The sequence below is a fragment of the Microcaecilia unicolor genome, chromosome 4 (genome assembly GCF_901765095.1).
Source record: "Microcaecilia unicolor chromosome 4, aMicUni1.1, whole genome shotgun sequence".
Taxonomy (NCBI): Eukaryota; Metazoa; Chordata; class Amphibia; order Gymnophiona; family Siphonopidae; genus Microcaecilia; species Microcaecilia unicolor.
The window spans coordinates 255,827,286-255,971,464 of record NC_044034.1 but is presented as its reverse complement, the minus strand read 5'-3'; the positions used below and the strand labels follow the sequence as shown (position 1 = coordinate 255,971,464).

General features: G+C 42.0%; 1 protein-coding gene across 1 annotated transcript; it reads right to left on the bottom strand.

The window, feature by feature from the left end:
• Positions 1-29,492: 29,492 nt before the first annotated feature.
• LOC115468038 (sodium/hydrogen exchanger 2-like) lies at positions 29,493-115,128 on the bottom strand. The gene is made up of 12 exons (XM_030199550.1): positions 114,634-115,128; positions 107,692-108,155; positions 78,004-78,254; positions 68,934-69,151; positions 66,804-67,006; positions 59,351-59,440; positions 56,873-56,943; positions 50,570-50,728; positions 47,256-47,352; positions 41,313-41,444; positions 39,117-39,198; positions 29,493-30,290 (listed from the first exon to the last, which is right to left on the bottom strand). The coding sequence occupies exons 1-12, from the start codon at positions 114,878-114,880 to the stop codon at positions 29,905-29,907; spliced, it is 2,400 nt and encodes a 799-aa protein (XP_030055410.1). The 5' UTR covers positions 114,881-115,128; the 3' UTR covers positions 29,493-29,904.
• Positions 115,129-144,179: the final 29,051 nt, after the last annotated feature.

Genomic DNA, 144,179 nt, shown 5'->3' with positions numbered 1-144,179 from the left:
TCTCAGGAACCCACACACAGATGCAGGCAAGTGGCTCAAGAATGAGGCACTACCAGTGGCGAACAAAGAAACGAAAGCAGAGCCAGCAGCGTCTACAGGCATCAAACAATGACAGGAGTGAGAAGACGCGGAAGCCCTGAGGTTGGATCTGGGAGGGGCTAAGTAGCTCTCGGGGTACAACATCATCCTCCTGCACCCTCTCCTCTTCAACTCCTATTGAGTGACCTGTGCCCCAGATTGTGGTACGCGTACACACCCAAAGGAGAGTGCGGCACGCAGGAGAAAGGATAGAGCTTCAACCCCTGTCGGGACCGCAATCCAGGAGTCACGGTAGGACCTTGACATGTACGCTTTACTCACAAGGTAGTTAAATGTTGTTTCTGTTCCAATTATATCTGTTCCTCCAATCCTCCTCTTCTTAATGTGTTTTTTGTTTGTGGGTTTGATCTCCCATGGTTTATGATAGAATTGAGTTTTATATTGTTTACTAATGCAGCCTAAAAGCTCTTGACAGGGCTGGAGCTAATTAGCTGCCAGCTCTCTCATATTTCAATTGATTTCATTTCCTACCATTCTTGATACTATGGGCATTTTCATGCACTTTTCTGTCCAATTTCCCCCGGGTCTTAAAGGTATTTTGCACTTTTTATTTGGTTGCCAGCTAGATAGATAATATATAAAGAAGTCTTACCTGCCTCCTGTGTTTTATTAAATCCTGATTTTCCACTGGGGCAGAGAGATGAATAAACAATGGTGCAAAAGCTCCAGCAAGGCCTGTGGTAAGGAACAGTAATGTCCAGTCAGGAAAACCAAAATCTACCCTTTAAAAATTACTGACCACAAACTAGGCATATGCAGCCAGAATACTTTCATTTTGTATCGCCTCCCGTGTCATTTCTATGACTTTTTTCATCACAGAAACAATATTGTTTGAAAGAGCGCTCTTTTGGAAACAGCTTGCGCTTTTTTTGAAAGAGTGTGCATTATTCACCAAGGGCTGGATTCAGTAAACGGCGCTCAAAATTCAGTGCTGAAAAAAACTGGCGCCGAACGGTGTTCTATAATGGGCATTCCGGGATTGATGTCCTTTTTAAAATAGTGTGTAGCATCAGGATCTGTTCTCAACTTTGGGAGAGAGGAGTTACACCAACTGAAACCAGATGTAAATCTTTGTGCACAAGTTGGGGCATGGATCTGCACTATTCTACAACACTGGGCGCTTTTTAAGGAAACATCCATGGCCCGCCCATGCTCTTTCAAGCAAGAGTAGAGACTGACCAAAAGAAATTGGAGATAGTGCTTGAAATACTCTTTATTACTGCTGATGCAGGAGGACCCGACACGGTCCAAGTTTCGACGTTGTTAGTATTCTAAAAATACATAAACATGTCATGCACAAATAGTATACATACATAAGAATGCAAACTATGTGTAACAATCAAAAATAAAAATGCCTAATTACAGATAGAAACAGAGAAATGTAAATAAAAATATGTATTGAGATGTATAACTTCTCATTTAGACCATAAATAACAAATAATCAGTAACAATAAATAAAACATAAAACATCAGTGGACCAACAAGCTTAACACCAACAGAAAGTATTGCATGCTATCTGTGGGCCATACAAATAGATTTGACATATGAATATAGCAGTGGACTGTCGATACCCAACCAGCGGACTGAAAAGGCTGCAGTCCGGGGTCTCATAAAAAGGGGAGGTCTGATGAAGCAGTGGGTTTCTAAGCCTGAAAATTGCATTATTTCATGAAATGTATTTCTCCTAACTGGCCAGCAGATGGAGCTTGTTTTGAGTTTTAAAGCAGAAAAGGACTCTCTCTTCCTGTTTCAGCTTATGGAAAGGCAATCTGCAGTACCTTTGGGCAGCTATGCTCAACATTGATGCCCTGGGCTCTGATTGGCCCTGGATTTCAAATCTAGCTTGGAGGTACTGGATTTTCCCCAGTCTCAGCCAGGGACCAGAGAGAGAAAGATCTCTTTACTGAGACCCTGTAAGCAGTTATATGATATAACCTGTGAGCAGCTATATTTCCTGACCTCCCCAGGTACTACCCAGATAGTAAACAAATGTTTAGATTGTTTTACAACTGATATTCAGTTGCCTATTATTGCTTGCTGATTTCACCAGTTTTTGTTCACTGTTCAAGTTCTGTGACAATAAACCTTATTTAGTTTATTGACTCTGCTGTCCTGGACTGACTGAGAATCCTGGTTTGTGTTATTGGGTCTGTGGGTGCTTTCTGGGAACTGTGGGACTCCTGGAGTGTGGCACCAGTGTCCTAGAAATCACCTGGGAATAACCTGAGAGTGGGAGACTAGCCCAGAGGCAAGCGGGACCCAGTCGGTGGGTGGAGGGTACTAGTATAGAGCATGAGCCCAAGTGCAGGCGAGGCTGGCCAGTGTTGGGCAGACTCTTCAGGTGGCCGCAGGCAACCCCAGGCAGGTGCTAGGTGTTTCGTGACATCCCTTCTTTAACAAGGCAGGTTACAAGTGCACATTCATAAACAATATACACAAACAAAATAAATCTAAAATCATAATACTCAAAAAAAACCTCATCTGTCCAGCGAAGTAAATGCAACACAGTAAAAATACATAAAAGTTACTCTAGAAAAGCCTTAACAAAACAGTGATTTTTCAATAATGTCTGGTTTGCCAAAAAAGTATTTCAGAAGAAGTTGGTTGCTATGAAATATGTCAGCACAGTTATTAGGAGGCTTTTATGCTCAGTACTACGTAACTCCCTTATTATGGTTATTACATTAGTTACTGGTTTCATGGATAATATTTTTTAAAATGTTAATTTTTATGTTTAAGTCATTGCATGGTTTATCTTCATTCTTGAGAAATCATTTGTCTCTGTTGTCCAAGGGAGAATCTATATTCTGTGGGTAGGAATTTCTTAGAGGTCACTTTGATTAGGTCCAACTGCAGAGGATCAGAAGAATGTTTGTTCATTTTCTGTACTAGGACTGGTTTGGTGAAATAGATTGTGGGACCAGATTCACGTAGATAATGACTTGCATTTTCACAAATTACTTAAAGCTTGGTTGTGGCATGTGGCATAGAAGGCATAGGGGGAGGAATATTTTATTTTGGAGTGGGCGTCAATTTTTGTTGGGAGGAAGATTTGAACGGGGACTATAGAATGGTTTGTACTATAGAATTTTAAAAGGAATCTGTTTTAGCTGGGAGATCGACTAAAGAGTGACTATGGAGGAGGGGGTTTTTGTAACCAGTTTTTGCATTGTGATTTATATTATGTTGTGAATCACTGCAGGACTTGTATGTGGTGATCAATATGCACCATAAATTTTACTAAAAATAAATATTATGGATTTTTCTGTCTCTCCCCCCACCCCCCTTTTCATGGACTCATGCTCTTCTCTTTCTCCGTTCCTCATACAGAGATAATTCTGTCATTCTTCCTCTTCTCTTCGCTCCCCACTTTTGGAAGTGCTGCCCCAGGTCTTATATGCCAATCTCTGGGTACTTGAGGACCCAATGTTGGCATCTGCCACCAGCCTACATCCTCTGTCCTAGGCTGGAGGCACTATAGTTTGATGCCATAACCGGTAGTGGCACTATCTTGGTACAGAGAAACTTGAGGGCCTGACCTGACACCTATTAATAATGATGTGAAATGTATTCCTTTCAAAATGATATAAAATGCAGGATGCTTTGTTTCAATTCATTTGGAAATGAAATGTAATAAAGATAGCGATAAAATGTTTGCTTTCATTTATTTCTTTTCCTATTATAAGTGCAAACAGAATCATTGCATATTTACTTTTCAACTCAGACAGCCAGGAACTAGTGGGAGATGGTGGAAGGAGTCAGACTAATTTCTTGTGGGTTTTTACCAGTTAACCCCAGCTTGTCTCAAAGAGAAACAGAAGTTTGATGGATATGGTTTTCATCCTGTAGCTAGGAAGAAGCAGCCTGTGAATCTCTGATTCAGAGTCCATTGCCAGTGAAAACGTTTAACTGCTGCTGTTTGTTATTGTATCAATACACTCAGGCCTTGATGTCCACAACTAAAAGGGCCATTTACTAACTTATATTAGGTACTATTGTGTGCCTTATGCAGCTAAAAATGGAGTACCACAGGACGCACTCAGGCATCCAAATCTGTACATGTTAACTGATTGTTTAAAAAAAATTCATTTTTTGAGGGTGTGTGTCAAGGGCAGAGACTGGGCATTCCTGCACCAATCAGCTAGTGCATGGTAACGTAGATAATGCAGAAGCCCTTACCTCCCACAACATGAGTGGCGGTGAGTGTTCATGTGATCATTTTTAAAAATGATTGTGCGCTAATGATAGAATTAGAACATGGCCTTTAGTATAAAAATAGAAAATTTGCCATTTTATGGGTGCGGTAAAAATGGTCATAGTACACGAGAGATACCTGTCTAAGTATGCACTAAGGCCACATTTTGCTGCAGCTTAGTAAAAAAAAAACCCTATAACATTTATTCTCAATGCAGTAAACTGATTTCATGCAAATTACAGTGGTAAAAGAAAAGTATATGCTGTCAGAAAAAAAACCCCAGCATAGATTATCAAGACACTGCAGCAGTTTGCTGCATCATGAGTAAAATGCCTCCCTTCCTGTCAGTGTGTGAGTTGGGATTGGCTGAAGCACATACAGGAATGGAGACTTTAAAAAAAGACTGGCAGACCAAGCTGTCTGCCTAGTCACCTGCCTGGGGTTACCCCGTGGCCCCCTTTAGAGGGTCTATCCCCAGCACAGCTCAGGTCCACATGCATCTGCTGCTTGTGCTCTACACTAGCACCCTCCTCCCTCTGACTGGGTCACAACAGCCTCTGGGCGAGTCTCCTGCTCTCAAATTATCCCCAGTGATTTCTAAGTTACTGGAGACACACTCCCAGTGGTCCCACAGTTCCCAGAAAGCACTCACAGACCCAACATACAAACCACCAGGATTCTTTATCAGTCCAGATAGGCAGAACAAACAAATGTGTTTATTCTCAGAACTTGGAACAGTGGACAAAAAACCGTGCCATTAGCAAACAGTAACAAGTAATTGAAAAATGGATCAATTAGAAAACTAACTAAACATCTATATACTGTCTAAACAGTACCTGGAAAGGTGAGGACATATAATTCACCGAGCCTCGGCAAAGAAATCTGTCTTTCTTTTCTCCTGGGCTAAGACTGAAGCAACAGCCAGCATCTGCTGGGTAATTTCAAACTCCAAGCCAATCAGAGCCCAAAACACTCAAGATTCAAATAAAAACTGGTTACATCACTACAGGCACTTCCTATTATCGGTGTGCCAACTAAAATAAAGAGAAGTCAGTCCTCTGTAGCACCTTTAAGTATAAACATACACCATCTGCTGGCCAAATAGGAGAAATACACTTCAGAACATAATCAATGCAGGAAAATATCCAATGCATTTTACAGGCTTAAAACACCCTGTTTCTTCGCACTATCTAACTCTCAACTCCTGCCCCTCTCCCCCCCCCCCCCCCAATTTTCCATCTCGCACAGAGAGACCCTGGACTGGTAAACCTCTGATGCAACTAGACCTTGCTCCCCCTGACCAGTTCTGTTTGTCTGGTTCAGACTGTTACAGAAAAATAGTTTTGCCTTAGTTGTGGACCAGATACCCTCTGGTGGCAACTGGGCCCATCTGGGCCACGAGTCCTCTGGAGTTGGATGTTGCACTTCAACTCAGCTAAGCCTTTTGCTCGGCACTGCAAAGATGCTGTGTTATAAGACAAGTGTTAAATCATGCTAAAATGTGGCTTTTTTTTTTTTATTTTGCATGCCCACTGTGTAACATTTAGTGCAGTGGTTTTACACTGATTTTCCCTGCTAAAAAAAATTCTTACTGCATGAGCTGGCTCAAAGATAGCATAACTGTGTGTGTATTCTCTCTCTCTCTCTGTAAAGAAAGCTGTACAGACAAGACTTTTGAGTTGGAGTCGGTGAATAGAGAATCAGCATGGGCTGTGAACAAATTATTTATACTAGTCAAAGATACTACCATGTAAAACTTATACAATATTTATAATTAATAGAAGAATAGGTTTTTTTTTTTAAAGGTATGCATATTGTGTGAACCAAAAAACAACAAGGCAAGCAATCCGAAAACTCCAACGTGGAAAACAAAACAGCAGATCAGTGAAAGATATTAAAAACTTTATTAGTAGTACCATATACCAGAATGTTGGGCAACATTCTGGTATATGGTACTACTAATAAAGTTTTTAATATCTTTCACTGATCTGCTGTTTTGCTTTCCACATTCTGCATACTGTGTGAATAAACTACTCAAAATAGATTTAATTATTACAACTGAAAAGCAAAATTTGGAGAGTTGCAGACTCTGTTGTGCTCTCTGCACTTATGCTGACAGGGTGAGCTTGTTGGTTCAATTATACTGGGAAGAAGAATATTGTAGAGCAGTTGTATTTATAGCCCCAAATAATAATTAAAAAAAGTCTAAATTAGTATCAGGGTCAGCCCTGCCACTAGGCTGACTAGGTATTTGCCTAGGGCACTAGAATTGGGGGGGGGGGGGGGGGGGGGGGACCGCAGCAGTGGCTCCAGAGTGTGTGACAGTTTTCTGCTAGGTCTGCTGCTGCCACTCTCCACTCCTCCCGCACTGTCTCTGATCTTTAAGAGTGAACACTGTGTGGTCCTTATAAACATAGTCTCACACCTTAGTGCTGCCTTGTCCCTCCCTTCTCTGAGGCAGGCTTCGTTTTGGAGGAGGGCAGGATATGACAGCACTTCATTGCGGGCCTGTATTTACAGTGCCCGTGCAGCACAAAATCTTCTTTAAGCTTATGGCCAGTGTAGGAGGAGTTAGGGGGTATCGGCAACTACTCAGAAGTGAGGAGGAGATGCTGGATGCTTGGGAGGGGGAGGAAAGGGGAGATGGATGCTGGCCAACTGGGCGGATGGAGGGGAATGGAAAATGCTGGCAACCTAGGGAGTGTAGAAAGGGGAAGGGATGATGCTGACTACAGTAGGAAATGTGTGTGTGTGGGAGGGGCTGATTAGAGAGGTCAAGGGGAGATGCTGGTCACCAGGGAGAGGGAAGCAGAGAAAGGAATGGGAAATGCTGAATTATTAGGGGAGAGTGGCACCATGACCAGCTCCTGAGGGAGCACAGGGTGGAAGGTTTGCCAGGGGCATTTGATACCCTGATTAGTGTCAGTCCCAAAGCAGAGATAATATCAACTAAGTTCTTACAGTATACAGTAATATGTATTTATCTGTCAACCCAGCCAGATTTACTACCATATGCTACCGTTTTAGTGTGTGCTAGAACTGTTAAAGAGCGTCATTAATAACTATGTCCCATTGAACCTGAGACAACAGAGGGTAAGTTACCTGCCCAAGTCACAAGCAACGGAAGCGGGATTTGAGCCCTGATTTCCCTGCTGCAGTAACCACTAGGTTAAAATGCCAGAAATATTACTGAGATGCAAATAAGGTATAGGTTGACAAGGGAAAGGGAAAGGAAATGGGACTTGACATAATGCCTTTCTGTGGTTTTTGCAACTACATTCAAAGCGGTTTACATAGTATATACAGGTACTTATTTGTACCTGGGGCAAGGAGAGGGTTAAGTGACTTGTCCAGAGTCACAAGAAGCTGCAGTGGAAATCGAACTCAGAATATATCAAATTCCTTTTTCTTTCTCCTCAGAGAGTTTCATTTTTTCTTTCTTTGAACACCTTATCTGAGTTTTCTTTAAGGTTTTTTTTTTTTAATACATCTACTACCTTCCCTCCTCTCCATTAATTATCTCCATTTTAAAACCAGTGACCCATTCTCACCAGTGACTCATTCACACACCTGAACTAACAAATATTTAAATAAGGTGAGAGTGGATGCTTGTTTTTCAAGGCAATTGTTACCTAAAATAACTACAGTGTGACAAACAGCACATGAAGAAAATGTATCTTATTGTGCAGTTTTTGTGGAATAAAGAAGCATGTTTGCTAAAGTGTGGCATGATTTTGCACTTCCAATGCTTTAGTTGTTAAAACTATCATGCTGGAAGTGCAAAGGTTGTGCAGTAGCTGCTAGAATCATGTTCAAGATTCCCCTTGCACTTACCACACAGATAAATTTGCTACCATGTGTTAAATGGCATCGGTGATTAATGCAGATGCTCCTAATGCCACCTCTTGGGATGGGATTAAGTGTGCCCATGCTAATTGCACATTGGATAGTTAGTGTGCACATATTACAATGCCCTAACTGCAATGTTAATTCCACTTTCAATCTTTGCCCATGCTTTGCTAGTCACAGCCTCAACCTGATCACCTTACCTCGCTTCTCCTTGAAGAATTTTGGCTCCCTGTATCCCACAGAATCACCTTTGCATTGCTATCATTGGTTCATAAAGTGCACCACATGAGAGTTCTGCCTTAACTATCACGTTTGCTTACTCCCTACTTCCATCCCAGAACACTTTGCTCCTTCCAGAGGAACTACCTGGTAGTGCATCTTTCTGTTCCCTTTAGCTTGACTTCATCTGTACCCGGCCAAATCTTTAGTGTATCTGGCACTACACTCTTGAACACCCCCCTACCTATAATGCATCTGGAACAATCCTAAATAAAGTTTAAATCCAGCCTAAAAACCTTTTTATTTAATGATGCCTACAACCTTTTGATTCTGTCGACTTTGTGTCCACCAGTTAGTTGGCACACGGTATTATCGCTCTGGACTCCTCTCTAACTCTCTCTTTCCTATAATCTGTTGTATACTGTATTTATATTTTTAATAAACCACTCTGAGGAGTGCTCTAAGAGTGGTGTATCAAATATTATTAAATTTCAAACTATACTATTGTATCTCAAAAAAGATATAGCAAAATTAGAAAAAGTTCAAACAAGAACAGCCAAAATGATAAAGGGGGTGGAACTCCTCCCATATGAGGAAAGGCTAAAGAAATTAGGGCTCTTCAACTTGGAAAAGTGACGACTGAGGGGGGCTATGATTGAGGTCTGTAGAACGGGTAAAAGTGAATTGATTTTTCACTCTTTCAAAAAGTACAAAGACCAGGGGACAGTCAATAAAATTACATGGAAATACTTTTAAAACAAATAGGAACAGATATTTTTTTCACTCAAATAATAGTTAAGCTCTGGAACTCTCTGTCCGAGGATATGGTAATGGCAGTCAGTGTACCTAGGTTTCAAAAAGGTTTGGACAAGTTTCAGGAGGATAAGTCCATAGTCTGTTATTGAAATGGACATGGGGGAAGCCACTGCTTGCCCCGGGATTAGTAGCATGGAATGTTGCTACTAATTGGTTTCTGCCAGGTACTTGTGACCTAGATTGGCCACTGTTGGAAGCAGGATACTGGGCTATATGGACCATTGGTCTGATCCAGTATTGTTATACTTATGTTCTTACTTTTAATGTTCAAATTTTCCAGCAGGTCTGGTACTGTTGTTGCGTGAGGGTGACTTCTCAGTGAAGCAGTCTACTTGTATTTTTTAATAGTATCTGCATTTGTGTGTATTATATGTGTGTGTGTGTTCTACCTGTAGCAGTAGTGTTCAAAAGTTGTCATGGAACATTTTTTAATAGGCTCTGCGCGTTTGTGTGAAATGTGCCATGTGCATGTGTCCCGCATATAACAATAATGCTAAAAAGTTGCTGTGGGAAAAAAAATGGAAACTCCATACGATGTCACTGAATGCACACCTTCGACATGGTTGTCGCCTTCTTTTTCCTGGTCATTCTTTCCGTGAAACTGTTCTGTGCACGGGGTAGGCACTTTTCCTACCTAGCCAGTTGCAGATTTTTTGTGCATCTCATTTGCATATGATTGTCTTTGAACATAGATTGCTGTTTCGAAATCGGCAATTTCAACCACGGATATAGAGGCACTCAGTATTTAACAGGGACTTTTGAGCATCGAGGCCTGAGAGACTTGCTAAGGGTGCTGCTAACATCTATAGTGAGAAAAGGGTTCACTCCTGTTGTTTGGGGAAAGTTAGTTGCTGTCTGCAATGAATGTGGTAGATGCTCAGGCATATGGTCTATGAACCTAATATATATTTGCTGCTTTTGTAATCTCTTCTCAGGAATAATCATTCATGGTACTGTAACAGAATATATGCAGATATCTATTTTGTGTAATATTGAGCCAGATCTTTGGTATTACCCTTAGTAGTATTTTTTATTTTTGTATTCTTGTTTGCCAAATTTGCTAATTGTCATTATTATCCCAGTGGAGGAGTGGCCTAGTGGTTAGAGCACCGGTGGCCAGTTCAAATCCCACTGTTGCTCCTTGTGAGCTTGGGCAAGTCACTTAACCCTCCATTGCCTCAGGTACAAACTTAGCTTGTGAGCCCTCCTGGGACAGAGAAATATCCTGTGTAACTGAATGTAACTCAACTTGAGCTACTACTGAAAAAGGTGTGAGCAAAATCTAAATAAGTAGATTACACACATTTCTCTCTCTCCGTTTTTTGGGGTTTTTTTTTCACACGGTCATATTCTTTCTTTGTGGACAGCCAGCGCTGAACTTATGAAGGTCCAAAATAGTGCATTCATACCCTTACCTAAATGTGTTTAGAGATATTCCTGATCTGAGCGATTTTCTGTTTAGTTCCTTCGCTATTACTGCAGCACTGAGCGTATGGTGAGTGAGTGAGTTTCCCTGGGAGCACAAACTGTTTAAATTACAACCCAGTAGGCTAGAAAGGGGAGAGAGTTTTCCTTTCTCCAACTGGCTTGGCTCAAAGGATCATGAGGAAGCTCTGCTAGTGGATCTTGAGGAGGCTGGAATAGAATCTGCTGGAGGACTGCTCCAAGGAGACAGAGATGAAAAGATGAGGTTTTTGGAACAAGGTACAGAACACTGTAATATTCCTATGTAGGAAGCCTATAAGGAGTTTTTTGAAACAGTGTGTAGTGAATGCTGTAGCAGGTGGTGAGGCCACCTGACCTTGTTCTCTCCTAATATTTACTGGCGAGAGGAGAGAAAAGATTGTCGTCGTTCCCTCCCCCCCCCCCCCCCCGAAACACACACACATACACACAAGCCTAATTAAGAAACTGCTATGAACTTTGTACATTAGACACTTGCACTTAGGCCAATGGCCTGGAAATGAAGGCTATTGTGGACAAAAAGGGGACAGCTCTTTTTTCTCTCTTTTTGGGACTTTTTTACTAAGCTGTGCTAAAATGTGGCCTTTGGTATCGGCAGCGCATGGCTTTCTCGCACGCTGAGGCCACTTTTAACATGACTGTAAAATGAACGCATTTACTGTTTCCCCCATTAATAGCCATGCGCTAATTTCCCAATTAGTGTGTGGCTATTAGCATGGGATCCCTTACTGACACTTATCTACTAGGCAGTAAGGGCACACACGCTAACCACGCGCTAATCAGTATGCATGCAGTGATGCAGGTACGCTAACCAATTAACTCTGCGCACTCCTACATACTCGCTGCCCCCAAACACACCCCAAGCGCTATTTTTTAGTGTGTGGGAAGCACTGTACTGAACACAGAACCTGCAGTAGTGGATTTTAACTTGCGTTACGCACACGTTAATGTTTACCTCAGCTTATTAAAAGGGTCTCTATGTTTGTCTTTCTAATGTAAACTGTGCAGCATTTAAAGGCCATCTAAAAGTCCACGGACTAGAAGGGATAAAGGATTATATCTGTTCTCAATAAGCAGTGGCGTTCCTGGGGGGGCTGGCACCCGGGGCGGATCGCCGATGCGCCCCGCCCCCCGGGTGTACCGGCCCCCCCCCGATGCAGCGCGGACCCCCCCCGGCGAAATGACACCCCCGCGAGGGAACCCCCCCGCCGGGTGCACGCCACGGGGGGGGGGTGCCACGCGCGCCTGCCCTCCGTTGTTCCATGCTTCTACTCTGCCCCGGAACAGAAGAAGCATGGACCAACGGAGGACAGGCGCGCGCGGCACCCCCCCAGCGGCGTGCACCCGGGGTGGACCGCCCCCCCCCTCCTAGGAACGCCACTGTCAATAAGAAATACATTTAAACACTTCATTACCAGCTGCAAGTACACACACACAGCATGGCACTGCAATACTGTCTCCAACATTCTAGAAGGCTGTGGGCATATTTATGTGGTTTACCGATAAAGAAACATCTATGAATTTTTAATTATAGCAGAAAAGCTACTATCTTATCAGATTTCTCTCTTCAAAACACATTCTTCATCACATACATCATTCCTTTCACACATATTGCAGTGGCCTTGAATAAAAAACACCCTTTAGAGAAAATTGGCTATACTCTAAAATTATTTTTTCTAATACGTCTGACTCACATATTAGCCCTTACTTTATTTATGGACACTGGGGCCTAAATTCACATTTACACTGTAGAAATCCCATTTTGGAAAGACATTTGTATATTGGAACTGCACTACCATGGTGAGAAACTATCTTCCTGATTTGGAAAAGTATGGCAATGTGAGGAACTGACTATTCATGTACTGGTCCTATATGGGTTATTGAAAGAAAACATTTCTAACAATATTAAGAGGCCTATAGGTCTATATGTTTTTGTTTTGTTCTTGCACTTGAGAGAGAAAAGCAAGAACCCTCTGAGACTGAGGAGTCTTCAATCACTTGAATCCCCATCTTTTGAAGTGAAGCACAGATGAGTGCCCCCTACAGGCAACAAGGTTTAAAATGTTAGCATATCACATCTACGTTAACACATATGCTTGCACATGCCAGGTATGTGCCTAAGTGCTATCAACTATGCACATATCTTTGTTCGATGGGCGGGATAGAAAACTCTTATTAAACTTGGAACTTGGATCTCCAATAGCACATAGTTTGCAGGTGGGCATATACATTTATACATTTATTTATTTCTGTTTGGTATTTTATTTATTTATTAGGATTTATTTACCACCTTTTTGAAGGAATTCACTCAAGGCGGTGTACAGTAAGAATAGATCAAACATGAGCAGGAGGCAATTAGAGCAGTAAAAATATTTGAACAACAATCTGCCATATGGCCTGTTCTAGGCTCAAAGCAGTTTACAATACGATAAAATGAGAGAGGAGAAGACAGAAGAAAGAAAAGAAAAGCAACAACCTAGTGTAAATCTGAAGCAAAGAGTAAACAGGTGGAATTTAAGTGATTTCTTAAATGCAGAAAGAGTAGGTTCCTAAGGTAAAGTGGAAGCTCATTCCACAGTTTTGTGCCAACATAGCAAAGTGTGAAGAAGTTTCGAAGGTGTTGGCAGCCAGAGAAGGTTGTGGTAGGCAGAATGGAGGAAGCAGAAGGGAGTATAGGGGATAAGGAGTTTTTTTGGTAGGAGTGTGGACAGAGCACAAGTTTACATGCTTAATTTACATAATACTGTGTTGCATACTTGGGCCAGCTCTGTAGTTGACATATGGGGGGGGGGGGGGGGGGGGGGGGAAGGGAAATGAGACTTGATATACCGTCTTTCTATGGTTTGTGAACACTCAAAGCACTTTACATAGAATATACAGGTACTTATTTGTACCTGGGGCAACAGAGGGTTAAGTGACTTGCCCAGAGTCACAAGGAGCTGCAGAGGGAATCAAACCCAGGTCCCCAGGATCAAAGTCCACTGCACTAACCACTAGGCTACTCCTCCACTCATATCTAAACTGATATGTGATTATATACTCCCTTTATAGAATCTGCACCAATTAGTAATCCTCTGGGTATCTATATATAAGTGAACAATTATAGACTTACCCTCCACATGCAGGATTTTTACAATACTGGATGTTGTCAGTGCATGATAGCTGTAGGCACAGTTGTGCATTAGCGGTTAGTGCTTAGTAATGATATGCATTAGATAAAGGAAATGCACACCTTTTGTAACTTTAACTGTTCTTGTCATTTTAGGTTTTAATTTCCATTCTTTTCCCAAATCATATCTGCTACAGTTATATTTATTGTCTGTGAGAGCAAATTTGAAGTGTATGATTAATTATTGATGGCTAATTGTAAGAATTCATGCAAGTTGATAAATATATTGTGAGTGAAATTCTTTAGGGAGATGGCTAAGAGCTTTTCTCTTCTAAAAATCTTGAGAAAGGCTCTTACCTTAGTTCTGCACTAGCTGTTCCAAATAAGAACATAAGCATCGCCATACTGGAACAGACCGAATGTCCATCAAGCCTAGTACTCTGTTTCTGACGGTGTCCAATTCAGGTCAGAAGTACCTGGCAAGGGCCTAGAACAGTAAAACAGATTTTATGCTGCTTATCCTAGAAATATAAGCAGTGGATTTTCCCCTAGTCCTAATATTTTTAGAAAGAGTAAACAAGAGATTCATGTCTCCCTATTGCATTCCTCTCAGTATTATATAGACCTCTATCATACCTTCACTCAGCTGTCTCTCCTCCAAGCTAAAGAGCCCTAGCTGCTTTAGCCTTTCCTCATAGGCAAGTCATCCCATCCCCTTTATCATTTTCATCACCCTTCTTTGTACCTTTTCTAATTCAATTGTATCTTTTTTGAGATGCATTGACCAGAACTGCACATAGTATTCAAGGTGCAATTGCACCATGGAGAGATACAAAGACACTATAACATTCTCATTGCTATTTTCCATTCCTTTCCTAATAATTCTTAACATTCTATTTGCTTTCTTAGCTGCTGCTACACACTGAGCAAAGGGTTTCAATTAGAGAATGACAGGGGGACAGGGACCCGTAGTAACCATGGGGTTGGGGACGGGGACAGAGCCCACAGGAATGGTGCGGGGATGAGGGCAGAGCTCATGAGGACGGGAACAAACTTTGTCCCTGTGTCGTTTTCTACTTTGAAGCCTGTTAGTGAACTGGACTGTTATTTATGTTTGAGTGACACAGACAATATTTTGATTTTTTGGAAAAACAAGCAAACATGCTGGCCACAACTAGCAGTTAGTGCTAATTAGCATGTAATTTATCAGTTAAGTTACATGAGTAACTGGCAGTATTCTGTAACCTGTGCCCACAAGTTTATGCACTAAGCAATGTGTATGTAAGATTATAAAATGAGGGGGTATATTTCCAAAGGAGCATAATGTTGCCTCATTTATATATGTCTCAATCAAAGAAAATCGCAATGTAACTGGTAAAAAGAAGAATCCACCAAAAAAAAACAGGAAACAAGTACTCAAATAAGTTTCACACAGAAAATTTAAAAATAAATAGGAGGAGCTTCCTCAGACAATTGGACACCCATGTGTTAGACTGTTTAGACCACACTGTAGTGGGGCAGAGCACTAAATGAAGCAGAGAAAAAACATTATAGAAAAATGAAAATACTCTGAAGGATATAATAAGATGTAGACTGGGCATCTAAATGGCAGATGACGTTTTATGTGCGTAAGTGCAAAGTGATGCATGTGGGAAAGTGGAACCCGAATCATAGCTACGTCATGCAAGGTTCCACATTAGGAGTCGCCGACCAAGTAAGAGATCTAGGTATCGTCATTGATGATACGTTGAAACCTTCTGCTTGGTGTGCTGCGACAGCTAAGAAAGCAAATAGAATGTTAGGAATTATTAGGAATGGAATGGAAAACAAAAATGAGGATGTTACTGTATAATGCTTTTGTATCGCTCCATGGTGTGACTGCACCTCAAATATTGTGTTCAATTCTGGTCACCGCATCTCAAAAAAGATATAGTGGAATTAGAAAAGGTGCAGAGAAGGGCGATGAAAATGATAAAGGGGATGGGATGACATCCCTATGAGGAAAGGCTAAAGTGGCTGGGGCTCTTCAGCTTGGAGGAAAGACGACTGAGGGGAGATATGATAGAGGTCTATAAAATAATGAGTGGAACGGGTAGATGTGAAGCGTCTGTTTACACTTTCCAAAAATACTAGGATTAGGGGGCATGGATGAACCAGAGAAACTTTTTCTTCACTCAACGTGTAATTCAACTCTGGAGTTTGTTGCCAGAAAATGTGGTAAAGGTGGTTAGCTTAGCAGAGTTTTAAAAAGGTTTGGACGGCTTCCTAAAGCAAAAGTCCATAGACCATTATTAAACTGGACTTGGGGGAAAATATTTCTGGCATAAGCAACATAAAATGTTTTGTACTTTTTGGGGATCTTGCCAGGAATTTGTGACCTGGATTGGCCACTGTTGGAAACAGGATGCTGGGCTTGATAGACCTTTGGTCTGTCCCAGTATGGCAATACTTATGTACTTATGTAGATTATCTTTAAATTGTCACATAAGCCAGCTAGAATACTCTACTAAATGAAGCAGAAAAAAAACATTATAAAAAAATGAAAATACTCTTGAAGTATATAATAAGATGTAGAACTTATCTTATGAGCCCGGCGTCCAACAAACGCCGAAGGCTCCGTGTAGAAAAACGCTGATCTGTTTAGTTCTGAACTGAGCTTCTGCTTCCATGTTGAATTCAACTGCTGCAAAAAGACTGCTCTACCCTGAATGACGCCCGACTCCGCAGGTTTCACATCTTTCCTCAAGGACTGGGGTTAAGGCTGTCTCTGTCTCCTTGTCGCCAGCTGATTCAGAAATATTATCATTCTTTTTTAATAATGTTTTTTTCTGCTTCAGTTAGTTGAGTATTCTAGCTGGCTTAGTGACAATTTAAATTGTAGCCAGATTGTATATGAGTTTGGTATGCTTGCACATACGTTGAACACTTATAGCACAATATAATTCAGAGGAGAGGGCGAGCTCCCAACGAAAGAAGTGCTATGCTCCATTAGAGCATGGTTTAAACAGACTAACACATGGGGGTCCAATTCTCTGAGGGAACTCCTTCTATTTATTTTCACATTTTCTGTGTGAAACCTATATGAACACTTGTTTCCTGTTTTTTTGGTGGATCATTTATATAAATGACAGAGTTTGGCAGGCCAAAAGTACTGTGTGCTCTGTGTTATGTTTATTTCTGTTTTATTGTAATTATGATGTTTGCATTGAACGTTCTGCACAGGGAACTGTTAAAAGAATATATTGATACTAGTAAAAAAGGCCTGTTTCCAAAACCAATGAAACGGGCGCTAGCATGTGGTTTTTTTTATGTGTGTGTGTCACAGAGTTATTTTGTGTGTGTGTGTGTGTGTGTGTGTGTGTGTGTGTGAGTGTGTGAGGATGCGGTGTGTGTGCAGGTTGTTGATGTGTTTCTTTTTTTGTTTTGTTTTGTTTTTTGCTTGGGGGTTGGGGGATGTGCTGTGCTGTGCTGTGCTGGCAAAGTGGGTTGGATTGGTGTGTGGCTTTGAGGGTGTGTTTCTGTTGTATTGTGTGTGTGTGGTTTTGTCTGTCAAGGAGGTTTGTGGAGGGGGGTCTTTCTGTTGGTGAAATGTAAATGTAAATTTTTGCACATACCCACAGCAGGAATATTCTTCTCTCGTTCCAGCGGTGGTTCTGTGCTCTCCGTGCTGCACAGATAATGAACCATTCTGCTGGGGAATGCTCCTCCCTTATTGTCACGTAGTTTCCTCTGATTGGTCCGTCTTACGTTGCCTAGTGTTGCCTGGGAATGGTGTTGTGATGGTCCTTTGTGTTTCAGAATGTTGAGGGTGTTTTTTCTGATTGGTCCGTCATGTGAGGGCGGGGCAGTGAGACATGGTCAGTGTTGAGGCTTCACCACCATGAATCCATGAACGCTTCAGTGACTGAGTGACTTCAGAATGTTGTCTTCAGAACGTTGAGGGTGAGTTTTATTATAGTAGATTTGGTTTATTACATGGTTAATTGGGTCTGGAGTTCTTTTTTACACATTGTTTTTCTTGTGGATATGTAAACATCAATAAATAGAATAAAGAAAAGTCTTCAAAGATAGATGTCAGTTATATTTATTATGATTAATAAGGCATTTATTGATTTCCTTTCTAATCCTGGATTGTTTTAAGGTGTTGCATGACCAAGGCCCAATATTTTTATGGGATTGCTTAAGGAGGATCAGTACAATAGTTCTTTCAAAGTGGCCAGCTTTTAACAACTAGAAATAGATGGGTCAGTGTTTAAACTATGGTAAGCATTTCTTTTAAATGGTAATTTTGGCATATAAACATACAGCTAAATATTCAGTGCTGGCTAATATTCAAGCATAACACCACAGAAGGTGATCTCTCCACAGGAGAACCAAAGACAAACGAACAACAGTGGATCCAATAAGAGTCCTCTCACAGTGGGCGTCTTTCAAAACAATGTCTTTATTCAAAACAATCAATCAAACAACCCGACACGTGACGTGTTTCGGCCAAAAGGCCTGCGTCAGGGGTCTATAGATCCTTTATGTGAAATACCTTGAAAATCAGATGGCTCTCAGTAAATAAATTATTAACAGAGATATCCTGTCGGATGAATCGCTGCACTCGTCTCTGTTGGATGCTGGATATCAATCTCTATTCAAGCATGGCAGTGACCACCATTAGATAACTAGCTGGATAACTTAGAACACTTTTTTTTGATGTCCTAAGTTATCTAGCTAGTTAGCAATAATATTCAGTACTGTTATGCACTTCAGGATTATCCAGATAGTGTTAAATTTGTCTGCAGTGATTTTCAGACACATTATCTAGATAATGCCACTGACAATCACTGCCTAGCCGTAGTGAGCAGCTGTTTTCTGGGTAGCAGGTGCCGCTACTCAGATAAGTGCCTTTAAGTATCAGGTCTAGAGCTTTTTCTAATCCAAACCAGTGTAGCGGCAGCGGCCAAAAAAGAAAACAGGATGCTAGGAATTATTAGGAAAGAGATTCAAAATATGACCAAGAATATTATAATGCCTCTGTATCATTCCATGATGCGACCACAGCATGAGTAATATGTTCAACATCTCAAAAAAAGATACAGCTGAATTAGAAAAGGTTCAAAGAAGAGCAACCAAAATGATAAAGGAGGTGGAACTCTCCAATGTGAGGAAAGACTAAAGAGGTTAGGGCTCTTCAGCTTGGAAAAGAGATGTCTGAGGGGAGATATGACTGAGGTCTATAAAATCCCGAGTGTTGTAGAATGAGTAGAAGTGAATTAATTTTTCACTCTTTCAAAAAGTACAAAGGCCAGAGAACACTCAGTGAAATTACATGGAAATACTTTTAAAACATATAGGAGGAAATATTTTTTCACTCACAAAATAGTTAAGCTCTGGAACTCTCTGCCAGCGGTTAGCATATCTGGTTTTAAGTTTGGACAAGTTCCTGGTGGAAAAGTCCATAGTCGGTTATTGACATGGAGATGAGTGAAGTCATTACTTGCCTTGGGATTGGTAGCATGGAATGTTGCTACTAATTTGGTTTCTGCCAGGTACCTGTGACCTGGATTGGCCACTGTTGGAAGCAGGATACAGGGCTAGATGGACCATTGGTCTGACCCAGTATGGCTATTCTTATGTTCTTATGCACCAGGCTATTTGTGGCTCCAGGCTTGGGGGTAGTTTTACCAACTAAATACATATGAGAATAGTATATACATATTTTCTCTGTGTGGGTACCAGTGAGTTTTGAAATAAAAAAGCATACAAGAATGTCTGTATTTTCCTAATTCAATGTATCTATTTTAACCTTGTTGTATCTGCTGTAAATTTTCAAAGCTGTAAGCAACTTGATGTTGATTTACTATAAGAGGTCTGCAAAAAAATGTATTTGATATTTTGTTCTCTTTTTCTATCAAGTAAAGTTGACCTGTGTTTTTGAAAGTCTGCACATAACTTCACAATCACGGGAAAGCCTTCACTCAGTATGCATGTAAGGCTGCATGAACATAATTTTATTCACTATTTTTAAAAGCCTATTTCTTACATAAAGCACTGTTTTGCCTGCAAAAATACATTGGAAAATTGCACTCTGTTGAGGTAATTTTATAACTGGGTGTCTGGTAAGCATTTCAAAAAAGGCGCCTTATTTTATGCCTGCTTTATTAAAAGATATAATCTCAATCAGTCCAAAAAATTTGGAGGAAGGTTGACCTCTAGCAGTGGTCTTGCAGTACTACTGCTAGAGCTGCAGAAGCCATTTTAGTACATGGCATCACTGGGCAGCAGTGAGTGGGTATCACACCTGTTTGATATCCCCACTGAACCACCAGGAATGTAGGTAGGCTCTGAGGACTCTGAATTGGCAGGGGGGTGTTTATGGAGGTCTGATCATGGGAGAGGAATGCATCCAAGAAGGTCAGCCAAAAGCTATTCAGGTGCTGACCGATATTCAGCACCTTCACCTACATAGCTAATCGGGCAAAGTTAGGACTGCTAGTTATGCCTTCCTATTTGGTCGCTTACTTATATAGGCACCAGCACTAAATATTGCCAGTACTCACATAACTTCCACTCCACCCCAACTCCACCTTCAGAATGTCCCTCTCCAACTCACTTTAAAAATGGCCAATCAGAGCTGATATTTAGTGGCACTTCCTGGTTATATGCTGCTGAACATTGGTGGCTGGCCTACAGAGCATAATTTAAGTGGGCAGAAGACCATTAGTAGTGGGAAAATACAGGGCCATATTTCAAAGAGTGCCATTTAATATCATCCACGAATAACACCCAAGAATGTTAGCTTCAAGGGAGGCTGAAACTACTCTGAAGACCCTGTCCCTCACTCAGTGCAGCAGCAGCAGGAAAGCCAGAGGAAAGTGGTAATATGTCTCACTAGCTGTCCACTTTAGCCCTTCTCCAAAGAAGTCATAGGCCAACAGTGCCATATGTGTGTGTGTGTGTGTGTGTGTGTGTGTGTGTGTGTGTGTGTGTGTGTGTGTGTGTGTGTGTGTGTGTGTGTGTGTGTGTGTGTGTGTGTGTGTGTGTGTGTGTGTGTGTGTGTGTGTGTGTGTGTGAGGACATATCATTTACCTGGGGAAAAGGCAAGCAATAGTGAAGGTAGAGACACTGTATACAAGGAAAACAATTGCTCTGGATGACTAGACTATTCAGGAGTGGAAGAGTGGCCTATTGGTTAGTGTAGTGGTTGCGGACCTGCAGAACTGAGTTCAATTACTGCTGCTGCCTGATGGGTTGAGTCACTTAACCCTCTGTTGCCCCAGTTACAACAGTAATACAATGCACTACTTAGATTGTGAGCCCACTATGGACAGACCCAGTACATGTAAAATGTCTAAGCAGTATGTAAATACATGAATGAATGTGGGATTTAAGCAACTGTTTTAAGTTACAATGTAGCCTCCAGAATGACTTCAGTAGGTAAGCGATCTATACCAGTAAATCTGGCCAAAAAATAGGCGTTGGGAAGAATCAGCCTTCAGTGCTGTTCTATAAAGGGCGTTCCAAGATGAGTGTTCTTTATCAAATAGTGCCAAGTGGGGATTCTCATGTCCAACCTTGGGCGCAAGGACTTATGTCAGCTGAAACCTGGAGTAAATCCTGACACAGAACTTGGGCTAAAGAAAGGAGTAGTGTGACTTGTATGTGAAAAACAGCAGGATGAGGAGTATGATAAATAAAACCTTTATTGTTCAGGACCCAACACAGAACTGTGTTTCGGCATGAAGCCTAGATCAGAGGTCTATACATGAGATCACTGAAGTGTATGGTAAAATGTATTCAATGGAAAACAGTTTCGATAAAGACATAATCCAAGAGAGTAAAGTCAGCATCTAACGCGCAATCTCAGAATTCTACAAGAAAGGGTATCAGCTTCAAATCCAGGAATAAGCAGTGGTCCCCTCCTCCCCCCCCCCCCCCCCAAAAAAAAAAAAAAAATCTACCTCAGTAATAGTTTAAGGACATTTCCTCAGGAAACTTGTCCAAACCTTTTTTTTATGTGGTAACAAAAAGAAGCAGATCAGATGAACGGTCAAAACAGATCTTTTATTAGGGATGCACAAACCTAAAATGCCTGACACTGGCCTTGTTTCACCCATTCAACGGCAGCATCAGGGGCTAAAAAATAACAAATGTATAGCTGTACCAAGTATCAATATAAATAAGTACATGGTGTGTCCTGGCTTCACATTCAAGATTTTATAGACTTCTATCATATCTTCCTCTTAGCTACATCTTCTAGAAGCTGAGGAACCCTAACCTCTTTAGCTTTTCTTCATAGGGGAGTTATTCCATTGCTTTAACATTTTGATTGCTCTTCTCTGTATCATTCTTAACTTTGCTATATCTTTTTTGAGATGCAGTTATCAGAATTGCACAGAATACTCATGATGCAGATGCACTATGGAGCAATAAAGAAGCATTATCATATTCTTTGATGTATTCCTTATTCCATTCCTAATATTCTGGGGGGGGGGTGGGGGGGTTGGTTGCCACCATACCCTTAGTAGAAGATTTAAACCTATGATCCACGATGACACCTAGATTTTTTTCCAGGGTGGTGACTTCTAATATGAAATTTAGCATTGGGGTTATTCTCCCCCATGTGCATCACTTTACATTTGTCCATATTAAATTTAATCTGTCATTTGTATGCTAAAGGGCTCATTTTCAAACATAAAAAAGCATTAAAAAATGTCAAAATGTGGCAGAAGGACATTTTTCTCTCAAAAACATCCACGTTGTGATTTTCAACACCCCAGTTTTAGATGTTTTGCTCTACAGTTTTGCTCCACAGTTTTGCTCCAGATTTCAAGGGGGCATGATGGAGGTGTGTTTTGCATGGGAAGTGGGTGGGACATGGGAGCCCCAAAAGATAGACACTTCTCTGCAATAATGGAACAAAATGAAAACATCTAAGGCCAAAATTAAGACATTTTTGGTTAGACCTGTGTCAATCATAACTAAGTAACCAAAAGGTGCCCTGAATAACCCCCTCCCCCCCGCCCATTCCTCCAGTGGTCACTGACCCCCTCCCAGGCCCCTAAGATGTGACAGTGACAGTACATACCAGACCCTAGGACAACTTCACATATGATAACAATTCCTATTAGAGCAGGAAGCAGATCCTAGGAGTAGCCTAATAGTCAGTACAGTGGACTGTAGAGAAGGGGACCCAGGCCCATATCCCACTTTAACTGGTATACTTGTGGTGGAATGTGTGAGCCCTCAAAAAAATACTAAAAACCTACTGTACTTACAACTAGGTGAGATGTGTACCTGGGATCTTTTATGTGACGTCCATTGCATTGCCCCCTGGGCTCCCTATTACTCTGCTGGGATGTCTCTGTGGCCAGAAGAATGATGACTCCCTTACATCCCAATGGCTGGTTTTGGGGAATGTTTTTCTTGGACATTTTATTTTCCAAAATGGTCCAAAAGAAAAAACACACTGGGAAGGAAAAAGGTGATTTTTGAACCAAAAAATAGATGTTTTTCAGGTTCCAAATGGCTATGTTCATCACTCAAAGTTTGGACATTTCTAGTAAAATGTCCAAAATCAGACTTAGACATTTTATCAAAAATAGTCCTCTATTTAAAACTTTAAAAATATTTTATTTATAAGTTGTAATAATACAAGAATAAGCTTCTACAGAAAAGCTAAAAGAGAAGAAAATATTATAAGGGGGAAAAATGCAAAACTATCTTCCAAAATGGAAGAATGAATGAATCAGTTCAAGTCCACTGAATAAGGAGAACCAACAATATTAAGGAGGTTTAAATAACATGAAAAATAAAAAAAGATAATAAAGAAAAGAAAACAATTCATTCCCCCTAGTTGTCCCTCCATTGGAGATCACTGCAGAGACATTCCTAGTTGCCAAAGAAGTTGTCAAGTATGAAGGATAATGTACCACACAGATCAATTCTACTGCAAATAATGTTGATAATCTCAAAAAACCACACTCACAGTGAAACAGTGTCTATACTGGATAGGGGGAAAAAGTCTCAACAAACTGTGGCAAAAACTTAATGGATGATTGCACACAGTAAGAAGTCATCATAGACTAAAAAAAAAACCCCTTTCTTTTATTTTATTATTTTTTAAATATTTTTAGTCTCTTTTATATATGCATCTTGAAAAACAAGTCTTAGTGCATCAATGTTGCTCCAAATCTTCTATAGTCAAAAAAAGATAAATTTAACTAGACTTATCTTTACAATGTCGACTCCCGCTTGCGTGTTAATTCATGTGTGATCCCAACAGTTCCATTTTCTGTTGCTTCCGCAGGGAACCACACCGCAGAGCATCCAAATTTAAGATTGCTCACTGCTGTTTCATTTTACATCCCTTACAAAAGCCTTACACTAGTTCACCAAATTAAAAACACCAGTCTACTCTTTTTTTCTGTTTCACTGGAGGAGTGGCCTAGTGGTTAAGGTGGTGGACTTTGGTCCTGAGAAACTGAGTTCAATTCCCACTTCAGGTATAGGCAGCTCCTTGTGACTCTGGGCAAGTCACTTAACCCTCCATTGCCCCATGTAAGCTGCATTGAGCCTGCCATGAGTGGGAAAGCACAGGGTACAAATGTAACATAAATAAAAATATACTTTCTAATGTCTATTTTCTCAACATTAGCTTTAAACAGTCCCATCCTTCAGACAAATAAGGTTCAACATAAGTCATACCTCCATCTTCAGTATCATGGGACTAACTTTATAGAACAATTTACCAATCTTCCTAAGCTTGGAATCCTTGTTTCAGAATTTTAAGGGTGCCTTTAAAGTGCAACTTTCTGAGAAAGCATTTAACCCCTGACAGCTCTATGGAAGTAGTGAATGCCTGTATATGCTCGTAATCCACCAAGAATCACACTATTTTTTTTCTCTTTTCTCCTAAATCCTGTATTTGAATTGTAACTTTGTCTTCTTCTCACTTCAGACTTTTCTGTCATTAATTCTTAGCATGGTAAACGTGGAGGGACATAATCAAACGGGGCGGCCAAGTTTTCCTGAGGGCGTCCTTGCAGGACGTCCCCGCGAAGGGGCGGGGAAACCCATATTATTGAAACAAGATGGGCGTCCATCTTTCGTTTCAATAATATGGTCAGGGACGCCCAAATCTCCACATTTAGGTTGACCTTAGAGATGGTCGTCCCCAGTTTTCAGCAATAATGGAAACCGAGGACGCCCATCTCAAAAATGACCAAATCCAATTCATTTGGTCATGGGAGGAGCCAGCATTTGTAGTGCACTGGTCCCCCTGACATGCCAGGAGACCAACTGGGCACCCTAGGGGGCACTGCAGTGGACTAACTGATGCACTAACTGAACGGAAAAAGGCATGCAGTAGTCACTAACCACCTCCCACCCCGAAAAAAAAAACAATTTAAAAAACTTTTGTCTTTTTTTTTTTTAGAGTATGGGTGAAGGACATCCTTCGCTATGCCTCTGTCCCTGCAATTGCAGTTGAGGATGTCCAAAATGTGAATGTTTCTGTGACAAGGATGTCCATGTCTTTGCTATACCTCTGACAACCCCTTTATTTATTTGGGTTTTGGATCACAAGTAGCAGCACTGGGATTTGAACCAGCCACCTCTGGATTGCAAGACCAGTGCTCTGACCACTAGGCCACTCCTCTGTGCCCTTGAAATTTGGTCATCTCTTTGGGGGGGCAGTTGAGGACTTTCAAAATGTTTGAAAGAAGGACATCCACGCCTTCGTTATGCCTCTGCTGACACACACATACCTCCCCCACAGGGACCTGCATGCTGCCCCCCCCGCCCCCACAGAGATGGCCAAATTTCAAGGGAACAAAGAGGAGTGGCCTAGTGGTTAGAGCACTGGTCTTGCAATCCAGAGGTGGCTGGTTAAAATCCCACTGCTGCTACTTGTTATCCAAATAAATAAAGGGGGTGTCAGAGGCATAGCAAAGGCATGAACATCCTTCTCACAGAAACATCTACATTTTGTACATCCTCAACAGCCGATGCAGGGACAGAGGCATAACGAAGGACGTCCTTCACCCATACTCTATACTCTTAAAAAAAAAAGACAAAAGTTTTTAAAGTTGTTTTTTTGGGGTGGGAGTTGGTTAATGACCACTGGGGGAGTCAGGAGAGGTCATTCCCTATTCCCTCCAGTGGTCATCTGGTCATTTAGGGCACATATTTGAGGCCTGGTCGTAAAAAAAAAAAAGGACCACGTAAAGTCGGCCAAGTGTTCGTCAGGGACACCCTTCTTTTTCCCATTATTACTTGAGGATGCCCATCTGTTAGGCACGCCCCAGTCCCGCCTTTGCTACACCTCTGACACACCCCTGTGAACTTTGGTCATCCCCGTGACAGGAAGCAGTTGGGGACGCCCAAAATCGGCTTTCGATTATGCTGATTTGGGCGACCCTGAGAGAAGGACGCCCATCTCCCAATTTGTGTCGAAAGATGGGAGCCCTTCTCTTTCGAAAATAAGCCTGATAGAAACATAAAAAAATGAAGTCAGATAAAGATATACCACCTGATATTTAGCTGGCAGCAGGCAGCAAGGTTAGCTGCTGGTGCTGATCCTGGATATTCAATGCCAGAGCATTTCCAGTGACTGGCATTGAATATCCAGGATTTGTTTGCTGGCTGTAATTTAACCATCTATGTGAATATTCAGCTCTGACCAGTTAAATCAATAACAGGCAAAGTTAGGACTGCTATTTATGTGGTACAATTTGCCCAATAAACTTAGCTGGCCAGCGCTTGAATATTCGAGATATAGCTGTTTAGCCGCTATGTACTAAGTGCTAATATTCAGTGGAGTTAACCGGCTATCTCACAATGAATATTAGTGTTTAGGCTGCTAAGTGCTATTTAACCAGCCAGGAGCCATTCCTGGTCTGTTAAATAGCACTGAATATCAAGTACTTATGGCCTATCTAGCTTGCCCATTCATGCCTTCCACTATTCCTTCCTTTCTCTCAGAGATCAGGGGTACTTGTCCCAAGCTTTCTTGAATTCAGATACAGTAATCGTCTCCACCACCTGCACCGAGAGGCTGCTCTATGAATTCAATACACTTTACTTGAAGTATTTCCTCAGATTAATTCTAAGTCTATCCCCTTTCACCCTCATCCTATGTCTCCTCATTCCATAGCTTCCTTTCATTTGAAAAAGACTCACCTCCTGTACATGTATGCCATGTAGGTATTTAAACATCTCTATCATATCTCCCCTCTCTTGCCTTTCTTCCAAAGTGTATATATATTGAGATCTTTAAGCCTGTCTCCATAGGCTTTAGGACAAACACCACTGACCATTTTAGTAGCTGCCATGTGGACTAACTCCATCCTGTTTATATCTTTTTGAAAGTCTGGTCTCCAGAATTGTACACAATATTCTAAATGAGGTCTCACCAGAGTCTTATACAGGGGCATCATCACTTCTTTTTTCTACTGACAATTCCTCTCCCATTACACCCAAGCATCCTTCTAGCTTGCACTATAGACTTTTCTTTCTGTTTGGCCACCTTAAGTTCATCACGTATGATCATACTCAAGTCCCCCTAAACTGTTCCATTCCCATGGATTTCTGAAGCCCAAATGCATGACCCTGCATTTTTTAGCATTAAATCTTAGCTGCCAAATTTCAGACCATTCTTCAAGCTTCACTAGGTCCTTCCTCATTTTATCCACACCATAAGGGGTGTCTATCCTACTTCAGGTTTTGATACCATCTGCAAAGAGGCAAAACTTATCAGACTAGCCCTTCAGCAATATTGCTTACAAAATGTTTTTAAAAAACTGGCCCATGAACCTAACCTTGCAGCACACCACTGGTAGCATCCCTTTCCTCAGAATGAGCTCCATTACCACCACCCTCTGACACCTTTGACTCAACCAGTTTCTAACCCAGTCAGTCACTATGGGATCCATACAAAGGGCAGTCAGTTTGTTTATTAGTTGTCTATGCGGAACTGTGTCAAAGGCTTTGCTAAAATCTGAATACCCCATATATCGTGCTCTCCCTCAATCCAACTCTGGTCACCCAGTCAAAGAAATTAATCTAGTAAAACCATTTTGTCTCAGGTCCTGTAATCCATCTGACCCCATTACTCTGTCCACCTATAGTTTAGTTAGCTCCTCATGAACACAGTGCCTGAAAATCGTTCAGGGTTTACCACACCTCCATTCCTATTTATGTCTGTCTTCTGTAGTCCTGATCCTGGCCTTTCTGTTGTGAACACAGAAGTATTTCTTAAGCATTTCACCTTTTATCAGCTTCTACATATTCTACATCAATGAGTTTCACAATGCCAGTTAGATGATACTGCATAGATGGAGGGGCATAATCGAACGCGAACGCCCATCTCCATGGGCGCCTATCTCTGAGAACGGGTACTTGAAGGGGTGGGACAGACTGTATTTTCGAAAAAGATGGGCGTCCATATTTTGTTTCGATAATACGGTTGGTGCCGGGCAAATGCATCGGATTTGGGTGGATTTGAGCTGGGCGGTATCGGTTTTCAGTGATAATGGAAACCGAAGGCGCCCAGCTCAAAAACAAACAACTCCAAGGCATTTGGTCATGGGAGGGGCCGAGATTCGTAGTGCACTGGTCCCCCTCACATGCCAGGACACCAACTGGGCACCCTAGGGGGCACTTGTAAAAAGTAAAAAAAAAACATTAAAATACCTCCCAAGTCCATAGCTCCCTTACCGTGGGTGCTGAGCCCCCCAAATGCCCCCCAAAACCCACTCCCCACAACTGTACACCATTACCATAGCACTTGTGGCTGAAGGGGGGCACCTAGATGTGGGTAAAGTGGGTTTTGGGGGCGGTTTGGAGGGCTCCCATTTAACAGCACAAGTGTAACAGGTGGGGGAGGATGGGCCTTGGTCCACCTGCCTGAATTCCACTGCACCCACTAACAACTGCTCCAGGGACCTGCAATGGAGCTGGGTATGACATTTGAGGCTGGGAGGGGGTTAGTGACCACTGGGGGAGTCAGGGGAGATCATCCCCGATTCCCTCCGGTGGTCATCTGGGCAGTTGGGGCACTTTTTGGGGACTTGTTTGTGAAAAAAGGGTTAAAAAAACGGCCCAAAGTCTCGCTTCTGCCACCCTTCTTTTTTCCATTATCGGCCGAGCGCGCCCATCTCTCCTCGGCCGATAAACATGCCCCAGTCCCGCCTTCACCACGCCTCTGACATGCCCCCATCAACTTTGTTCGTTCCCGCGACAGACTGCAGTTGGAGGTGCCCAAAATCAGCTTTCGATTATACCAATTTGGGCGCCCACGGGAGAAAGGTGCCTATCTCCCAATTTGGGTCAAAATATGGGTGTCTTTCTCTTTCAAAAATAAGCTGTATACTATCCCCAATATGCAGTATATTAAGAAATAAACTTTGAAACTGAAATAAATGTACCTTAAGAGCCAATTTAAATTTCTTAAAAATAATTCAGCACATAAAGAGAGGAGGAGATCATTCCAGTAAGATGGAGCCTGAAATAGAAATGCACTTTACCTAGTGAACTTGATGCGTGCTTAGAAAGGGAGAGAAAGAATGTCAGTGTTCATTAAATGATCACAGTGAATGTACAGGAATATATGGTCAATAAGGCTGGAACAATGGTACAATCTTTAATGAAATAGGACCCAACACAGGCTGTGTTTCTGCGCAAATGTGCGCCTGCCTCAGGGGTCAAACCAATGTCCTTTAAAGTGAAAAAATATATATCTCAAATCGTTCTTTGGAAGACTTTCCACAGCAGATTGTACCAAATGCTTCTGAGGTAGCAGATGATTCCAATGAACCACTAGCTGTGTGAAGACATCTTCTGCATCAGGTTAGAGAGAAAACATAAATTAGACACTAGCTGATAATTAGAAAGTACATTTGGGTCCAGGGAAGCCTTCATCAGAGCCAGAAAAACTACAGGGTTTTTTCCCCAAGCAGAAGAAACTATTCCAGAGGAAAGGCTTTGATTGATCTTAATGAGTGCCACAGGAAGCAATTCATGAACGGGCAGCTTAAGCCATGAGGACAGTATAGGACCTAATTATAAAGAGCAAATAGAAAATATGTATTTTAATACTCATATATATATGCTCTTTGAATACATTTTACAACTTTTTAAAGTTAAATAGTAAATTAGAAAAGTTTTATTTTGGAGGCTTTGGGTAGGTTTGGGTTGTGCCATGTTCTTTTTCCTGTTTTCCAAATTCTGGTACCTCTCTGGGTTGTGGTGGAGTTACAGGCCTTTCCATGTTGCTGCTTTGAGAAAAATTTTCATCTCTCCCCCTGCCAAACCATTCTGTTTCATTGGTTTTACTGGTTGCTTGATCTATATTTATTGCAGTTCCATAATCATGAGGGGCACGGTTGCTGCCTTCTTTAGTGAACAGTGAGCCTCTGCTTTGAATAGCTCTCCCATCTTGATTTTTCATACTCTCTTGATCCGGATGATTTGACTCCTTTCCTGTATGAGAGTTTTCTTCAGCTTCCTTTAGTCTGAATAACGTCTCTGTCTTCCTTGAGGAGTGCAAGTCTGTTGTAATTTGTTGAAAAATGGGTAGTGATTATTACAATAGAAAAATGTAGTAATAAATATATGATGCCAAATATTTCAAAAAAGTTATCTTTTGTTTTATGTTCCCAAATAGCAGTCATGAAACATGATTTAATCATTCTTAATGAGCACAGTAATACTATGTAACAATTTGTTCATAGCCTCATTTACTAACCTATATTAACATGTTAACATGCATTAATGTTATTTAAAGCAGGAGACGTGGAGCTTCTACATATTCTACATCAATGAGTTTCACAATGCCAGTTAGATGATACTGCATAGATGGAGGGGCATAATCGAACGCGAACGCCCATCTCCATGGGTGCCTATCTCCGAGGACGGGTACGCGAAGGGGTGGGACAGACTGTATTTTCGAAAAAGATGGGCGTCCATCTTTTGTTTCGATAATACGGTTGGTGCCGGGCAAATGCATCGGATTTGGGTGGATTTGAGCTGGGCGGTAGCATGATTATTCCCACGCTATCTGCAACTACATGTAACTCAGTGCCATGCAGTTCAGTATGTATCTGCTCTGTGTGGTAAATGCAGGGCAGATGCTGGACACGCCCCCTCCCCCCTCATCCATTAACCGCAAAAGCTTTGCAGTTACCGAGCTTTCATTTTTGTATTAAACATGCGGTAATTGCAAAGCTTACTTCACTTTAGTAAAAGACCCCCTTAGATTGTAAATGCTCTAGGGACAGGGAAGTACCAAGTGTACCTGAATGTATTTTGCCTTGAACTACTGAGAAAAGCATGAGCTAAAGCAAAACCAAAATAATTCCCAGCGAGGCCTATTCTCTAACTAAAGAATCCTACTTAATTAACCATGTTAATGTTTTGTATTTATTACACATTGACAGCACAATTTAATCCACGGTATGTGCAAAACCTCTGTGGTTAATGTTGAGGGCACTTATAGGAAGGAAGCCATGCTGCTAACAATAAGCAACTCATTAACATGCTTCAGTAACATGGCTGCTAACACAGAATGCAGTTAACTATTTCACATTATCTACCATGCTAGCAGTTAGGGAATAATTCTTATATGTGGCAAGAAGGAATGCTGACTAGCAACACAATAATAATGGGGGATTTCAATTACCCGCATATAGACTGGGTTAATGTAACATCTGTACACGCAAGGGACATAGGATTTCTTGATGAAATCAAGGACAGCTTCATGGAACAGCTAGTTCAGGAGCCGACAAGAGAAGGAAAAATACTAGACTTAGTCCTTAGTGGTGCTCATGATCTAGTGCAGGGGGTAACGATACGAGGGCCGCTTGATAACAGTGATCATAATATGATCGGTTTTGATATTGGCATTGAAGGAAGTGAAACTAGGAAATCAAGTACGCTAGCGTTTAACTATAGAAAAGGTGATTACGACAAAATGAGAAAAATGGTGAAAAAAAGACTGAAAGGAGCAGCTCGCAGAGTAAAAAACTTGCATCAGGCGTGGATGCTGTTTAAAAACACCATCCTGGAGGTTCAGGACAAATATATTCCACGTATTAGAAAAAAGGGAAAAAAGACTAAACGTCAGCCGGCGTGGCTAAACAGTAAGATAAAGGAAATCATTAGAGCCAAAAAACAATCCTTCAGAAAGTGGAGAAGAGAACCAACTGAAAGTAACAGGATAGATCATAAGGAATGCCAAGCCAAATGCAAAGCGGAGATAAGGAGGGCAAAAAAGGACTTTGAGAAGAAATTAACGTTGGAAGCAAAAATACATAGTAAAAATTTTTTTAGATACATTAAAAGCAGGAAACCGGCCAAAGAGTCGGTTGGGCCGCTGGACGAAAATGGTGTTAAAGGGGCGATCAAGGAGGACAAAGCCGTAGCGGAGAAATTAAATGAATTCTTTGCTTCGGTCTTCACCAAGGAGGATTTGGGGGGGACACCGGTGCCGGAAAGAATATTTGAAGCGGGGGAGTCGGAGAAACTAAACAAATTCTCTGTAACCTTGGAGGATGTAATGGGTCAGTTCAGCAAGCTGAAGAGTAGTAAATCACCGGGACCTGATGGTATTCATCCCAGACTATTAATAGAACTAAAAAATGAACTTGCGGAGCTACTGTTAGAAATATGCAATCTGTCCCTAAAATCGAGTGTAGTACCGGAAGACTGGAGGGTAGCCGATGTTACTCCGATTTTTAAGAAGGGTTCCAGAGGAGATCCGGGAAATTATAGACCGGTGAGTCTGACGTCGGTGCCGGGCAAGATGGTGGAGGCTATTATTAAGAATAAAATTGCAGAGCATATACAAAAACATGGACTGATGAGACAAAGTCAGCACGGATTTAGTGAAGGGAAGTCTTGCCTCACCAATCTAATGCATTTTTTTGAGGGGGTAAGCAAACATGTGGACAATGGGGAGCCGGTTGATATTGTATATCTGGATTTTCAGAAGGCGTTTGACAAAGTGCCGCACGAAAGACTCCTGAAGAAATTGCAGAGTCATGGAATCGGAGGTAGGGTATTATTATGGATTAAGAACTGGTTGAAAGATAGGAAGCAGAGAGTAGAATTGCGTGGCCAGTATTCTCAGTGGAGGAGGGTAGTTAGTGGGGTCCCGCAGGGGTCTGTGCTGGGTCCGTTGCTTTTTAATGTATTTATAAATGACCTAGAGATGGGAATAACTAGTGAGGTAATTAAATTCGCCGATGACACAAAATTATTCAGGGTCGTCAAGTCGCAGGAGGAATGTGAACGATTACAGGAGGACCTTGCGAGACTGGGAGAATGGGCGTGCAAGTGGTAGATGAAGTTCAATGTTGACAAGTGCAAAGTGATGCATATGGGTAAGAGGAACCCGAATTATAGCTACGTCTTGCAAGGTTCCGCGTTAGGAGTTACGGATCAAGAAAGGGATCTGGGTGTCGTCGTCGATGATACGCTGAAACCTTCTGCTCAGTGTGCTGCTGCGGCTAGGAAAGCGAATAGAATGTTGGGTGTTATTAGGAAGGGTATGGAGTCCAGGTGTGCGGATGTTATAATGCTGTTGTATCGCTCCATGGTGCGACCGCACCTGGAGTATTGTGTTCAGTACTGGTCTCCGTATCTCAAAAAAGATATAGTAGAATTGGAAAAGGTACAGCGAAGGGCGACGAAAATGATAGTGGGGATGGGACGACTTTCCTATGAAGAGAGGCTGAGAAGGCTAGGGCTTTTCAGCTTGGAGAAGAGACGGCTGAGGGGAGATATGATAGAAGTGTATAAAATAATGAGTGGAATGGATCGGGTGGATGTGAAGCGACTGTTCACGCTATCCAAAAATACTAGGACTAGAGGGCATGAGTTGAAGCTACAGTGTGGTAAATTTAAAACGAATCGGAGAAAATTTTTCTTCACCCAACGTGTAATTAGACTCTGGAATTCGTTGCCGGAGAACGTGGTACGGGCGGTTAGCTTGACGGAGTTTAAAAAGGGGTTAGATAGATTCCTAAAGGACAAATCCATAGACCGCTATTAAATGGACTTGGAAAAATTCCGCATTTTTAGGTATAACTTGTCTGGAATGTTTTTACGTTTGGGGAGCGTGCCAGGTGCCCTTGACCTGGATTGGCCACTGTCGGTGACAGGATGCTGGGCTAGATGGACCTTTGGTCTTTCCCAGTATGGCACTACTTATGTACTTATGTACTTATGTAGCACATAAGTACATGTACATGCCATGAATTGATGGTGCGTGCTTGGGGCTGCATGGGCGAAGCACACAAGTATATGTGTAAATTGTGGAATATAATAATTTATGTGCCTTTCAGCTCACGATTACATTCAAATTTATATTGCACTGAGGCAATTTCAACAGCGGAGGTAGTCACATAACTACAATAATATCCTAATGCCAAATAAATCTTCAATTTACTCATACAGTATTCAAACCATGCCAGAGAACCATCAGTAACGACTCATTTCACATAGGCCGATCATTCATGATTTGTTTGATTCATCACCGGTTCTCTTAATTTTGGCAGGTTAAGTCTGCATACAATGTTTTATTAGAAAACTTAATATTACATTTTTGGAGTTTGATTTCAGGGCCAGTCTTTTGAGCAAACACAAGGAGTAGCCATGGGAGCCTTGTTGGTCCCCTTCTGTGACCACATTATATGTAACACAATTTGAGGAAGATTGTTTATTTCCATCTCAGTAGTTTCAACAGATTTCATACTGGAAAATATTTCTGGATGATATCTTTTTCATTTGGGAAGGTACAGGGGGAGATTTACATCTCAAATCCACCATCTCAAGTCATAAGGAACAACTGGATTTTTTAGATGTTAGAATTATGAGATATCAAGATGGGTTAGTTATCCCACTTTATAGAAGGCCAGTGGCCCTTAATACTTTTTAACATTTCCAAACCTTTCATCTGTTTAAACTACATAGCAGTTTCCCTATAAGTCATTTTTTGAGACTGAGACTGTTACATTTGTACCCTGCACTTTTTCCCACTCATGGCAGGCTCAATGCAGCAGGCAATGGAGGGTTAAGTGACTTGTTCAGAGTCACAAGGATCTGCCTGTGCTGGGAATTGAACTCAGTTCCCCAAGACCAAAGTCCACCACCCTAAACACTAGGCCACTCCTCCACTCCTCCAAGCTGATTTTTTACATCAAGTTTATAAAGTAGGATTAAGATTTACAGCACAAGGTTATTCACATTGGATTGTTAAAAAAGCTTTTCTTTGGGCCAAGTTTGCATGCAGGCATAATTTACTTCATTATAAGACCATGGCAGAAGAAATCTGTTTGGTACCAGTGTTTCCATATATATTGCATATCTCCAAAACTGAAGCAGTGATTTTTAAACATTAGTCAGTGTTGACATTATATGAATCTTTGCGAGAACTCCTAAAAATATGAAGAATGCAGCAATTGCTAATGCATAAATAAGGTAATACAATACTAGAAACCAACAAGCATTAGCCTATAACATTTAAGATTGCTGAAAACCCCTTTTTCAGGAGAAAAGCCCTCAGAAACTAAAGGACTACAGCCTTTAGAATGGCGTGGTTATGCTAATTAAATAATCCTGCCTCAGTATTTAAACATTTGAAGTTAGCGTCTGATGTGTCAGCGCCATTTTGAAGCACAGAGCTGAAGACAGAGTGTAGGTGTTAGAGCGGAGCTGAAGTTTAGAATTTAAGTGTTTTTGAAACTTGTGTGTTCAAACGTTAAGGAGTCTTTTCTTTTTTTCAGATGTCATTCATTGTCATTTATATTGCGTTTTGACCATAAGCACTGGTTCTTGACGAAGCCTCAACAGAGGTGAAATGGTGGCCCCGTAGGACGTTTTGAAAGCTAAGTGCTGACTTTTCTTATTTTCCAGAAAAGTTTATGTTTAAAAGATTTCAGATCAACAATAGTTTAATACGGAGTTTTTGCCCAATTATAGAAACAAAATAGTGGTTTAAGACATTTAACCATACCATTCTAAAGGCTTTAGTCCTTTAGTTTCTGAGGGCTTTTCTCCTGAAAAAGGGGTTTTCAGCAATCTTAAATGTTATAGGCTAATGCTTTTTGGTTTCTAGTATTGGTCACTAACCCCCACCCACCCTAAAAAAAAAAACTTTAAAAATATTTTTCCAGCCTCTTTGCCAGCCTCAAATGTCATACTCAGGTCCATCACAACAGTATGCAGGTCTCTGGAGCAGTTTTAGTGTGTGCAGTGCACTTCAGGCAGGCGGACCCAGGCCCACCCCCCCCCTACCTGTTACACTTGTGGTGATAAATGGGAGCCCTCCAAAACCCACCACAAACTCACTGTACCCACATCTAGATGCCCCCCCTTCACCCCTTGGGGCTGTGGTAGTGGTGTACAGTTGTGGGTAGTGGGTTTTGGGGGGATTTGGGGGGATCGGCACACAAGGTAAGGGAGCTATGCACCTGGGAGCAATTTATGAAATCCGCTGCAGTGCACCCTAGGGTGCCCGGTTGGTGTCCTGGCATGTCAGGGGTACCAGTGCACTACGAATGCTGGCTCCACCCATGACCAAAGGGCTTGCATTTGGTCATTTCTGAGATGGGCGTCCTTGGTTTCTATTATCGCCGAAAATCAGAAACGAGCAAGTCTAGGGACGACCTAAATTTCAGGATTTGGGCATCCCCGACTTTATTATCGAAACAAAAGATGGACGTCCATCTTATTTCGATAATATGGGTTTCTTTCCCCTCCACCGGGACGTTTTGCGAGGAAGTCCTCAGCAAAACTTGGGCGTCCCTTTCATTATGCCCCTCCATGAGTAAATTTAGGCACAGGCATTTATACCACATTTTCTTTGGTGTAAATGGCAGCACCTACATTTACACATGACTCCTGCATGTAAGCTCTATTCTATAAACCATGTCTAACTTTAAGTGCGGCTTAAAGAATAGCACTTTTTTGGCATTGAATTTTTAGGTTCCATATATGGAATCTAGCCCTTAGTGCCACTGAATATCAACACTAACCACAACCTACCATTTTGTGGGTGATCTGGAGGTGGAGTTAAGTGCCAATATTAGCACTTAAGTGCCTTCATTAGCAGAACAAATCGAACTGCATAAAACACAGTCCTAACTTTATCCGGTTTCACATAGGTGGTTAAGGGCTCCTTTTACCAAGCAGCAGTAAGCCCAAAGTGGGCTTACTGCTCGCTATACAGGAAGTACCGTCGGGCTACCGCTGTAGTCCGGCGGTACTTTTCAACCCTAGTGCACCATCATTTCCAGCGCTACAAAAAATTTTATTTTTGTAGCACTGGAGTGTACCCAGTGGTAACCGGGCTGTGCCGCACACTGCCCGGTTACCACCAGGTTAACTCAGGAGCCGTTCCGCCACCTCAATAGGTGGCGGTAAGGGATCTCCCCCCAAAAATGGCAGCACGGCAAGTGCTTTACTTGCTGCACGACCATTTCCTGCAGGAAGGCGAGACTTCCCTTTTACCAGCTGTGGTGAAAGGAGTCCTGAGTGCATGTGTGAAACACACGCTGATGCCAGCGCCGGCCCCCTTTTGCCGCATCTTGGTAAAAGGGGCCCTTGGTGCTGAATATCGTGCTTAACTTGATAAGGTCTAGCCGGATACCAAACCCAGCTATTTAGTGCCGGTGACCAGACATGGCCAGGCATTGAATATCTGCTTTGATAATACAAGATATTCCACATTTTCGGTTCAAGGTCCTGAAGTATGGAATAAATTGCCATCTTACTTATATTTATCATCATCTCTAGCTAACTTCAAGACTGACTTGGAAACATTTATTTACAGATGCATATATATCTAAATACATTTTTATTTTTATACACTTGCTTCTGGTAGCATACTAGACATTACAAATTTCCCCTTTTCCTTTTGTGTTTTCCTTTTCCCTACTTTCCTGTCATGATTATAGTTCTTCCCTTCTGTCCTCATGGTCTTGTTATTTTTGCACTCCTCCCTTATTTTTAATTGATTTATTGTAAGCCACTCAGATATTATTTGATGGGCGGGATACAAGCCTCTAATAAACTTGGAAACTTGCATAAAATATCTAGGCATAATGATGGCAGCCAAAAAAAAAAACACTGAGTACCACTGGCTGAATATTTAGCCCTTAAATTTTAGAATACTGAATATCAGCACTTAACCAGTCAAGTGCCAACCACCTCCAGAACGCCCCCCCCTAAAAAAATAGTCTGTTTTGTTTTAAGTGCAAACCGGTCATTTTCAATGGCAGTAACTGGTTAAGTGCCCCTAAAATGACCGGTTAGCCCTGAACAAGTGATTTTAACCAGCCAGGAGCCATTTTAGGCTGGTAAAATCACTTTAAATATCGACCCTTCAATTTTGTTTTTTTTATTTTTCTTTTTAATATTGGGCTCGATGTTACTATATATATATTACTATCACTGGTAACTTTTCTGTCATTTTGAATGGTGGAATATTCATGTCTCCTAAGTTTACTGCAGCTCAAGACTTCAGACACATGGAGAAATCTTTGGATTCCACAGCCACACACCTAAGACATCACACAAATGTTCGAAACTCATGAGACAGTACTTTTCAGCTGCTGATCTCATGCAGTGTGAGATCAGAAGCTGGGAATTGCTGGCACGTGACTTGTAAAATTATTTTCATTTTAGGGATGGTGTGACAGCTAAAGAAATAAGGGGTCCCTTTTACGAAAGTGCTTAGGCACCTACCCACATCCAACGCGCATCAAATTTGAACTACCACCTGGCTACCACATTCCCTGGGCGGTAATTCCATTTTTTTATGCGCGTCCTAAACATATGGTAGAAAATATTTTTTATTTTCTACTATGTGGTGATTACCCGGTGGTAATCGGCAGTTTACACATGATGATGCTTTGCCCGGTGAGCGCATGAGACCTTACTGCCAAGTCAACGGGTGGCAGTAAGGTCTCAAGCCAAAAATGTCTGTGCGTTGGTTTTGATTTTGCCGCATATCCATTTTCGGCCACAGAAAAAAGGACTTTTTTTCCAGGTGCGCTGAAAAACGGACCTATGCCTGTCCAAAACACATGCCTACGCCAGCATAGGCCATTTTTTCAGTGCGCCTTTGTAAAAGGGCCCCGCGGAGACTTGTGTTGACTGGCAAGGTCATACCACTGGTTTAGGAAGGATTCAGTAGGGCCTCAGAAGCTGACAGATGTCATTCAGCCAGCAGCTGAAGGAAATTCATACAAATGTAGCTAGAAAGATAGTTAAGGAAGGATAGACAAGAAAAACATATGTATATGTGTGGGGGAAGGGAGGGTGACAGAAAAGGGGGAAATGAGAAATAATGGAAATAAGTTTTAATGCTGTTACCTATAAAAGATATTCTTCTTGTTCTTTCTCCCTTGAATAAGACATTCAAAGGCAATGACAGACGAGGCTGGTTAGAGGTAACCTGTGTAAACAACAAAATATATAACCTTAATGATACTAAGAAAAGGAAATCATTTTTAAAAACTGATCTTGCTAGGCTCAAGTTTTCCAGATATGTTTTTAGAGCAAGCAGATATATCATAATATATCACAACAAGGGGAAGATTCTACTTGTAATCATTTCTATAGTTCCAGTGCTGTAGAGATATGCCTAAGATATATACAGGTCAACTGGGGGGGGGGGGGGGGGTGCAGGAGGGGCAAAATTTCCTGGGCCCAGCGCTGGGGTCTGTCTCTCTCCTGCTCCTGTCATTACCCAGCTGATTGTGTTAATGTGCTAACCCAGTCCCGGCACACAGGAGCAGAAGAGAGATAGATAATGGCACTGGGCCCCCCCCCCCCCCCCTTGGATGTTGGGGAGGAGCAGATGCAAGAAGGTAGGGGGCGAGGGCAGTGGCGGTCTGAATGAGTGAGTGAGGGGCAGTGGCGGCAGCAGCTGCATCCTGAGTTGGGAGGGCAGCAGCGGCAGCTGCGGTAACCCTGCCCCAGGTCCAGCTCTGTCTCTCAGTGGCCCTGGGTACACACACAGTTCTGTGGGTTTATCATACATTCAGTAATTAAGCAAGCCATTAGAACAGAGGAGCCAATGCAGTTACCTTTCATTAGAACCATGCGCTAAAGCTCTGTGCAAAAATTCCTAATGCAAACATAACTTATAAATATTGGTCCTCAGTGCTGAAGCTGAGTGAACACTGCTGTGGCTAGATACACCTGTTTGCTGCATTGTGAGGTAAAATCATTTCCTTCTTGCATGTGCATGAACTCATGCACTGATAGGAAGAGAGAGATTAAAAAACAGGCTGGAACCTTCAAAATCCACCCTATAAATGTTTCCTGGTGAATCAGTTGGCCCAGGACCCCCATAACACTTCCTTCCTCCCTGACCTCATAGAAAGTACCTGATGGCCCGGTGATCCTTGGTCTCTAACTCTCCACTCCCCACCCCAAAACGTTTCCTGGTAGCTTAGTGGTCCAGCCCCCGGTCCATGACCTCCCCTACTCCCATTATGAAGATTTCCCTAACCCACTAAAAATATCTCTGTGGCCCAATTGGACCTCCAAATACCCCCAGCCCCCTGGAACTCCCCAATGATACTTTTGAATATGAGATGCTGGAGTGAGGCCCACATGCTCTCCTGCCCCCATGCCACCATCTTGGGTTTGGGGGGAACCACTTGGGTACCAAGGGTATTTTTGGTGGAGTCTTGGAAAGGGTGAGTGCCCAAGGGCCACCAAGGAGGTCTTGAACTAGGGGTAGAGGGTCATTTACCAGGGGCTGGGCCACTGTACCACCAAGGAAATCTTCAGGGTTGAGGTTGGGGGGGTCAGGGGCCACCAGGGAGTTTTTGTGAGTTTGGGAGGAGGAGGTCCAGGAGTGTTAGGGTATCTGGTAAACACTGTGCCGCCAGGGAAATTTTGCAAGGTGGACTGGCAGAGGGGTCATGAGTTTCAACAGGTATGGACCACAAGAGAACATGATTCATCTCAGATGATGTGTCAGACTTCACCTCAGATGATCCCTTTGCATCCATGCTTCATCATTATGCCAGCCTGAATGTGGCATAAAATTCAGTGATAGAAAAGAGTTAAAAAAAAACTGTACTAGATTTTGGTGCAGTATTCTACTTTGAGAACAATATTTTAGGCAGCTGTTTGCATGCCTTGATCTTTATGCCAGTCTAGGCGGTATATCAAGTTTTAAAATAAACATGCATTTTGCATGACACTGCTATCTTTAGCATAGTCCTTTAATGCTGATTTTCCCACGCTAATCTTTCTTGCTGCATTGGGGAGAAAGATTAGTGTGAGAAAATCAAGCATACAGCACTGCGCTAAATAGTAGTATAGGTTACCACACCAGTCCCAGAGACTGCTGTGCAGTCATGTAGATATCCATCTGAATAGTCCAATCATCACTATGTATACAGTAGAAGGTTGCTATCTATCCATGTTCGCAATGAGAGAGAAGGGCTTAACCTATAGCATCTGTCATCACTTAATTGCTATCAAGAACCTATCACACAGGTTTAGCAAATGAAGATTAGCACTTATTGCAGTATAACTAAAGCTAATTACCGATCTATTTTCAGAAAAGCGGCGATCTTTTCTCAGACTAGCCCTCATGCTGTGTCGGTGACGGATAAGAATTTCCTTAGCCTGTTTTTCACATGGATCTACAGTTAGGTTATGTCTATCATATAGCAGGATCTGAAACAGAAAATTAATTTGGACATTTAGAAAACACAAAACAGTACATTTCATGCAATGGACAGCTTAACTTAATTAGTTTTGGGGTCCTTTTACTAAGGTGTGCTGAAAAATGGCCTGCGCTAGTGTGGGCACATGTTTTGGACATGCGCAGATCCATTTTTCAGTGCACCTATAAAAAATGCCTTTTTTGCTGAAAATGGATGTGCAGCAAAATGAACATTGGCACACGTCCATTTTGGGTCTGAGATCTTGCCGCCTCCCGTTCACTTAGTGGTAAGGTGTCACATGTTAACCGGGCAGTAATCAACACACATATAATGCTGATTACTGCCTGGCTAGTGCCGCACGCCGTAAAATAAAATATATTTTCTGGTGCGCGTAGTGGATGCACGTAAAAAGTGAAATTACCGCCCGCGCCACATGGTAGCCGGGTAGTAGTTCAAAACTGACGTATGTTGGACGCACATAGAGGGGCATAATCGAACAGAAACGCCTATCTCCATGGGCGTTTATCTCCGAGAACGGGTCCGTGAAGGGGCGGACCGAATCGTATTTTCGAAAAAACATGGACGTTTATCTTTTTTTGAGCTGGGTGTTTTTGTTTTTCAGCGATAATGGAAACCGAAAATGCCCAGCTCAAAAACGAATAACTCCAAGACATTTATTTGTGGGAGGGGCCAGGATTCGTACTGCACCGGTCCACCTCACATGCCAGGACACCAACCGGGCACCCTAGGGGGCACTTTTACAAAAAAAAAAAAAAAAAAGGTAAAACAGCTCCCAGGTGCATAGCACCCTTCCCTTGGGTGTTGAGCCCCCAAAATCCCCCTCAAAACCCACTGCCCACAAGTCTACACCATTACTATAGCCCTAAGGGGTGAAGGGGGGCACCTACACCTGGGTACAGTGGGTTTGGGGGCGGTTTGGAGGGCTCCCATTTACCAGCACAAGTGTAACAGGTGGGGGGGGGGGGGATGAGCCTGGGTCCACCTGCCTGAAGTCCACTGCTCCAGTGACCTGCATACTGCTGCCAGGGAGGTGGGTATGACATTTGAGGGTGAAAATAAAAAGTTGTGAAACGGCATATTTTGTGGTGGGAGGGGGTTCGTGACCACTGAGGGAGTCAGGGGAGGTCATCCCCGATTCCCTCCAGTGGTCACCTGGTCATTTAGGGCACTTTTTGGGGCCTTATTCGTGGAAAAACAGGGTCCAGGAAAAGTGCCCTAAATTCTCGCTAAAAACGCATATTTTTTTCCATTATCGGCGAAAGGCGCCCATCTCTGATCGGCAGATAACCACGCCCCAGTTCCGCCTTCACCACGCCTTCGACACGCCCCCATCAACGTTGTCTGCATCCGCGACGGAGTGCAGTTGAAAACGTCCAAATTCGGCTTTTGATTATACCGCTTTATTCGTTTTTGGGAGATAAACGTCTATCTCCCGATTTGGGTCACAATATAGGCGTTTTTCTCTTTCGATTATAAGCAGGAGAGGTACCTACATGGCTCAATAAAAGGGCCCCTTTATTTTTTATTTATCTCTTTAAAAGATTTCTCAGTTTCAATTAGCTACCAAAAATGCATCAATATTCTCAATGGAGAAGGGTCAATAATGGGATTCCCCAGGGGTCTGTGTTTTGACCATTGCTTTTTAATGTATTTATAAATGATTTAGAAATGGGGATGATTAGTGAGATGATTAAATTTGCTGATGACGATTATTCAAAGTTGTTTAATCACAAGAAAATTATGAAAAATTGCAAGAGGACCTCTCAAGACTGGAAGATTGGGCATCCAAATGGCAGATGACATTTAGGACTAGATTCTATATATCACGCCTTGATTTCCATGCGGAAATCAAAGCATATTAATTTTGGCATACATTATAGAATATGCCGAGTGCTGCTCTGCATGACTAAATTTAGTCATGGTAATTATTCCAAGTAAAACCAGGTGTAAATCCCAACACCTAAATTAGGCACAGAGCGGGTGTATTCTATAACAATGCACCTAGATTTTAGAAACGCCCATTCCACACCCATGAACACCCCACTTTTTAACTATGTGACTTAGAATTTACATGCACCACATTACAGAATGCCCTTAGCAAGTAGTGCGCATAAATTCTAATTAATGCCAATTAGTGCTAATAATTGCTTGTTAACTTCCAATTAGTGCTGATTAGTGCATTGGTATAGAATACGCTTTGATTTCCAAGTGGCAATCAAGGCATGACATATAGAATCCTGGGGTTAATGTGAGCAAGTGCAATGCAATGCCAGTAGGAAAAAGGAAACCAAACTATAACTACGTGATGCAAGGTTCCACATTTGGAGTCACCACCCAGGAAAAGGATATAGGCGCTATCGTTGATGATACGCTGAAACCCTCTGCTCAGTGTGCAGCAGTGGCTAAGAAAGCAAATAGGATGTTAGGAATTATTAGGAAAGGAATGGAGGACAAAACAGAATATTTTAATGCCTTTATATCACTCCATGGTGACTGTACCTCGAATACTATATGCAATTGTGGTCACTGCATTTCAAATAAGATATAGCGGAATTAGAAAAGTTACAGAGAGAAGTGATGAAAATGATAGAGGGGATGGGACAACTTCCCTATGAGGAAAGGTTGAAAAGGTTAGGGCTTTTCAGATTGGAGAAGAGATGGCTGAGGGGAAATATGATAGTGGTGTACAAAATAATGAATGGAATGGAATGGATAGACAAGAATCACTTGTTTACTCTTTCCAAAAATACTAGGACTAGGGGGCACACAATAAAGCTACTAAGTAGTAAATTTAAAGCAAATTGAAGAAAATATTTATTTGTTCAGGGCCTCTTTTACAAAGCCATGCTAATGATTCCTGGTGCGGCAATTAAAAGTAAGCCCATTCAATTTTTATGGGCTTCCTCTCATTTGCAACACGGGAATCACTAGCATGGCTTTGTAAAAGAAGCTCTTAACGTGTGACTAAACTGTGGAATTCATTGCCAGAGAATGTGGTAAAAACAGTTAGCTTAGCAAGGTTTAAAAATGGTTTGGACAATTTCCTAAAATAAAAATCCATAAGCTATTATTAAGATGGACTTGGGGAAAATTACTGCTTATTTCTAGGATAAGCAGCTTAAAATCTGTTTTACTTGTGATCTTGCCAAGTACTAGGACCAGGATTGGCCACTGCTGGGAAAAAGGATGCTGCATTTGAAAGACCATTGGTCTGCCCCAGTATGGCAATGCTTATGTTGCTATGTTCTTATTTCTTAAATTACATGCAGTGGGACATTAGTTCTATGGATTTACATTGCATGAAATACACATATTAAGCTTAGGGGCCTTTTTACTAAGCTTTGTTAGGTGTTAATGCATCCTGCGGTAACTGTCAAATCTACACGTGCTAACCATGCAATAAAAATTTTTTTTTGAGGGGGCATGTCAGGGAGGGCAGAGAATGGGCATTCCTCACTAACCAGTTAACTCATCTACATTACTAACTGGTTAGCACAGGAATACTGCATGAGCCTTTTCTCAGGGCAACATTAGCACATGGCCACTGATACAAAGAATACATGAAGGTCATTTTTATGGTTGAGATAAGAATGGACTTAGCATGAGGGAAAAGCTATGTAAGGGAGTGCCAAGGCCACTTTTTGCCACAGCTTAGTAAAAGGACCACTTAGCAATGTGTTATATCATTTAAAAAAAAACGTTCATTAGGACTAGAATTTATAAATGTACTTATTTTTTTTAGTTCTATTTATACATATTAATGGAATACTTGGGGTTTCCCAATAAATACCTTCATAAATCCTTGACATGTCCTGAAACTTTGTTAAAATGTACAAAGAAAAATATAAGATGATGAAATTGTTAGGAATTGAGAGAATAAAGCACAGGAAACAAGATCACATCTCCAACAAGAAACAGCATAAAAGTTAATAATATTTATTTATGTAACTACAGTAATTAATGTTTAAACAACAAAGATAGTCCAGTGTGGCTGTATTTTGCTCCCACAAGGGCTGCATCAGAGGTACACTGTCAAGATAACATAAGACCATAATAATAGCCATATTGGGTAAGACCAAAAGTTCATCTAGCCCAGTATCCTGCTTCCAGCAGTGGCCAATCCAGGTTACAAGAACCTGGCAGAAATCTAATTACTAGCACTATTCTTTCTGAGCACACTACCAGAACCCTCATCCACACTCTTATCACCTCTCGCTTAGATTATTGCAACTTGCTTCTCACAGGTCTCTCACTTAGCCATCTCTCTCCTCTTCAATCTGTTCAAAATTCTGCTGCATGACTACTATTCCGCCAGTGTCGTTATACTCATATTAACCCTCTCCTCAAGTCACTTCACTGGCTCCCTATCCATTTCTGCATACAGTTAAAACTCCTCTTATTGACTTATAAGTGCATTCACTCTGCAGCTCCTCAGTACCTCTCCACTCATCTCTCCCTACGCTCCTCCCCGGGAACTCCGTTCATTGGGTAAATCTCTCTTATCTGCACCCTTCTCCTCCACCGCTAACTCCAGACTCCGTTCCTTTTATCTTGCTGTACCATATGCCTGGAATAGACTTCCTGAGCTGGTATGTCAAGCTCCATCTCCGGCTGTCTTCAAATCTAAGCTAAAAACCCACCTTTTTTGATGCTGCTTTTAACTCCTAACCCTTATTCGCTTGTTCAGAACCCTTATTTTATCATCCTCACTTTAATATTCCCTTATCTCTTGTTTGTCCTGTTTGTCTGTCCTAATTAGATTGTAAGCTCTGTTGGGCCTCCTTCCCTCCCTGTGTTCCGCCCTCGTCTGACCTAACTTCCGCGAGGGCGGGACACAAGGAGGGAAGGAGGGCCAAAGGGAGGCGATCTGCTGCCCTGCTGCCTGCAGCGCTTTCACACGGAGGTGATAGGTGCTGTGACTTCAATGCAGGGGGCCTGGCCCAGTGGCGGGTGGAGGGGGGGAGCAGCGGTGACCTCGGGGGGGGGGGGGGGGGGGAGCGGTGGCGGCCTTGCCCTGGGCTCGGCCCAGTCTCTCGGCGGCCATGCTTGACGCATGTCAAAAACACACACTGTTGCTGGGGCAGGCCCCCTTTTACTGCTGCTTAGTAAAAGGGCCCCCAATTCTTTTAAATATGCCTAAAAGAACCTATTATATATGTGTTTAACCTGTACACGATTTAAACAATTTTAAAAGAAGCCATTTCTGTTTGTAGACCTCTGTTTAGCTCCTTAGATATTTATTTGGTTTTGAATCCAATTTACATCAAAGTTTTAGAAGATTCTGGCAGGTAGGAGGAGTCAGCCACTGGCATATTTTTCTATTTTAACGTAAATACAGTCCATCTTCACAGTAACAGACTACATAGAGGGAGGCAGTGTCTGTTACTCTGTAAGGCTGTTTCTGATGTCTCATATATTTTCATATTTTCAATAAGTTATTATGAATAAGACACTGCTGTATGTGGGTACTTATACATTTTTGTTGTTTTTAATACTTATTTTTCTATGTTTTACTGTTTTTATGTTAATCTTTTTCAATTTTTCATTCTTTTCTATTCAGTAATTTTTTTTATTTCATTTTTTGGCAGCAGTCTGCTGTTCCTGATGCCTGTTGCTCTGAAGATGCACTGTTCATACATGTGAACAAAGGCACATTCCTGAAAATAGGCTCCATTAGTTCTGTGTGAAATTCTACATTTTACTATTTAATCAAGTATAACACATAAGAATGAACATGAAGGTCAAACATGACACAAACATATTTATAAGCAACAAGGAATTAAATATTTATGACTCTTACTCGCTGTCGTATTTGATACAAATTCTTTGTTAACAGGTCTTGTAAGTTTTCCAAGTTATCCAGAGACATTAGATTTAGATCTTGCATTTCATCATTTCTGTTGAGAGTTTAAAAATCAATATAGGAAATTACATGGTTTCAGTAATCAACAATGTTTACACTGATAACTTTCCATAAATTATTAGTAAAATTATTAATGAGATTTCTTATAGATTATTTATATTATAAAATGATATAAAATAATAGAACAATATTTAAAAAACACAAACATGATATAATTTCTAATATGTTTAAAAACATATAATGAATTTCATTCATCATCTGCTTTATAAATCAAAGAGGTGACTAGAAAGTTACAGTGTTATTTTCCCGCCAATCTTTGCACTGCTTTCCTTGGATGTCTAGCAGCCATCAGCTCAGAGTGCTCCAGCAGGAGGACAAGACTTGAGGACTGGGTGGGGGAGGAACCAGGGAAGGACATAAGGAAGGACTCAGCCTAGAGTCTCAGGAAGGAATCAGGAGATGCTGCTTAGGCAGAAGGACTAATGGATTCAAAGAGTGTTGAACTAATTGGTTAAAAGAGCATTGGTTAAAAGAGAAGTAATTGGTTAAAGGTATTAGACTGTGTGATATATTGTTTATGGTCTTCTATGCATTTCAGAGGTTCTCTCTCTCTCTCTCTCTCTCTCTCTCTCTCTCTCTCTCTCTGTATAGTAAAAATCTGCATATAGTTCAATAAAACTGTTCAACTTTTGGTTGACACCTTGCTCACAGAGTTCATTTTTGGGTTTTCTGGGAGCGGGGAGAAGAGGGTAACCCCACACACTAACACATTCTTTCACCAGGTGGAGGCCAAATGCTCAAGGGACCAACGGAGCCTGCCCACAGTAGACTTTAGTCAAGTTGGGCCCTGGACCTGGGATGCCCACAGGGGGGCGTTACACAAGGAAGGCATTCACATGGGCAGAGCATTGGAGGGACATGGGTGATGCTGATACTTACGTGTACAATTTACAGAATACTGTAACTAATGCCACCCTTGCTGCATCTACATGACTGCAGTTATGCTAGGGCTGTGGCTAGTGTAGCTGTGCACATGTAAATGTTAGGTACGTTGATGCTGTGTTACGCTAGAATTTTGTAATGGAATTTGGCTGCCAAGATGCAGTTATAGACTAGGCTTTCACTGCATAGCATCAGAGGTCTTAAAAGGTGGTACCTGGTTATAGAATTGGCTCCTTGAAGACAGTGGCATAGCTACGGGGGCCCCAACCCCCCACCAGCTAAGGTATTTGTCCCGCACTGGTCTTACATTGCCTGCCGCTCTGTCCTGTTTTCAGCACTGTGCAATTTGGGGGTGCACGGTGGGGGGAGCAGCAGTGGGGGGATTGGCGGTTGGCAGCGATGGGGGGGGGCAGAAGTGGCAGTGGGAGGGCAATAGTGGGGAGGCAGGCCAAAATGTGCCCCCCACCTTAGGCTCTGGCCCCCCCTTCTGTCAAAGTCTATCTATGCCCAAGCTTGAAGGGTAATTATTTAAACCCTTTCCACATTTATATCCCACATTATCTCAAATAACCCCTTTCCAAAAGCAACAACAAAAAAAAATCTCACTGTGAAACCATAGCAAGTGTAAAACATGAAGACTTGGGGCCCTGTTTACTAAGCAGTGCTAGAGGCATGCTAGTATTTTTAGTGCACGCTAAGCCTTAGCACGCACTGACCATGTAAATGCCTATATTATTCCTATGGGTGTCTATATGGTTAGTGCACACTAATTTTTAGCACACGCTGAAAACGCTAGTGCACCTCGTCCCTAAAATTAACAGGGATACATACCAAATGTAGGTGTGGACATTTGTACCACTTTTCTGTTGGTGCAAATGGCCACACCTAAAGTTATTCACAAAAAAATCCCCCAGTCTCTGGTAAGAGAATCAAATATGTTAAACAAGAACCAAGATTACTACTGCTACACTAGAATAGCTAACGATAATTTAACCACACATCATTTCTTTTTTATTTTCTTTTTATCTTTCTTTTTCTTAAGAGTACCCTCGGCAAAAAACCACTGATTTCAGGCAATTACATTTCTATTGCCCAGTGGCATAGCACTTCTTTCATCGGGCTACTCTTTTTTTCATTTAGTGTACATGCTATTGCATATCAAATAGTGCTACAATTCAAAATATAAGCAAATTAAAAAAAACGTGAAGTTATCTTTTAATGTTTTATTTATTTATTTATTGCATTTGTACCCCACATTTTCCCACCTATTTGCAGGCTCAATGTGGCTTACATAGTACTGTCAAAGGTGTTTGCCCAGTCGGTGGATAACAAATACAAAGTTGTATAGTGATCGTATGAGGTATAAGTGGAGGGTCGAAATGGATGAAGATTGCGTGTTGTCCTGTGTGATCATAGTCATGCTGTGTTGGTAGGTGAAGAGGGTTACGTGGGGTCTTTGGGGTAGGTCTTTTTTATCAGCATTCTCACTGAGTCCTTGTTTCACTCTCTCAAGGTACCATGACGCCTTCCCCTGAAAATACGTTTTCAGGGGAAGGCGTTGTGGTACCTTGCGAGAGTGAAACAAGGACTCAGTGAGAATGCTGATAAAACGTTAAAAGATAAGTTCATGGTTTTTTTTAAATTTTTTTTTGATTTGCAGCATTATTTGATATGCAATAGCACGTACACTAAATGAAAAAAAGAGTAGCCCGATGAAAGAAGTGCTATGCCACTGGGCAATAGAAATGTAATTGCCTGAAAACAGTGGGTTTTTTTGCTGAGGGTACTCTTAAGAAAAAGAAAGATAAAGAGAAAATAAAAAAGAAATGATGTGTGGTTAAATTATCATTAGCTATTCTAATGTAGCAGTAGTAGTCTAGGTTCTTGTTTAACACACCTAAAGTTAGGCACAATTCCCGGGCATAATCACTATTCTATAAACCGCAAGCGTGGCTTATAGAATAGCACTGTTTTTGGTGCTGATTTTTTTGGCACCATATATAGAATCTAGCCCATAATATGATCTGTGTTAAGCTATTTGAATATGAATGAGTTGCATGTAGCATGGGTTGTTAATTTTTGGGCATGTATTGGATGTGACTTTTCTCATAAAATCAGTAATGTGGAAACATACATTACTAACAACAATTTATGCATTTATTATGCTTCAATATGTTGCTGCATCTAAGTAAATAGGCCCTGTAGATATATGATGATACTTATTAGGGACAGTAAAAATGTCATTTAATAAATATTTTGTTAGTCCTTCATATACTAATACAAATACTAATAATATAATCACTACTTACAAGAGAGATGATGTAGATGTATTTCTGCTTAATCCTAGCTCTGCCATCTCAATGGCCTGTTTTATTTCCAGTTTCTTGTAAAGTGAAATAATACTCGATTTGGGCTGATAGTTTCGGAGAAGCAGTTTTTGTAAGTACTTTTTATCAAACTTGCTAAACCTGTGTGTATAAAACAAATATCAAGCATGTTAATGTTGGTATGTAGCAGTGGCTGCTAGGAAGACAGAAGCAGGGGGCTGTAGGAGGGCTAGGAGGACCTCCAAGGCTGTAAATGGAAGAAAGGGCGGGAAAGGCTGGAGGGGAGGGAAAAAAGTTGGGAGAGGGAAGGATCAAGCTAGCAAAGTAATTGTTTATTGGTTATGTTTGACTTATTCTTGCTGTACGCTGCCTTGAGTGAATTCCTTCAAAAGAAGCGGAAAATAAACAAATTCATGTATTTACTTTGTTGGATTGTACTTCTCCATAGGGAATCCTTCCTTGTTTATTTTAATGTGTGCATCTTTATAGAATACCAACTAGAAAGATGTGTACGTAAATGCAAATTGTTGCCAATTATCACCAATAATTGATTTTTAGCATCCAATAATTGGCATTAATTGGCTTGTTATTCAATTAAATTACATGTGAAAATAGGGCACATGCCCACATTTGCATGCACAATTTTAAGCACCATTTATAGAATTTGGTGGTTAATGTGTGTAAGTGGTAGACATGCAGATAAGCAGTGTTCTGTAAAGGCACATGTAAGTGGCATAGTACTTAAATTTAAGGGGCCTTCACATGGGTGGCACATGGGCATTCCTTCTACTTATGTGCAAAACTTACAGAATACTGTAAGTTACACATGTCCTTGGAGAATGTAGACATCCAGTTATAGAAAACAGCAGGGCAAATGATCCATAAGATCCAAAACAGTAGTATGAAAGGAGCAGATCACACAAGTCCCTTGAGAAATGCTTTATTCATGCGAGGTCTATAAGTAAAAAAACAGCCCATCACTGGTTGTGTTTCGGCCATGCAGGGGCCGTATCAGGGGCTAAGCCAACCAGGTGGTGTGCACAAGCCAATTCACCTCCTTGGTCTAAAGCAGTATATAGCAAAAGATGGCAGCCTCACAAAGCAATTCAGTAATACAGTTAGCAGCAGTACCCCTGATGCAGCCCCCTGCATGGATGAAATATGGCCAGTGTCAGACTCTTTTTTACTTATAGACCTCACATGAATAAAGCATTTCTCAAGGGACTTTTTATTGTGTGATCTGCTCCTTTCATACAGTGGCATCCACAGTTACATCAGGCACCTAGATTTTAAAGTATGTCAATACAGGATTAAACTAGTATTCGGTAAAGGAATCTGGGCACCCAGATGCCATTAGAGAATAGGCTCTCACAATGTATCCCTGGAAGGCCTTAAAGGAAGTATCCACTTACAAAATTCTATCATAGTGTTCTGTTATGGAAATTCTATATATAGAGGAATCCTTAAAAAAAAAGAAACCTAGATCTAGTACCTGTCAGTCACATGAAGGGCAATCCTATGATTGAGGTGACTGTATTTATATGCCCCTTGTATATGAAAATGTATAGAAAATTAGCACTGAAGCACCTATGTGTACACATACTTGCAAAAGAACCAGCAAGGCAACTAAGCACTATTCTGCAAATACTCACTTAACACAGTGAGGGGCATTTTCGATAGAACGTCTAAATCAAAATTTGGACATTTAAAAAGAACATCCAAATTCTGAACAGGAAAGAAGGTCATTTTCGAAAAAGATAGATATCTATCTTTTGTGTTCGAAAACACTATGGATGGTTTGTGATTTGGACGTCCTTTTTTTGGTGTTTTTTTTAAACAAAAGACGTCCAAATCCAAGCCCTTCAAAACAGAGGAGAAGTGGCTTAATTGTTAGTGCAGCAGGCTTTGATCCTGGCCGCAAGGGTTCAGTTCCCAATGCTGCTCCTTGTGACTTTGGGCAAGTCAAATGCACAAGTGGCATTTTTGGATATGACATCTTATTTATTTATTTATTTATGTATTTATTGCATTTGTAACCCACATTTCCCCACCTATTCGCAGGCTCAATGTGGCTTACATAGTTTTGTTATGACATTATCATTACAGGATATCAGATACTATTAGTAATGTGCAGATACTGAGTAAGGGAAGAAAGAAGGAAGTGATTAGGCGGGTAAGTATAGAAGGTGGACTTTCATAGCTGGGTGAGTTGGTGAAGTGGATTAGTGAAGCTATGGGTTCTCTTTGTAGGCCTTGATGAAGAAATATGTCTTCAGAGATTTGCGAAATTTAGTTATTTTGTTGATTGATTTCAGGTCTGTAGGTAGTGCATTCCATATCTGCGTGCTCATATAAGAGAAGGTGGTGGCATGCATCAGCTTGTATTTTAGTCCTTTACAGCTGGGGAAGTGCAGATTGATAAATTTGCGGGATGTTCTTGTGGCGTTTCTGGGAGATAGGTCCACGAGGTTTAGCATGTAGATTGGGGCGTCTGCGTGAATGATTTTGTGTACAATCGTGCAGATCTTGAACGCAAAGCATTCCTTAAGTGGGAGCCAGTGAAGTTTCTCTCTTAGGGGTTTTGCACTTTCATATTTAGTTTTTCCAAACATAAGTCTGGCGGCTGTATTCTGGGCTGTTTGGAGTTTTTTGATAGTCTCTTCTTTGCAGCCAGCATTCAGTGTGTTGCAGTAGTCCAGATGGCTTATTACCATTGATTGTACCAGGGTACAGAAGATGTATCTCGGGAAGAAAGGTTTTACTCTTTTGAGTTTCCACATGGAGTAGAACATCTTTTTCGTCGTGTTCGTCACGTGGGTATCGAGAGTGAGGTTTCGATCAATAGTAACTCCAAGAATTTTCACGTTTTGTGAGATAGGAAGAGAACAGTATGGTGTGATTATGGTGGAGAGGTTTTTTGTGTTATGTTGAGAGGTGAGTACAAGACGTGTTTTTTCTGCATGATTTGGAGGCTTTGGTTGATCTCATTGGTGATTTCATTTAGATCATGTTTGAACGGGATGCAAATTGTGACATCGTCTGCGTATATGTAGGGGTTGAGGTTTTGATTGGCTAGAAGTTTGACTAACGGTATCATCATTAGTAACATAGTAGATGACTGCAGAAAAAGACCTGCACGGTCAATCCAGTCTGCCCAACAAGACACACTCATATGTGCTACTTTTTGTGTATATCTTACCTAGATTTGTAACTGGTTAAATAAGGTTGGTGAGAGGGGGGATCCTTGGGGGAGTCCACATTCAGGTGTCCATGGGGGTGATCTGTCTGCGTACGTTGTTACTTGGTATGATCTTGTGGTCATGAATCCTTTGAGCCATTTGAGAACTGTGCCTCCTACTCCGAAGTATTCTAGTATATGTAATAGTTGTTTCGTCACTACACCCTCCATGAGTTTGGTTATGAGCGGAATGGATGCTACTGGGCGATAATTGGTTAGGTCCATCTAAGTCTGAATTTGGACATTTTTTGTAAAACATCCAAAATCAGAACAGGAAAGGTCATTTTCTACAAAAAAAACGTCTCTCTTTTCCTTTTTAAAATGCTGTTTGGAAAAATGTTTTGTGATTTGAGGGAGTAAGGGTAGATGATCCTCAATTCCCTTCAATAGGCATCTGGTCATTTGGGGCACCTCTTGTATGGAGTAGAGGAGTATCCTAGTGGTCAGTGCAGCAGACCTTGATCCTAGGGAAGTGGGTTAATTCCCATTGCAGCTCTTTTTTTTTTTTTTTATAAAAACAGGTCTAGCTCAAAATGTCTAAGTTTTAGTCTTGGACCTTTTTATTTTGTTCTATTATGGCTGAAAGACGTCTAAGTCTTAGGAATGCCCAAGTCCTGCCTTGAACACACCCCTGGCATGCCACCTTGAGATTTAGATGTCCTTCTGATGGACTTCAGAGAAAGACATCTAAAAATAGGGTTTTGAAAATACTGATTTGGACGTCTTTATGAGATAAATGTCCAAATGCAGACTTGTCACTTTTTGGACGTTTTTCTCTTTTGAAAATCAGCCTGATAGTCTTGTTTTAAAAGCTGTGGTAGAAAGGGGCCTTGGGGGCCCTTTTACTAAGATGCATAGCGCCTATGCACATCCTATGTGCGTCAATTTTGAGCTACCACCCGGCTACCACATGGCCTGGGTGGTAATTTAATTTTTTATGCACGTTCACTAAGCGCACCAGAAATTTTCTGGCATGGGAGGTAACTGGATGATAATCGGCATTGTATGTGTGTAGACCATTACCGCCTGGTTAATGCGTGAGACCTTACCCCTAGGTCAATGGGTGGCGGTATGGTCTCAGGCCCAATATGGACGCGCACCAATTTCATTTTGCCACATGCCCATTTTTGGCCCAAAAAAGGCCTTTTTTGCAGGTGCGCTGAAAAACGGACCTGTGTGCGTTCAATGCATGCGTCTACACCAGCGTAGGCCATTTTTTTGGCACACCTTAGTAAAAGACCCCTTATTGTGCCCTTATATGGGTCTTTCCCATGTGCTAAGGCCATTTTTACCACTGCTGGAAAATGCTGCATTTATGCTATTATCAAGTAGAACTCACACCAGGAGAGGTAATATTATATTAATAGTGTAAAGAACCAATCCTGTGAAAAACATAAAAGAAAAATAATATAAAATTTACAAATTTAAAGGTGTCGGAAATGTCCAATAGAGCACTCCATTTCAGAGAATCCTTCTTAAGGGAGAAAGAATATTTCCAACGACCCCAGTGTTGACAGTCTGCTCAGCAAATAAACAACACTAATATCAAATCACTAATATATCCAATGTGGCTTGGCAATTGTGATCAGAATTGGATTTATTAGTGAGCAGATATTGGTGGTGTTTATTTGGCAAGCAGATTGTCAAGATTGGTGTCTTTGGAAATATTATTTTTCCCTGAAAAAGGATTCTCCAAAATGGAGTGCTCTGCGGACACTTTGAATCCCTTTAAATGTTGAAATAAATACTCTTGTGATTAGTTTTGGAAAAGTTAATTCTGCTCTTTGTTTTTCAGTGGCATAGTTAATAGAAGAACAGATACTCACATTAATGGTGGACATTTACGCTGGGGTTTACTAAGCCGGTAGTGCAGCTGGCTGTGTCGGCAATGCTGCGCAGAAGTCCCTTGAGTGATGTGGAGGGGCTTAATCAAAAGGGGTGCCAAGTTTTCCTGAGGACGTCCTTGCAGGACGTCCTGGCGAAGGGGCGGGGAAACCCGTATTATCGAAACAAGATGGGGGTCCATCTTTCGTTTCAATAATATGGTCAGGGACGCCCAAATCGCGAAATTTAGGTCAACCTTAGAGATGGTCGTCCTTAGAGAGATGGTCATCCCCGATTTTCAGCCATAATGGAAACCGGGGATGCCCATCTCAGAAATGACCAAATCCAAGCCATTTGGTCGTGGGAGGAGCCAACATTCATAGTGCACTGGTCCCCCTCACATGCCAGGACACCAACCGGGCACCCTAGGGGGCATTGCAGTGTACTTCACAAATTGCTCCCAGGTGCATAGCTCCCTTATCCCAACCCCCCCCCCCCAAACCCACTCCCCACAACTGTACACCACTACCATAGACCTAAGGGGTAAAGGGGGGCATCTACATGTGGGTACAGTGGGTTTCTGGTGGGATTTGAAGGGCTCACATTTACCACCACAAGTGTAACAGGTAGGGGGGGATGGGCTGGAGTCTGCCTGCCTGAAGTGCACTGCACCCACTAAAACTGCTCCAGGGACCTGCATACTGCTGTCATGGAGCTGGGCATGACATTTGAGGCTGGCATAGAGGCTGGCAAAAAATATTTAAAAAGTTTTTTCTTTTTAGGGTGAGAGGGGGTTGGTGACCACTGGGGGAGTAAGGGACGGTCATCCCCGATTTCCTCCAGTGGTCATCTGGTCAGTTCGGGCACCTTTTTGAGGCTTTGTTGTAACAAAAAATGGACCAAGTAAAATCGCCCAAGTGCTCGTCAGGGACGCCCTTCTTTTTTCCATTATCGGTCGAGGACGCCCATGTGTTAGGCACGCCCCAGTCCCGCCTTCGCTACGCTTCTGACACGCCCCTGTGAACTTTGGTCATCCCTGCGACGGAAAGCAGTTGAGGATGCCCAAATTTGGCTTTTGATTGTACCGATTTGGGCGATCCTGGGAGAAGGATGCCCATCTTCCTATTTGTGTCGAAAGATGAGGGCCCTTCTCTTTCAAAAAGAAGCCTGATAGTGATTCTGAATTAACTATTCATATATAAAAAATCTGAATGTAGCCTTACTTGTCTCTCCAGTAGTTATGAGCCAAGTGTCCACATATATCTTCAATTCCTGCTTTTACATGTTCTAGAAACTAGGAGGTGAAATATAGATTGATAACAGATTCTTAGAGTCATTTAAGCATCAATAAAATGTTATATCACAAACTGTTGCAGCTGTAGTTTTCTTCATGATTTCATTACTTCTGTCTTTCTAAAAGGTGGTCTTTGAAGAATCATTCAAGTCAAGAACCCTGTAAGTTAGCTATCCACTTTGAGACCAACACACTGAAACACAACAAAATTTGAAAATCTGGTACTATGGGTATGCACTGGAAAGTTGTTCATTTTGTTTCATTTCTCATGTTTCTTTCCATTTTTCTCATTTGATTTAGGGAGTCTTTTACAAAGACGCAGTAAAGTTTTTAGCATGCGCTAAACGATAGAGATGCCTATAGGAATATATAGGCATCTCTAGCATTTAGTGCATACTAAAAATTCTAGCACACCTTTGTAAAAGGTCCACTTATTTTGTTGTAAAAGTTAGATTTTTTTCAGTTGTCATGTTGTCATATTTTCCAGTGCCAAATGCTATTGAAGAATAGTCCACAGTATTGAAAAATAGTGTGCCACTGATGACACAAAACTGACAAACTGGGATTTTTCTATCATTTTCTAAAATGACTAAAATGACATCAAGATCATTTTACTAAGTTGTGTTAAGCAGATAACATGAACTTTACCATACTATAGACATTAGCATTACCTACACTAATGTCTCTTGTGCTATTATAGCAGCCAGCATGGCAAAAACCCACATAGGCTGCTTAGTGCAGGTACAGGGAAGAAACCGGGCATGACTTGGCTGGTTTGAGGCATTGCCAGCTGTGACAGCTAGCACATGGGCAAAGAACAGTCAGATGGACTAACCCTTTACAGTAGGTGGTATCACCTGATGAGAAATACTCCTAAAAATTGTAAGCACTTCAAGCAAGAACAACTCCTAATTTATTTTTCACAAGGAGTGAAATCCATAGAATTATACACTGATTAGAACTAAATGAAATAAATTAACGGGCCCTTTTACTAAGCTGCAGTAAAAAGTAGCCTTGGTGTGCCCTTTCTCAGGTCATTCCTGCTCACTAAAGTCATTTTTTACCACATGGGTAAAATGGCTGATTTTTCTATTTCCATCATTAATGGCCACATGCTAATTTTTTCATTAGCACATGAGCACTTACCTACATCTATTTTATAGGTGGTAAGAGCTCACTTGCTAACCATGCACTGAGGGGGGGGGGGGGGGGGGGGGGAGGGAGGGAGGGGTGGTTCAATATGTGGTGCCTAAAAAATCCACGTAGGAAACATTTCCGCATAATCGTATTCTATAAGCAGCGTCTATATTTAGGCATGGTATATAGAATATGCTTAGTTGATATCCCAGCACCTAAAACTACATGTGTCCATTTACACCAATGAAAACATGGCGTAAAGCGGTGCGTAGATTTCAGTACAGTGGGCCATATTCTGAGGTCCTTTTACTAAGGTGCACTGAGAAATGGCCTGCGCTGGTGTAGGCATGTGTATTGGACACGTTAGGTCCATTTCACAGTACACCTGCAAAAAAGGCCTTTTGGGGGCCGAAAATGGATGTGCGGCAAAATTAAAATTGGCACATGTCCATTTTGGGCCTGAGACCTCACCGCTCCCCCATTGGCCTAGCGGTAAGGTCTCACACGTTAACTGGGCAGTAAAGGTCGACACGCGTACAATGCCAATTACCGCCTGGTTAGTGCCACCCGCCGGAGAATTTACAGCGCACTTAGTGGACGCATGTAAAAAAGGAAATTACTACCCAGGTGACACGGTAGCTGGGTGGTAGTTCAAAACTGATGCAAGTAGGATGCATATACGTGCCTAGGTGGCTTAGGAAAAGGGCCCCTCTATAACTACGCACATAAATTTCAGAACACCCACAAAATGCCCATTTCCCTGCCCATTACCATGCCCCTCTTTTATGCGTGCTTTAGAAGTTAGGAGCAGTACGTTATAGAATACGTTTAGTGTGTGCGTAAATTCTAATTATTGCCAATTAGTGCTCATTATTGCTTGTTAAATGCTGTTATCAACACTAATTAGCTGTTAAGCCACTTAAGTTAGGTGTGTTGTTATATCTGTCTGGATTTTGGCATGGATCTCTAGACACACTATATAGAATCCAGGGTTAATTGTTTAGCTCATGGAAATGTAGCTGTGTTAACTAATTAACATTGAACACGCCTACTTTCTGCCTCCCAACTGGCTCCAGTTTATTTTTTAGTGTGTGGGAAGTGTGCGGCTGTTCACATATGCAGAAATTACCGTGGAACGCCTGAGCACGCCATACATTAAGCAGTTTTTTTTTGCTGTGGTAAGCACTAAGTACACATTAGTGCTTACGAGAGCTTAGTAAAAGAGCCCCTACATTACATCCTTCTTTTATTGCACAAATATGATACATACTCGACTGTGAATTTCTCCACCGATAGTTGGCTGTTTTTCAATTGACCTTTTCACATCAAGAAATTTCACCAATGGGCAAATTGTAATTCCCTGTAAAAAGAATTTGTTAATTAATTGGGCAATTAAAAATGGAGCATTTTAAAAGTTTAATGATGATAATATTTTTCAATAAAACAATCAGAATTGATAAGTTGGGCCAACTGAAGATTAGGGGAGTTATGGCAAATACTTTAACTTGGGGCTGGCTCTATCATTAAGGGGCCCTTTTACAAAGGCGTGCTGAAAAATGGCCTGCAGTAGTGTAGACGCATGTTTTGGGCGCACGCAGAATCATTTTTCAGCACACCTGTAAAAAATGCCTTTTTAAAATTTTTGCCGAAAATGGACGTGTGGCAAAATCAAAAATTGCCGCACGTCCAATTTGGGTCTGAGACCGTACCGCCAGCCATTGATCTAGCGGTAAAGTCTCACATGATAACCGGGTGGTAATGACCTACTTGCACCAAATGCTACTTGGCTCATGTCCGGTATGTGCGTCCAAAAATAAAAATTATTTTTTGGCCGCTCGTATCGACCGCTTGACGAATACGAAATTACCACAAGAGCCACGTGGTAGCCGGGCGGTAACTCCATTTTGGCATGCATTGGGCATATGTAGAGCCTTACACAGCTTAGTAAAAGGGCCCCTAAGTGAATTGGGTGTCCACCTAGGGCAGCACAGATCTGAGGGGGGAGGGGTGGCAGTGTTTAAGCAAAATTAGAGCAGTCAGTAGCAGTGTGGGGCCTTGAGCAGACATGCACCCTCAAGACCTATCATGCCTCACCTCTCCAAACATGAGATTTGGAGAGGGTGGAATACAGCAGGCCTAGAATACAGCAGGCCTAGAATGTGCATCTGCTCCAGGCCCCACACCAGCCACCACTCTTACTTTGCTTAAATGCTAGCCTGGTGAAAAATGTTGGTGATGGCAGAAGCAGCAGTAGCAGTAGTGCAGCTTAGTTTCAGGTAGGAAAGAGGGGACAATAATTGGGAGGGTAGGTAAGGGATGAAATGTTGGATACTTAGGCAGAGGTAGGGAAGGGGAGAGGGGAGATGCTGATTACTTGGTGGGGAATAGGGAAGAGAAGATGAAAGAGGGGAGGGGATGCTGGACATGGGAGGCATAAGGTTAGGAAGGGAAGACACTAGACATGAGGGGCATAGGAAAGGGAAGAGGAGATAATAGACATGGGTAAGGGAAGACCTTGAGCAGCCTCAGATGGAGGTGAAGACAACACAGCTGAAGTTTGTCCTAGGGCATCAGATACTCTTGGACTGGCTCTGCTTTAACTTTTTGAAATTACTCTAATCTACTCCATTAATTTTTTCAGTATTTCAGAACCTATGCATCGGTAAATATTTCCCCATGCATTGTGGTAACAACTATAATGATAGTGTGCAACCTGTTACTGAAAGGAAATTACTAAGCTATAGCTCTCAAAATTTAAGATTAAAATCACATGATTTTTTCTCTATGTGGAATGCAATAAACTTGTATTATTTATTATTATTTGCACCGTATCTGCCATGTGTCTTGAGGCAAATCAGTAAGCTTTAGTAATTGTTTAGAGAATGGTTCCTGAACATCAGCCAGGTTTTCAAGATATCTGTAATGAATATTCACAAGAGATAAGAACACAGGCATATAAGAATTGCAATACTGGGATAAATCAAAAGTTCCTCAAGCCCTGTATCCTGTTCCTAATAGTGGTCTATTCAGATCACAAGTACCTGGCAGGATTCATAAAAGTAGATAGATTCCATGATGCTTATTCTTGGGATAAGCAGTGGATTTCCCCAAATGCCCCTTATGGGTTATGGGCTTTCCTCCTAGGAACTTCTCTAATATATATTTTTTAACCAGCTATACTAACAGCTTTTACCACATCCTGCAGCAATGACTTCCAGAACTTACGTATATGATAAGTAAAAAAAATATTTTCTCTGATTTGTTTTAAATGTACTACTTAGTAACTTAATTGAGTGCACCCTGGTCTTTGTTCTTTTTGAAAGAGAAAATAACCAATTTGCATTTACCTGTTCCATTCCACTCATTATTTTATAAACCTCTAACATCTCCCTCAGTTTTCTCTTCTCCAAGCAGAAGAACCCTAACCTCTTTACCTTTCTTTATAGTAGAGTTGTTTCATTCCCTTTATTATTTTGGTTGCCCTTCTCTGCAGCTTTCTAATTCTGCTACATGTTTGCTGAGATACAGTGATCTTTTTGCACACACTGCTCAGTAGTCAAAACACTATTTCATCAATACCCTGTAGTGGTCAGCATTTTTTTTAAATGATGGCCACCATGGGATTTTTATACTTGAATGTTCATCGTGTGCACATATTTGTATATTGGCCTTGACTATCCGGACATAATGCAGCTTCTGTGACAAACCCAAGGATATTCAGGTCTGTAGTGGATAACTACCTAGATAAAATTGAGACAGCCTTTTTGCTGTCTTAACTTTATCCAGATACTTACCTGATAAACAGATGGAATATCACCATTAAACAGGTAAATCCTGGCTCCACCCAGAATCTGCCCCCAGACTACCCCAGCAATAGTGCTACAGTAGTCTGCCTGGATATTCAATGGCAGTATCTGACTGAGTGCCACTGAATTCAAGAAAAAGAATTAGACTATTTCAACAGGAATGTCAGCACAGAACAAAGGGTGGGAATGACCACAAACAGCAGATGGACCAGGGTGATAAAACCAGAGCCTTTATTCCAAATAGCAGGATTGGGAGATCCAAGTGAAGTTAATTAATTAATTTGTCTGAAGCTGCTCTGTATAAAATTATGTTAAAAGAAATTGGAATTAAATTAATGTGGAATTTAATCAAGGGTATTGGGAGGAGTACTGAGAAGGAAAAGGTTAATGGAACCTGGGATGTGATTGGATTTCTGGGAAGGCGGGAAGGAGGAAATGGAACGTTGAAACTGAGGAGATATTCTACAGTATGCTTTATCATTCCCACTTCAATAATTCCCTTATCCCTTATTTGTCCTGTTTATCTGTCCTGATTAGATTATAAGCTCTTTCGAGCAGGGACTGTCACTTCATGTTCAAGTGTACAGTGCTGCATATGTCTAGTAGCACTATAGAAATGATAAGTAATAGTAGTAGTAGTAGTAGTAGTAGTAAAGGAAAACCAGGCTGTGTGTCAGCTGCAGGTATTATGACCATTCTGAAGGCAGTGGTAAGTAGGTTAGAGGAGTAGCCTAGTGGTTAATGCAGTGGACTATAAACCAGGGGTCTCAGGTTCAACTTTTTATTTTTTTTTTTATAATTCTGAGCCTTCCAGAAACAGAAAAATACCTACTGTACTTAAATATATAAGACACCTGGAACCCTGAAGGCTATTGAAGTAGTATACATTCAGGTACAGTAGGTACTTTTCAGGTCCTAGAGGAATCACATTTACAAAAAAAATCAGTTACAGTGGAGCTTGAACTTATTCTATAAAGGTTATGCTCCTAAATTTACACTCCTAAAATGTATGTTCCTAAATTTATGAACATAACTTATGCTCCTATATTAGGAGCATAAACTATGCTCCAAAATAGATTATGCTTGTAATTTAAGAGCATAAATTATGCTCATAAAATTAGGAGCATAAGTTTTAGGAGTGTAAATTCAGGAGCATAACCTTTATAGAATAAGGCCCAATATGGATAAAGACTTTTCTTTTTATTCACCTCCACATAATTCGTATTCTCGAATAGAGTATTTCCTAGTTTCTAATTCTAATTACTCATTCCAGTATTGAAAGGATCACACTGTCAGATCATGTTCTTATAACACTTAAATTACATGTATCATCCTCACCTATTTGCAACTCGTTGGCGATTTAATACTAACTTATTGCAACATATCTCTTTTCATGAGCTTATGTATAAGTCCATACAGGAATATTTTAAATTTAATTCTTTGAAAGATTCCAATTGGTTAACAAGATGGGATGCCTTCAAGGCTTATATAAGAGGGATTATAATTGGCTTTACAGCTGTGCAGAAAAAAAAAAGCTCTTAATGCTGAAGTTACTGTCCTTTAACAGTCAATCAAGGAATTGGAACAATTGCACTACAATAATCTTTCCAACATGGAAGTTTATATGAAATTGAAAAAGACTTGTATATCTTTAAATAATATACTGTGACAAAGGGCAAGCAAAGAGATATTTTTTTTTTAATCTGCTCAATACTATACTGAGAGTAATAAGGCCAGCCATCTATTAGCAATCTATTGAAAGGTCAGAAGGGAAAAAAAATGACATCTCGGCAGTCATGGATGAAGATAACAATATCTTAACTGCTAAAACACACATAGCTGATAGAGTTAAAGAATTTTATTTCTCCTTGTATCAATCTTTAGAACACTCGGAATTAGATTTCTCTTTTTGGGATGAGTTAAGTCATCCTATCTTATCTCAAGAGGATAATGTGTGGATATTTCACCCCATCACTGGATCTCATATTAGAGTTGCTCTGAAGTCCAGGTCCTGGTGGCCTGACTCTAGAATTTTATTGTGCATTCCAATCCCTGTTAGTTATGGAATTGTGTTTGTTTTTTAATTATTTTATTCAATCTGGCAATGTTAGTGGATCCTTTACAGAAGCTTCTATTATTATTTTGTTGAAACCCAACAAGGATCCTATGTTAGTCCAAAATTATCAACCCCTGTCCCTCATTAATTTGGATGCAAACATTTTTTGCTAAGATTCTAGCAAAAAGATTACAATTAGTACTTCCAAAATGAATTAATACATGCATGGAAGAAATTCATCAGATAATACTCACCTCTTTAGCAATGTTCTCATACAGGCTAATTTAACTGATGTACCATACATTGCCTTGGGATTAGATGCAGAGGAGGCATTTGATCATGTTGGATTGATTTACCTTTTCCATATCTTGGAATGGTTTGTTTATTTCTCCTGCATTCATTCGTATGATCAAAGTCTTATATTCCACACCTACAACTAAATTGCAAATCGATGGGATTTTGTCAGCCCCTTTTAGGCCCACTGGAGGCACCCAGCAGGGCTATACTCTATCTCCACGCCTGTTCAGTCTGGCCCTGAAACCTCTTTTGATTGCAATTTGTGCTTCCCCTTTTATACAAGGAGTGGATTTGGGGTCAATAACTGCAGACATTTCTGCTTACACAGATGATGTACTGATATATACCACCCCATCATCGATTCCTGATATATTGAAAATTATTTCTAAATATTCTTCAGTTTCAGGTTACAAATTAAATCCCACCAAAACTGAAATAATACTCTTAAATTGTCACACGTATCTACATCAGATTGAGAAGTGCCAATTGACATGAACTCCTGATGTTATGAAATACTTGGGTATTTTATTTGGCTCATCTATTGATGTTACTTAGAGATTGAATGAGGAGTGTCTAAGTAAATTAACATCTGAACTTACTCATAAGTTGTCCCCCCTTAGACTATCCTGGTGGGGTAGAATGGATACATTAAAAGTGATCATTGTACCAAAAATGTATTACATTCTCAGCATGATTCCAATATTACTTAGCCCCACTACGTTTAAGGTATTGGAAAAATACTAATAACATTTCTGTGGGTTAGCAAACCACCATGAATAGCTACCAAATTATTGAAAGGTTCTAGAGAGTGGTCTTAATTTCCCTTGTTTTTACTATTATCAATTAGTTTACTTACTTAAACAGAATTCTAACTGGATAATAGTATCTGATATTTCACTTGCTCCATTATGGGTACAGTTTGAGGCTTGAAAATGGAACGTTTTTCCTCTCACTAGTCTTCCTTGGGTTTCTGTATTGCCTCGTCAGCAAAATCTGATTCTTTCCTCTGCTTGGACTGCTTTTAGGATGTTGGAATTTGTTGAACGACCTATCAGTTCCACACCCCATATTTTACTATGGGGTAATCCTATATTTAAAATAAATAACAAACCAGTAGTAAAGCATCAACGGATCACGTCTGGGATATGTTTTCTTCACCAACTTATGGACTGTAACCAATGGTTGCCTTTTCCTATGCTCCAAACTAAATACAGCTTGCTGGCAAGTGCATACTTTCAATGGCTGCAGCTTACTCATAGTGTATCTGCATCATTCTCTATGACCCTCTCACCACTGACTCCTAGTATTTGGGAGTTATGCTCTCATTTATCTCAGGCTTGTGGTGTGACTTCCAAGTGGTATAAATTGCTACAACAAGAGAAGTTGCTTTGGAATCCATTTGGGAAAAAAAGTTTTGGATGCTTCTTTATCTCTTTTGGTCCTCCTCTGCTAAATCTACAAAGTCAGCCACCTATGCTCAGACAATTTTCTTCATATTACATAGATCCCATTGGACACCGAATAAACTATCCAAGTTTTCTAAGGATCTTGACAATAAATGTTTGTCTTGCACATCTGCCATTGGAACTCTAGATCATCTTCTATTGCACTGCTCTTTCTTACATCCATATTGTTCTTCAGTATGGGCTACCATATGCCAATTGCTAAATGTCACTGAACCATTGTCGTATAAGATCCTTATTTTATGTGATATGGGTCTGGTTAATACTGTGATTGAACATAAGGCTAAACATTTACAGATATTACATATAGCTATTCCTCAAGCAACCATTGTTCTATATAACATCAATCTTTATTGTTTATTACCATCATATTTTGATAACATCTTTACTTCCCATGCTGCATGTCTCCTTTTAAAATTCTTTAACATATATCAACATATTGCATTCATTCACTCAACCATACTTGAACAACACTTATTAGAAAATTACTTTCCTCATAACGGCAAGATCAGTCCATGTTTCTTAAAAAGTTTCTTTCAATAATGCAAGATATTATTGCCTCATGTCCAGAAGTTTCACAACTGAACTAGACTATACTCTTTCCGATTAGTTCATTGACCTTAGCTCCATCTTATACAAAAAGTTACCAGCTGAGCTCACTTTCACCTTCGGATTAATCCTATAATCTTTGCTCCACCTTCTTGGAGCTACCATGCTTTTTTACATTGCAAGCAGTTGTTACATCTGTCAAATCCTTTGAAAACTTCTTTCAATGTCCCAAAGAAGAAACATGTCACTAGTCCTCCACTTATTTCTTTCCAATTGGTACGGTCAAATGTCTTGATGTTCTAGCGGTATCATACTAGAACCCGTCTTGATATTCTAATGGTAATAGGGTCACAGGATATTACCCATCAGAACAACAACATTAAAAAGAAAAAAAAAACACCAAACACAGCATGCCAGTAAGAAATAGTCAGGGGGGAACAGTCCTAGGAGGGAATTGTCCAGGAAGGAATTGGTAGGTAGGAACTGTCAGGGTGGCAACTAGCCTGCCACACGCAAAATGAGATTACAAGATTAGATAGGACAAAGTCTCACCTGAAGGAAAACAGTAAAAAAGATCACCACAATACTAGCAGTGATAAATAATTTTCTTCTTGGGAATACTGAAACAGGAAGCAGAAATACTAGTGCAAAACAGATGGCTCCTCGAAGTCCCCCGTAGGCAATAATGAACTGATCCTTCAATGACAGTGGTATGGTTCTAAAGCAGTTAATGATCATAGTCAGGAGAAATACACCTGTGGAGAAAATCAGTCTCATTCAGTTATGACAAAAATAAAAGTGCTTTGTATAAATCTCATAATCTCGTTAACCTTGGAAGTGCAATGTAAAGTTTAGCTATAACCATTGTAGATGATTTAGCATGGCTGAAAAGGAATATTGCAGTGAGGCTGTATTTAAGGCCAACTGCACAAAGGAACCACTGGTCTCAAAAATTCATAGGCTGCATCTTTCTGTGGACCCAATGAAATGTATCAAAATCTGTAAGGAGTCCAATTTTCACTTCTGTGCCTTCTAAAGTCTATCTGTTAATGCTGTGGTAGAAAATTCAAGTTTTAAAACTATGGGGAAAAGAGTATGGAGAATAGCTAATACGGTTTGCTTCTTTAAAAAAAAATTCTATCTGTTTTTATCAATATCCTACAATTCCTCTTTTAAACCCAATCTTTAAGTTACCAAACACAGAGCCAAATAATATCACTTACCAGAGATATGTCCTCTTCTCTCAGAACTTCTCAAATGGCTTATAAATACCCAGTGTACCTAAATATAGCTCACCTTGAGCTACTACTGGAAAAAGGTATGAGCAAAATCCAAATAAATAAATAAATGTGTGTGCCCTGTTATGGAACTGTTCTTTTGGCGTAAATGTGTGCTCACACTCTGAGCATGTATTTCTATATTTTAAAAAAATATGTATTTATATTCATGTATATTGTAGCTCTACTCCTACTCCATCTAGATTACAACCTGAGGACACCTACACATGATACTTGCATATGTATGCACCATCTTATCAATGCATGTACTTATGTACATTTGTATTGCTGCACAATTTTAACAAAAAGCCTAGTTCTTGTGGAAAAACAACAGGATAACTATACTGAATAACCTTCACAAAATTACTCCCTTTAAAAATTAACTTACATTTTAATATTGACATTTTGAAAAGATGATAGTATACAACTTTTGTCTTGTAGCCTTTCTTCTAAACTTATTAACTCCTAATATTCAGTGCTATTTAAAGGTCAGGAACAACTCTTGGCCATTTAAATAGCATTTATCTGGCCAACCAGTTATCTCCCTAATTCTATATAAGTCACCAAAAATTGTGCAAGCAAATTTTGGGCATATGCCCAATTTGCATGTGCAGTTAATTAAACAACGAACCAATTAGTGCCAATCATTGGCATTTAAACAAGCAATTTTGGCACCAATTGAAATCAATAACATGTTTGCACATAAATTTAGGTATGTGATCTATGCCTAAATTTTACACTTGTCCTGGAAAAGGGAGCACGGAAATGGGAAAGTCATGGGTGTTTCAGGGTTGGGCAAGGCATGGATTCCAGTTACACATGCAATTATAGAATAAGGGGGTTCCATATGTAAATTTAGATGGGATATTTGTACCATGTTTTTGTTAGTGCAAATAGACACGCTTAAATTTATGTGTGACCCCTGCACTTAAGCGCTATTCTATAAATCACTCTTAACTTTAGGCACAGCTTATAGAATAGCGCTTAAGCTTTTTTTTCTGCACTGTCATTTTAAGAGCAATTTATAGAGTTCACCCCATGGTGGCTAACCAATTACATCACACGTTAAAGCTGGATTGTGCCAATATTCAGCACTGGGTTGAGTGGTTAAATAGTACCACATAAATAACGGTCCTATCTTTAACCACTAGGAACTTAACCAGTTACGTTCTGGTGGCCAAAATTTAAACTGGACATTCAATGCCCGTCTCTAGAAATGACCCAGCATTGATTATCCAAGGTTAGCGCCGACCACGGCACTCATGTGAGCTACCTCCCACCAGCTACATATCGGGCCCAATATTTTTGGTCTGTGGAGAGTCCTGCTCAGCATCACTGACTGTCATTACAGGGGACAGAGTTACAACATCATGGTTCCTTAGGTCTTCAAGAAAATATTCCTTACCCAGTGTACGCCATATCAGGCAGAAGAGCAGGGTGAAGCACACAAAGGCCCAGTTCCACTCATGGTTCTTTCCAACTGTTGACATTCCCATGAATATAAAGATTAGCGTCTCACTGACACTGCTCAACATCTTCATAAAGTACTTTATTGTAATATAAGATTTCTGGGAAACATTTTCCGCCACATATTTATTCATTGTTACAGCACACGTTGTTATCCTGCAAAAGAAAAAAAATACACAAATAGTTAATGAAAAATGAAACATTAAGGGGTCAAAAAATCCACTTAAAGGCTGGAAAAGAGGCCATGGTGAATAGCTAGTCAGGAATTCTGTTGAATAAATAAATGTGGTATTTGAAGCTGAAGCAGAGGCTACAAGAGAGGGCAAATAAGAGAATATAGGGGTCCTTTTAGTAAGTTGCGGTAAAAAGTGGGCTGCTGTAGTGTGGGCGAGTGTTTTTGGTGCGTGCTGGGCCATTTTTTTTTACCGTGGCTGGGAAAAAGGCTTTTTAAATGGGGGCAGTAAATGACCATGTACTAAAATTAAAAGTAGCATGCGGCTATTTAGTGCCTGTGTCCTTGAGACAGGACCAAAAAAGATTTTGAGTAAAACGGTCTTTATTGATTATCAAAATGACTCAACACAACGCTGTGTTGTGGCCGCAAGGCCTGCATCAGGAGTCTGTGTATTTGTATTGGGAAAAAGAGAGTTCAGAGCTGGGCACACTTAAAATGCCTCATTAAGGGGCTGACGGTAGGGCTATTGTGCATGTGTAGCATGCACCAAACCAACACTATTGCCTGGTTAGCATGCCCACCCAGTGGTAGTTTCAAAGTTGGCATGTGCTGTTTCCCGCAGTAGAACATATTTTTCTATTTTCTACTGCAGGGGCGTTCCCAGCAGTAATTGGCAGAGCGGTCACATTGGCAAGTGCTGCATTAGTATTTTTCACAAGATTGCTTGTCATACTATCCAGTTGGAACTTCACGCCACGGTCTTTTTAAAGATCATCATGGCCAATCACTATGATTCCTGAACTCTCATTTTCCCAATGCAAATACACAGACTCCTGACGCAGGCCTTGCGGCTGAAACACAGCGTTGTGTTGAGTCATTTTGATTATTAATAAAGACTGTTTTACTCCAGATCTTTTTTTGGTCCTGTCTTTGGATACCCTGGTTTTCATTCCCACTCTCTTCCTTGACTTGAGTTTCTTTCTTTCTGCCTGTGTCCTTACCACCAACCATTGACCTAGCGGTAAGGGCTCACATGCTACATGCACGGTACTCATGCAGCACGTGCCAGTGCGGTGCATGCTATATGCACAATAGCCCTACTGCCACTTTGTAAAAGGGCCCCTTAATGAGGCATTTTAAGTGTGCCCAGCTCGGAACCATGGAATGCATTGAATTATACTTTTCCATATGCATGAGCTACATTATTCTTATTTTGACTATCCAAGTTATTCTGGTGAAGTCAGTTTCCTCCTGAAAAAGGCAAGAATATCGCAGAGTATGTTGGTCCATGTTACCATTGTGGCATAAGGGCATGAATCTACAAACACCTGTCCCTGAGTCTAACTCCACATTACTTCCTTTACATATGTGAGGAAGGTCTCACTACAGAAATTCCTTTATTGATGGAATGCTCACAAAGGACCTGGTCTATGGTACTCACCAGGATCTGGAAATCCTTTTTTGTTTTTGTAAGAAGCAGCACGCAGGCCTCTGTGTAGAAGCTAAATGTATGCTGCCTAGACTCTTCCCACTGCATGATTAGAGATGTTACTGTTGGCTACTTTGCAGCAACAGAAGAGAGGGTCAAAGTACACACAACAATACAAATGCATAAAAAGCACCAAGGACCATTCAAGAATTGAAAAGTCAAGAGTCTTTTATTGCTAGACCTGACACGGGTCATGTGTTGGTGTTAAACACCTGTATCAGGGGTCTGGAACAAAAATACACGTAAAAACCATTGATACATCACAATGCAACAAAATAGCTGATAGAAAAATGGATTGAATATTCATGCTAAATCAAAAACATACAACACATGCAAAGTGCACTAATATTGCCATTAATGTGTAGAACTTGCAAAAACATTAATACGGGAGCACTTATGCTAACTCTGCATTATTCAGTTAGCACAGGCTAATCATAACATACAGGCAAGATAAATAAGGAATGCCCATTCTCTGCCCATGACACACCTACTCCAAAAATATTTTTAAAAGATCAGTAACAAAACAGGCAGAATATCACAAAACGTTTTAATGTATTTCTTATGTAGTCTGTTTGCACACACTAACCACATGTTAAGGGCTTTTAACCCTTTAGTAAGAGGCCCCCTTAGACATTTATGCAAGCTAAATGCTAAAGAACCAGCTTATCCAGGTTGGGACCTGAACAATTTCCCCTGGATTTTTCAAGGCACTGCTCAATGCAAAGCCTTTGTAAAATACATGTCAATGATGTGGAGGGCTGCACACCCATGTCTCCATACATCTGGTAGAAGCAATGATTTTTGACTCATGTTACTCCCCTTCTCTGCACTGAACATTGTTTGCCAGTCTCTTCCAGGATTAAGTTTAAACAGATTTATTTGGTCTTTAAGTCTCGCCTTCCCTCTGCCCCCCCTCCAATATCTTTTGTCTCTGCTTACTGCTTACATATCCTCCCGTTCTCTTTGTTCTTCATCTGGAAACTTTCTATTAGTTTCCTCTCTTCCTTTTTAATCTTACTATCTCTAGAGAAGCTAGTTTTAGTTTTCAGGGACCTTCTCTATGGAGCTCTCTTCCATCTCATTTTCGCCTTGAAACATCTCACCTGAAATTTAAGCCTTGCTAAAAACCTTCATTTTCAAAGAGGCTTTTAACACTCCCTTCTGATTGTGTTGCCCCTTTCCCTATGTTTCTAGCTACCTCCATAGACAACTTGCGGTATAGCAAGCACTGAGAAGAAAGAAAGAAAGAAAGAAAGAAAGAAAGAAAGAAAGAAAGAAAGAAAGAAAGAAAGAAAGAAAGAAAGAAAGAAAGAAAGAAAGAAAGATTACATGTGAATAATGAAATGCATGTTCCTATACTCCACTGCATGTGAGGACACCTTTCTAAAAAATCACTGTTCCCATTCTCCACACATACCCCAATCACATCCTTCTAACATTGATCCCCTCAGACCCTCAACAGCTGATCCCCTCCAGCAAAGAACCCCCTGCATCTGATCCTCCCATAGCATCTAATCACCTCCATCAACAAGGACACCCCAGTATCCAAATCTCCTGGCATAAAGAACCGTATGGTTGCCCGTAAGCAGACTCCATCACCCGATCTTCCTACCCCAGCTTTTGACTGTTGAAAACAAGAATTATTTTAAATCACGTTACAGTGGTTTTCCCTTTCTGTTTAGTATGGAAGTATTTATTCATATCAATGTTTTAGGTTTTATTTACTATTATTATTCTTCATGTTATATGAATGCTCTTGCTGTTTTGTTCTTTATATTAGCTTTTCACTTTAAAATCACATCACATTTGCATAGCTTTTAAATTTTATATTTGTTATATATATGTTTTAAGCTTTATTTACTTTCAAGATGTTCATGTTTCATGACATATGAATGCTCTAGCTGTTTTGTTCTTTATTTTCTCATTTGATATTTGCATAGTTTTCAGATTATATATGTATTATCATTTGTTTTTAGTGTTATATTCTTTTATATTTTGTTTATATATTGTTTTTATTTGTAGACTCCTGATGTAGGCCCTTTGGCCGAAACACAACGTTGTGTCGAGTCAATATACTGATTAATAAAGTTTGGTTCATCTTCACTCTGGAACTCCTGGTTTTTTACCCACTGTTTTTTTGTTGTATTGTGACTATCCATGGGATTTCGTTGAGTTCTCCACATTTGTGGATTCTCTACTGGTTTGTTTCCCGGAACTCTACCATGGCTTTCCTCTCCAAAATACTTGAGCGTGTCGTTCACAGCCGCTGCCTTGATTTTCTCTCCTCTCATGCCATCCTCGATCCACTTCAATCCGGCTTTCGCCCTCTTCACTCGACAGAAACAGCACTCTCTAAAGTCTGTAATGACCTGTTCCTTGCCAAATCCAGAGGCCACTACTCCATCCTCATCCTCCTTGATCTATCCGCCGCTTTTGACACTGTCAATCATTGCCACACTGTCCTCATTTGGGTTCCAGGGCTCTGTCCTCTCCTGGTTCTCCTCCTATCTCTCCCACCGCACCTTCAGAGTTCACGCTGATGGCTCTTCCTCCACCCCTATCCCCCTATCTGTTGGTGTTCCCCAGGGATCTGTCCTTGGACCCCTTCTCTTCTCAATCTACACCTCTTCCCTGGGCTCCCTGATCTCATCTCATGGTTTCCAGTATAATCTCTATGCTGATGACACCCAGCTATATCTCTCCACACCAGACATCACCGCAGAGACCCAGGCAAAGGTATCAGCCTGCTTATCCGACATTGCTGCCTGGATGTCCAATCGCCACCTGAAACTGAACATGGCCAAGACCGAGCTCATTGTCTTTCCACCAAAACCCATGTCTCCTCTTCCTCCACTTTCTATCTCAGTTGATAACACCCTCATCCTCCCCGTCTCATCTGCCTGCAACCTCGGAGTCATCTTTGACTCCCCCCTCTCCTTCTCTGCGCATATCCAGCAGATAGCCAAGACCTGCCGCTTCTTCCTCTTTAACATCAGCAAAATTCGCCCTTTCCTCTCTGAACTCACCACCCGAACTCTCGTCCACGCTCTCATTACCTCTCGCCTTGACTACTGCAACTTACTCCTCACCGGCCTCCCACTTAGCCATCTATCCCCCCTTCAATCTGTTCAGAACTCTGCTGCATGTCTCATATTCCGCCAGAACCGATATACTCATATCACCCCTCTCCTCAGGTCACTTCACTGGCTTCCAATCAGATACTGCATTCAATTCAAGCTTCTCCTTACCTACAAATGCACTCAGTCTGCTGCCCCTTACTACCTTTCTACCCTCAACTCCCCTTACATTCCCGCCCATAACCTCCGTTCACAGGACAAATCCCTCCTCTCTGTACCCTTCTCCACCACCGCCAACTCCAGGCTCCACTCATTCTGCCTCGCCTCTATGCTTGGAACAACCTTCCTGAGCCCTTACGCCAAGCCCCCTCCCTGCCCATCTTCAAGTCTTTGCTTAAAACCCACCTCTTCAATGCTGCATTCGGCACCTAACTCTTACCGTTCAGTAAATCCAGACTGCCCCAATTTGACCGCCCCTATCGGACTGACCATTCACTTGTCTCTTAGATTGTAAGCTCTTTGAGCAGGGACCGTCCCTCTATGTTAATTTGTACAGCGCTGTGTAACCCTAGTAGCGCTTTAGAAATGTTAAGTAGTAGTAGTTGGACCAATGTTTTGAGCGTCAGCAATGAACATTTAAATCAACTTCTACAACATCTAGACCAAGAGGAAGAACAACAGCAACCACCTGAAATATCACTTATGCAACAATGGTTAGTAATTATTAACATTAAAAAGAATATAATAAGAAATGATCTACATTTCTTCACTATGTTAAACTATTGCAGATCCAAACGTATTCCCCGAGGCCTTAGGATATCCAAGGCACCTACTATGTTTTTAGACAATCAGACTTTTTTAGACAAATGGTGTGCCATTCTGAATAAATGCAGTTTGGACTTGATGATTTTGATTGCAGAAACATCACAATCTAAAAGTAAAGAGCTACAAGAATCCTGTTCAGAAGGAATGGATCCTAAGGAACTTAGCCGAGATTGGGTGGCAGAGCCAGCCGGTGGTGGGAGGCGAGGATAGTGCTGGGCAGACTTATACGGTCTGTGCCAGAGCCAGTGGTGAGAGGCGGGGCTGATTGTTGGGAGGCGGGGATAGTGCTGGGCAGACTTATACGGTCTGTGCCCTGAAGAGGACAGGTACAAATCAAAGTAGGGTATACACAAAAAGTAGCACATATGAGTTTGTCTTGTTGGGCAGACTGGAAGGACCATGCAGGTCTTTTTCTGCCGTCATTTACTATGTTACTATGTTACCAGGGTTTCATGGTCCCTGATACCTAAAGGGAGCAGGATTAAAGCTCAATTGCTCTAGCTCCTCTTTGTCCCAGGTTCAAAATAATATCTGTGACAGCTAGCAGTAATGTTATGATATTACTGCTAGGGGTCAGATTGCCAGCAGAAATAACTGGATTGGATTGGATTTATTATTTTTAAACTGCCCTTGTCCAGGGCATCTTACAAAAATGCATACATAAAATCACATAAAAAGAAAATACAAAACAAATTCTTCATACTACACAATCAGGAGAAAAGTAATGCCCAAGTTTCTTAAACAGACAAAGAAGTAACATTAATAGGTACACAATATGCCAGGCATAGCAAATGTACTTTCAGTTGGCATTTAAATGTTTGTTCAAGTCGTTCATTTTTAAGATGATTTGGCAGCTTATTCTACATTGATGGCCCTGTAAATAATAGCCCCGATATTCAGACCGCAGAAGATAGCCAGGCTGTCTCCCGTGGTCAGCGCTAAACCTGGATATTCAATGCCAATCCTTTTATGGTGACCGGCATTGAATATCCAGTTTAACTTTGACTGGCCAAATTTTAACCGGCCACACTGATATTCAGCACTGGTTGCTTAAAGTGAGATTGGCCAAAGTTATTCTAGCTATTGTGGTGGCCAAATATGGCCGTCACACTTGGTCGATCGGGTTTTGAAAATCAGGGGATAGCTGGTTATATCGCTCGATTTAACTGGCTATCTTAAAGCTGCTATCTGGTGATATTCAGCATTGGATAGCCAGCTATCCAGTGCTGAATATCACCAGATAGCTGCTTAAATGCCGTTTAGCAGCCTTTTTGTTTTAAATATCAGGTGGAATATGTTTAGCTTCACAGTAATCAAAAGAAAGAAAGAAAGAAAGAAAGAAAAAAGCTCTCACATTAACTGTGGCACAGAAAAAAGTACTTAAATCTATCCCACTAGAGATTCTGTGGAATGTATCTGTTCTAATTTTGAAATTACAACAAGGGATTTTTCCAGAATATCAAATAATTAGGTTCCCAATTGATGAATTTTGGGAGGGAATTCCACCATTTGGTACAGAGATAAAGGAGTCCTGACATGTAGATTGACTTGTGTATCACATTTTTGGACCTGGGATAGTGGAGGGCTAGATAATCTCTTGAACCAGGGAGAGCGTTGCAAAGGGGGGATCAATTAAAGGTTGTATATAATCAGGGGTTAAGCCATATAGAGTTTTGAAAACAAATGTACATTGTTTGAATGTTATTCTGGCTTTGATTGGGAGCCAGTGTAACTTTATAAGCAAAGGGCCTGCACTTTCAAATTTCATAGCCTTGTAGACTAATTTGGCTGCTGTATTTTAATATAAGATTCAAGGTGAGTTACTGACAACAAATGTCAGGAAAGTTCAAGAAAGTGACATAATAAAAAGCAAATATTAACCTCCCTCAGACCTAACAAACAAATATGTTTTTAAGGCTTTGCGAAATAGAAGATAACTACACAGTGAGCATAATTCAAAAAGAAGATTATTCCAATATCGAACCACTATGAAAAAAAAAGATTGAAAAAAAAGCAGCTTTAATCCGTCAATTTTTTGTTGAAGGAAAAGCTAACAGTAAGCATGCATATGTTTTCACTTTTTTCTGGAGTGTTCCTTTTTTTGGCAAACTGGCCCCCTAGTGATAGTACTGCAAGACTACTGCTAGGTTGAAGAGACTACTATTTTGAGTCTATGAGCCACTAGGGCAGGGGTGTCTGCGGATGGCTTCTATCTCTCTACTACCTACCAAGTAGACCTCTGGTAGGTACTGGGGTGGGGAGCGTGTTTGGTAAGTATCAGGTTGCTCCTTGGGAACATTGGCCACACATTAATGCCTGATGCTTCCAGGGAGGAAAGATAACCTCTTGAATAATACAGTTTGTTAAATTTATTGCAAGCTATGTTAATTATTTTGAATAACAATGACCTGCTTTGCATACAGATGCATTTTTTGCATCTTATTATTATTTAACATGCAACATGTTTAACATTTCTATGTTAAAGGCAAATAAAACACTTCAGTCATTAATGGTCGGTCCATCCCATATTCTAACACTACTCAAACATTAGGCATCATCTTTGACTCTAAACTCACCTTCAAACCACATATTAATAAAGTAATTCAAGCCTCTTTCATTGCTCTCTACCATATTTGCTCAGTTAAACCCTACCTGCCATTATCCTGTATCCATTTTCTCTTACCCTCTTTGGTTATCCCTCACTTGGACTACTGCAACTCTCTCTCTCTACGGCTCTTTCAAGCACCTACAGCTAATACAATCAACTGCAGTCAAATTTCTCCATAACGCTTATAAATTTGATCATGTTGCACCGCTACTTCAACAAGAAAATTGGTTCTCCATTTCAGCCAGAATTTGCTTTAAACTACTCTCCATGATCTATAAAGGTCTCCTACTCGACACACTCAACTATAGTTCTAATCTCCTGATTCCATACACTCTTACTCATTCCCTATGGTCCTCCCAGTATCACTTATTGCAATTTCCCTCTTCTTCCAGCATCTGACTCAATATCACTCATGCAACTATATTCTCATATGCTGCTCCTAAACTGCGGAACACTTTACCGATTAGTATTAAATCACAACCCACAGTCTCCTCCTTCAAAAAGTTACATGAAACCTGGCTCTTTACTCGTGCTTTCATATTTTTTTTTCTATGTTCTCTTACTTTCTTCCTTTCTGAATTTTTATTGTTAACTGCTTTGATGCTTCTTTGTGATTAGCAGTATAGCAAATGCCTATAAATAAATATATATTTAGCAAATACTACATATTATTTCACTTTAGTAACTCTGATTCTGACTGAAATATACATCTCTAATACCTATGTACCTTTATACATTTTTCTCCCTAAACATTGCTATGTGACGTTACACTCTACATTACTATTATTTCATATACATGTATTGAAAATTTAAATCTCTTTGCTGGATACTCACGCCATGATGCCAGAAAAATGAAACATCTCAGCTATTAAGTATGACAAGTAGCTGAACAAGAAGACAAAAAGAGGCTCAATGACTCGAACTTTATGGGTGAAGCGCGTAGTAAATGCTGCTGCCAATCCCAAAATAATTCCAATTAGCACACCTCCAAGTCCCACCAGAAAGAATTTAGTAATTCCAGCAAAGATATCAATAGTTTCAATTGTTTGCATTTGGGAGAAATCTTTGAACAAATTGTATAGTACCTACAAAAGAAAAGTAAAGCAGATATTAAAACTTTGCCAATTCTTCAAGCTATTACTGCAAATACTACTGCATTAATTTAAGGATATCTGAAATGCAAAGGGATAGGGAATTAAAATACTTGCACTATTTTGAATTCAGACTAGTAATATTTAGGGTTTTGGTACATGGGTTTCTTGATCGTTGATGGAACCAGTGACATATGAATGTATGAGTGTATATTTTTCTTTATCGACTTCAGAAGGCGTATCAAAGTGGTTAGCAATACAAGTGATTATTATGCACCAAACCGTAAATCCCAAAAGGCTTAGGAGAAAAAGTAGGCCTTTAATCCAGATTTAAATTCAGGGAATGAAGATTCTAGGGCTCTGTCCTTGAGGGCCACTATGAGGTCAGGAATTCAGGATATCTCTAATGAATATGCTTATCCATATAACAACTATCCTTTAATTGCACTTTATTGAATATCACATAGCAAAACCTTTAAAATCTCATATCAAAGATAAACCAGCTACACACACATACACCCACACACATCCACATATTACACCAAACCTATCTAATACATTAAGAATGCCTACCTACTACATACAAATATAGCAGATTTGTATGTAGTAGGATTTGAAATTTGTGGTACAATTTCAGTGTTATAATAACTGGGGGGGGGGGGGTTGATATTCCTCTGGTACTTTTGCGTAAAGAGCAGCGCATGATCTTTACATGGAATACTATTTCTCCCTTGGGTCTGAATAGAGAGGTTGAATGGTTGAATGTGTGAGTGGGCAGGGTTTAGAGTATTTAAAACCGCTGAGAATCAGAGCACTCCATACGCATGCATTGGCGTTTACGCTGGGACATTGACACAGGAAGTGCCGTGAGTTCCTGTCTGCCCGATATCCATGAATAAGTTGCAGTCAACAATTGTAAATTGGGAGATATTATAAAACATATTTTAATGATTGAGATAAGTAGATTCATATGCATGATGATGGTTAATTTGTTTTAGGAATCCGACCCCTGATGATGCTCATGTAGCGAAACACAGAATGTGTAGGGTACGGGAAACTGTGCGTGATAAAGGGTTTGATTTGTGAAGATTAAAGGATCCAGACGTTACAACTGAATGCCTGCCGAGTTGAGGAGAAACTTGTTGGTAACGTGAAGTTAAATTTGGAGCTGAGGAAAATATTGCAGGAGTAGCAAAAACAGCAATAACAGCATTGGCTGATAAATATGGACTATCAGTGAAGCTTCTGAAGGCAGTTTCATGAAAGAACTTTGCAATTGGAGTATGGGTTTGGGTTGAAGCACGTAGATTTCTGCTATATTTGTATTTAGTAGGTAGGCATTCTTAATGTATTAGATAGGTTTGGTGTAATATGTGGATAGTGTGGGTGTATGTGTGTGTAGCTGGTTTATCTTTGATATGAGATTTTAAAGGTTTTGATATATTTGTGATATTCAATAAAGTGCAATTAAAGGATAGTTGTTATATGGTTTAGTATTGTTACGTGGTCTACAACTATAAGTATATTTTACCCAGTCTAGTGATTTGTGTTTATTGAATATGCTTGAGAAAGATTTACATGACTACTACCTCCATTGTATGCAAATCTCACCCCTTGTACATCTGTTCAGTACCCATGTTAGTTTTAATCATTCCTATAATAATGTAACTTCCTAATCCCTTATTTGTCCTGTTTGCCTGTCTTGAATAGACTGTAAGCTCTGTCGAGCAAGGACAGTTTATTAAGTGTTTGGGTACAATGCTGTGCACATGTAGTACAGCAATAAATATACATAAGTACTGTACAGTCTCAATTATCTAGCTTAATGAGGACCAACAGGTTGTAAGATAACTGAAAAGTCAGATAATACAGAGACTCACTGAATCCATCCATTTGCTGCTGCATCCCTGGTATTGACCCCCTCCCCCAACCCCCAAAGCGCCTTTCCGGAATTGGCTCCTTCAAATTCCCTCCCCAGTATTGGCACCCCTAAAGTGCCTCCCAGTTGCCTGACCAATGTAGTCCCCCCCCCCCCCCCCCAGGGTCTACCTTTACAAGCCCTGGTGGTCCAGTGGTGAGTTGACATGAGTGATTCCCACTCACTTGTGCCCATGCAGCCTTCATCTTAAAAGTGGTCATCATGAACTCAGGTGATAGCCTTGTGAGACTTGTGCCTTGGACCCACTGCTGGACCACCAGGGCTTGTAAAGGTAGCCATTAATCAGGCGGCTGGGGAGGCACTTGGAGAGGAGGATACTGGTGACACATTTTGTGTGGTGGTCAATACAGGGGAGGCAGTTGCTGGTTACCCAACTCCCAACTGTCAGTTAATCCAAAGTGTCAGATAACTGAAGGTCAGCTAACCCGGACTCTACTGTAGTAGTAGTAGAAGTAAATGTCACGTTTTCACAAGTGGAAACTAGGTTGTGAGCCCTTGGGCCACTGCCGCGGAGCGGTAGTGGCAGGCAAAACCACCCCACACTGGAGGCTAGGCAAATCTCAGGCAAGCAGTTAGGCTTCACCTGTACCTGGCCACTTTCCACTAGGAGTTGAGCTCCCAGCTTCAGGTGGCCGACAGGACTTTGCAGGACAGGGCAGGAGCTGGATAACAGCTAGGCAGCACAGGGACTGAGTGTCAGAAGGGAAAGGAAGGAACCTGGGCAGCAAGGCAGAAAACTGGGCTAGACAATACAACACAAGGCAGGGACAGGACAAGCTAGGGGACAGAAACTGGAAGCTGCAAGCAGCCACTGAAACAGGGAACAAAACTGACTAACAAGACACAGAACTAAAAGCTGCAAGCAGCCACAAAGCCAGCACACAAACAGAAACTAAACACTGAGATACAAACAAGAAACAAGGCTAGGAAAACAAGTAAAACCTAAACTAAACCAAACACAGACTAACTAGAAACAGGCAAGAATCAAGGCAAGAATCTCAGACAAATCACTAGACTAGCAGAAGTGCAACAAGCACCAACATACCAGGGCCTTAGACGCAATGCATAGGCAAAGACAGAGAGGTTCCAAATGGCTAATAAGCCCAGCAGGCAGCTGAGACTCAGGTGCAACAATCACCAGGCAACTAAGGGTCGGGCAGTCTGGAAGATCCGGACTGGATTGAGCTGAAATCTGGAACGGGTGACAGCACACCGACAATCTAATACAGCCAGCACACAGAGACAGAGATAAAACTAACTCACAAAGAACAGACAGAAGCCAGCTCAGAAGCTGACCACAGGAAATAAGGTGAGTCTGAGAGGGGTCACAGCCACAGACGTGACAGTAAATCTCTGATGCATATTCATTAAGGATATGTAATGGACCCCCTGAATTTCAGCGAAGATGGGTGTGCTCGGAATATCTGTTGTTAGTAGTCATGACCGACATCTAAACTCACCCCGCTGAAACTTGAGGAGCTTACAGGTCACTAACCTCGCCTTTCATTCCCGTGAAATGAAAGGGGAAAAAAACTAAAATTGGATTTACCCTGGTTAGGGAAATAACCAAACTTACTGATGAAATTAATAAAGTTTGAATTTATTTGTCTATAAGAATATATATTAAAACAAAGGTTATCAAATAACATTGACAATTAAACTTTCATCCTTTGGAAAAATTCCCTTCACTTTTTAAACGTTTCCACAAATAAATATCCTTTTAACATTTTGTCATTCTTTCTGTTTCAGAACTCTCTTCCAATGTCAACACAATGAAAGAAATTCAGATAAGTACATATGTTCAATTATCCCTTACTTTTTAAAATAACCCTTTAAATAACCACAGGAGTCCAAATGCTTAGTTTTTCACCCAATGACTTCAAAATAACCAGTTTTTTCCCCTTCTATTCTCTTTCTCTCATTTCTATGTGTGTGTGGCTATTATTATTATAAAGAATTTGATTCTTTGTGTTTTTCTCTTACAGGTTCGTCTAGAGTTTTCAATCCCGGGAGACTTTTCAGTAAGTTTGTATTTTTTTCTTGCACTATTTAACCCAGTTCACTTAGCTGTCAGGTATTGCCGCAGTTCACAGAAGTCTTTCTTGCGTCGGGGCCCTTGTCGTCTTCTGATCACCAGCCGGTCCCGTCTGGTCGAAGGTTCCACCTATACCTCACAGTTAAGCAACTCAAAGTGGGCAAAACCCTGTCTTTCCTACTGTCTGGAACATCCTTTTCACTGGTGGGGCATATTAACAAATACTGTGGCCAGTTACAATCTAACAAAATAAAATTAACTATAACAATCCCTAATACTTCCAAGCCTAGCTAATTTGTTTTTTTATTTCCCTATACTGTGCAAGAGTGACTGACAGCCACTATGTATCACACTCAACATTCCATGCATATCCCCTTTACATCTCAAACAGATACCTAAATCATCCAAACCCTTCCTATTTTTCTTCCTTGTTTCCACCTATCCCATTCACCCTGCTATCAATTAGCTTTCATTCAATCACTACAGCTCTTGTCTCATTGCAATTCATCCAAAAAAATCCCAAAATTCTTCAAATAAGAGAAAATTAATTTCAAACTCTACCCCAATCACACCTTCACCACAACACTATTATTACCACCCAAACTCTCTCCAACACTTTTCTTTTCCACAAATTTCCCCTCTGACTTTCCCACTCACAGCAGCACTGCCTCACGCTTTCACTGTCAGACGCTCTCCTCTACAAACAAACACCCTTGTCTTACAGCTGCTTTAGTACCTTCAATCACCAAAATTCCTTTAAAATCTTTCTTTCCCCTCTCTTTCATCAAAATCACCCTTTACCTGCTCACACACAGCACACCAGCTACTCTCACCTTGGCAATCAAAAACACTCTGCCACATCCCAGCACTTCCTCTATCTCTCTGGCTGTCCAACTCACTCAGAGCTCACTCACACTTCATCCTTCTCCTACAAAGCAGCAGGCTCAACACAACTGCCACAAACCCCCGTTTCCTAGGAAACTCCTCCTTAGCTTCCCATTCCAAACCCTTCTCAAGATTCCAAGCTACATTGCTGACTGGCGGAATGTTCACCAGCACAAGTAAATCCCCATTTTACCACTTTGTTTTTTCCTTCTTTTCCTAACCCCATGTTACAGATATCCTGAACCTGACCTGTTGGCAGCCCTCAAGGACTGGGAGTGAAGACACAAAGATAAAGTGGTATAGGGTTCCACAGCAGTGGAGCTGGAGCATAGAAATCAGACTGACATGTATTTTCCAGCTGGACCCTAATCAGAAAGGAATAGCAAGGAGGTATATGCTTTGAGATCACAGGGTCCTAGCAAGAACATAGGGAATTATAGGCTGACCTTTCTAAGTAAACTGCCCTGTCAGAGCAAGAATCTTAAATGTGACTCTATAAGCAATCAGAAGCCTATCCAGCCAACATTCAGCCCACAGCAGTCAGAGTTTTGTTTTTTTAAACACTGACTGCCATGAGCAGATTTTGCCCCAGGAATTCAATGCCAGGCCATGTCCAAGCACTGGCATTGAATATCTGAGGCTAATTGTTTAGGAGCTGGCCTCCAGTGTCAGCCTCATGGTACTTCAAGTATTGTTTGGTTGATCATCTACTTTTTAAAAGTTGAACTATCCCACAGTTTGCAAAATTCACTCTAAATCTGTTTTGTAGCATTCTTTTGGTTATCAGAGTGCAATAATATGGAAGGATATACAGTATTCTATAGTAACGAAGTAAATGTAACTAGTTACTCTGTTTAAGTTTTGTGGAGGAAACTGTGAGTCCTCCAAATCTCATCAGAAGCCCACTGTACCCAAATATAGGTGCCCCCTTCACCTGTAAGGGCTATGGTAGTGATGTACAGTTGGGGGTAGTGGGTTTTGGGGGAGCTTAGCACACAAGGTAAGGGAACAATGGTGAGATGTGTACCTGGAAGCATTTTATGAAGTCCACTGCAGTGCCCCCTAGAGTGCCCTATTGCTTCCCTGGCATGTCAGGGGGACTAGTCTACTAAAAATGCTGGCTCCTCCTACATCCCAATGGCTTTAGTTTGGGCATTTTGCATTTGTTTTTTTTTTGTTGTTGAAAATGGACCAAAAAACAAAACGTCCAAATCACAAAATGTTGTTTGGAACAGTATTTTCGAAAGATATACATTTTTCTTTTTTGAAAATGACCTTCTTTCCTATTCAGATTTCGGATGTTTTTTGCAAAACGTCCAAAGTCAGACTTAGACGTCATATCAAAAATGCCCCTTCATGTCTGTTTGCAGGTACTTTATGCATAATCATTTGTGCCTACTTTGCATAAATATCTGGCTTCACTTCACAGTAAGTACAATTTCTGCAGGAATTTTATAAAGACACAGTCTACGTATAAGCCCCTTCTCAATATAACCTGATATTGAATTATCTTCTTAGCTACTAACCAATGTCAACCTGCTGCACTGATCTTGTCTACACAAGACATAAGCAGTCTTCCAGATATTGGATCAAATATATAAGCATCTGCATTTCAACTAAAGCTTCTAGTTCTGTCACATAGACCCAGCTGCTAATTAATTCTTCCACAATCTTTCTACATTTTTGCACTTATTGAAAGGCACAGCTTTTTTCTGCTTAAGAATGGGGACATGATATATTTACATTGAATGGGTAGTCATTACACTACAGAAACCCAGCTGCAAAATATATTGGTGGTTATTTTAGAAGCTTTATTCTTGTTTTGGATGTCTCAAAAACTGGCATTTAGAAATCTATATTGCATGGCCATCCAAATCCCAATTTTACAGAGGCAGGATATGGACTGCAGTACACCCACATGGCAAGGAGGCATGGTCTGAGCATGTTGTGGGTGAGATTAGGGTGCACCCAAATTATGGATGTCCAACTCCGATCACAGAAGGAGAAGGGACGTCCATGTCTAAAAAGATGGACATCTGCATTTAGACCTGGTATTTGTCACATCCAGGTTACAGAAATGTGCTCTAAGAAGCTGTCTATTGGAGTGATTAAGGCACATCACCTCCTTAACCCCCCAGTGGTTGCTGTCCCCCTCCTTGTCCCCTGAACGTGAAATCTGCATGGGAAACAGGAGTCTATGACATCTTCAGGTATTATGGACATTCTTAGCAGAGTGACATGGAGTCTTGAGGAGTAGCCTAATGGTTAGTGCAGTGGAGTGGGAACCTAGGGACCCAGATTCAAATCCCAATTCAGTTTTGTTTTTTAATTGTGAGCCATCCAGGAATAGAAAAAAAGACCTATTGTACTGAATATATAAGATACCTGCAAATCTGAAGCCTATTGAAGTGGTGTACGTTCAGGTACAGTAGGTCTTTTTCTGTTCCTGGAGGACCCACAATTCAAAAAAAAGAAAAAAAAGCACAAACAGATGAAATAGGATTTGAACTTGGGTCCTCTGATTCTCATTCCACTGCTCTATTAAGCTACCCCTCTGTTCTGCATGGCCATTTGTGTGGCCATTTTTATAAGATGGACTTTCCTCTGCTGTCATGTAGGCATGTCCAGTGGTGTGCTGGTAAATTTTTAACAACAGGCTCTCTCCCTGGTCCACCTCGGCGCCCCCCCTCCCCTCTCCCCGTCCACCACTGCGCCCCCCATCCACCTCTGCGCCCCCCATCCACCTCTGCGCCCCCCAAAATTGCAGAGCTGGCTATAGCCAGTTGGGGGGGGGGGGGCAATTCATTACTCTCTCCAGGAAAAAAAAATTAAATGACCCCAGGTTCCAATCTAATTCATGTTTAATGTGGGATAAAATGCCATAAATAAGTAAATAAATATAAACTTTTAATGTTGAGCACCTGATTCTCAAAGGGAACATATTCCAAACACTATAATGAAAATAAAATGATTTTTTCTACCTTTGTTGTCTGGTGACTGTTTTTCTGATCATGCTGGCCCAGTATCCAATTCTGCTGCTATCTGTCCTCTTAACTCCGTTTCCAGGGCTTCCTTTCCATTTATTTCTTTCCTTTCCTCCTTTCTTCTTCATTTCTGGTCCTCAGCTTCTGCCTATTTTCTTCATCCATGTGCAGTTTTTCTCCTCTCTTCCTTTTCCCTTATCTTATTTCCTTCCTCATTCTTCCCTCCCCTCCATCCATGTCCAGCATTTATTCTCTCTCCCCTCCTCTCCCCTGCCCTGCATCCACCCATGGCCAGCGACCCTTCTCTCCCCTGCCCTCCATCCACCCATGTCCAGCAGTGACCCTCCTCTCCCCTGCCCTGCATGCACCCATGGCCAGCGACCCTTCTCTCCCCTGCCCTCCATCCACCCATGGCCAGTGACCCTTCTCTCCCCTGCCCTCCATCCACCCATGTCCAGCAGTGACCCTCCTCTCCCCTGCCCTGCATGCACCCATGGCCAGCGACCCTTCTCTCCCCTGCCCTCCATCCAGCCATGGCCAGCGACCCTTCTCTCCCCTACCCTCCATCCACCCATGGCCAGCAGTGACCCTCCTCTCCCCTGCCCTGCATGCACCCATGGCCAGCGACCCTTCTCTCCCCTGCCCTCCATCCAGCCATGGCCAGCGACCCTTCTCTCCCTTGCCCTCCATCCACCCATGGGCAGCAGCTCCCTTCTCTCCCCTGCCACTCCCTCCTGACTTGTTCCACAAATTCACCTGATTCCTCCCTCCCGGTCCCTCACCGACCCTACCTTGGCCATCAAATTATTCGGGGCAGGCAGTGTTGCCTGCCCGCTGCCATCGCTGACTTTCCTCCGCCGCCTGATCGTGCTTCAAAATGGCCACCGAGACTTACAGAAGTCTCGCGAGGCCGCCTCTGGAAGTCTCGGCGGCCATTTTTAAAGCGCAAACAGGCGGCGGAGGAAAGTCAGCGATAGCAGCAGGCAGGCAACACTGCCTGCCCCGAAGAATTCGATAGTCAAGGTAGGATCGGTGAGGGACCAGATGCGGAGGGAGGGAGAGCCGGCTCGCCCTTTCCAACAACCGGCTCACAAGTCCAGCCAAAATTTAACAACCGGATCTTGCGAGCCGGAGCAAGCCGGCTCTAGCACACCACTGTCTATGTCCCTTGTTTTCCCTCAAACATAACTTGGACCTTTCAGTTTGTAAAATGAATGTTCCTGTACATGAGTGTCCATCTCACATGTCTTTTAGAGCAAGCTGTATCCTGTTGTAAAATACATGTAGGATGGACGTCCATTTCTGACATTCTGACTCGGATATCCATATTCAGAGTTAGATGTCCTTTCTAAAATGTTCCACATGTAACATTATATTTAGACTTATGTAAATGTGAATAAGCTAGCATACATGAAATCTGATTTTGCATTGGTCATCTAGGTAGGGGAAAGAGCACCCAAATCTGGATTTTCACAGTATTTTACAAAAGACTTGTTGAATGTGAAACATTTTGCAAAATAACTACAAATGAGTGGGAAACATATGTAAGTACCAATTTTACAGCGGGATCACTTATTTTAGAAGGAAACACGTTTCAAAGAAAGATTGGCATCACTCTTGGCTCGGCACAAATAAATACTGAGATATGGAAATGGTAGGTTTACACAAAACTTGATGTCTAAGGGGTACCAATTAAGAAGCCAAGTTCCAAAACTCTGCTTTGGATTTTTGAAGTGGTTTTAAATACCATAGAAATAAGCACAGTTGCTTTCTCTATTAGTACTCTAAATTCAAATACGCAGTTAACTGACACTTTAGTTGTAAAATTGGAAATGCATGCATATTTTTCTGCCCACTCCAAACCATGGCCAAAATACACCACCTTCAAAACTATGTAGGTTGTGATAGATAGGTAAGGAGCAGTTTTTAAAAAAAAAATCACTACTTACACACATGTAAGCATTTACATGGTCAAACACCATTTTTCACACAAGCAAATGCTGTGCAAACCTTCAAAGATGACATCCAACATGATTCATTTGAAATGTTTGGTCTAGAGTCTAAGGTGGTGTGAAAACAGCCTGTTAGAGTGGATTATGTTGTTTTGGTTTCCATTGTAATTTTGATGGAAATTGTGGGGGTGTGAGTTGGTTGTGCACAGGAACAGGGATGGGTGAGTCCTTCTTTTACAGTGTCTCAAAACAATATTGTGACTAATTCCCGATGCCAGTTCTTGGATGTGCCACAAAGTCCCTTTGTTATTCTTGATTTCTGGCATGTTGTACTGCGGTGACTGATGCTCCTAACTGCAACAGTTTTCATCCTGGCAAGCTGTTCTATGAACTATAGTGTCCCTTTCTTATGACTACACCTAGTATTTCTCACGCCAGCATACTTTTATATGCACAGGGTATCCATGCTTTTTTCTTGTTTCTAGCAGCTTTATCACGATTTCTGGCTCCTTACACTACACTACCTTAAAACCTCTTCATCACACAAGGCGACTTATAAAACATCATGTTGAAGGGCATTTTAGAAAGGACATCCAGCTCAGAAGGTAGACATTCCAGTCAATATGTTATAAATGGACATTGAAGAAAAGAAAAAGAATGGAAGGAGCCAAACCCCAAGTCTGGATGTTCCAAATGGCTCTATTTATTTACAAAAAGTCTTCCAGGAACAATATCCAAAACAGGTGTACATGAAAAGTAGTGTAACGTAGGTAACTTCAGGATGAAAAAGACCCAACACTGCAGCGTTTTGGCAAAAAATTGCCTTTATCAGGGGTCCTATTATGAAGTACTCTAAGCACATAAAGGGGCTTCTCTTGCGGGCGCCCAAATCGGTATAATCGAAAGCCAATTTTTGGCGCCCCCAACTGTAGTCTGTCGCAGGGACGAACAAAGTTCCCGGGGGCATGTCAGAAGGGTAGCGAAGGCGGGACAGGGGCGTGCCAGGGCATGCTTAAGAGACAGGTGCCCTCAGCTGATAATGGAAAAAAGAAGGGCGGTCCTAGCGAGAATTTGATCCGCTTTTTTTGGACCCTTATTTTTAGGTCCCTGTCCCAAAAAAGTGCCCATACTGCCCAGATGACCACTGGAGGGAATCGGGAATGACCTCCCCTGACTCCCCCAGTGGTCACTAACCCCCTCCCACCAAAAAAAACAAACTTTAAAAACATTTTTTGCTAGCCTCTATGCCAGCCTGCAATGTCATACCCAGCTCCATGACAGCAGTATGCAGGTCCCTGGAGCAGTTTTTAGTGGGTGCAGTGCACTTCAGGCAGGTGGACCCAGGCCCATCCCCCCTACCTGTTCCACTTGTGCTGGTAAATGGGAGCCCTATAACCCCCCCAAAACCTACTGCACCCACATCTAGGTGCCCCCCTTCACCCATAAGTGCTATGGTAATGGTGTAGAGTTGTGGGGCGTGGGATTTGGGGGGCTCAGCACCCAAGGTAAGGGAGCTATCCACCTGAGAGCTATTTTTTTTTAATTTTTAAACGTGCCCCCTAGGGTGCCCGGTTGGTGTCCTGGCATGTGAGGGGGGCCAGTGTACTACGAATCCTGGCCCCTCCCATGAACAAATGCCTTGGATTTATTTGTTTTTGAGCCGGGCGCTTTCATTTTCCATTATCGCTGAATAGCAAAAACGCCCAGCTCACAAATTGTCAAATAAAACATGGACGTCTATTTTTTTCAAAAATACGGTTCGGTCCGCCCCTTCACGAACCCGTTCTCGGAGATAAACGCCCATGGAGATAGACGTTTTCGTTCGATTATGCCCCTCCACGTGTCTTAAGGATGCCATTCCAAACACTAGCAGGCTCATTTTTGAAAGAGAAGGACGTCCATCTTTCGACATAAATCAGAACATGGACGTCCTTCTCCCAGTGACGTCCAAATCGGTATAATCGAAACCCGATTTTGGACGTCTCCAACTGCAGTCCGTCACAAGGACATCCAAATTTCAAGGGCACGTGTCGGAGGTGTAGCGAAGGCGGGATTTGGGCGTGCCTAACACTTGGATGTCTGTCTTTGACCCATAATCGAAAAAAATCAAGGATGTCCATGACTAACACTTGGATGTTTTCACCCTGACGTGCTTTTTTTATGAATAACCCACAAAAAGGTTCCCGAAATGACCGTATGACCACCGAAGGAAATCGGCGATGACCTCCGGTTACTACCCAGTGGTCACTAACCCCCTCCCACCCTCAAAAAACATCTTTAAAAATATTTCGTGCCAGCCTCTATACCAGTCTCAGATATTATACTCAGGTCCATGATAGCGCATGCAGGTCCCTGGAGCAGTTTTAGTGGGTACTGCAGTGCACTTCAGACAGGCGGACCCAGGCCCATACCCCCCGTACCTGTTATGTTTGTGGAGGAAACAGCAAGCTCTCCAAAACCCACCACAAACTCACTGTACCCACATGTAGGTGCCCCCTTCACCCGTAAGTGCTATGGTAGTGGTGTACAGTTGTGGGTAGTGGGTTTTGGGGGGCTCAGCACACAAGGTAAGGGAACTATCTTCCTGGGAGCATTTTATAAAGTCCACTGCAGTGCTCCCTAGGGTGCCCAGTTGGTATCCTGGCATGTCAGAAGGTCTAGTGCATAACAATTGCTGGCTCCTCCCACGTCCAAATGGATTGCATTTGGATATTTTTGACATGGATGTCTTTGGTTTTGAAAATTGCCGAAACTCAAAAATGTCCATGTCTAGGGACATCCAAATCCAGGGACGTCAAAATTTAAGGATGTCCTTGGATTTGGATGTCTCTGAAGGTATTTTCAAAATGAAAGATGGACGTCCATCTTTTTTCGAAAATACGGTTTTAACCGCCCCCGGATTTCGACTTTTTGCAAAGATGTCCAAATCGCAACTTAGATGTTTCTTTCGAAACTGCGCCTCCACTGCTCATAGGTGAAGAATCCTTGTTACTAGTGTGCCTTAACTAAAGGGATAAGCTATAGTGTTCTTAGGGCCCTGTTTACTAAGCCGCACTGTAGGCATACTAACTTTTTAGCGCATGCTAACACTAGAGACACCCATTTTTAGCACATACTAATGCTAGAGACACCCATATATTCCTATGGGTGTCTCTAGTGTTAGCGTGTGCTAAAAAGTTAGCGCGCCTTAGAGTTCTATTCTATTCACTCACGTTTTGCAGAAATATCAGGACCCCCCCCTAAAAAATAGTTGTTTTTCTTGAATCATAAATAGTGTACATTCTTCATGAATAATCCCCCAGATTCTATATAGAGCGCCTAGTGTTCCGTGCCAAAATCCAAGCATATTCTGTAACAATGCATGTAACTTAATTGGCTTAACAAGCCAATCAGTGTTGTTAACAGCACTTAACAAGCAATAATGAGCACTAATTGGCAATAATTAGCATTTACGTGTATAATTTGCTAAGCATATTCTGTAATACACTGCACCTATATTCTAATGCGCGCAGGTAAAAGGGGTATGGTTATGGCAGGGAAAGGGCATTTTGTGGGTGTTCCAAAATTTACAAAGTTATAGAATATGGCCCAATGTGCCTAAATCTACACGCTGGGATTTACGCCACATTTTCATTGGTGTAAATGGAGGCACGTAGGTTTAGGCAACTAGAATATCAATTAAGCATATTCTATATACTGCACCTAAATATAGGTGCCCCTTATAGAATATGCTTAGGCAGAAATATTTCTGCATGGAATTTCTAGGCGCCATATATAGAATCTGGCCCAATGTATAGTATTCCACAATAATGCACACATTTTCAGAAGTGTGCATGCTATTTACAACAGGAAGGAAAATGATTTTTTTAGGGGAGGTTCCATGTCATTTCTGCAAAAAATGGTATAAAATGACTTGGGATATATCATTGCCAGCAAAAAAAGAGAGGGAAATCAAAGTGTGTTTGGTGAAAAGTTTGCTTTAGCAATGCTCTTGAACCATGCTTGTCTGGTGCTGTTTTGAAGAAATACTAACCTTGTATGTGATTTGTTTATGTTTGTTTGGATTTCAAATTTGGATAGCCATATCAATTAGACCCTTGACACAGCCATAGATGCCAAAACATGGCCCATGTTGGATCCTATGATAAAGATTTATTTGCTATCCCAGCTCTGGAGGCCATTAGTGCTTTTTTTCTTTGTGTTCTGGGATACATCATTGCATTTTCCATGTTGTTTCAATTGAATGTCAGTCACAAAACAGAGGAAAGCACCTCCACAGATAGAGTATATCACATATAAAACAGTCGAGAAAAAAAGGAACCTCTCACAAATGGTGTCCAAGAAACTTTATTCCAAAAAATCTTCAGAGGCACTAAAAGAAACCCAACACAACTTGTGTTTTGGCCCTACTGGCCTGCATCAGGGGTCTAGGAAATTGTATTGTAATATGTATCCCAGAAGAATTATCAAATATAGGTCTCTGTAGGAAGCTTGTGCACAAAAAGCTGCCTTGTCGCTGTATCCATAAAGGCCATCCCTTATCTATTCTATTCCTGGGCATTTAACCACCTCTTGGCCTGAGCCCTGCCCCTCTGACTCCGCGTTTTACATGGCAAGTTAGGAAAGGTGGCTTAACTGCAACATCACTGAGGAAGGGTTCTTAGGGCCCCCCTCCACTTTACCACTCACAATCCTGAATAAAGTAATGTAATTGCCATGTTAGTCCACTTCAAAGGTAATAAGCATAAAGGAAAATAAGGTTATACCTTTTTTATTGGACTAACAATAACATTTTTGACAAACTTTCAAAGGCACAGCTGTTTTCTTCAGGTTGGTTATGAGCAAAAACCTCTTGCTCATTACTGACCTAAAGAAGAAAGTTGCGCCTTTGAAAGCTTGTCTTCTGACTCACAGCTGCTCAGCTGAGTGATATAATCTGTTTTTCTGCATCCTATTTAATGCACAGTGAAAATAGATCTCATGTGACAATGATTATTTTGTTGTCAAAAATGGAAACAGAAAATTACATTTTGAGTATCAGATTCCATTTTCTCTGCATTGTATCTGAGTCTATGATTACCATTAGGAAATAGAAAACATAATAGGATCACAAAGAAATCACAAAAAGGAAGACAAAAGGTCTCATGTTTACAAAATTTATTTATCAGTTTTTAATTGTATTTATTCATAGAATTTAAAGCCTGCCTTTCCAACAAAAGATGAAGATGGTTGACAAGGAAACTACAAGACTCTTTAATAATACTCAATTAGAATGTAATAAAGATCAGCTAGACCAAGATCACATCTTGGCATCCCTGCTTTTATCTGACTGTCAGTACCAGGCAAAAGATTGATATGAACAATGAAAGGTGATATCAGATCACTGGAGAAGGGAATATATCAGAAAGAAAAAACAAAGAACTGAACATTAAAAAAATAACTTTTTCATCTTCCGCCTCCGAGTACTATACACTGCAGCCTTGTTCATACTACCAGGGTCAGCCCTTCTATGAGGCAGACAATACCCACCTAGGGTGACAGACCTCAGGGGGTGACTGCAGCTTCAGCACAGACTAAAAAACTGTTGCAGGCCTTTGAGTACTCACATGCACATGTATGCACCCAAGACCTGCTACCTGCCGTCCCATCTGACAGGAAGTTTAGGTTGGAAGTGGTAAGAGGCAACAAGTTTTGAGTGTATGCAGGTGCTCAAAGGTCCTGTGCTATGCTCAAGGCAAAGGAGGGTGTTAGGTGGTGGCAGTACCATGGGGAAGAGATGGGTAGACACCTTGCTGAATAGGGAAGGAGAAGGATGCTGGTCTATGACTGGAGGTGTTAGGGAAGTGTAGATTCTGGACTACATGGAAGAAATAAAAAGGGGAGATGTTAGACACCAGTGGGGAAGAAATGGGGAGATACTAGATTATGGCGTTCACAAGGCAGAAATGCACATGGGGGTAGAGAGAGAAAAGGAGAGGAGATGCTGGACTATGGGAAGTGTGGAAGGGAAAATGCTAGACTATGAGGTCACAACATGATGCTACCAGGGTGTGACATGAGGAGGTATATAGGGAAACTTGAAGAATGGTCTAGAATTTAGAAGGTAAGATTTAATGCTATTAAAAAATTCAGAATCATGCATTTGAACTTCAAAAACACAAGGGTGCAGTACAGTTTAGGGCGTGAAGTACTTCTGTGCATGAAAAAGGGACCTGGGGGTAATCATATCTTATGATCTTATGATGGCCAAACAGGTAGAAAAGGTGACAATGAAAAACCAGAAGGATTATTAGGTGCACAGTAAGAGGAATGGCCAGCATAAAAAAGAAGGTAATAGTACCTCTGGATAAGTCTCTGGTCAGACCTCATTTGGAGTTTTGTGTACAGTTCTGGAAACCACACCATCAAAATGATATAAATAAGATGGTGCCAGCAGTTTTCATCATACAGCATGTGGAGAAAGACCTTAGAGATCTCAGCATGTATATTTTGGATGAAAGTTGGAGCTCTAGCACATTGAGGTAGCAAACAGTTGAGCTCTTAAGCAATGAAGCCCCAGAATTCATTAATCCAACAGCTCAGGGTGTTGAAGACTTCATGAAACACTCCCTCACTGGTGCAGTTCTGCCACCTTACAGCAGGTGGTGCTATTCTGACAAGACAGAGGCTGAGGCTGATGGTGAGACAGAGGGTCAGGGCTCAAATGAGGATGGAGCTAAAAGCCCTGAGGCTGAATAGATCAGGGATGCCTCAATACTGAGGTTTCCAAAAAAGAGGGGAAACCTGAGTGCAGAGAACTCCCAGAATCCTGTAATTGCCAGCAGGTCAAGCTTCAGTGAGGTAGGAAAAGTTCCCTTAAACCTCAGAGCTAAGAGAATGAATGTTAACCCTGTGGAGTGTATAAGAGAGAGACTACAAAAGCCTATGTTAGGAAGAAGTGACTATATATTTACAAAGTGAAGCCTATGTCTGGGACAAGGTGCAGGAACCCTGAACCAAGAAGGAAAAGAAATTTGTATTGAATTGTGGAACCTGTCAGGGACAAGGTTCTAGGATTATGTTTAAGTGATTCCCCTTTTTGTACCGAATAAAGCCTTTCCTTTTGATATTGCAGTGCTCTCCGTCTGTATGAGGACTCCATGCCTTGCTGTTGCTACATCACCACACTAATGTATTTTCAAAGGTCATACTAAATGTTTAAACAATTGCAGTGTATTCTGAAACTATGTAAGGGGTCCTGTTTTTTCTGGACACTGTGTAATGTATATGGCAACAAACCATGCAGAAGGAACTGGAAAAGACAGAGGAAAAATGAATGTTTTACTTTGAACATGAAAGTCTTTTGACTGCAGTCGTACCACTTATTAACCATAGATGTATAATCTACACCTTGTAAGTAGGAAGAATGCATTTGAGATGTTACTTCTTCTCATACACATGCACTCTGGATATCCTGAAAACCCAACTAGAGGTGTCCTGAGCATTGGGTTGAGAACCTTTGCTCTAAAAGATACCATTATTTCATGAAGTGTAAAAGTATATCTGGTGCAATAGGAAAAATAGTGGAAGAAATCAATGGCTGAATATTGGCCTCAAGATCTTCTAATCACTTTGGAAGATACTCAGGAATATGTTTAGCCTTTATTAGTGTATATTTTAGATATGATACTTTTAGTGGAGATAAAATATAGTTATGGATTGTATGTTTATGGCAATGTGGATAATATCTTGAAGTCATTAGCTGGATGGGACCCTCTGAAGGAAGTAGAAAAGCAGTTAGCCAAACTGAAGAGAGATATTTTAAGGGCAACAAATCTTTTAATTAGGAAAATCAATAAAACTAAGCAGAAAAGGAGGCTGCTCTGGTTCTTGAAAGAAGTAGCATAAAAAAGGAAAGGGAAATAAGATTAACTTTCATAACCTACAAGAGATTGCACAAAGAAAAAACAATAGTAATGGAAAAGGCTAAGGGAAGCTGCACAGTAGTCAAAAAAGCAAAGATACAAATGGAAGAAAATTAGAGCCAATACAGTAACATAGCAGGGGTGAGGAGAGAGAGCAAGGCTTTTTGCTTTGTTTCATTTTTTTAGGTATGTTAGAGATAGGAAGAGGTGCAAAAGTGACATTTTCAGATTTAAGGATGAAGGGGACAAATACATAGAAACAGAGGAACATAAAGGACTCAATTCTATAAATGTCACAAACAAATCTGTAATGAAAAAATGAACGCTAACTGCTATTCTAAAAATGGTGCTCTGAGTTGGGTGCCATTTATAGAATACTAGTAAAAGAGGCCCGTTTCTGGAGCAAATGAAACGGCACTAGCAAGGTTTTCCTCCCCAACACCCCTCCCCCCTTCTCCCTCCCTACCTACCTACCTACCGACCCCTTCGTCGTTCTGATGTCATTGCTCCGCACCTCCTGAATGCACCATACGCCATTGCTTCACCCTCGTTGTGTGACGCCACTGCTCCACCCTCAACGTCATCACGTTTGATGCGAGGGCAGGGCCCCGAGACTTGGCGATTTCGGTGGCTTCACCACCATGAACCCTTCGAACCCGTCTTGAAGGAAGTGACGGAAGTGATGTCAGTGTCTTCAGAACGTTGAGGGTGAGTTTTATTATATAAGATTGCCTAGCATCGGGATCCGCACCTAAATTTTAGGAACAAGGATTTACACCACCTGAAACCTGGTGTAAATCCTGACACCTAAATTAGGCGCAGATCAGACATATTCTGTAACAGTGTGCGCAAATAGTCGGAACACTCATGACCCACCCACCCATGCCCTTCCCATGGTCACATCCCCTTTTCAGATCTGAGTATAAGAATTTATGTGCGCATCTTTATAGAATAGTTCAGTGGTTCCCAAATCTGGTCCTGGAGGCACCCCAGCCAGTTGGGTTTTCAGTATATCCACAATGAATATTCATGAGATAGATTTACATGCAGTGGAGGCATAAGTTCTCATTTCTTGAAGGAAATTCTTTTACCATTACCACTCAGTCATTCCTAATGTAAACTCCACCTAGTTTCAGAATGTTTCAGCTCTACAGTATCTGACGTTTGTAGTCATGCTAATACCTCGAGCTGATACTCTGGGTAATGAGTGAGGAACAAATAAATTAACCTTGTTCCCCAAACCCGAAGTCTTGGGAAGGAAAGGAGTTTAGGATTCACCCAATTAATAGGCCCAGAATCAAATAAATGCAAAATATGTTTTTATTCTTAAAGAAATTTGTCAAAATTGCAACAGTTTTTCTTCACACAACATTTAAAATTCTTTGTAAAAGTGAAATTACAATTTGTAGTACTCTGTAGAGGAGTGGCCTAGTGGTTAGGGTGGTGGACTTTGGTCCTGAAGAACTGAGTTTAATTCCTGGCACAGGCAACTCCTTGTGACTCTGGGCAAGTCACTTAACCCTCCATTACCTGCCGCATTGAGCCTGCCATGTGTGGGAAAAGCACAGGGTACAAATGTAACAAAAAAAAAATTACTGTTTTTTTTTTTGCCAGAGTGAACATACAACACTTAACTATCAGATAAGTTTCAACTTCCTTTCTACTACTACTACTACTACTACTAAATGACATTTCTCTTTCTTTACTTTAAACAAGTTTTAACAAAGTATCGTTTTTATTTCCCTGTAATGATGTAAGAATTGATTCTTTTTGCATACTTTTATCCCCACTTTAGGAACCCCTAACTGAAAGCAGTTTAAGACCCAACTCAGGTAAGTATATTTTATTCAAATTCCTTTGAAAATGTCTTTTTGTGATGCAGTGCGTTTTCTACTTAGCTGAAACCTTTCTTGTGTCACAAACTCTTTGGTCTTTCTTGCGTATGAACTCTTAGATATTCAGATTCTTCTGTAAAGACATCTGATGCTTTTCTCCATCCTCTAATTTAAAATAATTATCTCCCTGACCAAAATTGCTTGTTTACACTCTGGGGCATTAAACATATACTTTGGCCATACTGACTATTACCAAATAAATATGAAATAATACCCTATCTTCCAGGACCCATCCTATATGCTGCTTCCCTATTTCCATGAAGAGCTTTGAATTTAGTTCAGCAGCTTTTCAGTCATAAATTTAATAAATACACTCAAATTCACATAATACCATAATGCAGATTTAACACACTAGAATAAAGAAGCTTACTTCTTTTCTGATTCCATCCATTCATTCATGAGCTTCATTCAAAATTCACTTTACTTTGAAAGGTTTGACAGATTCAAACCATCAGTCTCTTTTCAAACAAAACTTTTATTTTCTTAACTTTTACTATTCATTCTCTATGTTCATTCACTACCCTGCAGCTTACAGGTTTGCTTAAAAAAAACATTCTCACTGTACAAGTCAAATATCTGACTCAGTGCTATAATAACAATCTGTTATCTGTAAACAAGCAATTTTGGTCAGGGAGAATAAGGTTGTGCTTCATAATTATTTTACATTAGAGGACAGAAAAAACATCAGATGTCTTTATGGAAGAATTTGAATATCTAAGAGCTCATACAATAACAATCTGTTATCTGTCATCTGTTCCTTTTCTTAACCGTAACAGACTTTCACTGTTATTAAAAATCACTCACCTTAGTTAGCAAAAACAAACATTTTATTTTTCCCCTTTACCAACACTCTAACAAAGTTAAAACAACAATGCGGGCAGTCGGCACATGCTCACTCATACATCCTGTGTTGACCATCAAATACACCGTAGTCTATTTCAGATATAATATGGAATTTATTTGGCCGCAGCCAGGTACACTTACATTTACATTTCAAATCTTAACACACATCTATTCTAATAATTGGCATCATAACTAATAACATTACTCATGTAGGTGTGGGTACACAGCTTCTTCTGTCCCACAGGTCCTGCCGTTGAAGCAGCCTGTTCTCCCGCTGTGGTGCCTCTTGCCGCACCAATTGTCTCTCCAGTGTATCCCATTAAAGGATACACCTACTATCTTATTTCTCCGGTGTATCCCGTTGGAGGATACACCCTGCTCTTCCTGATCCGATGATCTGGGCCAGTGGCGTTCCTAGGGCGGCTGACACCCGGGGCGGATCGCCGATGCACCCCCCCGGGTGCATTTTTACCTGCTGCGGGGGTGCCGCGCGCCTGTCGGCTTCGCTCGTTCCATGCTCCCTCTGCCCCAGAACAGGAAGTAACCTGTTCCAGGGCAGAGGGAGAACAGAACGAGCGGCACCGACAGGCGCGTGGCACACCCCAGCGGCGTGCACCCGGGGCGGACCGCACCCACCGCCCCCCCTAGGAACGCCACTGATCTGGGCCTCCTGGCCGTCAGAGCCAGAAGACAAGCTGTGACTCAGCTACCATGCGGCATATGAATCTTGGCAGTGCATTTTTACTAGCAAAAAAGGTGCCGGTACTCAAATGCTAGGCCACCCTTCAGGGGTGAGGTGATCACTGAGAGACCCACCCCATAATAGCCAGACTCCCTGCAACCAGTCACAGAATCTATGACAAGACAGAATTGGTGCATAGAGCCTGAGCTCTTTCATTAAAACTTGGGGTCCATGGGTCGATTTTAGCAGACAATGGAAAAGGTGACGGTACTCAGTATCCCCAAGTACTCCCTCAAAAAACGCCCTGACTCTTTGTTACATTTTAATTTTACAATAAGCTGTTTCACTTAATGCTTTCCATATTTCTTATCAGTTTGTCTATTCGTCGGCTGTGTACCTGTCGCTGTGACAGTATTACTACTGTAACTTTACGCCCAGCTGCGACAGCTACTCAGCTCGGGGTGGGTGGTGGGTTGGGTCAGCACTGCTTCCTGTGTTGGCTGGCTCAAAGAGGCTGTCCCTTTTATTGCTTATCACGCCCCTCCTCCTCTCCTGGCCCTTTACCTTTTCTTTAACCCTTTCGTTACCTGCGCCTATCCTCTGACCCTATCTCTTTCTAGCCCCCCCTTTCCCCGCCTCTCCCTTTCTTCCCTTTCTTCCGGCTGGCCTTCCGCCCATTTGTGTACGGCATTCCCCGAGTGGGTTCTGCCTTTTTCTCATCTTTCACTTCTTACTAACTTTCAACCAGACATTTAAGTTTCTGTAACATTTTAGTACTCAGCTCAGCACAGCACATCCAAACACTTCAGCTGCTAAAGCTGTTCTCAGCAATAGCTAGAACAAGGACTGTTTCCAAGGAAACCCTGACTCGGCTTGTGCACCTGACTTGTTTTAGCCAATCAGGACACCTGCTTAGAACTTTTAGGTTTTTTTTCTTGTCATATGGAACCTTTTTGAAATAGCCAAATCTCCATTTCATTTTCCATAGGATATAATAGGAAAAATACAATTTTACACATTATTGTGAAAAAATAAGGTAAAATTATGTATAATCATACCTGATAATTTTCTTTCCATTAATCATAGCTGATCAATCCATAGACTGGTGGGTTGTGTCCATCTACCAGCAGGTGGAGATAGAGAGCAAACTTTTGCCTCCCTATATGTGGTCATGTGCTGCCGGAAACTCCTCAGTATGTCGATATCAAAGCTCCATCCGCAGGACTCAGCACTTAGAGAATTACACCCACGAAGGGACACTCTGCCCAGCTCACCACCGCCGAAACGGGGGAGGGGAATTAACCCAGCTCATCCCCACACAAGTGGGGGAGGGGAATCCGTCCAGCTCATCCCCGCGGAGCGGGGGAGGGACACCACACCCGCCGATGCGGGGGGATCTGGCTTATCCTGCAACCGCAACCGCGGGAGGAGCTGACTGACCCTAACACCGCCGAAGCGGGAGGGGTACAAAGCTGCCCTACAGCCGCACGAAGCGGGAGGGAGTGCCGGCAGAATTTATGTCTCAATCCAGCCCCGTAAAACGGAGGGGAGAGGAATGCAGCAGCTCACTGTAACACAAACTCGTCTCAACTCTTGAAGAATCCAAGTGAAAGAACTTGAACACGAAGTCTTTCTGAAATAACTGAAGACTAAACTTGAACCTGAAATGCAACCAGAATAAAAACAGAACAGATATCTGGGAGGGGCTATGGATTGATCAGCTATGATTAATGGAAAGAAAATTATCAGGTATGATTATACATAATTTTACCTTCCATATCATCAAGCTGATCAATCCATAGACTGGTGGGATGTACCGAAGCAGTACTCACCCAGGGCGGGACATTGAAATCCCTGACCTCAACACTGAAGCTCCAAACCGGGCCTCCGCCCGTGCAGCCACAGTCAAACGGTAATGCTTGGAGAATGTATGAGCCGAAGCCCAAGTTGCCGCCTTGCATATCTCTTCCAAGGAGACGGATCCGGCCTCTGCCATCGAGGCCGCCTGAGCTCTCGTGGAGTGAGCCTTCAGCTGGATAGGCGGCACCTTCCCCGCGGCCACATAAGCCGCTGCAATGGCTTCCTTGACCCATCTTGCCACTGTAGGCTTAGCAGCCTGCAGACCCTTACGAGGACCTGCAAACAGGACAAACAGATGATCCGATTTCCGGAAATCATTGGTCACTTCCAAGTATCTGAAGATGACTCGTCTCACATCCAGATATTTAAGAGCAGAGTACTCCTCTGGGTAGGCCTCCCTACGAAAGGAAGGGAGACAGAGCTGCTGATTCACATGGAAGCGAGAAACAATCTTGGGCAGGAAGGAAGGCACTGTGCGAATAGTCACTCCTGCCTCAGTGAACTGCAGAAAAGGCTCTCGACATGAGAGCGCCTGGAGCTCGGAAACTCTTCTGGCTGAAGTGATAGCCACCAAAAAGACTGCTTTCAACGTCAGGTCTTTCAGAGATGCCCTCGACAAGGGTTCAAAAGGCGGCTTCTGCAATGCTCTTAGCACCAGGTTGAGATTCCACGCAGGCACCACTGAGTGCAGAGGAGGGCGCAGGTGATTAACTCCCTTGAGAAAGCGCACCACATCTGGCTGCGAAGCCAGGGAAGCACCCTTCAGGCGGCCCCTGAAGCAAGCCAGAGCCGCTACCTGGACTTTAAGGGAACTGAGCGACAGGCCTTTCTCCAGTCCTTCTTGCAGGAACGCCAACACTGAAGAAATTGGAGCAGTGAAGGGAGAAAGTGAGCCTGCTTCACACCATGCTGCAAAGATACGCCAAACCCTGGCGTAAGCAGTAGAAGTAGAGCGTTTCCTCGCTCTCAGCATAGTGGTGATGACCTTGTCTGAGAAGCCCTTCTTCCTCAGACGCTGCCGCTCAATAGCCAGGCCGTAAGACCAAAGGGAGAGGGATCCTCCATCACCACGGGACCCTGATGTAACCGGCTCTGCTCCACTGACAGCCGCAGAGGATCGTCGACTGAGAGCCTGATCAAGTCCGCATACCAGGGACGTCTGGGCCAATCCGGACCCACCAGGATTACCCTGCCGGGATGCTTTGCCACCCGGTCTAGCACCCTGCCCAACATGGGCCAGGGCGGGAACACATAGAGGAGCTCTTGTGTCGGCCACTGTTGGAGAAGAGCATCTACTCCCAGGGATCGAGGGTCCCGTCCTCTGCTGAAAAAGCGCGGCACTTGGCAATTGGCCGATGACGCCATCAGATCTAGGCTCGGCTGGCCCCAGCGCTTCGTGATGTCCAAGAACGCCTGAGCAGATAGTTGCCACTCTCCGGGCTCCAAGGTATGGCGACTGAGAAAGTCCGCCTTGACATTCATGACTCCGGCAATGTGGGCCGCTGAAAGCTGCTCCAGGTTCGCTTCCGCCCACTGGCAAAGACTCATAGCCTCCTTGGCTAGAGGGGCGCTCTTGGTACCTCCCTGGCGGTTGATATAGGCCATAGCCGTGGCATTGTCCGACAGGACCCGTACAGGCTACAACACCAGTACCGGGATGAACTCCAATAACACCAACCGAATGGCTCTGAGTTCCAGGAGGTTGATAGACCACTTGCCTCTGCAGGAGACTAGAGCCCCTGCGCTGTCCTTCCCAAGCAGTGGGCTCCCCAGCCCATCAAAGAGGCGTCTGTCGTGACGACAATCCACTCCGGGGTCACCAGAGGCAATCCTGCAGACAACTTGTCTGTCTGTGTCCACCAGCTCAGCGCCTTGCGCACTGCTGGGTCCACGGGAAGGCGCACAGCATAATCCTCCGACCTCGGAGTCCAGCGCAGCAGCAGAGATAGCTGTAGTGGTCTCATATGAGCCCTGGCCCAGGGCACTACTTCCATCATGGCCGTCATAGAGCCCAACAGCTGCACGTAGTCCCAAGCCCGAATAGGAGAGGCTACTAGGAACTAGTCCGCCTGAGCCTGAAGCTTGACAATCCGATTGTCTGGCAGGAACACTCTGCCCACTTGGGTGTCGAATCGAACTCCCAGATACTCCAGGGACTGAGTCGGGCGCAGCTGGCTCTTCTTCCAGTTGATGATCCATCCCAGGGAGCTCACAAGAGCAACTACCCGGTCCATAGCTTTGCCGCACTCTGCATAAGAGGGGGCTCGGATCAACCAGTCGTCCAGATAAGGATGGACTTGTACTCCTTCCTTTAGCAGGAAGGCCGCTATGACCCCCATTACTTTGGAAAAGGTCCGCGGAGCAGTAGCCAACCCGAAAGGGAGGGCTCTGAACTGGAAGTGTCGTCTCAGGACTGTAAAACGCAGAAAGCGTTGGAGAGGAGGCCAGATGGGAATATGCAGGTACGCTTCCTTGATGTCCAAGGAAGCCAAGAACTCTCCTGCCTTCACTGCCGCTATAACAGAGCGGAGAGTCTCCATGCGAAAGTGCCTCACTTTCCAGGCCCGATTGACCCCTTTGAGGTCGAGGATAGGCCGGACAGAAACTCCTTTCTTTGGAACCACAAAGTAAATGGAGTAACGTCCCTTGCCAATCTGATTTTTTGGCACCGGAACGACCGCACCCAGGCGGATCAGGTTGTCCAAGGTCTGCTGCACTGCCACAGCTTGACCGGAGACTTGCAGGGAGAGAGTACAAACCCGTCTCTTAAGGGTTGGCAGAACTCTAGCTTGTAGCCGTCTCTGATGACTTCCAGCACCCACGCGTCTGAAGTTATAGTGGTCCACTCGCCCAGAAAACGAGGACAGCCGTCCTCCAATCTGCACTGGGGCGTGGACCAAGGCCCCGTCATTGGGTACGAGACCCTGGGGGAGGACCGGAGGGAGCACCTCCGGGACGGCGGTCTCTGCGAAAGGAATGCTGCTTGGGGGAGAAATTCCTCTTGAAGGAAGAGGGGGCAGAGGAACCCGACTTGCCCGGGCGGTACCGACGGGCTTCCAGCAACCGTCCTCTGGAGGTACCGGGACGAGTACTAGCCCGAGCCCTGACCTCTGGTAATTTCTTGCCCTTAGACGTGCCGAGATCGGTCACGATTTTGTCCAGCTCGACCCCAAAGAGCAGCTTGCCTTTAAAAGGCAATCTAGCCAGGCGGGATTTAGAGGCGTGGTCAGCAGACCAATGTTTCAGCCAAAGCCACCGCCGCGCAGAGACTGTCTGAGCCATGCCTTTAGCTGAGGCTCTCAAGACATCATACAGCAAGTCTGCCAAATAGGCTAAGCCCGATTCCAGGGCCGGCCAATCAGCCCTCAAGGAAAGATCCGAGGGGGAAGCCCGCTGCACCATAGTCAGGCACGCCCTGGCCACATAGGAGCCGCAAACTGAGGCCTGCAAACTTAAAGCAGCTGCCTCAAAGGACGACCTTAAGACCGCCTCCAATCTTCTGTCTTGGGCGTCCTTTAGGGCCGTGCCACCTTCCACCGGCAACGCCGTTTTCTTAGTCACCGCAGTGATTAAAGAATCCACGGTAGGCCACAGATAGGCCTCACGTTCACTCACAGCCAAAGGATAGAGGCGGGACATAGCCCTAGCCACTTTAAGGCTCGTTTCCGGGACATCCCATTGAGCCGCAATTAAGGTGTGCATGGCATCATGCACGTGGAAGGATCTAGGCGGGCGCTTCGTCCCCAGCATAATGGCAGAGCCAACAGGGGCTGAGGGAGAGACGTCCTCCGGAGAGGAAATCTTCAAAGTGTCCATGGCCTGTAAAAACAGGTTGGGCAAATCCTCTGGGCTAAAAAGCCGTGCTGCAGAGGGGTCATCCGCTCCATCCGAGCGGGGATCTATCTCCTCCAAGGAATCCGCAAAGGACCGTTGGGAGACCTCAGACACTCTGCCCTCATCTACATCGGAGGAGACAAAGTCCTCCAAGGCCTGGAAATCAACCCGAGGGCGTTTACCTCTGGGAACCTCAACCTCTTTATCAGAAGAGGGAGCAGGGGCAGCGTTTTGCATGAGGAAAGCCTGATGCAGCAGCAAAACAAACTCGGGGGAGAAACCCCCCAGACTGTGCACTTCCGCAGCCTGGGCAACAGCCCTAGACGCACTCTCAACCGGCGCTCGCAATAGCGGGGGAGAGACATGCTGCGCATCCAAAATGGCGTCCGGCGCGAAACTCCGCGAAGGAGCCGCGCGGGAAGAACGGCGCTTAACTTTAGCCGCTTGTGCCGTCGCCCAAATTAAGGGCGTTCATGGCATTAATGTCTCCAACCTCAAGGGCGGCCCACGAAGAAGCCGTCCGAGCCGCGTGGCCGGCCAAGATGGCGGAGGCGAGGAGCGGGGGATGGGCGTTTATGGCGGGAAAAAACCGCCACGCCGGAGGAATGACCGGGACATTCATCGGTCACTAAACTGTCACCCATCAAGGGCGAATCAGGTTGTAAAACCCCCGCATCCCCTCTAGAAGCGCTCCAGCGATCCGGGGAGCGACCCTTTGCGCCCTCGCCCTCCGACGCCATATGCCACGAGGAGAAGAATCGGGGAACCCCCTGCCCGCTATAAAAAGGTAAAATTACCTGCTTGCCGCTCCGAGCTGTAACGAACTGGTGTCCCAGTGAGTAGCTGCAATGAACGTTTAAAGAAACGTCGAATTAAACGCCTTTAAAGACGTTTAAAATTTTTTTTTTTTTTTTAAACGGAGCCAGCGGGAGGGGGGGAGAAAAGGAGGGACCTGGCACCACCAGGTTTGCACTTGCTCAAAAGAGCCCTCAACCCCAGGCCTCAACAAAACCTAAGGATTAGGCTTGGAGGCCTAGCCAGAGCTGCTGCTGTGTGTGACCACCACCTGCTGAGATAGAGAACATACTGAGGAGTTTCCGGCAGCACATGACCACATATAGGGAGGCAAAAGTTTGCTCTCTATCTCCACCTGCTGGTAGATGGACACAACCCACCAGTCTATGGATTGATCAGCTTGATGATATGGAAACACCAATATTCACCAAAATGTCCACATTTATATAGCACTGCTACTCCCACGCTTCTATGTTTTTACATTCCAAAAATACCCATTTTTAACAGATGTCCAAACATTTTATTTATTTATTTGTTACATTTATACCCCACATTTTCCCACCTATTTGCAGGCTCAATGTGGCTTACAAAGTACCGTAAAGGTGTTTGCCATTTCGATTGATAACAAATACAAGATTGTGTTGTGGTCAAATGAGGTAGAAGTGAATCAGGCGTCAGAACCATTTGACATACCATAAAATATATTCTCCAACCTCTCATGCACCATCTCCATTGAAGATTTCTCAGCAGAACCCACCAGGCTCCATCTAGACCACCTTGTGATTTCCCCATTTAAACAAATTATTTATCCCAAACTTGAACCCCCTAGTAGTCCACAGTAGATTCTCAGGACCCCGTAAGAAAATTAATAAATTAATTAACTAAATTAACCCCCACACTTCCCAGAACTGTGTGAATCAAAATCCATAAAATATTTTAAAAATTAAAATTTTTAAAGGCAACCAGACCTCCTACTTTGTTGCCCTGGGTCTCCACACCTGGTGACTGTGTCCTTGGTTTAGGTCCCTCCGGCGACCCCAGATGCCACCAACGAAGTCCAGGAAAAGCCAAAATAAAACGGGAACTCCAGTCAGACCATGAAAAAATTGAGGACCCGGCTTGGCTTTGGGCCCAGTTGGAGCTCTGGAAATGTACTGAGCATGTGCAAACTCTTGCAAATGCTCAGTTTGACCCCACCCGGCAGGCCAGGCCCAAAGCTAGACAATTTCCTACCGGGCATCTCTCTTCTTCTCTTCATTTGCGGTCACTGTGCCTTCACAACTGGTCGCACTTTGATGTGGCTCCAGCTCTGGACCTCTCCAGAGCCCAAAGCTGGCCACTGGCCACCAGGGAATGGTCCAAACATGTCCAAACAAGCTCAGGACCACCCACCTACCCTCAGAACCCCCTCGGACTCAGAAAATGGGACACCATTGCAATGTGGCACTGTGATCACCCCATTGAATACCCAGGTAAATTAAAAAATATATATTTAACCCCTTAGAGGGTTACACTAACTTTGGCAACTATCCTGAGCCCTACCCCTAGACTGCTCAATTTATTTATGAACACAATGTAAAGCTTTACTAAAATCCAAGAATACCACATCCAATGTTTGCCCTTGATCTAATTCTTTGTTCACCCAATCAAAGAAATTAATTAAATTTATTTTATATGATCTCCCTTTGGTAAAACCATTCCACCCTGGATTCTGCAATCCACTACATACAAGATACACCACTATCCTTTATTTTAGTAGTATTAAAATAAGACATTGACATTTATAGTTATTCCAATATTAGTAACTCATAAAAGTGACTTACCACAGTTACAGCATCGTTTAGCAGAGATTCTCCAAATACCAGGATGTAAAGCTGCTCATTAACATGAATATTTTCAAAAACAGCCAACACTGCTACAGGGTCCACAGCTGAAATCAAACTGCCAAACAGTAGATTCTGCAGCAAAGTAATATCAGTCAAGCCAAAAGCTTCAATCTGACATATCCCAAAGAGAGAAATCCCAATACCAAAGGAGTTCCATAGAGTCCCCACTACAGCGTACAAAAGTATAGTCCCAAAGTTATCAAAAAACAAGCGGGCGGGCAGAAAATAACCAGCGTCCAGTACAATTGGTGGAAGGAGGTATAAAAAAAAGGTAGGAGAATTCATGACAGGTGGGGATTTTTCCTGAGCTCCAAAGATGATGCCTCCCACCAGTAATCCAACTAATGTCAGGAGGCAGCTTTCTGGAACAATTGAGGGCAACTTGTGGTAAAGATGGAAACCTATAAGAGAGTAAATTTTTAAAAATCAGCTCAGAGTTCATAAGAAAATAATTATTTTATGTAAAATGTTGTTTCAAACTTTATCCTATATAACTGCTTATAATTTGATATTTGTTACATAATACAACCTTGTAAAATAATTCATAAACTGATTTTTATAAAGTTTCATATGACCGTATATAGAAATATACTCAACATTTGTCCTTTATCATACGATTTATAACTATAGTATGTATGTACTAAATTGTCTGGATTGTAAAACCACATTGAACCTAAACTCTGTTTGGGACAATGTAGGATACAAATGTCATTATGTATAAATAAATAAATGCAATTACTAATAAATACCTTTTAGATATTAGAGGTGTAGTTATTGACATGGGCTACCATTAAGACATGTTATTTTACCACTCAGAGGGGAAGTTATCAATGTGGGCCACTGTTAAGATATGTTATTTTATGGTTAACACCAGTTTTAAATAACTAGGAGCCCTGTTTGCATAGCAATATATGGATGTCTCTAGTGTTAGCAGATGCAAATTTTTAGCATACGCTAAAAATCCTAACATGACTATAGCATGGCTTAGTAAACAGGCCCTAAAATGGGGACCTGTGCTAAAATAGCACAAGTTAGTGGTAAAATAACACCTATTAACGGTAGTTCAAGCTGATAACTACACCCCTTAATCTTTATTAAGAAAATTATAGGAGGTAGTGTTCTATTGTGGATTAAAAACTGGTTAAAAGATAGAAAACAGAGAGTAGGGTTAAATGGTCAGTATTCTCAATGGAGAAGGGTAGTTAGTGGGGTTCCTCAGGGGTCTGTGCTGGGACCGCTGCTTTTTAACATATTTATAAATGACTTAGAGTTCGGAGTGACTAGTGACGTAATTAAATTTGCTGATGACACAAAGTTATTCAAAGTCGTTAAATCGCAGGAGGATTGTGAAAAATTACAAGAGGACCTTACGAGACACGAATCGGGAGATGGGCGTCCTTTTCCCAGGGTCGCCCAAATCGGCACAATCGAAAGCCGATTTTGGACGTCCTCAACTGTTTTCCATTGCGGGGATGACCAAAGTTCATGGGCGCGTGTTGGAAGCATAGCGAAGGCGGGACTGGGGCGTGCCTAACACATGGGCGTCCTCGACCGATAATGGAAAAAAGTAGGGCATCCCTGATGAGCACTTGGGCGACTTTATTTGGTCCATTTTTTCTTATGACCAAGCCTCAAAAATGTGCCCGAACTGACCAGATGACTACTGGAGGGAATCAGGGATGACCTCCCCTTACTCCCCCAGTGGTCACTAACCCCACCCACCCTAAAAAACTTTTAAAATATTTTTTCCAGCCTCTATGCCAGCCTCAAATGTCATACCCAGCTCCCTGACAGCAGTATGCAGGTCCCTGGAGCAGTTTTAGTGGATGCAGTGCACTTCAGGCAGGCGGACCCAGGCTCATCCCCCCTACCTGTTACACTTGTGGTGGTAAATGTGAGCCCTTCAAAACCCACCCAAAACTCACTGTACCCATATGTAGGTGCTGCCTTCACCCCTTAGGGCTATGGTAGTGTTGTACAGTTGTGGGTAGTGGGTTTTTTTTTGGGGGGGGGGGGGTTGGGGGGCTCAGCACCCAAGGTAAGGGAGCTATGCACTTGGGAGCAATTTATGAAGTCCACTGCAGTGCTCCCTAGGGTGCCCAGTTGATGTCCTGGCATGTCAGGGGGACAAGTGCACTACGAATGCTGGCTCCTCCCACAACCAAATGGCTTGGATTTGGTCATTTCTGAGATGGGCGTCCTCGCTTTCCATTATGGCCGAAAATCGGGGACGACCATCTCTAAGGTCGACCTAAATTTCGCGATTTGGGCGCCCCAACCGTATTATCAAAACAAAAAATGGACACCCATCTTGTTTCGATAATACAGGTTTCCGTGCCCCTTCACCGGGACGTCCTGTGAGGACGTCCTCAGGAAAACTTGGGCGCCCCTTTCGATTATGCCTCTCTGGGCGTCTAAATGGCAGATGACGTTTAATGTGAGCAAGTGCAAAGTGATGCATGTGGGAAAGAGGAACCCGAATTATAACTAAGTCATGCAAGGTTCCATTTTAGGAGTCAGGGATCAAGAAAGGGATCTAGGTGTCGTCGTTGATGATACGTTGAAACCTTCTGCTCAGTGTGCTTCTGCGGCTAAGAAAGCAAATAGAATGTTAGGTATTATTAGGAAACGAATGGAAAACAAAAATGAGGATGTTATAATGCCTTTGTATCGCTCCATGGTACGACTGCACCTCGAATATTGTGTTCAATTCTGGTTGCTGCATCTCAAAAAAGATACAGTGGAATTAGAAAAGGTGCAGAGAAGGGCGATGAAATGATAAAGGGAATGGGACAACTTCCCTATGAAGAAAGGCTAAAGTGGCCAGGGCTCTTCAGCTTGGAGAAAAGTTGGCTGAGGAGATATGATAGAGGTCTATAAAATAATGAGTAGAGTTGAATGGGTAGATGTGAAGTGTCTGCTTATGCTTTCCAAAAATACTAGGACTAAGGGGCATGCGATGAAGTTACAATGTAGTAAATTTAAAATGAATCTGAAAAAATTTCTTCACTCAATTTGTAATTAAACTCTGGAATTCGTTGCCAGAGAATGTGGTAAAGGCAGTTAACTTAGCGGAGTTTCAAAAAGGTTTGGATGGCTTCCTAAAGGAAAAGTCCATAGACCATTATTAAATGGACTTGGGAAAAATCCACTATTTCTGGGATAAGCAGTATAAAATGTTTTGTACTTTTTTTGGGATCTTGCCAGGTATTTGTGACCTGGATTGGCCACTGTTGGAAACAGGATGCTAGGTGTAATGGACCTTTGGTTTTTCACGGTATGGCAATACTTATGTACTTATCTCTATGTGACATACTTAATATAGGTTTAAGTAGACTCATATAAAATTGTCTGGAGTATATGCAGGTAAAAACAGGAGCAAAAAAGTCATAGTACTACTACACCCTCAATGGGTGGCGGAAAGTGCTCAACCCTCCCCCCCCCCCCCCCCCCTTGCATGGCCATGCAATAAATTCAATCTTACCTCGTTGCCATGTGTTTTTTCAGACTTTTTACCCACTGCAGCAAAAAGGGCATCAATACACAGCACAAATGGCCCCTGCCACTAGCACAAGGCCCTTTTTACCGCAGCTTAGTAAAAGCGCCCCTAAATCTGTTAGGACATCTTAATTAAAAGGATCCTTATGTAAAAACAGCATCATTAAGAAAACTACATGCTATTTAGGAATTGTGAATGCTATGTAAAAATAGCACATTCCAAGCAGAAAACTATATGCTAACAATGAAAATAATGCCTAAAATGAAACATTTAACTAACTAACTAACAAACATTTCTAAAGCGCTACTAGGGTTACGCAGCGCTGTACAATTCAAACATAGAAGGACAGTCCCTGCTCAAAGAGCTTACAATCTAAAAGACAAGAGAACAATCTAAAGACAAGTGAACAATCTAGAGAACGAGTGAACAGTTAATCTGATAGGGTGGATGGATTGGGGCATTTTATATTTCTCGAGCGGTTAGGCGCCGAAGGCAGCATTGAAGAGGTGAGTTTTAAGCAGAGATTTGAAGATGGGTAGGGAGGGGGCATGGCATATGGGTAAAGGAAGATTGTTCCAGGCATAGGGTGAGGCAAGGCAGAATGCGCGGAGCCTGGAGTTGGCAGTGGTGGAGAAGGGTACTGAGAGAAGGGCTTTGTCCTGTGAGCGGAGGTTGCGGGCGGGAACATAGGGGGAGATGAGGGTGGAGAGGTAGTGAGGAGCCGCAGACTGAGTGCATTTGTAGGTAAGGAGGAGGAGCTTGAATTGTATGCGATATCTGATCGGAAGCCAATGAAGTGATTTAAGGAGAGGGGTGATATGAGTAATGAGTAAATAAAATACATTTTTAAAGAACGGAAACAATGCCAAAATTAGAGTAAAATGGGGGAAAAAACTTTTCCAGTGTACACCAGTAATATTGATCCAGTGAAGTGACTTAATATTGAGCCATTGAAGTGACTAAATTATGGGCAAGTTCTTAACAACATAACAGGTTTGATACTAGGTCAGACAAAAGGACCATGAAGCTTGGTGCCCTGTCTTGGACAATACCTAATCCAGGTTACAGGTAATTAGCAAGATCCCAAAGAATAAATCCATTTCTTGTGACTCGCACCCAGGCATATGCAGTGGTTTTTCCACAAGGGTACATAGCTAATAATGGTTTGTGGACTTTTGCATCAGGGTCTTGTCTAAATTCTTTATAAACCCACCTATGATTTATGCCTTGACCATATCATCTGGCAACAAGTTCTACAGCTTAATTGTGCACTGAGTGCAAAAACATTTTTTCTGATTTGTTTGAAATCTGTTACCTATTAGTTTCATGGTAAGTCAGCTCTGTTGTATGGTCCTTATCAGTAGCACCCTTAAGACACTGTTTAACCTTAGGGGAGTGGATCAGCTTGGATCTTTTACTTTCTCTTTGTAGGTAGTTACATTTTTATACAGTATGCTGATAATTTTAGTTTAAGAAAACATATATGTTGCATGTCACAGAAGTGGGATTATTTAAGACACTGCCCCATACAACCAGTAGGCACAAAGAACATTGATATCAGATTCCGGCAAATTCTATAACAGCATCTGGGTGCTTAGATTCTATGTAAATCGATATTTGCATGCCAACATTTAGTTGCTATCACTTCTGCCATGGAAAACATAGGCACAAATGTTAGTGTGTAAATGCCACATTTGAGTACATTACTTATATTATTCTATAAGTTAAACATGTAAGCCTGGACCTGCCCATGCTTCATGTGTATGTGCCCCTTGCAGATGCACATTATCCCTCTGTATCTATAAAGGTCACTGAAAATTACATACACAAATTTAGGCATGTGCCAATTTGCACATGCAATTTAATAACATAAGTCAATTAGTGCTAAAATTGGCTTTGTAACAAGTAATTATTAGCACTAATTAGATTTAATTGGGTATTAGGCATGTAAAGTTAGGTGCATGATTCACACCTAAATTTAACACATGGCCTGAAAAAGGGGGCATGGAAAGGGGACAGTCATGGGCATTTCGGGCCAGAATGGGGGTGTGGTTTTGAGTTGCATGTGTAATTACAGAATAAGGGTGCTCTGTGTATAAATTTAGGTGCAGGCGTTTGCACTCTGTTTTCATTGGTGCAAATAGTGGCACCTAAAGTTACGCATGATCATAACACTTAAGCTTTATTCTATAAACTACACCATTCTATAAGGTGCAGCTTATAGAATAATGCTTAAGCATTTTTTTATTTTGGTGCTGATTTTTTTAGGCACCATTTACTGAATCTACCCCTATACGGGTTGCATGCTAAGCTTGTCGAAAAAAACTTAGGGCTAGATTCAATATATGGTGCCAAAAATTGGCGCTGAAAAAAAGCAATATTCTATAAGCCACGCTTAAAGTTAGGAGAATTCATTCATTCATTCATTTGAGTATTTATATACCGCTTAGACCTAAGCAGTTTACAGCTTCACTTTACAGGTACTGGGTCTGTCACTATTGGACTCACAGTCTAGGTAGTACATTTTACTACTGTTGTACCTGGGCAACAGAGGGTTAAGTGACTTGCCCAGGGTCACATGGAGCTGCAGAGGGAATTGAACCTGGTTCCCCAGGATCTTAACCCACTGCTGATCATTAGGCAACAGCGGGAATCAAACCCAGTTTCCCAGGTCCACAACATTAGGCATGTATCCCCATTATTCTATAACAATGTGCATTAATTTTAGGAACACCTTCATTATGCCCACAACCATTTCATTTCCGCACCCCCTTTTTCAGATTGCATGTAAATTTTACCTGCATAAATGCCAATTAAATCTAATGAGTGCCAATAATTGTATGTTAAAAAGCTTGTTATTCAATTAAATCATGCATACAATTTTTTGCGACTCTTATAGAATTAGGGGATTAATGCCCAACAGGCACTTACATTTGTGAATGCTACACTATTTTTAGTAAACAAAAAACACAATGCATTTTTTTTTTTTGCTCATTTTCATTTCTTAATGGTGTACAACAATATGGGATATGTTGTTGACATTTCCTATGTCATTTGAAACAATGATCTATCCATACTTTTTACAAATCCATTTATGTCCAAATAGCATATCATTTTCTAAATATAATACCATATATCTTGTTAGTCAGATGTCAGCTTTTAACCTTTTCAGCTGTGTTTAATCATTTAAAATGAGAAATATTTAAAATTAGTTCTGCACTATTCTCTACCCAACTCATTGACAACTTGAGATTACTTTAAATTTGAAAACTCACATTCCCATTGAAATTGATAGATTGATTATATCAAATCAAATCTTTAATAACTTTATTTTAGCTATTACACTCTCACACATAACTAAGAAAAGTCAAATCACTCACCTATTTTGGCTATGGAGGCCAGCATTATCCACAGGGTAATCTCTAAAGGAATTTGCACATAAGAGAAATCTACAGTGAAAATGGACAGACTTTCTTCCTCAGGTAACACTTCAGTCACATTTCTGGGAGTACTAGAAGTTGCCCAGATTTCCAGAGCAACTGATGTAGGTTCCAAGATGATCCACCAGATAATCAAGACCCTCCATATTATGCAAATACTCTTTTTAGAAGAATGGAGGGAACTCATTTTTTTTAATTACTATCTCCAACCTGCTTCTTGTAGCTCCTTTTTGATCCTTTAACTTAATTTGTAGTAACCTTCAAACTATAACTTGTCCTAACAGAGTTTAAGACTTAGTATCTGCTGTTTTCAGAAAGCAGCATCAACCTAAGCTTTTACACATCCTTCCAGTGTCTTCTGTCATTGCCGTTCAAATATTATCATCTTGTTCTAAGAAACAAATGCATCTACTGTTAAAATTTCAGTTACTGCTCCTATGTTTCCTCCTCCTCTTTCCTCAAGATAGTTGTAAAAGAAGGATATAGCAAGGGAAACAGCCAGCAGCAGGTCCAGTGGGCTGGAAAGACACTCTTAAAGTGCACCACCTGCCTGTTCCTCCCACCATCTTTTCATCCAATCTAACACATCTGATATGACGCCTCTACTGTGGTAATCTTCTGCCTCAGGCTCTTCATGAAAGGATGAAGTAATTGCAAAACCAGTAATTAAGTACCTTCCTATTATATGAAGCATCTGCAACTCTACTTCTGTCATGTAACCAAAATGATGTGTATTCAACCTGTTGGTTTGCATTGTGTTCAGAAACATGTTTGTCTTTGTGCTTTTTCTCTTTTCTAGAACAAGCTCTGGGAATAACAGTAAAATCAATGTTAGGGTTTCTACTCTAGAAAAATGAGAAGGGCTTCTGATAGCTGATATGCAGAAACACATGTAGAGCATATTTAATTACAGAAAAAAATAGATTAAGCAGGGCCAGTTATACAGGTTAGGTATACATCCACAAAAGATATACTAAGGAGTTAACCACAAGCATTGTAGAAGATTAAATGCAATTAAAGAGCGTATCATGAAAAAGGACACCTTGGAACAAGCTCAAAATAAGGCTATGAAGCAAACCTCAGAGACTAAAAATATAGCCTACCCTATAATTTCTAGTCTGATTGTTCTATATATGTGTATAAAATATAAAGTTTATGTAAGGCATGTTCAGATACATTATTAGTTAAAGGAGTCAGAGTAGTATGTCTCCAAATATAACCACTGCAGATTCATTGCACATTTCAATTTTTTTTATCCCCACCCTTCCTGGGTGGGATCGTATTCCTACTCCCCCTTTTCAGAGTTCCAGACACTGCTATATAAGTGAAAGAAAAAAAACCTCTCAAGCATGGGGATAAAATCCCTTAGATGAAAGTCTTCATATCACATGCAAAATGAACAAAACAAGAATGTGTCAGATAGCTGCCAGCGCTTGGTCACAAACCTTAGGAAGTATTCTTTCTCCTCTGCTTTATGCTGCTTTATTGACTCTTCTGCAAGGTGATGTACAACAAAATAACATAATCCACTATTTGTCCTACAGTCCGCAAAACTATTTCAGAAGACTTGAGACCAGAAGGAATTTGTAAGTCTGGGCTTCTTCTAATATTTTTGTAGACAGATTTGAAAAATGCATCTAAATGAAATGTTTGCTGGTATTTAACATCGATTTTCCAAATTAAAAATTTCCCATTGTGAAAAGTATGCATACAGTTCCGCACCTGCATGGCTACTTGTTCCATGCACATGTATGCTTAAAACGTATGCACATATAAGCAATCTCTGCTCCCAACCCCACCTCAGGAATGCCTTTTTTGTAAATAGATGCAATAATGCCCACATTCCCCCTAATTTCCCTTCAGAAATCGAAGCATATTCTATAACAATGCATGTAATTTAATTGGCTAACTAGCTAATCAGTGCAGTCAATTGAATGTTAACAAGCAATTATCAGCACTAATTGGCATTAATAAAGATTTACATGCACAATTCACTAAGTATATTCTATAACGTGGTGTGCCTAAATTCTAAGTCATATAGAGGGGCATAATCGAAAGGGGACACCCATCTATAAGGGCACCCATCTCTAAGGAAGGCGCCTCGAAAAGGTGTGGAAACCCTCATTATCGGAACAAGATGGGCGTCCATCTTTCATTTCGATAATACGGTTGGGGACGGCCAAATCTCAACATTTGGGTCGACCTTAGAGACGGTCAACCTAAATGTTGAGATCACCGACCTTAGAGATGGGCGACCTCAGTTTTCGCCGATAATGGAAACTGAGGAGGCCCATCTCAAAAATGGCCAAATCCAAGCCCTTTGGTCATGGGAGGAGCCAGCATTTGTAGTGCACTGGTCCCCCTCACATGCCAGGACACTATCTGGGCACCCTAGGGGGCACTGCAGTGGACTTCACAAATTGCTTCCAAGGTGCATAGCTCCCTTACCTTGGGTGCTGAGCCCCCCAACCCCCCCCCCAACCCCACTACCCACAACTGTACAACACTACCATAGCCCTTATGGGTGAAAGGCGGCACCTAGATGTGGGTATAGTGGGTTTGTGGTGGGTTTTGGAGGGCTCACATTTACCACCACAAGTGTAGCAGGTAGGGGGGTGGGCCTAGGTCCGCCTGCCTGAGGTGCACTGCACCCACTAAAACTGCTCCAGGGACCTGCATACTGCTGTCAGGGAGCTGGGTATGGCATTTGAGGCTGGCAAAAAAGTATTTTTAAACTGGTTTTTTATGGTTGGACGGGATTAGTGACCACTGGGGAAGTAAGGGGAGGTCATCCCCGATTCCCTCCGGTGGTCATCTGGACAGCTCAGGCACCTTTTTGAGTATTGGTCGAATGAAAAAATGGACCAAGTAAAGTCGGCCAAGTGCTCTTCAGGGACGCCCTTCTTTTTTCCATTATCGGTCGAGGACGGCCATCTATTAATCGCGCCCAAGTCCCACCTTTGCTACCCTGCCGACATGCCCCCATGAACTTTGGCCGTCCCCGCAATGGAAAGCAGTTGCAGACGGCCAAAATTGGCTTTCGATTTGGCCGGCCTTGCAAGAAGGATGCCCATCTCCCGATTTGTGTCGAAAGATGGGCGTCCTTCTCTTTCGAAAATAAGCATGATAGTTGAAAAGAGGCATGGTCATGGGGTAGAATGGGCATTTCTAAAATCTATGTGCATTATTATAGAATACACCTGCTCTGTGCCTAATTTAGGCATCAGGATGTATGCCAAGTAAAGCATGGCCTAAATGGACACAACCATATTTGGTCCCGTGGAGAGGCACTCGGCGTATTCTATATATCGTGCAAAAATTTAAGCCTATTCAATAAAATTTAGGCATACTTTATAGAATATACCTAGGTGTATTTTTTTACCTTATGGATTTTTCAGTTGCAATATATAGAATCTCGTCCATTGGCCATATCCATATAATTTCACCTAGATATATGGTGGGCAATTCATTAAACTAACTTGAAATGGCCTTCAAAATTGCATCACATCTTCTCTGCTGTATGTAAGTGCTGGTAAATGCATGTATAACTGGTGATTTTTTTCAGAGTCTATACATATCAGGATAGATTCTATATATGCTGCCTAAAAAATCGGCGCTGAATGATACTTGTTTTAACGGTATTCTATAAGCTGCACCTAAAGTTCAGCATGATTTAAAGAATACATGCTTAAGCAGTCACAAGTAAATGTAGGCATGACCATTTGCACAAATGGAAATGTGGTAAAAATGTCCACACCTAAATTTACGTACAGAGCACCCTTATTCTATAATGTCGCATATAACTCAAAACCTTACCCATGACCCTTTAATTTCTGCGCCCCCTTATTTGGACTACATGTAAATTTTAGGCAGAGATCTAAAACCTAACTTTACGTATACAAGTCCTAATTAAATCTAATTAGTGCTAATAATTGCTTGTTAAAAGCCAATTATTGGCACTAATTGGCTCATTATTCTATTAAATTGTGTGCACAAATCAGGAGCGTGCCTAAATTTGCGCATGAAATTTATGGCAACTTTTATAGAATCAGGATGGTAATCACTGACAATTATAAGTAGATGAGCTATCTTTTGAAAACTATAGAACAACATTTTAGAAAGGATTCAGAATAAGGATGTCCGGGTTGGTATGTCACTCGTGATGCTCATATTTTAGAAGAGGATCTGCTGAAGTACAGCCTGTTCTAAAATACATCCAAGTCCCGGTTATGTCCAGTATGAACATCCATTTTGCAAACTGAAAAGTCCAAATTATGAATGGGACAAAATAAGAGACATGAACATTATTGTGGCAGCCTAAGAACATCTAAGTTCATCTTTCCCCGCTCCCCCCGTTTTCTATTTCTGTTGATGGCTCTCTCATTCTCCCTGTCTCCTCAGCTCGAAACCTTGGGGTCATCTTTGACTCTTCTCTCTCCTTCTCTGCTCATATCCAGCAGACCGCCAAGACCTGTCGTTTCTTTCTTTACAACATCCGTAAAATCCGCCCCTTTCTTTCCGAGCACTCTACCAAAACCCTCATCCACACCCTTGTCACCTCTCGTTTAGACTACTGCAATCTGCTTCTTGCTGGCCTCCCACTTAGTCACCTCTCCCCTCTCCAGTCGGTTCAAAACTCTGCTGCCCGTCTCATCTTCCGCCAGGGTCGCTTTACTCATACTACCCCTCTCCTCAAGACCCTTCACTGGCTCCCTATCCGTTTTCGCATCCTGTTCAAACTTCTTCTACTAACCTATAAATGTATTCACTCTGCTGCTCCCCAGTATCTCTCCACACTCGTCCTTCCCTACACCCCTTCCTGTGCACTCCGCTCCATGGATAAATCCTTCTTATCTGTTCCCTTCTCCACTACTGCCAACTCCAGACTTCGCGCCTTCTGTCTCGCTGCACCCTACGCCTGGAATAAACTTCCTGAGCCCCTACGTCTTGCCCCATCCTTGGCCACCTTTAAAGCTAGACTGAAAGCCCACCTCTTTAACATTGCTTTTGACTAGTAACCACTTGTAACCACTCGCCTCCACCTACCCTCCTCTCTTCCTTCCCGTTCACATTAATTGATTTGATTTGCTTACTTTATTTATTTTTTGTCTATTAGATTGTAAGCTCTTTGAGCAGGGACTGTCTTTCTTCTATGTTTGTGCAGCTCTGCGTATGCCTTGTAGCGCTATAGAAATGCTAAATAGTAGTAGTAGTAGTAGTAAGTTATAAAATGACCACGTAAACTTCCATGTGGAGGATTAGCCTAACAGCACAGCGAACCAGAGGACCTGGTTCAAATCCCACTTCAACTCTTTGTGAGTTTTTTTTTTTTAACTGATCCTTCCAGGGACAGAAAAATACCTATTGTACTTTACTATGTTTCAGTTGCCTTCGGGCTTTCAGATTTTTAATATTAACACCAGTACTGAAGTGTACATTCACATATGTGTCAGAAGAGATGCAAAAGTTGACGGACATTTTTTGAAATATACAAGCATTACCATTTTTTTGCCCAATCAATAAAGTATCCCAATCAATAAAGTATAAAAAAAAAAACAAAACAAATGGAATAGTCATGATTAAAAAGGATATTGTAAAGTAAACCAATAAAATATTTTAAAATACATGAAAGGCTTCCATACTAGAAAGATTTTTGCTGGGCCATTTTAGGCTGAAAGAATAGGCTCAGTACAATGTAGCATTCACCCATATTACAGTAATCCCAAACAAATATGTCAACATCTATGCATTCAATCTTCATTCAACTATAAGTCAAATCTACTATTTAACATGTAAGATGGATCAGCATGTAGATGTGAAAGTACAGCAAATTGTTCAATCAGATTGAGAGATTAGTGAGCTTTCAATCTAATAAAATCATAGGTTCAATAGTTCATGCAATTTTTAATCATTTTAACTATTGTCCACTATAAACCCAAGAACTATATCTGTCCACACCCCCTCCACACACAACCTTCCCTGCTGCCGCTGCCACTGCTGCTTCTGTAGATGAACAGCAACAGCAGCAACACAACAAGCTACAGCTGTGTGGCACTGGAATCTTCATACACAGCTGATGATCCTGCTCCCCTCGAACATCACTTCCTGTTCCAGGGCACAGCCGGCAGCCAGATGTTTGGAGAGTTTGGTCCTACGTGGCTGCAGCTTGTTTTGCCGCTGCTGCTGCTCATCTAGAAAAGCAGCAATGGTAGGGATGGGTGTTGGGGGAGCATGGACAGAGAGGAGGCAGATGCTGGATTGGGGGAGAGACAGAGAGGGGGCTTAGGCTGGATAAAAGGGAGGTGCAAGGGAGGGCAGAGGCTGGATGAAAATGGCGAGAGAAGGAGGGATGGAAGGGAGAAAGAAAGAGGTCAGAGATTGGATGAAAGTGGGGAGAGAGGGAGGGAAAACACCGGATGGAAGGGGGAGAGAAGGAGGGCAGAGGCTGGATGAAAGTGGTGAGAGAGGGAGGGATGTAAGAGAGAGAGAAGAAGGGCAGATGCTAGATGAAAAGAGGAGAGGAGGAGGGCAGAGGCTGGATGAAAGTAGGAGAGAGGAAAGGCAGAGGCTGGATGGAAGGGGGTATAGGGTAGAGGCTGGATGAAAGTGGTGAGAGAGGGAGGTTTGGAAGGGGGAGAGAAGGAGAGCCGATGCTTGATGGAAGAGAGGAGAGAAGGAGGTCATGTATAGGAATGCAGGTGTGTGTGTTGGTGGCTGAAGCATGCTACCAATTTGCTTGCACAAACAGCATGGAGCTTGGACCTCAGGCAGTGGACCTCTTCAGTTAATGGGGCTTGGGTATCCCTGGCAGCAAAGGTAGGACTCAATGCTATTGAGAGTGGGGGCAGTGTGGGGCAGGGCGGGGGCCTGGAGTGGTGTGGGGCTTGGGAGACTTGAGAGGAAACATTTACTCTAGGGGTGCCGTGGCCTGACAAATTTTGGGAACCACTGCTCTAAGCCCTTCTCCCTTCATGCAGACAGAGCACCTCTTAAAAGAACAGTTTAGTTTTCCCTGCCTTTATTTGTACAGGGGGCCAATTTCTCCAAATGGGTTATTTTTGCTCAAATCATGACAGTAAAGAACCTCACTCCCAAGCCAGTGAATGTGGAGTATGCTCTCAGTTTCTTAAATCTGCTGCTAATGCTTACTATAGTGCTTGCTTCTGGAGTTCATGAGATATAACATGGATAGGCAATTTATCCAGATGCACTTGGAAGATTTTTTTGGTCAAGCCTATGGCTGTATGGGGTAGCAGCTGACTCTTCAGAACTATTTCTCCTCATCATTCCTTTGAACTGGAGTTTGCTTCACATTTCCTGGGAATCTGTCTTTGTGCAAACATAGCCTGCTAATATTCTACTTGCTTGTGCACCAAGACAGTCCCACCCTCCTCCACAGATGACTAATTAGTGCTACTGCAATGAACAGCTCCTGCTACTACAGCTCCCAGTAGAGGTTGACTGAAATCGAATCAGCAGCCAAAATTAGCCATTTAGTTTCAGCCAAAACCAAAACCAGCTTCTCTCCCCTCGCCCCGGCAGAGAGTGGATCCTCCCAGGCCAGCTGCTGCTCTCATCCCCATGCCACAGCCTCGCCCTCTCCACTGTCCCACCACCCAGGCCTACCTTTTAAAATTCTAAGTAGTCTAGTGGCCTCTTCTGAGCAATAGCAATCCCCAGTCACTTTTGTCCCTGTTGGGTCTTCAGCCAATATGACTACTGGGACTTCCTATGGCAGCCTCCATTTTAGGATTGGAACCAGCAGAAGCAAGAGCAATTTCCAGTCACTCGTGCTTATGTTGGTTTAAATCCCAAAATGGCTGCCAGGACCTCCTATGACAGTTGAGCGAAGCTGCCTCAGGAAGTCCTGGTAGCCATGTTGGCTGAGCAACTGGTCAGGGAACGAGTGACTGGGTTGTGTGGGTAGGGTGGCAGAAGCTGGCTCTGGAGGTGGTCAGGTGGCCCAAGGGGGGGGGGGGCGAGGCATGGAGAGCGATCATGTGAGGTTGGAGAGTTTCAGTTTTAGACAAAATTATACTGACATTTATGACCAAAACCCAAACATGAATTTTGGGTTGGTTTTGGTGCCAAATCCGAAACCAAAATGAAATTTGGTTGTCCTCAGGTTCCCAGGCTGCCTGTCTGCCTTTCCCACCCTGTCTACTTGGCAGTTAAGGAATACTCTACTCACTTACAGGGAACAATTCCGGTTATTATAATTCCCATCTTCTGTTTCCCCAAGTTGTCTGCCTGGCCAGCTTCCTGAGCTTTGCTTCTTGCCTGTTCCAGCTTCCAGGTTTTCCAGGACCCTGCTGGCCTGCCTGCTCAGGTAAGGACAAATTTCTCCTCTTTTCCTTCATCTTTACTGGAGAATAGGGGACATTTGCAGTGCTTTTCCTGCCTGCCAACCTTTTCCTTCCCTGTATCTTCAGACTGTGCTTGGCCCAGTCGGTCATACTCTACTTAGATAACTTTGAGCAGTTTGACAATTTCTTGAGTTCAGTACTCTACATTCTCTTCTTCTTGCCTTGCTTAGGTTTCATCTTGACTATTGTAATTTGTTGTTGTTTTTTTTTGCAGGGATACCCCAGTATCAGATTAAATGTTTGCAGCTCCTTCAAAACACAGTGGCTAAATTTCTGTGTAAATTTCATCATATTTCTCCCATTTTGAAGAGTTACACTGGCTTCCAATTTATCATTTCCAGTTTAAAATGTTAGTTTTAAATCAATGTGCGTTATATGAGGGGATCCCTCTTTACCTTGCCAGTCTGATCGTCCCATATGTGCCTGGTCATACCTTTCGATCTGCTCATGAACAATTTCTTACTTTCCCTCCTCCTTCATGTGCTTCCTTAGAATCCACCTGCCATTCTGCATTTTTTTTTCTTGCTCCATTGCTTTGGAATGCTCTTTCTGTCCTTCTGCTTGAGGAGCTGTCCTTAAAGGGATTTATGTCCCTATTGAAGACTCATTTTCTTGTTAGCCTTCGATAGTTGATTGGTTGATAGCTGGGATCTGAATGGGAAACCTGGAAGCGGATTTAATATGCTTGTTTCTGTGTGCCTGTTATTGACTGTCCTGCTTTGAAAAGGAGTTCCTCTCCCTTTCTTTTTAAATTCTAGTTTTATTTATTTTGCAAAAACCACTTTGACCCGCTCAATAGATAAGGTGGTATAGCAAGCTTTATTAAACATTAAAGAAGCAGTTGATTTAATTTCAGCTTTATATTGCCATTTTCATTGAATAATGTAGGATTCTCCACATCCCTTGTGGCTTATATGAAAGGGCATCAGTTCACATTGAAGGTAGGCAATTTGCCATCAATTTGATTTCGTTCTGCTGATTGTAGAAGTGACTAATCAGTTCTGATCACCATGTCAGAAAAGGTATAGAGAAAGATGAACAAAATAACAAGGAAGGTAGATCAACTCCCTATAAGAAAAGACAAAGAAGCTGATATTCAGATCATGGGAGTTAGACAGGCTAACTCCCACAGTTGGCACTCAGCCCGGATATTCAATGCCAAGCCGTTTCCGGTGACCCGCATTGAATATCTGGTTTATTTTTGGCTGGTTTAAAGATAACTGGCTAAGTCGATATTCAGACTTAGCCAGTTATCTTTAAATCAGCCAAAGATAGCCCACCTTTTAAAGCAGTCAAATATGGCTGCTAAACCATGTTTAAAAATCTGCAGATAGCTGGTTATATCTGGTGATATAACCAGCTATCTGCTCGCCACTAACCGGGGATATTCAGTGGGGGATAGCCGGTTAAGCGCTATTTAACCAGTTAGGACCCACCCTGGCCAGTTAAATTGCACTGACTATCGGGGGAAAAGAGGTTAGGGCTCTTCAGTTTGGAGTAGAAATGACTAAGGGGAGATATAATAGAGGTTTATAAGAATCATGAGAGAGCAGTTAAATGGACACAGCATGAAGTTACTAAGAAGCACTTTTAAAATAAATCATGGAAAACATATTTCACTCAGTAAACAATCAAGTTCTGGAATTAATTACCAAAGATGACATGTAGCTGGGTTTTAAAAAGGTTTAGACAAGTTGCTGGAGGATATGAATTTATGGATTATGATCCATTATTAACAAGGAAGATTTGGCAAAATCCATTGCTTATCCTTGGAGATGAGTATGATGGATTTTGTCTACTGGTTGGTATTCTATCCGGTCCTTGTGATCTGAATCAATCACAGCTGAAACAGGATACTGGGCTCAATGGGCCCTTAATCTGACCCATTATGGCAGTTCTTATGTTCTTGTCCACTATTTGATATGGCTCTTATAATTGTGTTAATTTGTGGGATATGAATGGTTACTTTGGATGACAGTAGTGTGTGGGATGATAGAAGTTCACTAGCTGATTGTGTTGGCTTTTAACATAGTTAGACATCTGATTTGTTTATTTTTCTTTGTGAACCACAGCCAATATTGTTCCAACTATATTTTTAGATTTCCTAATGCAATCACTATGTCTTTGACAATCATTACCTATGATGTTGGGATTTGAATTTCTCCCTTAAAAGCCACAAAACACTGATGGCATGGGAAATACGGACTCAGATATTTCTTTCTTACAGGAGAATTTAAGAACGTAAGACATATTTTTCTCTTCACAGAGAAGTGAAGAGAAAAATATGTCTTACGTTCTTAAAGTTTTATGCAGTATTCTTTTCTATGTTCTGCTTTCTGCATTCTTCTGTACTTCATAAATGTCACCTGTTTACTTTTATTCCTTCTGGCACTTGTTTGGTGAACCACATAGGTTTCCGGTTCTTCTTGCTTTTGATCAATTTCCTTTCATAAAAAATCCATTGCCATTTTTATAGCTTCTTTCAGCTTGAACCACTGACTTTCTATTTCTTTTATACGCTCCCATCATGCCAACTCTTTCCTCGGGTACTCCCTCATTTTACTAAAGTCTGTATTTTTGAAATCCAGAACTTTGAGTTTTGTGTGCCTATACTCCCCTTTAGCTCCTATATCAAACCCATAGGCACCCCGTATAGGAGGCTTGGGGAGGTTAAGCCTCCCCCCAGCCCAACCGTGACCTTCCCCTGGCTGCTGCCCCCACAAACACAGGGTTGGCGCAGCACTGCAGCCAGGCAGCTCTCCGACAGTTCTCCTTCCTTCCCACTCTCAGCTCCCCAACCGGCAGTCCTCCTCCTCCCCCTCCCCTCCCCCGCACTTGCGTGTGTTTTAACCCTTTTAACTTTCCGTGGCAGTGAAGTCAGTGATGAAGAAGGCACTGCGGGCTCGCCTCCGTCTCCAGCTTCTCCCTTCCCTCTTCACACAGTGTCCCACCTTCTGCGATGATGCATTTCCTGTTTCCACGAGGGTGGGACACTGTTTGAAGAGGGAAGGGAGAAGCTGAAGGTGAGCCTGCAGTGCCTTCTTCTTCACTGACGTTGCTGCCATGGAGAGTAAAAGGATTAAATGCATGGGGCGGGCAGAAAGGAATGGAGAGGAGGGCTGTCGGGGAGCTGAGGGAGGGCAGGGAGAATTGCTGGACATAGAGAGGAGGGGAGGGTAGGGGGAGAGAACAGATCACTGGACATGGAGAGGAGGGGAGGGCAGGGGAGAGAGGAGAATTGCTGGACATGGATGGAGGGGAGGGCAGGGGGGAGAATTGCTGGACATGGATGGAGGGGAGGGCAGGGGGAGAGAGGAGAATTGCTGGACATGGATGGAGGAGAGGGCAGGGGAGAGAGGAGAATTGCTGGACATTGATGGATGAATGGGGGCAGGGAGAGAGGAAATTTGCTGGATATGGGTAAATGGAGGAGAGGATAGAGGAGAATGGGGAGTTCCTGGACATGGATGGAGGGGAGGGCAGGGGAGAGAGGAGAATTGCTGGACATGGATGGATGGATGGAGGGGGCAGGGGAGAGAGGAAATTTGCTGGATATGCATGGATGAAGGAGAGGGCAGGGGAGAATGGAGAGTTGCTGGACATGGATGGATGGATGGGAGGGCAGAGGAGAGGAGAAATGCTGGACATGGATGGATGAAAGGGGGCAGAGGAGAGAGGAAATTTGCAGGATATGGGTGGATGGAAGAGAGGGCAGGGGAGAATGGAGAGTTCCTGGACATGGATGGAGGGGAGGGGAGAGAGGAGAATTGCTGGACATGGATGGATGGAGGGGGCAGGGGAGAGAGGAAATTTGCTGGATATGGATGGATGGAGGAGAGGGCAGGGGAAAATGGAGAGTTGTTGGACATGGATGGATGGAGGGGAGGGAAGAGAGGAGAAATGTTGGACAAGGATGGAGGGAAGGAAAGACAAAGGAAGGAGATGCACACGGATGGAGTGGAAGGGAGAGAGTAGAAATGCTTGACATGGAGGGGAAATTGCTGAATTTAAGGGCTGGATCGGAACACTTTGTGGGCAGATGTTGAAACTGGAGAAAGGACAGGGACAGGGTACAGATGGTAGACAGGACGTATAAGGACACAGAAGGATGGTGGACATGGTGAGAGAAAAAAATATCAAATGGAAAGAAGACACTGCATAAAACAGAAGACACTGGGTCCAAAGCTAATAGAAAAACTAAATGCTCAGATAGCAAAAGTAGAAAACATTTTTTTATTCAGAATTTATTAATTGGAATATGTCAGCTTTTGGAAATGTGCATCTGTGATATTTTGCATGCAAGTTTCAATTTTTCTAGTTTTGCTGCATGCTGAGTTTGACTTCTTGAGGTAACTTTCCAGTTCAGTATTTTGCCTTCATATCTGTTGTGTCATGTGTTTTTCATGTGTGATCAAGATGCAGTATTCTGCTAGCGTGTAGTATTGCAGCCCTTTTTGTTGTTTTTTTTTTGTTTCACTAGGTTGTGTACTGGTGTTTTAGAACCCGGTGTAATTATAGTGCTACCTTTCCACGCATAAGGTTGTAGCTCGTCCTGTCCTTGGAATTATTGCTGTTATGGTTTGATAAGGTTATGAGTGTGTTTTTGCACAAGTTTGTGTATAGTGTTTTGCAGTGGAGAGATTGTGTGTTGGCCTTACTGAGGTGGCACCAAAACATCAGAAAAGGTGTAGAGCCTAAATCATGACACACTACCTCTTGAAGGATCTACATATGGTCATTAATAAAAGGAGCTCATTGTGAACACTATTCACCCTAAAAGGGTGTTTTGTGGCTCTACATGAGAATTGTGATATTATGATCCCTTGTTTCATATTGTTGACGGTCTGCATTTTCCATATGGGTGGTATATTGGTGTATTAGTGTCTGCCCAGTGTAATATTTATGGTACAGTAAGGTTCTGAGTGTGTTTTTGCACAAAGTTGTGCATAGTGTTTTGCAGTTGAGCGATTATGGTTAGTATATGCTTTGAGCAACCACTTTATTCTTTGACATATGATACATATCTAATATCTAAATTTAATAAAAGGTATTGTGACTATTTTATTTTTACTTATTTTTTTTCTGTGTGTTGTCAGACAAATATGGATGTAAGCTCCGCCCCTGCCCTAACCCCACCCCCTTTCATCTCCCCAAACAGTTGGGCCACCGACCGTCTATGATCAAACCATATGATGTAATGATCCCTACTTCCCAGGGGGGCACCCACCCAGATATTGGACACATTTTCCCCATTTGTGAGCATAAGGTCCAGTGTTGCCCTTTCTCTGTTGAGTTCTGTCATCAATTGGTTGACGAGAGCACTTTGAAACGCATCCACTATCTCCCTACTTCTTTCTGATTATGCAGATTGAACCCTCCAATCTCTATCCAGCAAGCTGCAATCTCCCAGTAACAGCATCTCACTGCCCATTTCTAGTCTTTGGATATCTATAATTAGATCTTTGTCCAGATTTTCTGTTTGTGTCAGAGGTATGTAGATGACACCTATGTGAACAAAGGTTACATCTTCTCTCTCCAAGATGATCCATCTCTCTCCAAGATGATCCATATTGCTTCTTCCTTTTTCAAGTTGCCTTGAATTTCAACTGCTTTTATGTTGTTGTCCACAAACAGTGCTATTCCTCCACCTTTTTGTCCATCCTTCCTAAAGAGATTATAGACTGGTACATTTCTATCCCAATTATGGGCGTCATTAAATATGTTTCTGTGATAGCAACAAGATATGTTTGTCTTTAACATAAGAGCTTGCACTGCAGATGCTGCACTTCATTGCTCAGACTTCGAGCATTCATGCTCATTGCTTTCCAGTTCTATTTTATTGGTGCTTTTACCTTTTGCATATGTTTTTGCCTAGGATCCCCTTCTGCAAATGTGGAAGCCTGTTTGTGAAATCAACTGCTTATACCATCTTATAAAAATTGCTTCTCCTACGTTATCAAATGAGGTGTATTCAGTGTACACCTTAATATAAACTCTAGGATAGGCTTGCCAAAACACAGTTAATCATCAACATGCCAAAAATAACAATCACTCTTTGTTATCCATTATATTATATGTGTACTGGCAGGCCTACATCACATTGGAACTTATTTATTTATTCATTTTTATATATGGCATAATCCAAATGTTCTCAGTGGTTCACAAAATATACATACATAAAATCCAAATACATTTCCTCACACTATCATAACATTAAAACTAACTAAAATATACTCACAAATAAACAGTCAACATAAAATCTTTGCTTCAGTCTCATTACTCAACCTGATCTCTGCGAAGTTTCTCCAATTATATCATCATCTGATCCATATACTTGTATAAAGAGATAGGTATTGAATTCTCTTTTGAATTGTTTAATCTTTTGAATTTTCCTAAGTCTTAATGGTAAACTGTTCCACAAAGTAGACCCTGCCACATAAAAAGTAGCTGCTTTATATTCATTGAATCTTATAAGGAATATCTAAATACAGTTGTATAGATCTCAAAGTTCTGGAAGATCGATACACATGTAATTTTGCTGCTAATATTTCTGAAACCTTACCCATGATGATCTTGAAAACTAAAAGCATGAATGAATGTGATATAATATGGTTATTGTCTCATTGTGGTTTTATTATATTAATAGGTTTTATTATGTGTTTTTTTTATTTAAAATAATTATATATGTTGCACTATAGGCTGTATAGGACTTCCTAGGTTACTACTGCATATAAAATCTAATAAATTGAAAATGAAATTGATGATCACTTGTAGACACATTTGGAGTAAATGTATAAAGTAGGTACATGTCAATTGCACACAAAAATAATTAGAATGCCAGAATATATTGCATAAATACCAGATACATGCTTACAGTAGCGTTCCGTGCTTGGTTGACACCCAGGGCAGATCGCCGCTGCGCGTACCCCCCACCGGGTGCAGTGCAACATGGCAGCCCCCCCCCCCCGGTGTGGCACAGCATCCCCCCTGGCATGGACCCCCCCCCCCCCCCGTCGCAGCGCCTCTCACTCCCCCCCTGACAGTCCCCACCTGCCTACCAGCTGAGCTCCGTGCACCCAGCACCTTGAATCTGCAGCGCTGCTGACTGAAAAAGAAGAAAACCGTCTCGTCATTGGCCCTTCCCTCGCACTGTGTCCCACCCTCTGATGTAACTTCCTATTTCCTCGAGGGCGGGAAACAGTGAGTGAAGGGCCAATGATGAGACGGTTTTCTTCTTTTACAGTCAGCAGCGCTGCAGATTCGAGGTGCCAGGTGCACGGAGCTCAGCTGATAGGCAGGTGGGGACTGTCGGATGGGGGGGGGGAGTGAGAGGCGTTGCGCCGAGGGGGGTCCACGCCAGGGGGTTGCCGTGCCACGCCGGGAGGGGGGGTGGACGGAGCACCCCCCCCACCCATTGACACCCGGGGTGGACCACCGCCACCGCCCCCCCTTGGTACACCACTGCATGCTTATGCTCTATTCTGTAACTATGCACATATCTTACATAGAATAGAGTTTGCAGGTGGACACACATATGGGTAGGCTTGGGGTGAACCAGCACAAAAGGGTCTCCAGAACTGGAACAATTGTACAATCTTTAATAACATAGACCCGACACAGGCCGTGTTTCGGCGATCAACAGCGCCTACCTCAGGAGTCTAAAAATAAAAATACATAATAAGTATAAAATCATATTATCAAAAGGTGACATATATATTCGACATATAAGATGTATAGATGAAATATACAAATAAAATACATACAAATATTTTAAAAATAAAAATAAAGAACAAATATCATGCATATGATCACACTGCCTATAAGCAAAGTGTGTTACTGAATGAGTAAATAAGAAAGGAAACCAAATCCATGCAAATGAAATTGTGTATATGTGTGAAGTGATATCAAACTTAACTAAGTTCCTATGTGGAGACATATTTCTTTCGTGAAAAGAATGTGCCAGGTCTATTTTATTAAAGATTGTACCATTGTTCCAGTTCTGGAGGCCCTTTTGTGCCTTTTTTGTGCTGGTTTACTCTTTGTACTATTGGACCCTCTCTTGTTTGCTGTTAGGCTTGGGGTGAAGCATGGGTGGGGTGCAGAGCTATATGTAACTTATATAATACTGTTACCCAGCAGTTTTCTTTTTAATTTGTTTCTTCCTTTTATTGCATGGGTGGATGGACCTGGGTTCCTGACTGGGCATCTGGTTTGGTCTTCTGTTGCCATAGGGAGTAGTGGTATGAGATTCAGGAGGTCTTGTGATTCTCTGTAAAATGAAAACATACTAAGGAATTTTACAATTTATAGTTGGTAGGTTGCTTTAAATGAGGAGGGAGTTCCCTGGAGAAGAATAGAAAAGGGAGGGAGAATTGTCTCTTTTTGCCCTTGTTGCCAGTGAAACAGAGTAAACCCACACATTTAAAAACACAACTAAATGGTAATAATAATTGGAGATCAAAAATAATAATAAGCTTCCACTAATCATACAAAGCAATAAGAAGCTTAAAAATGATTACTATGACATAATAATTACAGTGCTCAGAGCCGTGAAGCTTAGCCAATAATGGACAAGCCTCCACCATCCAATCATCGCATTGCCTGTGGGATATTAAACCAGGATGACTTCACAACAGCAGCCTGCTGTTAAAGTTCAAAATAATCTATCTTGGCTATACCCAAATCATTCAAACTGCAATGTGAAAAATAATGCTACTGATCTTGAATGATGAAATGACTATTGACTTGTCCCATGAGATTCATCAGGTTTTCAAGAATGAGACTCTAATAGTCCACTGTAAGAAAATCACCCCCTCATGATTTTGGGAGTGGCAATGGGGGTGACGATGGCTCCCTCCATTGCAAATTTATTCATGACTGACTTTGAGGACCGTTTTGTATACCCAAGCCCATTCTGGGCAAGTATCGAGCTATGGGTCCATTTCATAGACAACATTTTTGTGCTGTGGAACGCAGACTTAGAAGCTTTATCCAATATGTTGAGCCACCTGAACAACTGCCATCCAAGGATCAAGTTTACAGCCCACTATGATTATAATGAGATTACATTCCTTGATATAACAATACAGAAAGATATGGGGAGCTTCAGAACAACTGTACACCATAAGAAAACCGATAAGAATACTTTTCTTCAGTATAACAGCTGTCACCCAAAGAAATTGCATGACAGTCTTCCGTTTTCACAATTTCTCAGGTACAGAAGGATCTGTTCAGATAAAATTCGCCATCAAGTAAAGGGAATGCATGAATGCCTGGTTGAAAGAGGGTACCCCGAGCGGGTCGTCCGGGCAGTGTATAAGAGAGCTAAATATAATAACAGAGAATTTCTATTACGACCAAGCCCAAGAATGGAAGATCACAAAGACATCCATACTTGTGTGTTGAAGTACACACAACAATCCAGTAAGGTAACACAGATCTTAAGGGACTATTGGCGCATAGTTCAAACGCTCCCCATTTTTGCGGATTCTAGGATACGGTTCGCATACAGTAGAGGGAAGAATTTAAAAGAGCTACTTTGTCCATCAAAGCTTCCAGCTGAATATTCGGCTACACCTGTGTATGAGGGGCATAAGAAATGTAATTTATTTATTTGTAATGCTTATACCCTGCACTTTCCCACTCACTAGCAGGTTCAGTAATGACTGTTCAATGTGCGATCTGATGATAGAGACAACATTTTTTACACATCCAAGCACCAGGAAGGTATTTAAATTAAAGGTCAACACCACGTGTAAATCAGATTTCGTGATATACTGTATTATTTGCCCTTGCAAGAAGATCTATGTAGAGCAAACTTCATGGACTCTGTATATTAGACTAGTGGAACATAAAAGTGCAATCAAGACTATCAAAAGTACCTCTCCTTTAGCTCTCCACTATAATGCACTCAAGCACCAGTTTAGCTCTTTACGCTGTCTTATGCTACAACAGCTTATAGGTACAGGGTCGAGTGCGATAGACAGATGCCAGATTCTTTTGCAGAATGAGCAGAGATGGCTCTTTAAATTAAATGCTTCTATTCCAGCTGGATTGAATTCTAAAATTGAGTGGATCCATTTTTTATAAGAAAATAAAAAATTCAAAAAATTTTTTTACTAAAATTTAAATTGAAGATTGAACATCTGATCATGAGTTACAGCTTTCCAGAAGATATACGGTATTCAGTTGAGAAACAGAGCAGTGACAGCGTGTGACATCAGCATGCCTTAAGAGATGCCATTTTCTAAAGGGTGGGGTCTCTTTTGCCGGCACCGGCCTAGTTGAGCAGAAAAAAGCACACTGAGATGAATAATCAGTAGTTTGGGGCGGTATGATGTAAACTCATTTTGATGTTCTTTCTCTAATTTTAGATTTACTGGCCTGTGATCCTGCAGCAGAAAGTGTAATTCGAAACGCTGGCTGCCGTTGATCACGGTCAAATCCTTGAGAAAGACACAAAGATCGACAGTCTTAAAGCAAGTTTAATAGATTAAGCTCATAAGTCTAAAGTATCATACTAGGTCCTTATGAGAAATCACAAAAAGTAAGTTATTCAAAAAGGCATACCCTAATGACCCAACTTAAATGCCTCGATCCTGCAACACAACAAAACTAATACTCGAACTGGTCACAACTCAACCCTTCCTCCTTATTCCCTGATGTGTCTGTCATACACAAACCTTCTACATTGTCACTCTGTATCTGTTATACCAGAATTGGTGATCGCCATCACGGTTATTATGTAAGCCACAATGAGCCTGCAAATAGGTGGGAAAATATGGGATACAAATGCAATAAATAAATATGGAGGGTTTTTTTGCCGATGATGAGGAAGTCCAGCTCCTTGAAGATGATTTTGCTTGCCTAAGAGTTTCTCGAGGCTTTTTCCTCTGCCCACAAGAAGTGAGTTTGCTACTTCTATTGAGTTTTTTTAAGAAGAGACCATCAGCCAACAAAAGACCCAATATCATAAATATATGATCATAATTTAAATAGTCTTCAAAGAAAAGGCATCAGTTTCTTAAATGAAAAAATCTTAAGTGTTCACAGTTCTACAAAACGTCTTCAGTGCAAAAACTGTTAGAACATCCCAGCGAAAAAGATTATAGATATCCCAGCAATCACTTATGCAATTTTCTCACTTCATTTATCAAAACAATAGAGAAAAGCGGGGAAAAGGTACTTATCTTTACATTACAAAACTGATGCTAGAACTAATCCCATTTGGTTAATCATCCCAGCTTCAATTTGACTTCAATAGTCCCTAGTGTAGTCAGTGTTTCAAAATGCCTGTATCAGGAAGAAGGAAGTCTCAAATGTTCACAGTGGTGAAGAGAATAGGACATTGTTCATTATGGATATCCTGACAATCTGATCTGTTAGCAGCACTTGAGGTCTAAATTCCTGCATCCCTGCCCTAAAATCTTTTCCGGAGATGGGAAGGCGGTAGAACGAGAGGACATGAAATGAGATTGAAGGGGGGCAGACTCAAAAAAGATGTCAGGAAGTATTTTTTCACGGAGAGGGTAGTGGATGCTTGGAATGCCCTCCCTTGGGAGGTGGTGGAGATGAAAACGGTAACGGAATTCAAACATGCGTGGGATATGCATAAAGGAATCCTGTGCAGTAGGAATGGATCCTCAGAAGCTTAGCCAAAATTGGGTGGTGGAGCAGGTGGGGAAGAAAGGTTGGTGGTTGGGAGGCGAGGATAGTGGAGGGCAGACTTATACGATCTGTGCCAGAGCCAGTGATGGGAGGCGGGACTGGTGGTTGGGAGGCGGGAAATACTGCTGGGCAGACTTGTACGGTCTGTGCCCTGAAAAAGGCAGGTACAAATCAAGGTAAGGTATACACATATGAGTTTATCTTGTTGGGCAGACTGGATGGACCATGCAGGTCTTTTTCTGCCATCATCTACTATGTTACTATGTTACTAAGTTATTCATGGTATCACTTGCTTATTCAGATGATTAACAAGAAGTGCAGGCAAAAATTGTGGTATCCTCACTGAGATGGCATGGTCCTCTCAGGGAGTGGGGGGTGGGGAGGAAGTATGCAGCAGAACCAAATTGTGCTGCTAGGCAGAAGGTAAGGAGGTACGAGTAACTGGTTGATAATGCACCTTCTAGGATTGAAAATGCAAGCATATTTGTTCAATCTGTGGAGGTATGTGTCCTGACAACAAGTGCACCAAGCTGGAAGGGAGTAGTTAGATTTGTGAAACTATGCAGTGATATTTTCTAGGATACCCTGACTTCTGCAGTGATATCTCAAGTGGGGTACTTTGTTGTCATTGTCTGATGTTTTTCACTAAAGTTTCTTGATTCCCTACAGAACCCTGAAGCTCCCCAATAGTGTTTCAGAGCTGTAGTGTTCAAAATCATGCAAAATATGCACCCTGATTCTGCTCCCCCTGTATCAGTAGCCCCTCCCCCCGGGCCTACCAGTAGGGCCCTGGTGGTTGAATAGATCTTCAAGTAGGAGTGAACTCCATTCATTCCTGCTCCTAGTGGGTGCAGTTTTAAAATGGCAGCTAAAACTCTAATGGTTGACTCACAGTACTACTGCTAGAGGTCAGCCTTCTACACAAGGGTAAAGGAAGCCCTTATATGGAAGGCTGACATCTAGCAGTAGTATGACATGACCACTGATAGAGTCACAACCACCATTTTAAAGCTGTAGCCGCTACGGGCAGGGACCTGGCATTGAATGCCTAGGGCTAATTTAGTGGGTGATGGTCAGCATTAAAAAAAAGCTCCTGATTGCTGGTGACTGAATATTGACCAGTATGGTTTTGTATTTAAGCCTTTCATTTATTTGACAATTGACTCAAAGCAGACCCTTGGCAATGCAGACTTACAGAAAAGTCAAACCACACCCCAAGATTTTTTGTCTATGACAACCATAGAATACTAATTTTATTCAACCAGATATTTATATCCTGTGGGGAGCCCTGGAGTGCCTGGTGAGGGACGGGCAAGGTGCAGCCCCTGGTTGTCCTGATGGGTTGGATGGGCTTGAGAGTCGAGAGCAGATTGGACATTTCATGATATTGAAACTGAAAGACTGAGTGTTGGACCATAGCCAAATGAACTCTGGAATCTGTTAACCTGAACAATTGTTGAAGATTTTGCATTAAATTCCTGAGAGTAAAGTTTACATAAAAAAAAAAAAAGCAATCCAGGTGTGAGAGTGGATTATTTTTGGCACTGTGTTTAAACTACCATAATCTCCCCCCCCCCCCCCCCCCACCAGCCTACCAGGAATTAGTCTGGCCCCAACTTGCACCCAGCTCATCAGAGACATTATTTTTTGTATGCCCTGGTCTGGGTGCCTATTCAGAAGAGCTTAGCCAGCATCCTGAACTATTTGAGCAGGACCAGGATGTAATTTCAGAAAGCTGCTATTTACTTGTGTAGGCAACCAGGACAGGATGTGGTTTGGGTAAGCTGATAAATATACATGTATTTCTCATTTAACAATACCAATTAAATTTCTTGTCGACTTTTCTACTGGAGAGTGTTCAGGGAGATCTTCCAGCAGTCATTTGGTAAATGATTTTCTGAAACTAAGGAGTATCTTATAAATGGAACAGTAAAGAATTAGTAGAAGCAAAACATAATTATAAAACATTTTCAATGTATTGTCATTTTAGAAGGACTATGTGACATTTACACGTGGAAATAGAACATTTACCAGTGTTAAATTACATACATGTGTAAATGCCAAATTAACAATGTTTCTCTTTACTCATGTAGACACAGCAAGAAAGAGATTTAAAGAAGACATGTTCTGACTGTAATTTTGGTGGTCAATAAAATATACATGCATTTCTCATTTTTCAATGGGACTACATTTAAATTTTAAGAAACTTTCTCCGTTGGCATTCATATCTATTTCAAGGCACATGTACATGTCAAGTATCTGCAAAAGGCTCTTATATGGCAGCTTGACCCCTAGAAGTAGTACTTTGAGACTACCACTGGGGACACTGGCAACATTTTGAACATGGTGCTAACAGCATCAGGAGAGATTTGGGATCTTTCATTCTCCCAAACCTCTAGACCTCTCCAGATAGGCCGTGGAGGGCTTACAAGGGGGGGGGGGGGGGAGTTGTGGGAAAGAGAGGCTCTGCAGGGAGGGGGTTGTGTTAGGGGGATCTTTAGGGTGAGAAGTGATGGGGTGGGGGTTGAGGAAGAGATTTTGTCATATTGCCTGGCCTCCCTTAACATGTGTCCTAGAAGAATCAGGCTATGGATTAGCAACTTGATGCTCCGAGGCAGTATGAATAGTGTGACTTGCAAGATTGATCACAAGCTGCTTTATTCAAGTAGTACAGAAATAACTAACCTGCTGCACTGAAGTACCGTAAGTTAGTCGCTACCACCATAAACTAAGATGCAACAAAGCCAAATTTTATTGTACCTTAATAACTATCCCCCTAATTGATTTAGGACCATGCAAATTATAGGGTTTAAATCTCTGAAGACCTATCTCTTCAACAAGGCATACCACAACCAGTGGCGATCCTAGCCGGCATGACACCCGGGGCGGATCGCCGACGCGCCCCCCCCCCCCGGGTGCAGCGCAGCCCCCCCCCTGGTGAAATGACACCCCCCCGGGTGCACGCCGCTGGGGGTGGGGTGCCACGGTGCACGCCTGTCAGCTGAGTTCGCTAACTTCGCTGCAGCTCCCTCTGCCCCGGAACAGGAAGTAACTTGTTCCGGGGCAGAGGGAGCTGCAGCGGAGTTAGCGAAGTCAGCGAACTCAGCTGACAGGCGCGCGCCACAGCACCCCCCCCCCCAGCGGCGTGTACCTGGGGCGGACCACCCCCACTGCCCCCCACCCCTTGGTACGCCACTGACCACAACATCTAATAACTGTAACCAAACACCTTACCACTCAACCTCCATCTCGACCGATTTCTTTTTATGCCTGTATGCTTAATGTTATTGTGTCAACCTATTCTCTATGTAACAACAACTGTAACTTCCACTCTGGTATGGCGAATGCCATAGCGGAGCATTGTAAGCCACATTGAGCCTGCAAATAGGTGGGGAAATGTGGGATACAAATGCAACAAATAAATAAATAAAATAAATAGGGCACTTTTACTAAGCTGCGAAAAAAACGGGGCCTTAACACATGCTTATGCATGTCATTCATGCATGCTAAGGCCATTTTAACTGCCTGAGTAAAATGGCCAATTTTTCTATTTCCAGCATTAATAGCCACACACAAACTTTCCCATTAGCTCTTGGCCATTAGCACGTGAGCACTTACTGACATCTATTTTGTACGCATAAGGGCTCATGTACTAACCATGCACTAATCGCTTAGCGTGTGGCGATGTAGTTGCGCTAACCAATTAGCGCAGAAGACACCTATTCTCTGCTCCCTGACCCACCCCCAGAACTGAGGAGCTGCAGAGTGAATGCACTTATAGGTCAATAAGAGGAGTTTGAACTGTATGCGGAAACAGATAGGAAGCCAGTGAAGTGACTTGAGGAGAGGGCTAATATGAGCATAATGACACCGGCGGAATATTAGTCGTGCAGCAGAATTTTGAACAGATTGAAGCGGAGAGGCCTGCTAACATCCCTAGCTGTCACAACTTTTATTTATTTCATTTGGTTTATATTTCTAGGTGTATTTATGTGATCATACTTTGAAATGATGAATATATTATTGTATGTATTCAGGCTCTATGCCCTACTAATGTAAACAAGAATAGTCACATTCCACATTTTCTGCAGCACACACATTTCTGTTTTGTGTTTAGTAGTGATATGCCTGAGTGTTATGTGTGTCATAGATCACAGTAAATATGATTATCAATGTACTTATCTTGATCAAATACTAGTGGTGTTGGAAAATTTAATTCTACTTGTGTTTGTCGAAACTTGAACGAGAAAACCTCCGGTTTTGAGATTCCCAAACTTTGGGTCTACACCCATCACTGTTTCTGGAAGACTTCCTGTGAGTCATGAGATAACATGGAACCATAGTCATTTCAGGGGCAGCGGGGGAATTTCAAAGACAGTTTCCTGGCTAAAAAATCATTTGAAAATTGCTCCCTGTATGCAGTAAAGATTTGGCACCAGAGACAGGTTTAAGGAAAGCTGAATCATTCTGAAATTGCATTGTTTACCTTATAACTTGCAACTAAAGAAATCACCATGGCAACAGCTGGGATATCCTACAGGGTATATAACCATCATAGCCAGCTTAAAATCTGTGATTTAGGGAGGTAAACTGTGATTTAATCAATTTAACTGATCGTCTGAAAATTGCCCTTCCTCAATGCATCTAAAAAAGTCCACTCATTGGGGAATGATGCGCAAAATTTTAGTCACATTTACAAAGGTATTCCTGGGGGCATGTTTCAGTCTAATGAGGAAAGTAAAATGTGTTGATTGCATTTTCAAAACTACATGCATTATCTTCCATGGTAAAAGTACCTGCAGACAAAGTAGATGCAAATGTCTTTAGGTATCTTGTACCCATGGCAATTTTCAAAGTGAAAGCACATGTACATTGTAGTAACATAGTAGATGATGGCAGATAAAGTCCTGAATGGTCCATCCAATCTGCCCAACAATCGCACTCATTATCAAACTAACAATGAATGTGGTATAAAATTACTTTATCCTGGTCTTTCTTTGCCATTTTTGGGACATAGACCAAAGAAAATTGCTGTAAAGTCCATAGGCAGTCTGAAAAATGCCTTTTTGGTCAAATCATAGGTGTGTAACAGGAACACAAGAATAGTGCAGAAACTCACCTTTCAAAAAGTAAGCAGTAAAAGCCACATTTCTAATTTAGAAGCTCTTAACAGAAATGGTAGCCTGCAAAAATTAAGGAGCCAATTTTCAGTAAGCAGTTTTCAATTATGGCTCCAGCAGGGTAGGAGAGATTGGGAAATAGGAGAACGGGGTGATAAGAAGATTAGAAGGAAAACAAGAAAAGGTTTATCCATAGAAGGAAAGGAAGAGTGATTGGGGACAAAGAAAGGAGGATATTTACATGTCTACACCTTTTCAAAACAGACCTGTCTGGGTTTAGCCTGGGCCTGTGCTTTTACTGTGTATGTGGTTCAGTTAGGTTGTGGCGCTGTCTTTTACTAATGAGTAGAGGATGGATGGCATTTAAGGGTGAGATTTTATTAATGACTCAGGGGTCCTTTTACTAAGGTGCACTGAAAAATGGCCTGCGGTAGTGTAGGTGTGGGTTTTGGGTGCGCGCAGATCCATTTTTCAGCGCGCCTATAAAAAATGCCTTTTTAAATTTTTGCCAAAAATGAACGTGTGGCAAAATAAAAATTGGTGCACATCCATTTTGGGTCTGAGACCTTACCACCAGCCATTGACTTAGCAGTAAGGTCTCACGCGTTAACCGGGCGGTAATGACCTATGTACATAGAATGCCACTTGACACACATAGCTGACGTGCATCAGAAAATAAAAATTATTTTTTGGACATGCATAGCGGACACATGTCAACAATGAAATTACCCCAAGGGCCATGCTCTAGCTGGGCGGTAACTCCAAATTGGTGTATTTGGGCGCACGTAGACGCTTACGTGGCTTAGTAAAAGGGCCCCTTAATACTTAGGCGTTTTCAACCCAGCCCTAGGACACACCTAGCAAGTCAGGTTTTCAGGATATCCACAATGAATATGCATGAGATAAATTTGAATATACTATCTATATTGTATGCCTGTCTATCTCATACACATTTATTGTGGGTATCCTGAAAACCTGAAGGTGTGTTCAAAGGAATAGGTTGAGAACCATTGCTTTATGCTGATGTATTTTTAGATATATCAGTGGCAGTTCTATATAGGTTGTGTTTCATTTGCGTGTACAAAATCAACATCAGACAGACTAAAAGTTGGGAATGCACTCAGCAGTATTCTATGATGAAGTCCATACACATACATGAGGGCAGATAGCAAGCATGAGTTAGGAAGGATCAGCAGCCAAGGACACAGGATGTATTCTATAAGTCTTGTGTCAGGTGCGCAGATGGCATGTTAAAGATGAGACCAAATGTACACCTCCAATAAATAGTTACTAAATAGCAGAGAAACTATCCCTTTTGATCTAGAGCGTTATTTCTTGAGTTGTGCTACTAGTTGGCATCTCAGTGAATAATAGGGCCTCACTCATCCGCTAACTAGCTATCTCTCTGTCTTCACCTTCTTCTCTACAGCCCCATTAACACCCACTCTGCTCAACTTTGCCCGTTTCCGACATACATCCTTTCAACCCTCAATTCCTGTCTCCCTTCCCCCCTCCTCAGCCCCACTCTTAGGGCCTCCATCCATAGGAGCCGGCTCTGTGGGTGCTGTGGGTGCTTGAGCACTTCCAAGATTGAGAAAAGTAGCACAGGAGCCCTTACCACCACCTCAATGGGTGGCGGTAAGGGCTCCCCCAAAATGGCCACGCGGCAAGTGCTTTGCTTGTCGCATGGCTATTTCCTGAAGGAAAGAGAGATTTTCCTTTTACCCACTGCAGTAAAAGGTGGCCTTGGTGCATGTGAAAAACATGCACCAACACCAGCACAGGCCCTCTTTTGCTGCAGCTTGGTAAAAGAGGGCCCTGAATGCGCAGCATCCCTGATACCTTTACATTTTGTATGGCATGGAAGGAAATGCACTTCTGTTTCTACCTCTAGGGTGTTCAACTGCAGGCAGAGTCCAGTTTTTGTGGGTTTCCAGTTCAATGTTTGCCTGCACACTTCTGTTTCTGATAGGTGGTCTTTATTCTGCATTTGGTAAAAATCTATCCAGGTTCTGCATATGTGAACAAGGTGAGCTAGTTTGTGAGCACATAATTCCTGGCTTTCTTTTTCCAGTGCTGCCTTTTCATAGAATCTCTAGATGACTGTAGAGGGAGAAGGTGGGTGCAATAGTATAGCTAGGGGGCACAAGGGAACTACAACTCCCCCAAACAGACTTCCGATGGTGCCAGTGTCCATTTTTCATATGGTCCATTGTGCCTACGTAGCCCATGCATGTGTGTGCACCTATGCAGTCTGCTCTCTGCTCTCCCTGACATCACAACTTGGCTATGATTCTTGGTGGGTCCCTCAGTGGTCACCCTATACCTTGAGGACAGCCCTTCATGTGAATACTGGCACTTTTTTTTTGCTGTTGTTTTACTGTTTCAAAAACACAAAGACTAGGGGATATGCCATTGACACTTCTATTTATTTATTGCGTTTGTATCCCACATTTTCCCACCTCTTTGCAGGCTCAATGTGGCTTACAATGTGTTATTGTTATTTTACTATTGTTATTTTACTATAACAATGTGTTATTGTTATAGTAAAATAGGAAATAACTGTTACTGTTAAATGGAAAGTAGTATCATTGAAGATTAAGCAAATGAAAATAAGTAGAAAACATATTGTTAATAGGTCTAGATTGAGATTCGAGTACATAGGAATGTGCAGGGGCATTGTTGATGATAGGCAAGGTTGCTTTGTGTTACATTTCTAGTTGTTGATCTTGTTGGTATGCCTTGTTGAACAGGTGAGTCTTCAGGGATTTCCGAAAGTTAGCTTGTTCGTAAGTAGCTTTTAAGCTGCGCAGTAGTGTGTTCCACAACTGTGTACTCAGGTAGGAGAAATTTGACGCATGCGTTAGTTTATATTTTAGGCCTTTACAACTGGGGAAGTGCAGATTAAGGAATGTTCGAGATGACCTTTTAGAGTTTCTGGGTGGCAGGTCTACAAGATCTGTCATGTAGGCTGGGGCATTTCCGTGAATGATTTTATGAACTAGAGAGCAAATCTTGAACGTGATGTGTTCTTTAAGTGGGAGCCAGTGTAGCTTCTCCCTTAGGGGCCTTGCACTTTCGTATTTTGTTTTTCCGTATATGAGTCTGGCTGCGGTATTCTGGGCGGTTTGCTGTTTCTTGATGATTTGCTCTTTACATCCTGCGTAGAGTGCATTGCAGTAGTCTAAGTGACTAAGCACTAGTGATTCTACCAGGTTGCGAAAAATGGTCCTTGGGAAAAATGGTCTTATCCTTTTTAGTTTCCACACCTAAGGGGTCTTTTACTAAAGATTAGTGCATGTTATCTGCCACATGATCCATTTTATTCCTATGGGCCCTGCAGCAGATAACATGTGGTAATCTTTAGTAAAAAAAAAAAATAATAAATACCTTAAGTAGAATATTTAAAGCAAATCAGAAAAAAAATATTTTACCCAGTGCATAGTTTAGTTCTAGAATTATTTGTGTCGCGTGCTCGAGGACCTTGACATACTGTCAGGCTTCTTCCCCGGGAGCACTGGGTTCGTGAGCCCATGGGCCACTACCGTGGAGCGGCAGTGGCAGGCAAGATCACCTCCAAGGTAGAGATGAGACAAAACTGGACCGGAACCCCGGACTGGAGTTCTACACCGGAATACACGGAACTGGAACGCACCGGACGGGTGCGCACTGGAGTGGAGCCCGCTGGGCTGGAACACACTGGAGGGCCCCACAGGACTGGAACATACAGGAGTGAAACCCGCTGGACTGGAACACACTGGACCTAGGCTTCACCTACGCTTGACCACCTTTCCCCGAGGGTTGAGCCCTCAGGTTCTGGCAGCCGGTAGGACTTACAGGAAAACCCGGAACTGGAACTTGCAAGCAGGAACAGCAGGAATGAAGATCCAGGAGTGCCCCCTGGCACCTAGGCGCAGGCAAGGCCGACAGGCAGGGACTGTCCGGGTTCTGGCAGTCGGCAGGTTTAAACACAATGACTAGTAAACTGTACCTAGGCTAATAGAAACGCTATACCCAGGCAAACCAGTCATACACAAGAAACATACACAGAGCACACTCAGGAGACTTGAAAGCTATACACCAGCTAACAACAAAGCTGTGCCCAAGCTAACAAGTCATGCACTGGAAACAAACACAGAGCACTAGCAAAGCTATACACAGGCTAACAAGCCACACGGTGCCTAAGCTGGCTAGTCTAAACAAACACAGAGCACTAGCAAAGCTATACACAGGCTAACAAGCCACTCGGTGCCTAAGCTGGCTAGTCTAAACAAACACAGAGCACTAGCAAAGCTATACACAGGCTAACAAGCCACACGGTGCATAAGCTGGC

Coding starts and splice junctions, on each gene's coding strand:
- LOC115468038 (XM_030199550.1), bottom strand. CDS start 114,880: ATGAGTTCCCTCCATTCTTCTAAAAAGAGTATTTGCATAATATGGAGG. Junction 108,156..114,633: donor GGCCTCCATAGCCAAAATAG/GTGAGTGATTTG, acceptor ACTCTCTTATAG/GTTTCCATCTTTACCACAAG. Junction 50,729..56,872: donor CATAACTACTGGAGAGACAA/GTAAGGCTACAT, acceptor TTATACACACAG/GTTTAGCAAGTTTGATAAAA.